The sequence below is a fragment of the Xenopus laevis genome, chromosome 4S (assembly GCF_017654675.1).
Source record: "Xenopus laevis strain J_2021 chromosome 4S, Xenopus_laevis_v10.1, whole genome shotgun sequence".
Taxonomy (NCBI): Eukaryota; Metazoa; Chordata; class Amphibia; order Anura; family Pipidae; genus Xenopus; species Xenopus laevis.
Window position 1 is genome coordinate 118,699,066 of NC_054378.1, and position 144,179 is coordinate 118,843,244.

At 42.9% G+C, this 144,179-nt stretch overlaps 1 protein-coding gene across 2 annotated transcripts; it reads right to left on the reverse strand.

Annotated features, from left to right (window-relative positions):
- Positions 1-2,844: 2,844 nt before the first annotated feature.
- plxnb1.S (plexin B1 S homeolog) lies at positions 2,845-121,514 on the reverse strand. Of its 2 annotated transcripts, XM_041561765.1 has the most exons (39): positions 121,127-121,514; positions 94,690-94,914; positions 72,726-72,791; positions 41,484-42,618; positions 39,632-39,814; positions 35,699-35,827; positions 34,685-34,785; positions 34,384-34,516; positions 33,104-33,260; positions 32,706-32,814; positions 31,288-31,396; positions 29,836-30,753; positions 26,252-26,380; positions 25,119-25,241; positions 23,518-23,611; positions 23,267-23,433; positions 20,963-21,114; positions 20,557-20,662; positions 19,865-20,001; positions 18,934-19,110; positions 16,873-17,044; positions 16,131-16,373; positions 15,418-15,594; positions 15,176-15,324; positions 14,588-14,688; positions 13,760-13,977; positions 13,500-13,678; positions 13,218-13,284; positions 12,409-12,555; positions 11,721-11,898; positions 11,426-11,529; positions 10,940-11,024; positions 10,594-10,760; positions 9,250-9,410; positions 8,834-8,981; positions 8,083-8,147; positions 6,817-6,892; positions 6,302-6,376; positions 2,845-4,355 (listed from the first exon to the last, which is right to left on the reverse strand). In XM_041561765.1, exons 4-39 carry the CDS (start codon positions 42,615-42,617, stop codon positions 4,251-4,253), a joined length of 6,675 nt encoding a protein of 2,224 aa, XP_041417699.1. In that variant the 5' UTR covers position 42,618; positions 72,726-72,791; positions 94,690-94,914; positions 121,127-121,514; the 3' UTR covers positions 2,845-4,250. The 2 variants fall into 2 exon arrangements, with proteins under 2 accessions (XP_041417699.1, XP_018116944.1); XM_018261455.2 differs by lacking the exon at positions 94,690-94,914.
- Positions 121,515-144,179: the final 22,665 nt, after the last annotated feature.

The following is a 144,179-nucleotide window of genomic DNA, read 5'->3' on the forward strand; positions in this document are numbered from 1 at the left end:
ATTATAATTATTATTACACAACATTCAGCTATCAATAATATCCATCCAATATCTGTATTTCATTTTGGTTCTACCAATATAGGAAAAGCAATATTGCAGCAGATTGCCCAAACTTTAAAGAATTTAGTTTTTATTTATTTTCTTCTTTTAGTGGAGAAACTAGAGAATGAAATTCATTCATTGAACAACAAATATGTTATAATATTTGGGGACATTATTTTACACAGGTATAAGATACGTTATGCGGAAACCCGTTATCACGAAAGCTTTGAATTATGGAAAGCGCGTCTTCCATGGACTCCATTTTATCTAAATAATCCAAATGTCATTTTTTTTTCTCTGTAATAATAAAATAGTTGTACTTGATCCCAACTAAGATATAATTAATCCTTATTGGAAGCAAAACCAGCCTATTGGGTTTATTTAATGTTTACATGATTTTCTAGTAGTCTTAATGGGGTTGTTCACCTTTAAGATAATTTTTAGTGTTATAGAATGGCCATACCTGGATCTTATTTTTGGAGAAAAAACTTGTTTCAAGTTTAGTCGAATTCAATTCGAGTTTTCTGGTTGGAAATATTAGTTTAAGACGTTAGAGTTTTTTCTTAAATAACCTCCCCTTCGAGTTGTGAGTATATTCAAATTTATTCGAGTAAAATAAAATTCACATAAACTCGAAATTCGACCTTTGATAAATCTGCCCCCTATACAGTAGTTATTGCTACTTTTTATTACTCAGCTTTCTATTCAGGCCTCTCCTATTCATATCTTATTCTCTTATCGTCTCTTATTCATTTATCAGTGCATGGTTGCTAGGATAATTTGAACCCTAGCAACTAGATTGCTGGTATTGCTGAATAAAAAGCTAAATAACTTAAAAACTACAAATAATAAAATATGAAAAACAATTGCAAATAATCTCAGAATATCACTCTCTACATCAGTCATCCCCAACCAGATGCTCGTGAGTAACATGTTGCTCTCCAACCCCTTGGATGTTGCTCCCAGTGGCCTCAAAGCAGGGGCTTATTTTTTAATTCCAGGCTTGGAGGCAAGTTTTGGTTGTATAAAAACCAGGTGCACTGCCAAACAGAGTCTCAGTGTAGGTTGACAATCCACATAGGGGCAACCAAATAGCCAATCACAGCACTTATTTGGCACCCCAAGAACATTTTTCATGCTTGTGTTGCTCCCCCAACTCCTTTTTCTTCTGAATGTTGCTCACGGGTGAAAAAGGTTGCAACGCAAAGGTGAACAACCTCTTTAAGGTAATCCGGAAAACCCCAGGTCCTGAGTATTCCGGATAACAGGTAACTTAACTGTACCCTAAAATATATTTTCCTCCTGTGATTAATGCCTTTTTTCTTTGCTTTAAACTTTTTAAGATTAATTTTATTTTCTGTTGCCTCCATCTGTCTCCCTTTCTCACACTGGACCAGATTCAATCCACTGAGAAAAAGGTTTATCATGTGAAAACCCATGGGCAACATTCAATAGAGATGAAAGTCATTTCAGGAAAACTTATCTCAAACTTTATCACATGAAACTCAATTAGGGCAGAGACACACGGTCAGAATTGGGGAGATTAGTCGTCCGGCGACAAATCTCCTCTTCTTTCGGGGCGACTAATCTCCCCGGACTACCTTTCCGCTGGCTAGAATGTAAATCGACCGGCGGGATGACACTCAGAGCACTTTGTTTTCTGAAGTCGCTCGAAGTTTCCTGGTCAGGCAACTTCGAGCGACTTCAGAAAATGAAGCGAACCGAATGCCATCCCGTCTGCGATTTACATTTTAGCTGGTGGGAAGGCAGGGGAGGCAGTTTTTTGGAGATTAGTCGCCCCGAAGACTAATCTCCCTGTATCTGACAAATCTCCCTGTATCCGTGTGTCTCTGCCCTTAAAGTCTATGGGAAGAAAATGGAAGTGAATTAAGAGAAAAGTATTTTCTCCTCAAATTGAATCACGTCCATGAGATTTCACGTGATAAACCGTGAGATGTTTTGAAACGGCCCACTAAGGTCCAAGCATCCCCCATTGGCCCACTATACAGCAGAGCTCTATGGCAGCTTACAAGGTGTGATTACAGGTATGGGACCTGTTATCCAGAATGCCTGGGACCTGGGGGTTTCCAGATAATGGATCTTTCCATAATTTGGATCCTTATATCTTAAAGTTGAAGAAAAGGCTAAAACTAAGTAAGCTTTAACAGAAAGGTCTATATAAATATACCATTAAACCCTCAAAGTAATGCTGCTCTGAGTCCTCTGTCAAAATAAACACCAAATTTCTTTCCTTCTATTGTGTACTCATGGGCTTCTGTATCAGACTTCCTGTTTTCATCTTAAACCTCCAGGGCTAGGGCTTGAGCATGCTCAGTTTGCTCCTCTCTCCTCCTCCCTCCTGTAATCTGAGCCCAGAGCTACAAGTAAGCAGGGAGAGACTCAGGCAGGAAGTGATGTCACACCAAGCTAATATGGCAGCTGCTATCCTAAACAGACACAGTGTCTAGAGCTGGTTACTCAGGTACGGTAAAGCATTCTGCAGAATAAATATAGAGTTCTAGTTTGCACTATTGTGGCTAATCTGTTGGAGCTTTCTGGATAACGAGTTTCCGGATAACGGATCCCATACCTGTACTGTAGATACTGTTTTATTATTACAGAGAAAAAGGAAATCATTTAAAAAAAATTGGATTATTTGGATAAAATGGAGTCTATGGGAGACAGCTTTCTCGATAAAAACGAGTTTCCGGATAACGGATCCCATACCTGTACAGTATATTAAACAACGTTACTATAATAATACTGTGTTAACAGCAGAACATAACAACAAGGAGACATTGATAGACATATTAAAGTTTATTAAGTAATCTGTGAAAGAACTACTTTTTCTCATTAAAATTATTTCTTCTAGTCATTTTTTTTTAAATTCATCTTTTTCTTTATTTCACAGATCTGTAGCATTCTGAGCACTGCCTATAAATTGTTATTAATCTATTCCTTATGATTTCTCTTTCAAGGGGGGTTCTTTTTTCTTCTTATTAGTCCAACCGCGAATTCTAATTATTTTGTTTTTTAAAAGGAATAAAACAGCACATTGAAAAGTGGGGAATCTGGCGCCGATTTGCGAAGGGGAAAACAGAAAAGGCGGCGGTTGCCCAGAGTAGCCTGTGGTCTTTGAAAATAAGTTACAGTTCTCCTTTAGTATTTAAATATTTTCTTTCATTACTACCGTATTTACATGTCCAAGTTGAAAGCAGCCAACGGCACAAGACGGGGGAATCTACGGAGCGGGGGGCAGTGTTGCTCTACAACATAAAGAGACAGTGCTAAATCCATTAGGCTAATAAATATACGTGTCTAGCTCTGTTTAGTGCAGCTATGGGAGATGCATCGAGCAAGGATGGAGTTGATAGTGGAGGTGATTGTTCTGAGGTTCCTACAGATTTCTAACCAGCTTGGCTCACAGCATTGGTTGAACGGTGGCAGTGAAGAAAGGGATCGATATAAAACGATGACGGAACATGATCAAATGCTGCTTGTGTTGAACGATTACAAATGAGAGGCAAGTTAAAATGAAGGGGTGAAGGAGGTTAGGCCTATCATCAGTATCTCTGTCCTACATCTAGTGAGTTACGGGTCAGTGCGAAGGTTCAGCACGTACACAGAGACACAACATAACACAACAGGACAGTCAAGTGGAGACAGAAGATCAAGTCAAACACGTAGCATCTACAGTACTTTGCCCATACTGATATCGGAGACAGTCCAGAACACTCTAGAGCACTCAGGGGGCAGTGACTTCATTAGATTGGCAGCAAGAGTTGTGCCATTTCTTCAGCCAGTAGCGAAGGCTGGTGACCCAGAGCATGCCTGGGATCCACATACACTGTCCATGGGTCTCTCCCGTTAAGTCTTTACAACTACACCAAGACTCGGCACGCGGGCAGACAGAGGTATCCTTGTCATGTTCAACATCCAGGATAACTACATTATCCCATTCTTGGGATTTAAAAACAACCCAAAAAAAAAATGTTATTATTGTTCATTTAAAAAAAAAAAAAAAAAGTATAAAAAATATTTTCTGTTTCATGAACAATCGCCTTCTGTGTGTGCTCCCGCCGTCTGTGTATTGTCAGCTCATCCGTGCCAGTAGGGTGGCATTTAGGAGAGACGACGAGGGCTCATCTGGCGGAGAGCTCTGTGCAAGGGTCTGTTTGGCCACAAATATACAAGTCTTTGAGTCTTGGTCACAAGTCAGTCACTTTATTCTCCACAGCGGCAGCGATCTGCTGGAGTCTGTAACCCAACTGCATCTTCTGGGCTGTACAGTCCTCTTCCAGTGCTTCTATAATCTGCCGGGGGGAAATAATGGTTATCAATGGAAATAAGTCATATTTATATCAAGGGCTGGATCTGATCTCTGTTACAACTAGAGATGCACCGAATCCAGGATTCATTTTGGGATTCGGCCTTTTTAAGCAGGATTCAGATTCGGCTGAATCCTCTGCCTGGCTGAACCGAATCCTAATTAGCATATGCAAATTAGGGGCAGGGAGGGAAATTGCGTAACTTTTTGTCACAAAACAAGGAAGTAAAAAATGTTTTCCCCTTCCCATCCCTAATTTGCATATGTAAATTAGGATTCTGATTGGTATTCGGTCGAATCTTTTGCGAAAGATTCGGCCGAATCCAAAATAGTGGATTCGGTGCATCCGTAGTTACAACAGTCATTTTTGTGAACACAGAATATTCCTCTTTTCATTTCTCTACATAAGAATGTTAGCCTCAGGAGAGATTAAAGGGGTTGTTCACCTTTGAGTTAACTGTTAGTTTGATGCAGAGAGGGATATTCTGAGACAATTTGCAATTGGTTTTCATTTTTTATTATTTGTGGTTTTTGAGTTATTTAGATTTTTATTCAGCGGCTCTCCGGGTTTGCAATTTCAGCAATCTGGTTACTAGGGTCCAAATTACCCTAGTAACCATGCATTGATTTGAATAAGAGACTGCAATATGAATAGGAAAGGGAGTAGCAAAAACAATAAGGGGCAGATGTATCAAGGGTCGAATTTCGAATTCATTTGAGTTTTTTTAAAACTCCCATAAACTCGAAATTCGACCAATCGAAATTTATTAATACATTTTCTCAACTCGGACAAACTGAATCGACCCGAAAACTCGAATCCAATTTGATTTGAATTAGAAAAACTCGATTTGAATTTAAAAAACTCGATTCCAGTTTTTTCTCTGAAAAAAACTCAAATGTCAGGAAGACTGCAAACGTCACCAAATTGATCCCTGGGTCTCTCCCATTGACTTATACAGCAATTTGTCACACTTTCGTCTTCATTTCTGTCTGGTCAATGAAATGCACCATAGGGCAACTCTTTTACAACTGATTAGAAAGAGAAGCAATTCCTGACAAGTAGGGTTGCCACCTTTTCTGGAAAAAAATACCTGCCTTCCTATATTCTTGCAGTTTTTTCCTATTAATAACATTGGCTTGAAGCATAATTTTTACCGGCCAGGCCGGTTAAATACTGGCCAGGTGGCAACCCTACTGACAAAGGAGAACATTTACAAATAGCAATAGGAAAACTCCTGTGTTGCACTGAAAAAAAAAATTCCACCAAGCTTAAAGGAGAAACAAACCCCACAGTGAAGATTCAGGGATCACAGTTCATGGCAGCCATCTTCCAGGGTGCTTCGGCAATTTCCGTCTATTTTGGCGGAAACTGGGAAATTGCTCCAACGGCAAATGCGCCGCCACGCCGGTCTTATTCTCAGATTACCGAAGAGAAGAAGATGGCTGCCGTGAACTCCGATCCCTGAATCTGCACCGAGGGGTAAGTAAAAATTTAGGGGCATTTGCCAGGGGTAGCAGCTAGGCTGGGGCGGAGGGGGGTCTATGTGGGGCAGGGTTTTTTTAATAAAGGGTTTGTTTCTCCATTAACCCTCCAATCCCCAGTGCGCATATATATATATAAATATATATATATATATATATATATATACACAGACCCATCCATCAGATCAATACACAAATATATGTGTACATCGCCGTGCAGGTCATTCAGCAATGCCAACGTGTATTTATTGGTTGTGTTCACTGACTGTCTCAAGGTTGGTTCCCTTTAGAAAGGTCACAGTGACAGAAACGCTGCGTTTTTAAGCAAATAAATACAGTTTGGTTCTGCTGAAAAGACCCGCAAAGTGCCGTACATTGAAAACAAATAAATATGCATTACTGGCACTCAGGCATTTGACGGAAATCATATGGGGAACTCGCTGGACTCACCTGATCATAGTATTTATTTATGTACTTGTAGAGTTCGTGCAGAGCCACCAAAGAATTAAGTTCACCTGAGCAATTCTACAAGGGAAAAAAAGGGTTAATAAAGCACAAGGCACAGGGTTTCTCCCCATTCCAGACACATACAGGCAGGACCCTAGTGTGTGTGTGTGATATGGATCTTAGATTGTAAGCTCCAGTGGCGCAGGGATCTATACCCTCCAGGAAGAGCAGAAACTGTTATAGCAGCAAAGGTAAATGCCATATTAATCCTTTTGGTTTGGAAATGAGATGTTGGACAGGCAGGTGCCCCTACACTTTTGAGGAATAATCTATCCTCTTGTTGAGGACCAAAAAATGTACTGAAGGTAAAGGACAAACATTTCTACATGTTACTGCTGTGCATCAGCATTCAAGTATATATTGTATATACTGCATATAATCTGGACAGACTCTAGTCACTTTAGGACAGTATCTAATTCCCTGCACACCCTACATGCTTTAATCAGAGGGTCACTTACCCTTGAAAGTTCCGCAAGTGCTGAATTCATCTCCTGGTCACTGGCTGAGATGGTTTGTCGGATGTCAGCGTAATACCTACATGGCAAGGAACAAACCATTTGTATGTCAAACAAAACAATAGAATTGCTCTTTTGCGTTATGATTCCTTCCACCCATCACATACAAAGAAATCTTTACCATGATCACAATTATTGAGGGTGAAGCGTATAGTGAAAGATGGAGAACAGCAGGTAGAACGAATAGAAGAAATGAAGGAGACATTTAAGGTTAGGGGATATCCAGCTAGGGTGCTGGAAAGGATACGAATGATGTTGTGAAAAATGGGACATATAGAAGCCAGAAATAAAATGAGAAAAGGATCCTGTGTGTAAGTAATTCAATGTATTAAAGGGCATGTAAAGGCAAAAAAATAAAATCTCCAATATATTTTAATATAAAAATTGTATACCGTTTTTATAAGAAACCTGACTGTATGCAGTGAAATTCTCCCTTCATTTACTGCTGTGGATGGGAATTGTCAGACTGTCCCTAACTGCTCTGCAGGGAAACAATCATATTTATGAACAGCAGGGGGAGCCCCCGCCTTACTTCCCAGCCATGCAGAACTCAAGCAGCTTTGTTTGTTTCCCTGTAGAGCAGTCGGCGACTGTGTAGAGATTTGTATTGGATTTTATTTTTGCCTTTACTTCCCCTTTACTGTTTCCAACTCCAGCTGCAGGGACAAAGATCATGGAGCCAGATTTAAACAGATAAACTGGGATTCTATTTGGAGGATTATTTTGCTGCAGCCACTGGTTCTGCAGAGTTGGAGAAAGTTTGTATTAAACAATACAAAAACTATAAAATCCACATTAGATTACATGACAACACAGGACCCAGTGCAGTCTGTATATTCTGATTATTAATCAGTCTTGCTGTATCGGCTTCAGGCAGATATTATTTGACTTGTGCTGTTTTGACAATAACCAGGAAAGGGGGTGCGAGGTCGGCCTGAACCGCGGGTATCGGGCCAGCCCACGCATCACTACAAGGTATATAAGATCATGTGATTGTTTGGCGTTTTTATGATGGATAAAGAGTGGAGTGCCACTTGAAACGTTGCACTTTTGCATCTTTTTGCTGCCCTGACATGTGACCATTAAAAGCATTTTAAGAAAGAAAAGAAACTGTCGTTGTTAAGATTTAAGAAACAAACCACACACAGGTCTCTACTTGTTATGAGAAAACCCTACACCCAGGCAATGAATAACCAGCCACAGTCCTACCTCTCTACCATCTGCTTGTACCGTGGGATGTCTCTGGCATACAGCAACTTGTTTATGGGGGAATCCTAGAGGAAAAGTGAGAGGCATCAGTACATGGTTATATGGATATTTCACCATAATACACTGATCAAGAGGACATTTGTATCATTAGAATTAGAGGTTTTCTGGGCCCTACTAACTCTGGATTAAGAAGCCCATGGGCAGCTCCAGTGTCTGGGTTTTTTGCATAAGGTCTGCAGATTTTACAAGGCAGTTTGCATAAATAATCAGATAAGCAAGTAGGTTTATTTGGAATAGAAAGATGGAATAGAAAAATTTTTCATCAGCCCCAGTCTGAACCCCCAACCCCAAAATGAGCCAAATGAGAGCCAGGCGAGTGCCAGTGGTGGTGGCATTGCAATGCATTGATTTCTTGGCCGAGTTTAAAGCAGGATGAAGGAGCTATGGTGACTAGGGGGAGCTCTTGCTTCATGAAGTGCTTGTGCAGGCCTTAGAGTTGGGAAATCCTCCACTCATCCCTTAGTTGGGTTCAAGCCTCAACCCCACCATAACAATGAAACAAAGGAAAGAACAAAAGCAAGAGGTCCAGAGGAGAATCACTGATGGGCTGCAGCCTGCAGGACGGACATCCCTGAGGCATATACTAACAATAACCATTACACAATATGTGTCCTTTGTACTTTTATTGATTTCACCCATCACAAGGGACTTCGAGTTCAGTGCAAGCCAAATATTTACTGGTTCTTCTTACCCTCCCTAACTTGTGGTCAGCGAGAGTGCAAGAATCCATAAAGGTCTGTGCAATGACCGACAGCACAGCGTCCACATTGTCCGACGTCTGCACATCAAATACAAACTCTGGGTTTTTGATGATGTTGATCCAAAACCTCAATGGCAAACTGCAAAGAAAAAGACACTACATAAGCATTGCACACAATGAACACAATCCTGTTGGTTCCTATATTCATAGTTTGGATCTGGAAGAGTCCTCATTAGAAGCTTCTACAGCCATTTTCCCCTTGCCATACAAGCAGGCAATATGACCATTGCCAAGGTTCCTCTGACTTCTGCTGACTTGCCCATTGCAGTCCAACAAAGTGCCGACATCCAGCCCAGTATAGGTGGAAAGTTCTGGCAGGTGCAGTCTGGCATGCAGATAGAATTTACCTATTTGTTTTCCATATGTGGATGGTCTCTGGGTCGTTGATGCCATGGTTGATGGCCTGCTCATCCAAGAGATCAAAGAAATACTTGACAGCGAGAGGAACAGGCCGACTGGTACTGAGTATCACCTGGAACAGGTCATCCACAAACTTCTGCAGAGTCCCCTGAGAAAACAGCAGAAATATGTGAAGGTGTCTGTTGGTATCATGGAAAATGAATGTAAATGTGAAATATCAGAGGTTACTTTGCTGGGTTTGGACCAGGGCAGTCCCACAGGTGGTGCCTCAGCCAATGGTGCCAACCAAATATAATGGACATTATGCAGTTTATCTTATTTCCTTATTATATTTATTTTTAGATGAACATCCCCATTAACCAGAGAGTAAATTAAGAGGCATGGCTGTTCGTGAAGATTCTCATTCATCCAGGTTATGGTTTTTCTGCAAAAATAAGTCAAATCAACTGGACTTGCCAGTCATCCAACTGGTTATTCTGAATTGAGAAAGCCAATTGGATTACTGGTGAAACGTCTTCAAGGAAAAAACCGCAGCAAGTCCAGTTGATTTGACTTTCACATTCCCTCACTTTATATTTCAATTGACGTATGTGATTGAGAGCTGCCATGCTGCTTACTTAGGATGGGCCATTCCCTATAGACCTCCAAACAAAAGAGTTCCAATAGGTCATAAACATATGGAAATATTGTTATTTCATGGGCTACGGCAGAGTCATCATTCCACCTCCACTTTCCAGAATGGATTTCCAGGAAGAGCCCCGGGGCTGACACATTAGAAGGTGATAATCCTTCCAATCAGAGAAACAGCTCCAGTTACTATATGATTGTGTAGAGCAGGGACTTCTAGCTCTTCAGCTGCACTAGGCAACATCCACATCACTTGCATGGAAGCTTTGGTTTCCTGTACTCTCGGATCAGTTTCTCTTGCCCTGATCTGTGAGGTCTCAAGTGTTTGAGTTCATCTGCTATATCTACTTGGTCATGTTCTTCCTACCTCAAGCTTAACTAAGCCAATCATATTATACCCATATAACACCCTGCAACTCCAAGCCTAACAATCAAAGTAATCAACACCATCATTAATTTTAGCACTCAGGTTCTCTACATGGGAATCATCTTTCATTCTGAACTTTATTTTTACTTCCCTGAAGAGAAATACAATTTTGGGTACACCTGAGCCTGGCTGCCAAGAGATCATATTAGTTATTCTGACCTCATGGCTCTGGGTATATCAGTAGCATCTTCCTAGTAACCCGGTGCGACTCCAATGAAACTACAACATCCCCACACTGTACATAGAGAAAGTGAAAAAATATTAGACATCCTCTTACCTTCATGGAGAGCAGGCGAGTCAGGTAGATTTCGGGAATGGCTTTGGCACGCTCTCTGTCTCGTAGACTTCCCCGTCTGTGTTTCGGAAGTTCTGGTTCATCCGTCGGTTTAACGAGGTGCCAAACCCGTATCCCACCCTCATCTGCATCTTCCAGCATGGGGGTCTCTGAAAGAGGAAAGAGGGTGCAGCTTTACTTCCAACTGTGCTACTCAAAGCCAAAATCTGCTCCTCACACAATAAGGTGAATGTATATTTTGCAAGAAGAGGGCACAACACTCACTAGTGAAGGGCTTTGAAGTCTAATTATTCCACTAGAGCCGGTTATAACATAAACACCAACTTACTCTCTCCAGGGATGTAATCGTGGTTTTCTGGGTGGATGTGTTTGCTTAGACGGGGCACCAAAGCCACTGTCGCTCCATCTGGAACCTGCACAAACAAGAAATATGTTTTTTTAAATGAATAAATAGCTAATAGGAAAGAGAATTTTCTAGAGAAACACCATTCACAACCTTCACCAATGGCTTTCAGACAGGATCCCTGACCATTGTGGTCCATATCATTACAATTCCCTAATCTAGCACAAAAGTTGACTTATCTTTTAGAAAAGTTAAGGGCAGGGATTTTCTAAGCCCCAAAAATTCTAACACATATATATTTTTGATTAAGATTTGGCTTCGTTTGTGTCTACAGATAAGATTTTGGTAAATAACCCAGCAGTACATGTAGGAAACTTGTCGAGGCCATTGTCAAGGAGGAATGCTATTGCAGTAATAATGTAGCAGGTTCTAGGTTCTACAAGCAAGAGACCTCCCTGTGCAAAGTCTTACCTTGTAATGCTGCAATGTATTCACTCGCTTCCATGATCCGTGCACCACTGATGTCAGATCTTCATCGGAAAGGATGAGATGACCGGCCAACCCTGATCTCCATTCTTCAGAGGTAATAGAGGCAAAGGATAGGTTATAAGGACGGTTATAAACAATTGGGGACAGCTAGAAAAATAAACCCTCATCTATATAAACCAATTTTCCTGCTTTCTCATCAAGCTGATGGATTTAAGTGGGCACTGAGAGCCACAGAGAGAGCTGATTAATTTATGGGGCTCTAGACAACCTGACTCACCCAAGTCCAGAGCTTCGGGGTTCGGTCTTTGACAGTATGGGGTTCCCTTATAAAGCTGGTCAAGGATCTTTTCTTTCACTTGAGTGATGGTGTCGCAGTCAAGTAATTTCACCGGCAACCCTTGCGCTTCCTCTTCACAAATGATGCCCGTGTTGGTTTGCATTATGGCATTCAGTGTCTACAAAGGAATACACTAATTACTAAGCAACCCAATGTCATCGATGTACCATGGTACTATTCACTATTTTACTCTGAAGTATCAACCCATAGGAACCCATCAACCAAAAGCTAGAACCAGTCAACTGAAGTAAGACTGATGAAAGCAAAAATCAGATTGTTTGCTATGTGTTTCTACATTAGAGAATATATGATTGGATCAATTCCTTACATAGTTACTGTATATTGGGTTGAAAAAAGACAAAGTCCATCAAGTTCAACCCCTCCAAATGAAAACCCAGTGAGAAAAGTGACACACAGGGGAGTATAGTGACAATACTCAGAATGCTGAATTGGCTTATGCACCTCTATGGCCACCATAATCATACACAGATTTGTGACCCAATTTGATTGTATGGGACAGCATGTTGACAGTCGGGACAATATATTGCTCACTATGGTTCCTACGAGTCTAGATCAACCTTAATCATTACAACGGTCTCCTGACAAAAGAGCAACCCCAAGAGCTCACCAGAGTTTTGTACTCAACATCATCCCTCAGCAGGCGGTTGTCATTGAGAGTGTACTTGGCCTTCCCCGTCACACAGTCTACCGGCCCTTTATCCACCTGGTGCTTTATCCCTCGAAACAACATATAAAGTGGTTCTCCGACTGAATCCTGCCATGAGAATACAACAGTTCTTTCATATGATCCAATAAACCACATTCACATACTTTTCAACTTACCCAGTGTGCTGCCGTAACTTTCTATAGACCAGAAGACAACAGTGACACAGGAGACCTTGCCTACACACAGCTTAAGGGCCTCCTTGCTTTGTGACCAGTGTTTGGTCAGGGGGCCCATTTACTTAGCTCGAGTGAAGGAACAGAAGAAAAAAAACTTTGAATTTCGAATGTTTTTTTTGGCTACTTCGACCATCGGATGGGCTACTTCGAACTTCGACTACGACTTCGAATCGAACGATTCGAACTAATAATCGTTCGACTATTCGATACCTACCGAAGTCAATGTTAGCCTATGGGGAAGGTCCCCCTAGGCTTTCTAAGTTTTTTTGGGTCGAAGAAAAATCGTTCGATCGATGGAATTGCGGTAAATCCTTCGACTTCGATATTTGAAGTCGAAGGATTTCCATTCGGCAGTCGAATATCGAGGGTTAATTAACCCTCGATATTCGACCATAAGTAAATTTGCCCCTAAATGTAAAATATTGCCCAGATCCATGTGGGAAGGTGGCATCTCAGAGTTATAAAGTGGCAGGAGAACCAACGCCTCTTCACTCTAATAAAGTAATAATCCAATATCCAACACTCACTACTTACCCTCACAAATGTATAAAGACAGATGGACATCCAGTTGGTCAGCAGCTTCTCCACCACCGTCTCTGTCCTAGAACAATGAGAATAATAGATAAGAACCCAACAGCAGAAACCCAACCATTCTGTCTTATCTACTGTATTACATAATCAGTTGAGAGATACATAGTGACCAACAGACCACATTTCTTCTGAAGCCCTGACCCTTCTGCTAAAAGAGAGATGTAGGATCACTATCGTGAGCAATAGCCATAAGACAAGCAATGTGCACAGTAGTGAAGTCTCTACCTTCTTAACATGAGCTTTGGGTTCTTGGCCACATATTGTTCCACCAGATCATTCAGGAGGGTCTTTAAGATGTCAGTGAAGTATTCCAGCTTTCCATGCAGAGATACAGTTAGGAGAGATGCCACATAGGCACGGTCTCTTGCTGAAAATGTGCGCTGGCCTTCCAGGGTGTGTATGAACTGAGATAATCAATACAAAGGAAAGATTAGCAGAGCTTAATGCAACTAAAATATACCCAGGGGAGAGTAACGCTTCTGTACCTTGGTAAGGAAGAGCTTGCTATTAAGAAGGTTGGAGAGCTGAACCAAGCCTTGTTCTACTGTCTGGCGCCGGCCTTCTGGGACATCCAAGTCTCTCTGCAATGGTGACTCTCGGTGACCAGGGAAGAAAATCCTCTCTGCGTAGGATTTGTAATCCAGGAATGGGATACCAGTGCCAACCAAATCGCTGGTAAGGTCCATCATTTCGGTCATCAGGTCTGTCAGTCAATAAAGAAGGCACAGTTACCATATCCTATAACTTAGTAATGAGCTTGGCTAGAGCACCAAGGATGGAAACCTAAAACAGACTTCATTTTCAGTATATTTTTATTAACTCGTGAGAGCTACCATACTTCATTCTAAGGTCTTCAGAGAATGGATCACCCAAGTGAACCTACATGGTAACTATATGTCTTCCACTACAATTACACGTAACTTCTCTACATGAATGCTTTTAGCATGAGGAGATCTAGTCTGGGCTTTCTGACCTAAAAACTGATAAAGAATTAATTCTGTAACTTTTTTATTTCTGTTGCCTCTAAATAATATATCAATTTGCTATAGGAGGACATTGTATTAAAGGGAAGTCAAGGAGATCCAACTCTAAACACAAAGGGGGGTTTTTGGGTTCTGACCCATAGGTTAGGAACTCCGGATATAAACAATAAGTTATGTCCTCTTATTATTCAGGTATTAATGACAAACAGTAAGTTATAGTATATTTTAGATTCAGTCAGCCAATTACAATTGTATTTTAGAGATATTCATTGATCAGAATAAATATGAACATCCAAATGAGCGGTGCGGGTCTATCATGTCAGTCTGTACCTGTGAATTCCTTCTTGCAGCGATCTCTGACACTGGTTTCCAGGTTCTCCAACTGGATCTGGACCTTCTTATAATCCCTCAGGGCCTGCTTGCTCTTCCGCCTGGAAAAAACTTCAGTATTTAGATAACTTTGCTCCATTACCACAATTCCTTAACATTCCTAATGACTCAGTATTGCACTCAAAGCCTTATGCCTGCTCTGCCCAAGCAAGAGAGTCGCCTGACGTCTAAAGACTTCTCTTCTCTCACAAACGTTATTTTCTACCAACATTGTACAGGCTACGGATATGAACAGCAGGTGGCGCTATTGTTAAAAAATAGAATAAAATTGTGACTTATGTGAATTGCCCTAGTGGTAAGAGGGCGCTTTGAGCAATTTTACATTTCAAGGGTTTATATTTCCTTTAAATGGGCAAATTTGTAGTATTTAATTTGGCGTCTGTCCATGCATCTGCAAATGTCTTTTATCTGTTGCTACATACCAGGATTTGGGCCCTAAAAATGAAAACAAAGGCCCAGTATTTCACGCTAAAAACATTACTATACTTATCTACTAGGAGCAAGAAACACTACTAGATCTTCACCTACCTGTAAATTAAGACTATGATGAGGACAATCAAAGCCACAAATGATGTCCCAACTCCCAGGCCGATCTGAGCTTCCAGGGGGAAAGTTAGCTGGCTCTCTGTGTCGTACTGCACCTTCCCCAGGACCAGGTTCATACGCCCAATCTGAACCTGGATGAACAGCGAGCACAACACGTAGTTCATATGAGAATCTCATTATATCTAGGCGCAGTGATGAGTGAGGCAAACTGATGTGACTCTTACCGTAAACTCTGGCAAAGAATCCACCCCTTCTCTTTTCTGAGGCTGGTGAGGAGCTGGCTGTTTCTCAGGAGGCTCACAGTACAGATGGTTTCTGGTGAGGGTCTTCACCATGCACACCCCGTCTCCAATCATTGCAATCATCTCATCTTTGGTGATGGCCAAGTCCAAATTCTCTCCCTGAGGGGTAAAGAAAGAGTCAAAGAAAATTCCCAGCAAATTCCCAGCAACACAAGCATGAACATGATTCCGGGGGTAGCAAATAAGGGCTGATTGGCTATTTGGTAGCTCTATGTGGACTGGCAGCCTACAGGAGGCTCTGTTTGGCAGTACACCTGGTTTTTATACAACCGAAACTTGCCTCCAAGCCAAAAATTCAAAAATAAGCACCTGCTTTAAGGCCACTGGGAGCAACATCCAAGGGATTGGTGAGTAACATGTTGCTCATGAGCCACTGATTGAGGAACACTGCACTAGGGGGTACCATGAAGAGACAGATGCATTGCACTCCTTCTGGCCTTGAGTTTAATGCTTAAGCTAAGCTTAAGACGCTGAAGGTAACATGGTCTGGCCAGCAGTGCAGGAGGTGTAGATTAGTGTAGATTAGTATTAGCGGATGGTAGGTAGAACAGGGAAAGATGGTGACACTACGGCATATACCCTACCAGCCAACCAGCCTCCCTTCAGTGTTGTAGCTGTTAGCCCCATGTTCTCACCTCTACTGAGATGACACTGCCAGGCTTGTGCCGATAGGGTTTCACCGGATCCTCGGGATTGAGCTGCTTGAGCACTGGGTCTGGCTGGTAGGTGAACGGGATGGAGTTGACACTTCTGAAGTTGAAGTGCAGATTATCCAGAATAAACTCGACATCCACTTGGGAATTCCAGTGCAATCGGTTAATGGCTGGGGTTTTGCACAGGAGCAGGAATGACGAGTTGATCAAACACAACTCTTCAAACTGTACAAGAGAAAAGAAAATATATAACGTTAACACATTCTGCAGAGGTTTCGATATCATGGACTCATCACAAGAAAGCAGTGCTGCCATTGTGCCACCACCCTATCCAACACAGTCTTCAAATTGAGCCCCACATCATCAAACTGCATTGCACCAAATGTACTTTATTCTAAACCTTGTAGCTCTGCGGATATCCAGCCATCAGACACTGCACAATAATTACCCCCACACCGGTGAGAGACTGAATTGCACAGATCCAGTTGACTGGCTGTACATAGACCAATATGCTAGAGATGACCATATAGTTTGGACAGACATAACAAAATGGTATGACCCAGTTAATAAGTCTGTTGCCCCTAAGAGAGTTTTCTCTCCCGTCTTAAGACAGTTCCAGAAGTGACTTTCCTATAGAGGCTTTGCCGAATCCTACCCTTTTTCTTGTGTTCGGCTGCACATAAAGTAAATGTTTAGTAAGGACAGACACCCCAGGAATAAATACCTTCTCCACAGTGCACAGAGCATTCTCCGGACATTCTGTCTCGGGGACAATACGCCGATGCCTTTTACTGCTGCGTCTTCGACGTCTTTCTCTCGGGGACATAGTTACCCTTATCTTTGGTGCCTGCACCACATCTAGATTCTGGCCAGACACAAATATCACACGTCCTCCACTGAAACACATAACCAACAAAAAAGGATATGTTAATATGAACAGCACCCAGAAACCATCTCATATTCTGTGCTTGGCCATGGCTTTATAGCCCCAGGAATCTTCTCATAATCTGTATCTGACTATAGCTTTGTAGTACTCAGGAACCTTCTCATATTCTGTGCTTGGTCATGGCTTTATAGCCCCAGGAACCTTCTCATATTCTGTGTCTAAACATTGCTTTACAGCACCCAGGTAGAAACATTGTTTTGTCTGATCATAGGCTAGCTGAAGATTTGGGAGAGTTTTTGGAGATTCCTTCTTTGATTTCTATTAACTCTATATCTAAAGAATTCTGGAATGATTATGGGTCAGACCCACACCCATTACTTAAAGTTTCAACAAATGGGCTGAGTTTCTACAATGACAAATATCCCCTTCAGATTTGGTGAAGTCTATTTGTAATTACAATAAATTAATTTTGGCAGAGAGTTGGAGGATACAATTTAAGTTAGTTCACTTAGGCTATGGGAAATTTTTTTTCTAAAGGTATCTTTTCTAGTCCTGTATCATACTGTCCCAAGTGTGATGAGTATAATGTGTCCCTTTTTCACTATCTATGGACTTGTCCAAAGATCAGTTTATTTTGGAGGGAAGTTACCAGTTTTCTAAACATTAATCTGAAAATAAAAATTAAATTATCTCCAGGTTTTGCTTTGTTGCTTCTATGATAGTAGGCTCTCTTCAATTTTAAATTTTAAGTCCCAAGAAAAAAAAAATATTGACAATTTTATTTTTGGCTGCCTCCAGAAAGGCTTTATTTAACTGTTGGCTACAAAATGAGTCTCCCTCATTGACAGACACAATTGCTTACATGAACCAGCTTAGTTGGCAGGAAGCTTTATTAGTAAAAACTGAAGGAAATAATTCCAAAGAATCATTTAGACTTATATGGTCTCCTTACTTTGAGTTCTGTGACTCCAATACCAGAAGTCAAATATCTCTGTTTCTTCAATTGTAAGGGGTTATCTGACATTCCCAAGACAATTGGCTTTCTCTTTCTTCTTTTAAGAATGTCTATACGTCCAGTGGTTTAAGGTGGCCATACACGGGCCGATAAATTATTGGCCCGTTTATGGGGCCCCCAGACGGGCTTCACCGATCGAGATCTGGCCGAAAGTCAGGCAGATCTCCATCAGATGGGACAAAAAAAATCCCATCGGATCGTGGCCGCATCCTGCGATCCGACCGCCCATTACTATTCGTTAGGATCCGATCGTTGGGCCCAATATTGCCCACCTCAAGGTGGGCATATCGGGGAGAGATCCGCTCGTTTGTCAACATCGCCAAACGAGGGGATCTCTCCGCGTATGGCCACCTTTAGTTAATGATAGTTAGTTCTTGTTAGTTTCTATTTTATTTTATATATTACTTCATTGTAAATTATACATTCTGTATAATATGTCATTGTATTAATATTCTTATTCTGTATACAATTTGTTATATTGATTTTTTCTATTTTATTGTGAAAACCAAATAAAATATTTCAAACCATACAGCAGGAATCTTCTCACAGTGTCTTCTCTGTATCTGACTATAGCTTTGTAGTACTTAGGAACCTTCTCATATTCTGTGTCTGACAATAGCTTTGTAGCACCCAAGAACAGTCTCATATTATGTGCTTGGCCATGGCTTTATAGCCCCCAGGAACCTTCTCATATTCTGTATCCAACAATAGCTTTGTAGTACCCAGGAACCTTCTCATATTCTATATCTGACAATAGCTTTGTAGTACCCAGGAACCTTCTCATATTCTTGTCTAAACATTGCTTTACATCACCCATGAATCTTCTCATAGTCTGTGCCTGTCCATGGTGTTCCTCTGACACCAGCCTTGTGCTTATACTGTACCTGATGAAGCTCTTGGCTGGGCTGGCCGAGGTGATGTTTGGATCAGCAGTGTAAGTGAAGAGAGACTCGTAGGTTCTCAGCTCTTGGTCCCCATACTTAATGGTTACTTGCAAGTCTGCAGTACTGTTATTGGGTCCAGTCAGACATTCCAGCATGTTCTCCTGCATCTCTGAGTAGCTAAAGGACAAAAAAGTAACATTGTCATACTTCTCCCTTCATTCTAATACTTCTTCATTTAATATAACAACTCTCTTTATTCTAACAGGTCTGGCTTTATTCTAACAGCTACATCTTTATTCTAACATTCTTTCCTCCATTCTATCACTCGTTACTTATTTTTATTTCCTCCAACTTCATCCTGACACAATGTTCATCATTTTAAGATTTCCTATTATATTGTTAGAACTTCCTACATAATTCTTACCTGGTCTCTCTTCTCCGTATTCTGCTTTAGTCTACTATTTCTTCCTTTTCTCAAATGCATATTTCATTGTAACTTTCCTTCCTGCATTGTAATATTTCCTACCATTATCCTATCATCAAAACTACATAAAGCAAATAATCAAGAAATTACAATTTTTTAAAAAAAAATTAAAAGTATGTGACCTGTTATCTGGAAACCAGTTATCCAGATTACAAAAATGCTGCCTCTCATAGACTCTTTTTTATCCAAATAATAATTTTTTTTTCCTTGATTGAGTTCCTTTTTCTGTGTAATAATAAAACAGTAACTTGTACTTGGTCCCAACTAAGATATAATTAATCCTTATTGGAAGCAAAACCAGCCTATTGGTGTTATTTAATGATTTTCTATTAGACTTAAGGTATGAAGATACAAATTACGGAAAGATCCATTATCTGGAAAGCCCCAGGTCCCGAGCATTCTGGATAACAGGTCCCACACCTGTATCATTATTATTATATGCCTTACATGCGACATGGAATATCTCCAATCAGAACGGTGATGTCACTGAGGCGGCCAGTCAGAAGTTTGTACCCTGTTAGAATCAATCGAGTTCCCCCAGATTTTGGGCCACGTGTTGGGGAAAAGGAGTGCAGAACAGGATTCTGGGGAAAAAAAAAAAAAATATATATATATATATATATATATATATATATATACACTGTATATATATATATATATATATATATATATATATATATATATATATATATATATATATATATATATATATATATATATAAACAGATGCTTCACCGGCACTCACCCTCAGTCAATCAATTCCCGGGTGCTCCTCAAAGGGGAAGTAGATAGATGCAAATAGGAGCACTCACGGTTACCTGACAGGATACCGGACGACGGTTCAGAGAGAACCGAAACGCGTTGATGTGGGGTAGTTTGTAACACTCCAATAAAAGATATTCCTTTTTCACCACAACCGTGAGTGCTCCTATTTGCATCTATATATATATATATATATATATATATATACTGTATATATATATATATATATATATATATACACTGTATATATATATATATATATATATATATATATACACACACATATATATATATAATAAAGGAAGAGCAATGCATTCTAATGAATTGCCTCTTCATTATAGAGGAAATATAGTAGTGCCTCTATGTGCACCTGTTACCTGATAGGAAAAGACTTGGCTGGAAATACCGTGACCTCCACCAGGAACTTCCACAGCCACATGGCCCAGTCTCTCAGTATTGCTCCTCGCAGTCATACACACAATGCTGGGGAAAAATGTAATGTGTAAGCATGACAATAAACCCAAGATGAACCTAACTTCCCCTTTATTAGCGGCTAATACACTATTCTGGGAAACAGTTGGGAGATACTGTCACCCTATAATTAGCTCCTTCTTATTATTTCATATAGCTGTGACTTATATTTAAGGGAACGCAGCAGCCTAAGGGCTGAGATATAACCAAAGATGTAGCCTAAGGAGCATTAAGGAGGCCACTCTGTTTAAATAGAGAGAAAGAATGTGCCATGTATGAGACATCTGGGGTAGAAGTCATTTTAGTCATTACCTGCTGGAAATCTCATATCGTAGGAGATCAACCTGGCACTGAATTCCAGCCACAGTCACAGTGTCCATTATGTCCTCCAGCTTCTGTCCCAAGTTGGATCCGGTGATGGTGATCCTGGTTCCACCCTCTATGGGGCCCGACAGAGGCTCGATCTGAAAATAAATGAACCTGCTCGTATTCTGGCTTATTCCTAAACTGCCCAACAGAGGGCAATGTAACATCTGACACCCTGCAGTTATATACCAAAGTTGATGGGAGCGGAGAAGAGTGTCAGTTCTGCGATAAAGCATACAATAGACAAAACTAAAGCAGCCACGGAAACCGGACACCAGCAGTGTCACCCAGATACCAGTATATCTATATACAGGTATGGGATCCGTTTTCCAGAAAGCTCTGAATTATGGAAAGCAACCTCCCATAGGCTTCATTATAATCAAATAATCCAATTTTTTTTCTTTTTCTTTGTACAGATACAGTACCTGTTATCCAGAATGCTTGGGACCTGGGGCTTCCGGATAACAAATCATTCCGTAATTTGGATCTTCATAGCTTAAGTCTACTAGAAAATCATGTAAACATTAAATAAACCCAATAGGCTGGCTCTGCCTCCAATAAAGATTAATTATATCTTAGTTGGGATCAAGTACAAGCGACTGTTTTATTATTACAGAGAAAAAGGAAATCATTTTTTAATAACTTGATTATTTGGATAAAATAGAGTCTATGGGAGACAGCCCTTCTGTATTTCAGATGCTTTATGGATAATAGGTTCCGGATAATGGATTCCATACCTGTAATACTAAAACAGTACCTTGTACAAACTAAGATATAATTAATCCTTATAGGAAACAAAACCAGTTTATTGGGTTTATTTAATGTTTACATGATTTTCTAGTAAGGTTTCTAGTTCTTCCTAGATTGATTTCCAAAAACAGCCTGTTGGGTTTATTTAATGTTTATATGACTTTGTAGTAGACTTAAGGTATGAAGATCCAAATTACATAAATATCCGTTATCCGGGAAACCTCAGGTCCGAAGCATTCTGGATAATAGGTCCCATACCTGTATTTGAATTGTCAGCCCATATACCTTCCGCACATCATTCACTGAATTAAAGAAACCCTGGTGCTACCAAAATATGCTCTATTCATTCAAGTCCAGGTGCACACCGGGAATTTTTTTTAAATGTAATTAAAAATATCATTATTTTAAATACTTCATTAAAACAGGCATATCTGCATTGATATATGAAGTTTCTGGCACCCGAGGCAAGCACCCAGCTATCATCACAAACTTGCCATCAACTCCAGCTTCTGCCCTGCCTTTCCCAGGCCCTTCTTGGTGCTGGGCACAATGGTGCTTTGGACCCAAGCTGGGCTTAAAGGGGAACTATCGCAAAAATTAAAATTTAATATAAGCTTCATCGTACTGACATGCAAAACTTTCCAAATACAATCAATTAAAAATTCTGCATCATTTCTGAAATAATCAAGTTTATCTTCACTATCCCTCTCTCGGCATCTGTTCTCTTCATTCTCTCTTTATTCAGCAGTTGGGTGTCAGATATTCATTGACAGTTAGATCCAATATATCTTATAGGGGGGCTCCTTTCCTAGCAGATGAATTAGAGCTCACTCAAATAACTGATTCCAGCACAGGTATGGGACCTGTTATCAAGAATGCTCGGGACCTGGGGTTTTCCGGATAATGGATCTTTCCGTAATTTGGGTCTTCATGCCTTAAGTCTACTAGAAATGCATTTAAACATTAAATAAACCCAATAGGCTGGTTTTCCTTCCGATAAGGATTAATTATATCTTAGTTGGGATCAAGTACAAGCTACTGTTTTAATATTACAGAGAAAAAGGAAATCATTTTTAAAAATTTGGATTATTTGGATAAAATGGAGTCTATGGGCCATTCCGTAATTCGGAGCTTTCTGGATATCGGGTTTCCGGATAATGGATCCTATACCTGTACAAACAAAATCTAACAAAATAACTGCCTTTTGCACAAATTCTGCATGTAGAGAGACATGATGTCTGGTGATTTTAATATTGGACCATTCATCTGACACCCAACTCCTGCAAGAAGAGAAACAGACGCTGAGAGAGGAATAGTGAAGATAAACGTGATTATTTCAGAAACGGTACAGAATATTTAATTGAGTGCATTTAGAAAGTTTCTTATTTCAGTATGATGAAGTTTATTTTAAATTATATTTTTGCAACAGTTCCCCTTTAAAACAACATTTTCTCCATTAGAATTGGAACTGGATGGTCACGGAACACACAATTGACGTACCGAATGGATGAGTGGGGCCGGGCAGGTTCCTTCCACCTTCTCCTTGCACAACTCCTGATACATGCAGCTTGGCCGGCTGCCTCCGCACCACACGCAGTTATACTTGGGGTCGGCTGTCTGGCAGCGGCTGCAGTCTGGGTGTCCCACCGAGCAGTTGTACAGAGTCACTGGAGTGGGAAACAAATGGCACATGATTGGCCACCATTTACATTGATACCGTGAGTAAAGCCAAGGATTAACAGCAAGATTACCATAGAGATCTTCCTCGCTGTCTACACGCAGGTAACTCTGTATCCGCACAAACACCATTGCATTGAATTCCAGCTGCAGCGCAGAGTAACTGTACTGGAACAAAGAACAGAGTGTGATGCATTGTGGGTGGTTGCTGAACTGTCGGGAGAGAGGGACTGCACCCAAAAACAGTTTTTGCATAATGAAAAGAAAATCTAATCCTATGCAAATTTTATTAAACATTCTCAGCAGTTTTACAGTTATTTGTAAATGTAATTGCTACGGAAACTGTATGTTTATAGTCTCTGCACTGCTGCTTCTGGCTTCAGACTCAATGTAGCAGAAGCCAGCTGACTAAAAGACTTGCTACATTGTTTCAAGAGCCAGACCCAAACAAATACCAAAACCCAAAATCAGAGATCGAACCTAGAGCTACCAATCAGATGCCCATTTAATTCTACTAATGGCTCCTTTACCAATAAGCACTACCCACTGCCTGGCTGGTCTGGGCACAGGATAAAGGCAAACTCACCCCTTAAAGGGGTTGTTCACCTTTGAGTTAACTTTTAGTATGACTTTGGATTGTGGGCAATAGTATTTAAAAGAAGACAAGAATGCTCACTGCCCTCATTTAAATTAACTTTATGTATGATGTAGAGAGGGCTATTCTGAGATTATTTGCATTTTTTATTTGTGGTTTTTGAGTTATTGCAATGCAATTGCAATGTCAGCAATCTGGTTGCTAGGGTTCACATTTCCCTAGCAACCATGCATTCATTTGAATAAGAGACTGGAATATGAATAGGAGAGGCCTGAACAGAAAGATGAGTAATAAAAAGCAGCAATAACAATACATTTGTAGCCTTACAGAGCATTTGTTTTTAGATGGGGTCAGTGACCCCCTTTTGAAAGCTGGAATGGGTCAGAAGAAAAATGCAAATAATTCAAAAACTATAAAAGAATACATAATAATGGCCAATTGAAAAGTTGCTTAGAATTAACCATTCTATAACAAATGAAAAGTTAACGTAAAGGTGAACCACCCCATTATTAACAATAAGTGATTAAAATGTTTCCTTATGGTTAATGGGACATGGGGAGATTTGGGGAATGGTGGCGCCCATAACTTTCAGCAGCTTAAGTAATGGGTCCAAAATGACCCAAATTACCCGTATTTGCCTTGATAACAATCACCTATAAACGCTTGTGCAAGTCCTTGTCCAGGAATGTGGCAGTCTGGATTCAAAGTGACAGTCGCTTGCACAGGCCCTCACAGTTGATTGACTATGCGGTAGAGGTGGTAGTTTAAGGCATTTTGAGCTACTAGAAGTCTCCAAATCTCCCCAATTTTCTCAGTGTGCCATTGTCCAATATTAGAGCCTTTGAAGTGCACACACCACTGTAGGGTAAAAGTGCATTATATTTAAATGTATAAAAACCCTTTGGTGTTACTTGTCCTTCAACCTCTAAATGCCTGCGTAGAAGGAAATCATCAGGTCTTGATCTCACCTGAGATCACCTGAGTTTGTAGGAGTGAATGAGGAATGATGGGAGAGGAGGATGATGGTGAAAGGGAATAGAGCAGGAGAGGCGGTGGGTGAGGGTTCTGTGTATTTGTTACCTGGTGCAGCTGGCATGTAATATAATACTTGGATTGCTCCTCTGGGTCCAGTTCCAACACAGCGTCAGTGACCATGGTCCTACCCTCCAGCAGCAGAACACACTCATAGTCCATCTGTTGGTCCTGCAGAAGGAGACATTAGTCACATTATAAGTCCCATTGGGCTTTGTACTGAACAACAGAACTTAAAGGGATTCTGTCATGATTTTTATGATGTATTTTTTATACAAAAAATTATGCAAATAACTCACTCTACCATGTAAAATATCATTCCTGAACCAGCAAGTGTATTTTTTTTAGGGATGCACCAAATCCTGGATTCAGCTTTTTTCAGCAGGATTCGGATTTGGCCGAATCCTCCTGGCCGAACCGAATTTGCATATGCAAATTATAGGCAGGGAGGGAAATCACGTGACTTTTTGTCAAAAAACAAGGAAGTAAAAAATAGTTTTCTCCTTCCCACCCCTAATTTGCATATGCAAATTAGGATTTGGCTCGGTATTTGGCCGAATCTTTTGCGAAAGGATTCGGTGGTTCGGCTGAATCCAAAATAGTGTATTTGGTGCATCCCTAATTTTTTTTAGTTGTAATATAGGTGTGAAGGCGCCATCACAGGTAATTTTGCCTGGTCATGTGCTTTCAGAAAGAGCCAGAACTACTTTTTGGCAGGCTGTTGTTCCTCCTACTCAATGTAATGTGTCTCAGAGGGACCTGGATTTTACTATTGAGTGCTGTTATTAGCTTTACCAGGCAGCTGTTATCTTGTGTTAGGGAGCTGCTATCTGATTACCTTACCATTGTTCTGTTGTTAGGCTGCTGGGGGGAAAGGGAGGAGTGATATCATATTTGCAGTACAGCAGTAAAGAGTGACTAAAGTTTATCAGAGCACAAGTCACATGACTGGGGCAGCTGGGAAACTGACAATATGTCTAACCCCATGTCAGATTTCAAAATTAAATATAAAAGAATCTGTTTGCTCTTTTGAGAAATGGATTTCCGTTCAGAATTCTGCTGGAGCAGCAATATTAACTGATTCATTTTGAAAAAAACAGGTTTTCCCATGACAGCATCCCTTTAAAGGGCCACTACACCCCAAAGATTTGCTGCAGACTATTTCTTAGCACAAGGTATACCTGGTAGTGATGGAAGTTCTTTCCAACTAATGTGATTTTCCTTTCCACATTGACAGGCAGCAGGGAGGCGCTCTGGATGCTTTCGACGCACGGACAGGCCTCCGGGCCCCATACGAGCTCTTCTTCATCCTGCCAGACAGAAGTGATCAGGGACTGAATGGAAAACAACAAAACTACGAGATGTTTTAGAGCATTTGCTGAGTGCTGCCAGCCCTCCAGGAACTACAACTCCAAACACGGACAATCTTCAGATGCTGGAAATTATAGTTTGATGAGCCACATGAAAATAAAGTCACCGACTCAAAGAGTGGGCCGGACTACAACACTTTAATGGCAGTTTACAGACTGGGAGGCGCAGGAGATTTTGGAATTTAAAGTTTTATGGCTCAGAACCAGTAACATTTAATGATTGGTACCAAACAGCAATAGTATAAATTGAACATGTTATGTATGTTTCAAGGTGAAAAGGGTGGTTCACTTTTAGTATGTTATAGAATGACTAATTCTAAATAACTTTTCGATTGCCCTTCATTTTTTTTTTTTTTTTTTAAGTTTTTTAATTTGCCTTCTTTTTCTGACTCGTTACAGGTTTCATTTAAATACAAACACTCTGTAAGGCTACAAATGTACTGGTAGGGTATCCGTTATCCTGAAACCCGTTATCCAGAAAGCTACGAATTACAGGAAGACTGTCTCCCATAGACTCCATTTTATCCAAATAATCCACATTTTTAAAAATGATTTCCTTTTTCTCTGTAGTAATAAAACAGTAACTTGTACTTGATCCCAACTAAGATATAATTAATCCTTATTGGAAGCAAAACCAGTCTATTAGGTTTATTTAATGTTTATATGATTTTCTATTACACTTAAGGTATGAAGATCCAAATTACAGAATGATCCATTATCTGGAAAACCCCAGGTCCCGAGCATTCTGGATAACAGGTCCGATACCTGTATTGTTATTGCCAGTTTTTATTGCGCATCTTCCTATTCATATTGCAGTCTCTTATTCAAATCAATGCATGGTTGCTAGGACAATTTGAGACCTAGCAACCAGATTGCTGAAATTGCAAACTGGAGAGCTGCTGAATAAAAAGCGAAATAACCGCAAAAAACACAAATAATAAAAAATGAAAGCCAATTGCAATTGTCTCAGAATATCACTCTCTATATCATACTAATAGTTAATTTAAAAATGAACAACCCCGTTAACCCATTACCGTCCACAGACGCTGCACATACAATCTGCTCTGCATGTCGGAGATATCAGTGTCATTGCCCTTGAAAACAAAAGGACGTTTCTTGTCACAGCCTCTCCCGATTCCCACCAGCTGGTGCTAATATCATTAGGCGGGTTTCACTGCACTAAAACGGGAAAGCCAAAAAGATCTCCAATAATGATCCTCTGCTCATAATTGTGCCCGCTATGTGCCAGCTGGCTTCCCTGCAATGCCTCCAATATGTTAACGACTCTTTGTAAACGTCCTGCCAAGCCGGAAAGAGGGCATTGTACTTACTTTTATTATCAATTAAAAACACTGGTTCTTTCAGTAGAAGCTCTTTCCTACTTCCCCTGCAAATCTAATGCCCGGCCTCCCCCAATTGCCTGCAGAGAGGGAGCTGCCATTGTGAGTGACACAGTTTTTTAACTGCAAAATGACCTCTAAATTACAAGTTGCTATCACACCAGAAGCAATATAATATTCAAAATGGGAACTACTGTGAGTAGCAAAATACACTAATGTGCTATGCAATCAACATAGGGAGAGTATTCAATAAATTTTGGACTGTGGGAAATAATATTTATAGGAAGACAAGAACACTCACTGCCCTCATTTAAAGTCGGTTGTTCGCCTTTAACTTAACTTTTAGTATTAAGTAGAGAGTGATATTCTGAGACAATTTGCAATTGGTTCTCATTTCTTATTATTTGTAGTTTTTTTTAGTTATTTAGCTTTTTATTCAGCAGTTCTCCAGTTTGCAATTTCAGACATCTGGTTGCTACGGTCCAAATTACCCCAGCAACCATGCACTGATTTGGATGAGAGACCGGCAAATGAATACCTGAATAGTAATAAACAGTAGCAATAACAATAAATAACAATACAACTGTAACCTTACTCATCATTCGTTTTTTTACCCCCATTTGAAAGCTAAAAAGGGTCAGAAGAAGAAGGCAAAAAAATGAAGACCAATTAAAAAGTTGCTTAGAATTAGCCATTTTCTAACATAATAAGGGTCAGGGCACACGCTCATATTCGGGGAGATTAGTCGCCCGGCGACAAATCTCCTTTTCTTTGGGGCGACTAATCTCCCCGAACTGCCTCCCGTCGGCTAGAAGATGGCACTCGGAGCACTTCATTTTCCGAAGTCGCCCTCATGAGGCAACTAGCCGGCGGGAGGCAGTTCGGGGAGATTAGTCGCCCTGAAGAAAAGGAGATTTGTCGCTGGGCGACTAATCTTCCGAATCTGAGCGCATGCCCTGACCCTTAAAGTTAACTGAAAGGGGAACCACTCCTTTAATCCCATTATTGCACACTAACAGTATCTGTTGTGGTGGAAAAGACACACTTTCAGGTTTACAGAAAGGCCTAGAACTTGTCTTATAACCCCAGATCCACCGCGTGAGTGTTTATAAATTCAGGGAACGTCAGAACTTGGCAGCGGATCAGAGGAGAGTTGGACCTTGGCGCTGCCAAGCTCTGGCCAAATAAAGCCTTTCATCTTCTCAAGAGGCTGAGAAATTTGACGTTTCCCGCATGGCAGAACCTTGGATTGTCAGTTTGGGGGCAGGAGAAGTCTGAACTCTTCACTCTCTCACACGTACCCAACAGAAAATCCCCTACAGCTCCTGGGGAAGGGGGTGAGGTGCACGGTGAGCTGTCTCATTATTCCGCTGAATCTCTCACTCTAAGTCATTACTGTGCAATAGCCTTCGGCTGAAGCTGAGAAACCTCATCTGTTACTATTCCAGCAGGTACCTACGGGCTGCAATTAGGTGCCCAAATAAATGGTATCAGAGGGCAAGAGCCCCTGTTAGTTGGCAGGCTCCTGGCAGGTTGTTGTGTGACCGCACAGCATCACCAGTTGGGTTAATTTATAAACACTGGGCATATTTGTCAATGGGAAGTAACCCACAGCATCCAATCCATGATTGAACAATGAAAGCAAACATTTGATTGCCTTAGGTTACTGCTCAAGTGCAAATTTGCCCAATGTGTTTATATAAATGAGCTTTGTGCCAGGCCTGCTCATCGTGCCTCTCCATTCCCTGGCTAAGGAATGTTGGGTGCCCTAAATATCAATATTCCTACACCCAGTACATTACTAAAGACGCTCAGACCAGCCACTAAGTGAACGGTTGGGCCCACCATGGGGCGCAAACTGCTGACAAATGACAGAGCAGCTTGAATGGGGTGGGATATAGGTTGGGCAGGGGCTGAATCCTGGGTTTGATTCCCACCTCAGTAGAGGGTGAAACATGGTCACCAAAAGACTATGGCAAACGAAGACAGACCATAAATGAAACAATCAAATTATATGGATGCCTGGTACCAGATCAAGTGTCTTACAGAACTTACCATTTCAATTAGTCCTGGAGAATCAAATTGATAATCCAGATCAGGCTGAAGGATGCCAGGGAAACTTGGTGAGACTCCATCACTCTCCCCGTCGCCAGAAAGGATAGTGGAAGCTGAAAAGGATGAAGTGTCATTGTCCATACTGGCTGAGTCTGCCCAATCATCTGCCTCTGTTTGGTCCAAGTTTTCCTCTGTGTTATCCTCAGTGGGAACTGTAGGTGGTTCTTCAGAATAAGGTATTTCACTGTCAAATTCAGCATGATATCCAGGCAAGGAGGAGACACTGGATGCCTGGTTAAGGGTTGTTGTGGACTGGACAGCAAAAGTCAGTTCTTCTTGAGTAGGAAGGAGCATTGTGGGTGCCCATGTATTTTCCTCTTCTGTTTCAGGAACAGTTGGTGGAGGAACAGGGATTGGTGTTGTGGTCATGTAAGATGTAGTGGAACTTTCTGTAGTTATCAACTCTTGGAGCATGCTTTCTTCAGAAGTGAGAGCTACATATTCATTATCTGTGACGGGCGGGCTTGTGGCCATATCTACAAACGTGGTGGTTGGGATTGTTGTGGGGCGGCTTGTTGGTTCTTCTGTGGAAGGTTCCATTGTTATATCTGGAACAGTGTCTTCTGTGGCAAAATCCAAGTCCCCTGTGGTTGGATCAGGCTGTTGAACAGTAGTTGTTTCTGGACTAACAGCTGGTGTAGTGACAGGCAACGTAGTTGGGATGGTGGTTGTTGGGAATGTTGTGGGTGAGGTCTCTGGGATAGTTGTAAGTACAGTAGTAGTACTTGGTGTGGTACTTTCAGTGGTCATTGGGGCTTCGCTTGGACTTGTTTCCGGAATAACAGTGGAAAGAACGGTGGAGGTCGACTCAGTGGGAACTTCCGGAGGAAAGGTTGGGTCCAGGAATGGAATCTGTGTCTGTTCAAGTCATGAAATAAGGTAAATTTACACCAAAACAACAGGGCGGCAATGTCACAGTGTAATAAGTAGGTGGAATGGAAGAGAAAATGGAATGTGGTAGTGAGTGTTTGGGGGGCTTGGAAAGCAGTAAGTCAGAAGAAGAAGGGGTTTTAAGACACATTTCAGATAGATAGATAGATAGATAGATAGATAGATAATAGATAGATTGATAGATAGATAAATAGATAGATAGATAGATAGATAGATAAATAGATAGATAATAGATAGATAGATAGATAGATAATAGATAGATTGATAGATAGATAGATAAATAAATAGATAGATAGATAGATAGATAGATAGATAGATAGATAGATAGATAGATAGATAGATCGTAGATAGAGAGAAGACAACTGATAGATAGATGATAGTTAGATAGCAAGAAAGATAAATAGAAAGATAGAAGGATGGTTAGACAGAAAGAAAGACAGATGATAGATAGATAGACAAATAGATAGATAAGATGGACAGGTGCAAGGAAGAAATTCATACCAGCTTGTTGTAGATAATGGTCCCCTCCTCACACGTAGCTTTATGAGTGCAGTGATGCTGTTGGATGCACCAGTTACAGCCCCAGTCACTGCTCACACAACCACGGCATCTGGATAAACAGGGACACACACAGAGTGAACACAATGACCCTAAATGAATTGATGTAAACTAACCCAGAGAGGACTTCTAACAACTCATATGTAATTTTTTGTTGTTTTTTTTTAAGATATTAGTAGTTTCAGACTGCTAATACCAGGCTTTTAATGTAACAGTTGTATTTGATGATGAGACTGTCATATTTTCAATATAAACACTTGAAGGCCTGTGCCTAGGTCCGCAAGCAGCTTTAAGGGGGCAGCCCTTGGGTGCCTATATGGTAAATAAAAACGCACGGAAAAAGCCCAACTCCTCAGGCCATTGACAAATACTTGTGCCAGAGCGGGTGGAGTTGGTAACTGGTTCTTCTGCAATGTGCACATGGGCTGGAAAGGGTGGGCTGAGGTCCTGTGCCTCCGGCAGCACAAGGCCTGAATACAGTTCTGAGGGTCAGCGACCCTAACTGTCCATGCCATTTCTACACACTTCCAGCATTCAGTTAACCCTAGGGTTGCTGACTCCCGTTAGAGCCAAAGGCCTGGCATTAGCACCTAAAACTGTAAATATCTAAGAAACTGCTAAAATAGAACATTAATGCAAATGAATTAATGCAATTCTGTTCCAACTTTAAAAGCTGTAAATGTAATTGCCATTGAAAACAGAATGCTTGCCCCTTGCTATTCACTTCACTGCTGGTTCTGACTACATGTACCACTGAAACAATATGGCTGTCCTCCAGCCAAAAAGTAGTTCCCATAATGCCCTGTGTTTTGAGGAATGAAGAGATCTGTAAAGAAGAACAGTAAAGGAGGCCATAGATGTAGAGTTCCGCTCGTTTGGCCAAAGGAGCGGATCTCTCCCCTATATGCCCACATTGAAGGGGGCAATATCGGGCTGATCCGACCGTGGGCCCTAGGGCCCAATGATCGGATCATAATGCATCCGATACGTGCGTTTGGATCGTGGGACAGCATACACACACAGATGCGGACGCGATCCGACTGGATTTTTTAACTTGCCCAATCGAGATCTGGCCGACTTTCGGGCAGATATCGATAGGGGAAGCTTGTCGGATGGCCCCACACACGGGCCAATAAGTTGCCAACTCAGTCGGTCGGCAGCTTATATATATGTCTTAAGAGACACATGAAAGGCCTTGTGGGAAATGGAGTCTTTGAGGTCAGCTGACTTCGGCAGTCAGTGTTTTTATTGTGTATGTAGTCAGGACCAGCAATAGCAAAATCACAACCGCTGGTTAATGTTATACAACTGATAAGAATGTCCCCACTTTTCCTAAGGGTGCAGGGGGTCACAGTACTCACGGAGCATTCTTATAAAGCTGGGCCACAGCCATGCAGTCGTAGAAGGTGAACTCGGTGCTGGATATGGTCACCTCTCTGAAGCGCAGAACAAGCTTCACCTGCGCATGATCTGAAAGCAGAACCGGGGGTTAATGCTGCATTAATGGGGTTATGGCATGAGCATAAGGTGGAAACTTTTTGGTGCAAAGAATTCAGCAGGCAATACTGTGCATTTACTTGGTGCAAACATAGAGTGCTTTGTAGCTCAGCCCTAAGGGACTCTACTGCGTGTTTTTGGGGTATTTCTGTACAGAAATGAGCAAACCTTGAGCACATTTTTTGCTCTAGTACTTGCTCTATATGGGGCAATGCTTAGGTTGCACTCTGGGCCACACCAACTCATCAGAACCAGTACCAACCTGTCCCAGGCTTGATCACAGGAGTCTTGCTCGGATCTGGAGACGGACACATGACTCCAGTGTCTCTTACAACTGCACGGCTCTCAAAATCTTCAAAGTAGCAGGAATAAGACTCTTCGGGTTCCAGGGCTGGTAAATCAGGGATAGACAAAAAAACCTGCCCGGACAGAGAATCGGGGGTTAGAAATGCTCCTCCTAGTCCAGGGCAATTCAGCATAAGGGAGCTGCAAGGGTTAATAGTAGTATTACTTTGGGAGTATCTGGAAGGTAAGAATGGTTACAGAAGGCACCACAATGGGTGCAACAACAGCACTTTAAATTTAAGCACCCGTGTCAATCCCAATGTTTCTGGAATTACCCATATTTTTACCCCTGGCGGAGGTGGAGCAGGGGGAATGGCCTTGGTGGAACATGATAAGGTCAGAACATAAAATGGATATGGGCAAAAATAACTTGTTTAAGTAAACTGAATCTTTTTGGCTTAGTAATATCATAAGGACAAGACTTGCTACAGGGCAAACTGATCAGAGGGTGAAACTGTCCATACAATTTTGTGTGTTGACTGAGGTGAGGGTGCAGCTTGCGTTGGAAAGTTGGTTGGGGGCAGGTAGACAGGGCACTGGGCCACAAGTATTGCCTTGGGCATCATTTCCATTTGCCCTGGCTCTGATTTACTTTCCCTCCCAGTGCAGATAAAGATACTGAATCCTGTGAAATAAGCTTGTCCCATACCCTTCTGTGTTGCTTGTGCTCTCAAACACAGGTTTACTAGCCTTACGTTGAACAGACTTTATATATTATCCATGTATATACTTAATACAAGATAAAAGGTGGAGCCAGAGGCACAAGTCCCAATAATAAGTGTGAAGAGCCACAGCGAGTGGCAGAGACACACGTGGAGATTCGGGGAGATTTAGTTGCCCGGCGACCAATCGCCTCTTCTTTGGGTGACTAATCTCCCCGCAATGCTTCCCGCCAGCTAGAATCTAAACCGCCGGCGGGAAGGCACTCGGAACAATTTGTTTTTCAAAGTCGCCTGAAATTGCCTCACAAGGAAACTTCGTACGACTTCGGAAAACGAAGCGATCCAAGTGCCATCCCGCCGGCCGATTTAGATTCTAGCCAGCGGGAAGGCATTGCGGGGAGATTAGTCGGCCGAAGAAGAGGCGATAAGTCTCTTAGGGACTAATCTCCCCGAATCTCCACGTGCGTCTCTGCTCTAAAGAGAGCTAGATTATTGGTGGCGCCCATCACACCCCACTCTGGGTAAATTTACTCACGTTTCTCTTTTCTTCTTTGCTGATATTTGCTGGACTCAGAGACTGGACTGTCAGACATTGCTGGTTCTGATCGTAGGCCCAGAGCCACTGGTTCTTCTGCCCTGAACGTAAACACTCGAAGCTCCTGCTACACCTTGGAGTAAATGGAAAGTACGAGGCGGATTAATTAAACCCTTACCCTAAGGTGGTTAGCTCCAAAGCTTGAATCTATGTTACAGCTCCTCGGGGGACTGGTTAAAATACATTAGGCTACTCCCCCCCCAACATGGGAAAATCCCCATAAAGCACGAGTGCTACTTACTTGCCATAAAGCACACACCAGCCGCAGTACGGATCCCCCGCAGACAGACATGAGTGACAGTCAGTGAACGTAGAACATTCTGAAAGTGGCACTTTCATGACCTGCAAAGAACAACCAAGGCCTTTTATACTACACAGATATAAGTATGGGATCTGTTAACCGGAAACTCATCCAGAGAGCTCTAAATTACGGAAAGGCCATCTCCCATAGACTCCATTAAAATCAAATAATCCAAATTCTGAAATATTATTTCCTTTTTCTGTGTAATAATAAAACAGTAACTTGTACTTGATCCCAACTAAGATATAATTAATCCTTATTGGCAGCAAAACCAGCCTATTGGGTTTATTTAATATTAAATGATTTTCTAGTAGACTTAAGGTATGAAGATCCAAATTACGGAAAGATCCGATATCCAGAAAACACCAGGTACCGTGAATTACGGATAACAAGTCCCATACCTGTACTTATTTACTTAAAACAACTGAGGATTTTGCACTCACACAGATACAGACGTGCAGAGAAGGAATAGTCAGGCCGAACGCCCGTATTGTACTGAGAAATAACAGTATGATAAATCCTCCCTATTATAGTGCCTTCCCTTTAAACAAAATCTAAGGACATAACACCAGATTTAAAGGCACATTTATGTATGTATTTCATTCTCTGCATTTCATTCCTGAGTAAAATGAAGAAATTCGTGTCCGAGAGAAGATTTATTCTGATGAATGTCTTAGCAAAGTAAATCTTGGCAACGGCATAATTTTCCAATGATCTGGCCACTAGAGGTCACTGTTTCATTAGAGGATAACTCGTCAGATCAATCATGGCTGCCCCCACGGATACACATATAAATGGGAATATTAAGAGAACAAAGTCTCTCTAAGCAGAATAACTTGTGCAGATATGATTGAGGGAATATTTAGAGCTATACTAAACGACTGACACTAGAAGGCATATTGCTCCTTGAACCTCCCAATTCCTAAGTCTTCCTGCCCCACTGATATTTCTTACCTTGGACTGAGTCAGGATATACAGGTGCTTCTCCGCCTGGTCAAATAAAAGATCTGGCGAAACGGCCGAGTTTGATTGGGTGTCCACAGAAGAATACCGCTGAGTGTCCTGATGCCCTCCCAGATACACCTGCGAATCGGAAACCCCGGATTAATAATCTCAGCAAGGAGGACATCAACCAAACTCACCATTTTGCTCATAAAGGCAACTTTTCAATTGGTCATCCTCTTCTGCCTCTTTTCAGCTTTCAAATGGGGGTCACAGACCCCAGAAGCCAAAAAACTATTCCTCTGTGAGGCCACAATTTTACTGTTACAATCAAAAATCTTTCTTTTCAGGCCTCCTCCTATTTACCTTCCAGTCTCTTGTTCACCCCCTGCCTAGCTGTTCGTTGAACAGGACCCAGACAGCCGCTGTCATCGGAAAACATGTTTTTTTCAAAACGCATCAGTTAATAGTGCTACTCCAGCAGAATTCTGCACTGAAATCCATTTCTCAAAAGAGCAAACAGATTTTTTTATATTCAATTTTGAAATCTGACATGGGGCTAGACATTTTGTCAATTTCCCAGCTGCCCCTGGTCTTGTGACTTGTGCCTGCACTTTAGGAGAGAAATGCTTTCTGGCAGGCTGCTGTTTTTCCTTCTCAATGTAACTGAATGTGTCTCAGTGGGACATGGGTTTTTAATATTGAGTGTTGTTCTTAGATCTACCAGGCAGCTGTTATCTTGTGTTAGGGAGCTGCTATCTGGTTACCTTCCCATTGTTCTTTTGTTTGGCTGCTGGGGGGAAAGGGGGTGATAGTGATTGAAGTTTATCAGAGCACAAGTCACATGACTTGGGGCAGCTGGGAAATTGACAATATGTCTAGCCCCATGTCAGATTTCAAAATTGAATATAAAAAAATCTGTTTGATCTTTTGAGAAATGGATTTCAGTGCAGAATTCTGCTGGAGCAGCACTATTAACTGATTCATTTTGGAATTTTTTTTCCCATGACAGTATCCTTTAAACAACTATATTAAAAACCTGCTAAACTATTACAGGAACAATATGTAATTTTTTTTTTCTTTCAGCAGGGTCATTTTCTGATTAACATGTACGGTCTGACATCACTTGCGCCAGAATGATGTCACTTTAACACCTGTTGTTCGAGTTTATAAGCCCATTCACTCCCATCCTATAGGCAGGGCCCTATTCTGTGTGTCGTTATCTCTTAATGGAAATGGGTTGTATTGACCTTGAATTTATCACATCCCCTTGTGGGTGCCTGTAACTCAGTGAGAGCAAATCTACATCTGACAGCTTTTCATTAAAAGGTTCCAATCCCTTTATTAAATGGAAAGTGCAGGATAAATACGCCTTTAAAAAGGTATTCCACATATACAGAGAAAGCATAAATCCAGCTCACTCCCCGTTCATATTCCTTGATCCTCAGTGATTGAATTTTTAATGGACTGTCATTTAAACCCAATCTTGCCATAAAATATAAGGCGTCTGTCCCACTCTCCTGCAGAAATCAGTAACAGGCATCTCCAGGCAGCAGTGCTGTAACGGATTCTCCCATAGGTGCTGTTAGACTCAATCTCAGATCCTGAGTGTACGTCAAGAACTTCTGCCATAAAGCAGGTCAGCAATGCCGTTTTCACCAGAAAGGAGAACCAGTAAATTCCAAAAACGGTCTTTAACTCAGTTAAACATTTTCCCCTAAACACCCTACTTTAAAGAATCCTTCAATGGTTTTTCTTCTTTTCTTGACATCAGTGTCTTTAAATCAAATAATTTCCCATTTCCCTTCTGAACTCTTTTAAAGTACCTGAGTAATCCATCTCTAGAGAAATAACAAAGGATATAAGCTTTCTTTGAGGGTTAATTTGCCCTTGACCAGGACATTTGGTTTTATATTGCACCAGCAGATGGTGATAGAGGAAAGGCTTAGCGACTGTGTGTGAGACAGACATGGGTTTATGTATGTAATGTTTTCCCCAACAGGGAGCTTTAGTGATGGACTGAAAAATATGGTTATTGTACCAAGAGCTGCTGTCTGCTGTATTAGAGCCTTAAATTTTGCCAGATTTATTGCAAGTTGTTGCTCTAAACACTGGACAACAAATAAGCACTCACTCCAAATCTCACCCTAAGGCTGGGCCCCTTTAGCTCATAACAAGGTTACAGATATATAGAAACATTGTGGTAACAGTCACCCTGCTATAGTTCCAGGGGTACCCAGGGTACAAATCTCACCCAAACTTAAGTCCAAACGAGGCTCTACTCTTGGGGTATAGAGGGAGCAGCATGGGGGTGTAGGGGGGCAACGGCACAGCCTACAAATTGACACTTGCATAAAACAACCCAAAAAGAGCCAATAAGCTGCAACATTGAAGCGACCTTGCTATAATACAGATTTATATACAGTCCTCGTTCCAAGCAGAAGGATAAAGAACAACAGCACATAAATGGGATTGTACTTTCCCGTACCATCTATTCACAGAGGGGCCTGAATTCCTTTAAAAAAAAAACCCCAGCAGCCATTGAGCTTCCCAAACACAAGCAGTGAGGACAATCATGTCACTGGCAAATTCCCACATGCTGCTGCCAACCGGGTTTAATCCATTCGAGAATGGGCTTTCATTTATATCTAATGCTTTAATATGTTGAGAACATCCTCTCCAAGAGAGGAAACCATTGCCCTTAGAATTTAATAATATAGGGTACATGGGAGGCGACAGATCATCTGGGTCAGTGCCGCAGGTCTTTTAACATAAGCCAATCAGAATGAGTATATTATAAGATAAGCCTGTCTATTGGCCCATCCCTCTACCTCCCTGCCTACACCCCCGAGAAATCTAAAAGCAGAGGGTGCTCTAACACCCCACTAAGGCAACTAAAGCCACCCATAACCCCTTTATCCCAAAAAAAGACTTGCATGCAGGGTCCCTACTTAAATGGCAGTATTTCCTATTATAGGTGCAAAGTGCGATACTGTTTCACTTACAGTAAGTTTCCTTGCGTCTATGCACTTCTTGCACCTATGAATGTGGACAACAGGGAGCAAGGCATAGAGGTGCAGGGGAACCAACTATAAAGGTACAGTTATTCCTTTATGCTTTGTGCCAGGGGCGTAACTATAGAGGAAGCAGACCCTGCGCCTGTAGGGGGGCCCAGGAGGTATAGGGGCCCCACGAGGGCCTAATTCATCTACAGTTTCAATAAATATTGGTAAAACAAGTCAACTGCTAAAAATTTTGGGGGCCTGAAAAATAATTTGCTGTGGGGCCCAGTAATATCTAGTTACGCCACTGCTTTGTGCCCAACATTTTTGCACCCCTTTCGATTTACTCCCCAGAACACAATGTTGTGACCAAATTCACATTTATAGATTCTGGGACCTTTTTTAATTTGACACAATTATGTTGGATTATGTTTATTTTCATATATGTCCTTTCCCCTATACAGTATTGTATTAATTCCCCCAGCTCTGCCTTCAGCAATCAGTAACATTCCACTTCTCACTGGGGCCACTAAATCTCTCATCAGCACGGAACAGGCAAGAGTTAATCTTGGTCATTGTGTCCAGGCGAATAAGCACCAGGAATTTGCTTCGCTACCAATCAGATGCCTGCGGTTACAGAGGCCTAGACCAGATTGTACAATAAGTGCATGGTTACTGGGCACTGCCCGCATCTTCCTGCTTCCCAATTGGACTGGAGTACACATCCATAACAGAAGGCACATACAGCCCCAACCGGGCTCTAGACTGAGCATTATAGGCCCCCTTACTTGATATTTTGTACATAAATCATGTGCAACATGTGGCCCTGCAGCATCCCACCCACAATAGCCGTCTACTCGCACCATTGCTGACATCACTCAGTCCTGTGCTGACATCATACAGTTCCTGTGACTCCAGGTGTCCCCTACCCCGGCTTACCCACCTTGTTAAGGCGTCCTTTGCTGTCTCCAATGAAAGCGATAGTGTGCTCCCCCTCCACATGCACGGCAATGGCGGTGAAACGAGTGGTGTCGCTCTCGAACACAGGAGTGGCTTCCAGGGGGTCCTTGCTTGCCATTGGGCTGGGTGTATGATCTGAGCCGCATGGATAGGCATCGAGAGTATCCTGGAAGCCAATAAGATTTAGGTGGGTTTTGGATACAGAGTTAACAGTTGGGCTCCTCTAGCTACTGATAATGACCATAAATTCACATGAACTTTGATGCCCCAGAATAAAAAATTATGTTACAGTGTCTTATCTACAGGCCTGTGCATGGGCCCTCCATATTTAATATCTGATCAGGAATTGGCCACTTGCCAGTTGGGCTGATTGGTTTATATATGCCCCGACTACTGGCCATGCAAGAAAACAGATTTGGCCCAACCCACCAAATAAGGTCTCCTCGTCCCCAAGCCGCCTAGGGGTTCCGCAGACTACTCTGCATTAGAAATCCACATTAATCCAATCCATGAACATCAGAAAATGGGTCCAATACTTGGATAAATACGGACACCGATCTCACAAATCACGATTATTCTGTTACTAGAAAAACTAATCCCACTCAACCATATAAAAAACAGTAAATGGATATGAAGTATGTTAAGTTCTGAGACGTGCCAAAAGTACAATTAAATATTGATGCACATTACACAATCCTTTCACAAAGATGAGGCCGGCACAAGCTAATAAAATTTTAATCACACACAAGTTTGGTTCAAGGGAGAAAAACAGAAATGTAGTCATCTGGGAAATACTTCATCTGAATATGGGGTGCACCCTTGGGTCACCCACAAAAACATATGAGTGCATTCCATGGAAAAAGGTTGCCTTCCTCTGGAACACAATGGCAGGTCATTTCTCAGTTTTTCCAACTATGTTACTTTAAAGGCAAATGGCACATAAGGACATATATCCATATTCACCAGACCATAGAGGGTAACGTAATACATGGTCTTAAGTTTGCTACTTGTCTAATTACCTATAGCGTTTACTGGTCAACCATAAACATCAGACTGGCTGCTATGGGGTTACAAGATGTAGGCAAATGTAATATTTTTCAAATATTTAGTTGGGAGTCCACGCCTGATTTCTATGTATCCCAAGCCAAAGGGACTTGCCCCAGTTCACAGGCAATCAGCATAAACACAGTTATATCCAAAGATATGTGTCCCCAGGCTTTTTCATTGGTAAAAAAATATAATTTTATTTAAAGTTGCATAAAAAGTTTTGATACATACTGACCCCACACGGTCCACCTTACGCGTTTCGTACCCACCGGCTCTTAGTCATAGGTGTCTCTATTAACAGCATGTACAATTCGGAATTTAAACCATGTTGCTCCCTCCCATTTTATTTTAAAACCAATCAAAATACAGAGGGAATTAACCCTATATGATCACAATATACATTCAAAACCGCCTCTGTGGGGCCTTTGTATCTAATCATGTCATGTATCCCAAGTTTAAAATTACATATTAATCAAATAAATCCCTCTGTATTTTGATTGGTTTTAAAATAAAATCGGAGGAAGCAACATGGTTTAAATTCCGAATTGAACATGCTGTTAATAGAGACACCTATGACTAAGAGCCGGTGTAAGGTAGTAATATTTTTTCATGTTATCCAATTATTGGGAGCAAAATGATGGGACGGACAAATCAAGCAAAGATCTACTTGTTTGGTCGAACAGGTGGATCTCTTTCTGCATGGGCAGCTTGTGAATGCACTAACTTTTTGCATTGTTACTATGTAAAAACGGTTATTCTCATAATTACAGGGAAAGTCCTTTACTTACAGACGGCAACTGGACACAGTTAGATTTCACGTCGTATTCAATGTACGCCACCTCTCGCCCGTCCTCAGCTTTGCCATCCTTGGTGTAGCAGGTGTCCCTTGTCTGATTAATTAAACGATCTATAAGATCCATAGAGTATAGGCACAAGCCAGACTCCTCGCCCACCTTTCCGGATGCGGCCTGCCACTGGGAGAATGCTGCAAACAAGACATCCCCTTCGGTGTCCAACACACTCTTGGCCAACCTTTCCCCAGGCTGAGTGACATAGGCCGCCTGAAGAAGATTGTAACTTTTCTCCTTAGTCCGGCAACTCAGAGGCAGTTCCACGTAGGAATAATAGTGGGAGTCGTCTGGGCATATGCGAGAAATGTAGGTTTTGTATTCTCTGGACTGTGATTTAAGATCCCTGCGATAGAACAGGAAGTAAACATTGGACCTGTGGGTGAAGGCCTTAATGAAATGGTGGTTGTACTCCGAGAGCCGACCTACTACCGCCAATTTGGCTGTATCTTCGTATGAAAAGACTGAGTGGGACTCCATTTCACTTGCACCGCCCACCTCCAAGTTCCGGGTGGTAATTGGAGGGATGCCACCTGCTCCCTTACTTGTGTAGCCCCGTCCCACAAACAAAAGAGGGGATCCATCTTTAGAAAGTGCAACCAGGCCAACCGTAGTAACATTGGGGTCATTTGCAGCAACGTATTGTGTGTCTACTGGTCTCTCTGGTCTGAAGAGCACCATTTGGACAGATCCCAAGCGCCTTGACTCACAGATTCCTTGGTAGACACTGCCACAGACTATAAGTTCCTTTTTGCTGGGGACCACCAGCAGGAGTTTGTTATGATTGTTTGTGTTCTGTGCTTGGGGGCAGTCAGTGGACACAGGGGGTAAACATTCCTTACTGTCCCAAACTGGCCCAGTCCTGACCAACATTTCCACAGATAAATCCTCAGTCAGCTGGTAAAGGGAGTTTGTAGCCCCGATGTACAAGGTGCCTGTGTTGGCATCCAGGGTGAGGTGGTTGAATATTGTGTTGTTCTGTACAAAAGCAACGTACGGGATGGTCCCAGAGATTGGTGTCCCAAGGAGACACAAGGCGGCAAGAAGCAGCGTTCCTGGAGGCATGGTGATCATTCTGCAATTCCAGAAAGAAAAAAAGAAATATGTTCATTTTTAAGCATTTATGGAAAAGGAGAAACTACAGTCAATACAAAAATGTTGCAATTCACTAAATTGATAGACAATTCATCATCATCAGCTTCATCACATGCACATTAGACAAATATCTAAATACTTGGGATTTTAATCAGGTATTGGTTCCCAAACTGTTGGGCTTGATAACAATGGCTTCCAAAGTTGGCTGAGCTACCTAGGACCCACCAGAGAACCTAAAATCCAAGGCCCACTGTCATGACTACTGTCTGTAGATAGGGCTAAATATTACAGTTTTGATGTGAAAAAGAAAGGACTCATGGGGCCCACTGGAAGATCCACTAGTATCCTAGCAGGCCAGTCTGACCCTGGTGGCAAGGGGCTCAGCCTGAATGGTGATTAGGGTAAGAATATATATTTAATTTTCAAAATAAACCAGAAAGCCCAGCTTGGAGATCATTTAAGGTGAATTCTGCAGTGAAAACATATTTGCAGTCCTAAATGTTATTGGAACAATGGCTGACTGACTGACAATGTTCTTCCATATTTGTAATCTTGTTATTATCTAAAGAAGGCCTTCACCGTAGGTCAGGCCTCCAAGGTGGGCTTGGAGGGTGCAGGGGCATTTCTGGGCTTTTCGCCACCTGAGGCAACCTTTTCAGATGCCGCCCCACCTCACACCCGGCGTTTAACTTTCTGAGCGGGAAGGAGTGGCTTTTTGCCGCCCTTGGTAATCACGGGCTGTTGCCGCCTGAGGTGTGTTTCTCAACTCAACTCATGGCCCCTGGGACCTACTGTTCTTAGTAGGGCTAACGGTCGCGGAGGGTCACCTGCTACTGAGAGCAATGTGAAGTATTGAGAAGAGAGCCAATAAAGATTTTCAAAAACAAATAAGCATTAAGAAGAACCCCTGGCAATATCTACCGTCATCAGCAGAAGGTGACCTCCATGTACCCTCCAGTATTCTGTACAGAATAGTTTTATCAACCAAATATCAACAATTCATACACTTTATAATGGTTATGGATATTCATTTGCCAAAATATGGATTTAAAACCAGTAAATTTCTCAGTGGGGGGGAACTAGCTACTTGCCTGCCCCAGAACCAACTGGCCTCCATCATCCTCCAGTTGATAGCAAAACTCTATAGAATAGTTTCAACAATAAATACAAGTTATAATGGTCATGGATTATTTTGGCAAAAGATGGATTTAAAACTAGAAAATATCTCCATGGTGGGTGAATTGGGTGCTTCACTGCCCCAGAACCTGCCCGGCTCCACAGCAGACTGAGGCAAAATTGCTCTTTCCCAAAAGCTGTAACATCTGCTGATCTTATTTATGACGCTTTGGAAACATTTCCTTTTCCATATGAGAATGCTAGAACATGCCCTTTTTACTACAGGTATAGGACCTATTATCCAGAATATCCAATAAGGATTAATTTTGTCTTAGTTGGGATCAAGTACAAGCTTTTGTTTTATTATTACTGAGAAAAAGGAAATCATTTTTAAAAATGTGGATTATTTGGATAAAATGGGAGTCTATGGGAGACAGCCTTTCCGTAATTCAGAGCATTCTGGATAATGGGTTTCCAGATAACGGATCCCATACCTGTATGACTATCATTATATATGCATAGAGCCCTAAAGAACTTGCAGCCAGGAAAGCGGCACAAAACATACCAAGAACGCACAGCTGAAACATGAATGAATGAAATTCTTTAATAAATATTTTTAAATAATATTTATTTAAGAGAAAAGGGCGAGGAAGTGCTAACGAGGCAACAGCTCGGCACAGTGTTCTGCAGAGTCAGTTAAATAAAACTTATTAACACGGGAGCTGGTTCCGGCAACGTGCGAGGGCACTGGGAAGTCACACAGAGACAGCAGGAGACACAAAATGAACCAACAGGGCTCTCTGCTCCAGACACAGAACCATATTCCCTTTCAAAAATCAAGTGGCGTTTGCCAACAGATTTGATATTTCTCTCTTTTCCGATGGTAAATAATATTCTTTATCAAGGTGTTGCTCCAGACTAGCCTTCATTGTGAACAATATCACATGAGTTGTGCACAGAGCACAAATGATCTCCATGAGATTGGGGGAGACCAGGAGGGCTGGTTTTAGGGTTACACTACATCTAAAGGGTTTTCCCATACTCAAAATGGCACCCAAAATCACCAGCGATGGTCCACGCTCATGAACATGACATAATATATGTACTTTATCATTTAAACCTACAATATTAGGGTTGTCCCATCTACAACTAGTGTAGCTCAGGTCTCAGCAGCAAGTTTGGCATTCCTAATGCATACATTGTAAAGTAATAATGGAACGTATGCATTTGCAGTCACATTTCTCACTGCCCCCCCCCCCAGCTAGCACTGGGTACATTGTGACACCCCTACACCTTATTCACATTCCATCAGTTGCTGAAATGGGGGTGGTGGTAACCTCTTTTTTCTTTACTTATATCATTATGTAAATGCAGCAGCTAAAGGCACTATGTAGCCCAATGGTTACTTTAACGTAACTTGTATTCAAGAAACTCCAACCTATTTCACCATCACCATCATGCCTGAAGATCTGACTTTCTTTATTTTCTACAGCCCAAGGCCAGATCTGCACCCTTCTGCCCACAGACACACACTAGTCTACCACTGGCTCATATTAGTTTTAGGGCATCACGTCCCCTAACCCGTCTGTATAGACATACATTTATTAAGTATCTGCCAAATTGTCTCATGTTAGTTCTACGCCACCACTCAATATAGCGGTAAAAGCCCTCTACCTTCAAGGGAGAAAAAACATAAAGAAAAATGAATGGAAGGATGATACTGAAGGAAAAAGAGGTCCTGCAGGAGAAAAAGAGAAAGGATGGCAGTGGACACAGAGAAATAAGATAGAATGGCCCAGACACAAAGGGGAGCAAAAACAGGCAGTGGAGGAGACAGGAGAGAGATGGGATGGCAGTGGAGCAGACAGAAAAGATAATATAACTGAAGGCTGACAATAAAGCACCATGAAGAAAAACAAGAAGGCAGTGGAGTAGACAGAAAAGAGGTAGAGTGTCAGTGGAGCAGAAGGATGAGAAATAGGAAGGCAGTGGAGCAGAAAGAAAAGAGGACTAAGTGGAGAGGACAGAAAACAGGTAGAATGACAGTAAAACAGACAGACAAATAAGGTGGCAGTGGAGCAGAAAAGGAGTGAGAGGAGCAGAAGAGAAAGACAAAAATAAAATAGAGGTGGCTTAGAAGGAAGACATAGAAAGCATAGGAGTAATAGAAGAGAGAAGATGGCAATTGAATGGATAAATGAGAAATGCAGCACAAGGGAAATAGAAAGAATAGCGTGAAGAGAGAGAGTGAACAGTGAGGGAATGGTTGTGAGGAAGGAGAGAAAGAAAGACAACGATGGAAGAAAAAAAGAAAGTAAGAAGGACAGGAGAGAGAGAAGGAAAAAAGCACTAGAGAGAGAAAGAGGATGGCAGGGGGACAGGAGAGAACAAAGAGACAGACATAGAGAAAGCAAGAAATAACGGGAAATAAAGGATGGCAGGGAGGCATCAAACTCTTCTTTTCTTGCCATTTGTCAGGTCTGTATTCACTTCTGTTCTACATAAATGAGCATATCAGCAAGGGGTTTACATCTCAAATATTAGCAGAAGATCATTGAAGCCCCTCCTGTGCAGCCCACTGCTAAATACCCTTTAGAACTCCAGCAGAAATTTCATTCTTGAGCCTAATTCCTGGTATCCAACCTGGCTAATGATCCTTAGCCCATCTGCTAGCGTTTCCCCCATAATATATTGGTTGCACGTGGGCTCTGTGCACACTCAGGAGCCTCTCAAATGAGCCTTCGAAATGAGGAAAGACAAAAGCCTAAATAATAGCCGGACCCCCCCGGCCAATCATGGCTTCTAACCACAGCTCATTAGTCTGCCCATTATTTGTGATCCGTAATGTTTAGCTGATCCCATCGTTCATGGCTGTACCCAGAAACAAAGACAGATTGGACTGTACAGGCTTACACCTCCTTAATGGCCTGCTAAACGCATTAAACTAATTGTTGCATGTACCCGTAGCTTGTTATGCCACATCGCATTTTCTACTTAAAGCAAACCATCATTCCACTCTTATAATCCTATTTACCGTTAAACACAAGCTTTAATAATGTAACACACTATTCTGTCCCAGAGCCAGATTGCATCAAACTCTTATGCATCAATCCCTGCGTTGATGCTTAATTTCCTCCAGTCTCATTGTGGCTTTAATATCAATCTCTAAAGGTTCAACTTCTGCGCATCTCAACCACTGCTTTAGCTGCCTTGCAATAGTCACTTTGTGTTCATTAACAAATGTTTGCCTCCAGGGAGCTAAAGAACTGGATGTGACTGGTTGCTACTGGTTACTAGACCAAGGTAAGCTTTGCATGTGTTAAAGCAACCCCATAGGTTAATTCATCGAGTTGAATCAGTCACCTAGAAAGCAGCAAATGTATCCTCCAATGTTATGTTACTAGGAAATGGAGAAGGAACAACATAAAAAAAGTTTCTGGGAAGGGAGTGTGACTGTGGGATAGCAGGTATAGTAGGGAGAGATGGTGTCTATAGTAACAGTGGATAATAGTTTCTGGGAAGGGAGTGTGACTGTGGGATAACAGGTATAGTAGGGAGAGATTGTGTCTATAGTAACAGTGGATAATAGTCTCTGGGAAGGGAGTGTGACTGTGGGATAGCAGGTATAGTAGGGAGAGATGGTGCCTATAGTAACAGTGGATAATAGTCTCTGGGAAGGGAGTGTGACTGTGGGATAGCAGGTATAGTAGGGAGAGATGGTGCCTATAGTAACAGTGGATAATAGTCTCTGGGGAGGGAGTGCGACTGTGGGATAGCAGGTATAGTAGGGAGAGATGGTGCCTATAGTAACAGTGGATAATAGTCTCTGGGAAGGGAGTGTGACTGTGGGATAGCAGGTATAGTAGGAAGAGATGGTGCCATAGTAACAGTGGGGAAAATGGTCTCTAAGAAGGGAGTGTGACTGTGGGATAGCAGGTATAGTAGGGAGAGATGGTGTCTATAGTAACAGTGGATAATTGTCTCTGGGAAGGGAGTGTGACTGTGGGATAGCAGGTATAGTAGGGAGAGATGGTGTCTATAGTAACAGTGGATAATAGTTTCTGGGAAGGGAGTGTGACTGTGGATAGCAGGTATAGTAGGGAGAGATGGTGCCTATAGTAACAGTGGATAATAGTCTCTGGGAAGGGAGTGCGACTGTGGGATAGCAGGTATAGTAGGGAGAGATGGTGTCTATAGTAACAGTGGATAATAGTTTCTGGGAAGGGAGTGTGACTGTGGATAGCAGGTATAGTAGGGAGAGATGGTGCCTATAGTAACAGTGGGATAATAGTCTCTGGGAAGGGAGTGTGACTGTGGGATAGCAGGTATAGTAGGGAGAGATGGTGCCTATAGTAACAGTGGGGATAATAGTCTCTAAGAAGGGAGTGTGACTGTGGGATAGCAGGTATAGTAGGGAGAGATGGTGTCTATAGTAACAGTGGATAATTGTCTCTGGGAAGGGAGTGTGACTGTGGGATAGCAGGTATAGTAGGGAGAGATGGTGTCTATAGTAACAGTGGATAATAGTCTCTGGGAAGGGAGTGTGACTGTGGGATAGCAGGTATAGTAGGGAGAGATGGTGTCTATTGTAACAGTGGATAATTGTCTCTGGGAAGGGAGTGTGACTGTGGGATAGCAGGTATAGTAGGAAGAGATGGTGCCATAGTAACAGTGGATAATAGTCTCTGGGAAAGGAGTGTGACTGTGGGATAACAGGTATAGTAGGGAGAGATGGTGCCTATAGTAACAGTGGGATAATAGTCTTTGGGAAGGGAGTGTGACTGTGGGATAGCAGGTATAGTAGGGAGAGATGTGGTCTATAGTAACAGTGGATAATAATCTCTGGGAAGGGAGTGTGACTGTGGGATAGCAGGTATAGTAGGGAGAGATGGTGCCTATAGTAACAGTAGGATAATAGTCTCTGGGAAGGGAGTGTGACTGTGGGATAGCAGGTATAGTAGAGAGAGATGGTGCCTATAGTAACAGTGGATAATAGTCTCTGGGAAGGGAGTGTGACTGTGGGATAGCAGGTATAGTAGGGAGAAATGGTGTCTATAGTAACAGTGGGATAATGTGGGATAAAAGGAATAGTAAGGCAACAGGGCGACACAGCTGCTGGCTTCTATTAGGAGATATTTTGTGATTTCTGACACTTTCAGAGTTTAATAAACTTGTTAAAAACAGAGCTGAGCTTGGTATTTGCGGTGGTCTCAGGAAGTGACTCCCCCATACTTGTAGTATGTTATAATACTGTGCGCTAAATATAAGCTCCCCTTTGTGTGAACTGGACCTAAGTCAGGCTGATTCCATCACTGATCTGTCCATATAATTAATGACAGGCTGTGCTCTGTCGCAGTTAAGGGCATGGAATCAACTCCCTAACGTAAACACAGTGTGGGGAAAAAACAAGAGTCTTACTACAGTCACTTTTTACAGTTGTGGCTGCACTTGGCACCTCCCACCCTCTGGTGATCCCTAACCAGGACCAGAACTAGGGGAAGGCAAAAGAGCTGGCCTGGCCCTGTCCCTAACTTGTGCATCTAAATGATGCACAAAATAGTCAAGAAGTAAGGGGGCCTACATACCTTTGCTTGTTCACCCCCTACTTTTTGTAGGTCCCACATTTGTAGGACCTATTATCCAGAATTCTTGGCAAATGGGGCTTTCCAGATAAGGGGTCTTTCCATAATTAAAATCCAAATGCTTAAAATTTGTTTCCAATTTTTAGTGCGAAAAAAAAATCCGAAAATACTTCATCTTTAACCTGTCAAGGTCCTGTAGACGTCAATGGCAGAGGTCCTATTTGCTACTTGAAGACATTATTGTCTGCGCTGGGTTTCGTACGATTATCCGAACATTTCGGGCCTTCCACCAATTTTGCCAAAAACTCAGGCGTCAAATCGGAAAAATTCAGATTTTTTGCACGACAATCCGGAAAAGTCACGGTTTTCGTGCGACCGTCCGGTATAGTCACTCTTTTTCCCAATCTGATTTTGTGGCGTTTTTTAATGATAAATAAGGGTAAATTGTGGATTCTAGTTTGGTCGGACTTTTTCAAATTAAAAAATCTGGATTTTGATAAATAACCTACTTAAAATGAATCAAAACATTAGCTAAACCCATTAGAATTGTTTTGCGTCTAATAAGGATTCATTATATCTTCGCTTGGATCAAGTACAAGGTACTGTTTTATTAATAAAGAGAAAAAGGAAATACATTTTAAAAATCTGAATCATTTGATTAAAATGGAGTCTATGGGGCAAATTCACTAAGATGCGAAGTTGCGCCAGGAGCAACTTCGCCAGGCGTAGTTTCGCCAGCGCTCCGCAAATTCACTGAAATGCGAAGTTGCGCTCAGGGGTAGCGTAAGGTTGCGAAGTTGCGCTAGCGTTGATTCGCTATGTAAAGCGAAGTTACGCTAGCGAAGGCTAATTTGCATACGGCGCCAAATTCAAATTTCAATGGAGGAATACGTATCAGAACTACAAATGCCAAGAAAACCTTCAAATCATCAAATAAAAATGTTATTTTGCCCTACACATGTGCCCACTGTCTAGGTAAGTTGCCATGAGTCAGGAAATGTAGGGGGGAAGGAGGGGAGCCCCAAAAAATTTTTCGATCTTTTTCAGCCCATCACCCATAATGTAGAAAACACACCAGCGTTTTTTGGGACTTAGACATTTTTTTTACTTTTTTTGAAACAATCCCTATCTACTCTATTGCGCTTCGCCAGGTCTGAGGTGGCGAAGGAAGTCTAGCGTAAAAGGTAGCGTTCAGTACACTGCGCAAGTTAGTGAATTTGCGTAGTTACGTCGCTAGCGAAAATTCGCCTGGCGTAAGGGTGCGAAGTAACACTAGCGAAACTACGCCAGCGTTCGTTAGTGAATTTGCGCAGTAACGAAAATGCCAAACGCTAGCGAATTAACGCTAGCGTTCGGCGCTTCGGTGCTTAGTGAATTTGCCCCTATGGGAGACGACATTTCCGTAATTCATAGCTCTCTGCACAATGGCTTTGTGGATAACAGATCCAATGGCTGTTTGAGCAACTTGTTCCCGGGTCTTGCTGTTGCTTTAAATGACGTGCCTGGATAGGAATTTGGGTTACTGTACATTTAAAGTGATTCATTTGCCTTTGGGGCATTTTTTTCCAACTCTGTTTTGATTTAGCTCTGAAATAAGCACCCAGATAAATGTGCACCTTAATTCTCCATCCAATCACATGCTCACAGTTCCGTAGACCTTGCAAAAGCCTCTCCGACATATTTACAGGTCAAATTCGCCCGCCTGAAACCCATCAAGCTTGCAAAGTCCATTATTACCCTTCCATAATCTCATGCCCACAACAGATGCCCATCTCAGGGCCCAGGCTGTGCAACAAGTGGGCTGCACCTTTAACAATTTGCTGTGCAAGTAATTACAGGGCAGTGATTAACAGGGAGTGCGGCTCTCAGCAAAGCTCCGGAATGCTCTGAAAGGAACCGTTTGCCTCTGCCAATACTTTTTGTTACCCGGTGCCTGAGACGCTGGGAGGAAAACCTCTTTAGTAATGTAGTGAATTCCTGTAATGTTAATGGGCCAAGTGATTAGAGCTGCACTTAGCTGGCACCTTCTGGTACAAACAGAGCCCTACTATCTATATGGTAATCACTAGAAACAGATTCCTCAGCATGCCTGGAGTAAGGACATAAACGAACAGTAATAAAAAAATATAAGTGTTTTAAAGTAATGAAAATATAATGCAGTGTTGACCTGCACTGGTAAAACTGTTTTGTTTGCTTCAGAAACACTACTATAGTTTATATAAACAAGCTGCTGTGTAGCCATGGGGGCAGCCATTCAAGCACAGGATACACAGTAGATAACAGATAAGTATACTACAGAGCTTATCTGTTATGGCTACACAGAAGCTTATTTATATACAAACTATAGTAGTACTTATCTGTTATCTACTGTGTATCCTGTGCTTGAATGGCTGCCCCCATGGCTACACAGCAGCTTGTTTATATAAACTATAGTAGTACTTATCTGTTATCTACTGTGTATCCTGTGCTTGAATGGCTGCCCCCATGGCTACACATCAGCTTGTTTATATAAACTATAGTAGTACTTATCTGTTAGATACACAGTAGATAACAGATAAGTATACTATAGAGCTTATCTGTTATGGCTACACAGAAGCTTATTTATATACAAACTATAGTAGTACTTATCTGTTATCTACTGTGTATCCTGTGCTTGAATGGCTGCCCCCATGGCTACACAGCAGCTTGTTTATATAAACTATAGTAGTACTTATCTGTTATCTACTGTGTATCCTGTGCTTGAATGGCTGCCCCCATGACTACACAGCAGCTTGTTTATATAAACTATAGTAGTACTTATCTGTTATCTACTGTGTATCCTGTGCTTGAATGGCTGCCCCCATGGCAAAACAGCAGCTTGTTTATATAAACTATTGTAGTCATTCTGTCATTCTATTGTGACACTGCAGGTCACAGTTTCCCCCAAGAGACCTGCATATCTTAAATTGTAACAAGTGTATCTAAGTGCAGCTGCAGCATATTCGGGGGCTCTCTGCCAAAAGCCAATTAAGTTTTAGAAGCTTTGTTTCTTTTTTTTTTTGACTGTTCAGTGCAGGAGATCAGAGAAAGTCGGGACATTTCAGCAGGGCTGGATTTAAATAGCAGGTGCCCCTAGGCCCACTGCCGTTCATTGCCCCCGTCCCCTTCCCTGCTTGTGTGTACAAATTTCCGGAGTACTGGGGATTGGTGCACAGGAAATTTTATAAACTAATGCATCTCCTGTGAATCCCCAATGCTTCTGAACCAATGAGGGTGTGGTTGGGTGGCATGCCGCCCCCTAAAATTCTGCCACCCTAGGCCCTGGCCTTTGTGGCCTTTCTGCAAATCTGGGCCTGCATTTCAGTAACAATCCAGGACTGCGGGTTGAGCTGTCAAAATTGGGACTGTCCTGCAAAAAAACGGAACAGTTGGGAGGTATGCTTTAATTCACTTTCAATTTCTCGTGGTACTGTTCCTTTAAATCTCTTATTATTTGCCCTGTGACTGGAATTAGGGGTTACGTACTTGCACAAAGAGACTTTATCCCAAAGAACAAACTGCTTAATTTATGGCAATTCTTCAGATTAAAAACTCTGCTGAACATTCCCTCCTTGTTACAGGCAAGAACATTTTGCACATTATGGCCACTTGAGGGTGTTACTACCTAGGGGTAAAGTGAAAAACAAGTGCAAGCCTTTCTCACTTTGCACCCTGCCCTATGAGTAAGAACACAAAGCCACAGGTCATTAAATGGGTTATTCTGAAACAATTTGTAACTGGTTTCCATTTTTTAGTATTTGTGATTTTTGAGTTATTTAGTTTTTTATTCAGCAGCTCTCCCCTCAGATTAGGGGAGATTAGTTGCCCAGCGACAAATCTCCTCTTTTTCGGGGGCGATTAATCTCCCTGAACTGCCTCCCGCCAGCAGTAAGGTAACTAGAGGGGGACGGGCCCTGGCGCGGGACGTGCAGCCGGGCTCCCATCCCCCTCCGTACGACATTTTCTGTCGCCAGAGTCAGTGTCGCGCGAGCTGCCGGGGGGCCCTGAGGGGGTCTGGGCCCTGGCGCAATTGCACCCCCTGCTCCCCCGGTAATTACGCCACTGCCTGCCGGCTAGAATGTAAATCGCTGGCGGGGTGGCAAACGGTGCACTTCGTTTTCCGAAGTCGCCTCGTGAGAAGTCGACTTCTGAAAACGACGCGCTCTTCATGCCATCCAAATGGCGATTTACATTCTAGCCGGCAGGAGGCAGTTCGGGGAGATTAGTCGCCCCGAGGAAGAGGAGATTTGTCGCTAGACAACTAGGAATGCACCGAATCCAGGATTTGGTTTGGGATTCGGCCTTTTTCAGCTGTATTCGGCCAAATCCTTCTACCCGGCCAAAGCGAATCCTAATTTGCATATGCAAATTAGGGGCAGGGAGGAAAATCTCATAACTTTTTATCACAAAACAAGTAAAAAATGTTTACCCCTTCCCACCCCTAATTACCATATGCAAATTAGGATTCAGATTCGGTTCGGTATTCCGCAGGAAACTTTTGCAAACGATTCGGGGGTTCGGCCGAATCCAAAATAGTGAATTTGGTGCATCCCTAAAGACAACTAATCTCCCCACAACTAATCTTCCCTGAATCTGAGCTTGTGTCTCTGCCCTTAAAGAGCATTTGTTCTTAGATGGGGTCAGTGACCCCCATTTGAAAGCTGGTACAGAAGTAGAAGGCAAATAATATAAAAACAATAAAAAAGAAAAATACAAGTCAATTGGAAAGTTGTTAGAATTGACCATTCTATAACATACTAAAGGTTAACTTAAAGGTGAACCACCCATTTAACCTGTACTTTGTGCATGAATACAGCTGTGCAAAATGCAGGCAGCGCTGTATTCATCTGGAAAAGTCAACTCTCAATGCAAAATGTGAATAACATTGCTGCTCTTACCTGTTTTATGAGCTTTGTAATTATGAAGGGGCTAGGGAGGCATATAGGTGTTCCTTAGCCTTGGGTGACAATATTATGTGGCCAGGGTCAGCCCAGGGTGCAAGGCAACAATATGGCAGACGGTAAAGACTGCGCTGCATTCACCAGTGCTACACTCCGAATTGTGCAGTGACATTTAAGACCAGACTTAAATGGTGTGAGCAAAGCAAACCATAGGCATACTGTAAGTACCTAATGAATAAGCATTAATGGGCACTTGCTTCTGGGTCTCTGTAAATTACCCCTCATATATTTTTGTTATTTCTAAACTAAAGGCTCAGTCTAAGGAGCAGCTTGTACTTTTATCTTACTGAGCCCAAATCTCAGGGAAGGGACTGGGCGTTAAATGTCGGCATACCATACATCACTCAGCGCGACTCATTAGTGCTCTCTGCTCAATGGCACAGCCACCTTCCATCAAGCTTGTGCAGACTGTCTAGCTGTAATTTATATGGCTCGGGCACCAAAGTCCCATCACTATGTGTCACGCAGGAAATTAACCCAGATACACGGCACTAAATCACCGTATTGACAAAATGATGAGAGAGACAGTGAATTCCAAGGGCAGGAAATCAGTATCTGGAGATTCTGGCTACAGAAAGCTAATGATTTACAGAACCAAATTAGTTGGCAACACTCGGATCCACAAAATGCTGCAAGATCTTCAGAACCGAAAGATGACATTGTTGTGGTCTGCATGGAGAAATAGCTTTGTGACCTAAAAATCAGTTTATGTGGCTTTAGTGTAGGTCTAAATTTAACTGTATTCAGAAGGACCTAGCAGGATCAGAATGGGCACCATTTTTGGGTTCCAATCCATACAAGAATCCTTACAGACAGAAAGAAATATCCTGAAACTGATGTAGAGACCAGCTTCAAGCAATAAAATCACTCTGGTACCACTATTCCTTGCAATTCATATGTGGGCTATTTGAGTCAGGCCAATGACTTCTCTGGACTTTACTGTGGAGCTACTATGTGCTACCAAACCACTTCTTTATTGGAGATACAGACATGACCAAATCATATATCAGATCATAAAATCTGGGACTCGACTTTTAATGTGCCAAGCCATTGTCTCCCATATTCTTCAGCTCTATCGTTGTGCTGGAAAAGTCTCTAGAACAGGGGTCCCCAACCTTTTTAAACCGTGAGCCACATTCAAATATAAAAAGAGTTGGGGAGCAACACAAGCATGAAAAAGTCCCTTGGGGTGCCAAATAATGGATGTGATGGGCTATTTGGTAGCCCCTATGTGGAGTGGCAGTGTACAAGAAGCTCTACTTGGCACTATACTTAGTTTTTATGCAATTAAAACTTGCTTTCAAGCTTGGAATTCAAAAATAATCATGTTCTTTGAGGACCTTGAGAGCAACATCCAAGGGGTTGGAGAGCAACATGTTGCTCACGAGCTACTGGTTGGGGATCACCGCTCTAGAAGGTGGAAGCCACAGCTCAAGGTCTTCCCTACTATTTAACCAGATATAGGGAAACGGTCATGTTCTCATGTAGAGTTTCATGTACATGTACAGTACATACTGACTATAGCAGCTGCTCCTGACCCCTTCATTCCTCCGTTTAGGGTGACCTATTGGGTTGGCACCAGACAGTATTTTACAAGCCTGGCCAATAAAAGTGATACTTGATAGCAATGTTATTAACATAACAAAGTTGGGAAGGATATTTTTCTTCTGGAAGGTCTTTGACCAGAGAGAAGTGTCAGTAAAGAATAAACCTACAAAACATGCAGCACTGTCGAGGCCATCGTGTCCCTGTGCCAAAAAGGAGGAGAGCTGTGTTTTTAATATAAGTAATATTAATACATTGTGCTGGGGCATTGACATGTTATGAGCTGTTACTGAACTAACACTGCTTTTCCCTGTGGAATGCGCTTTTGGATTTAGATTAAATACTCCATTACAATACCCCATTATTCTAGAATGCTCCTCCCAAGAGAACCAAACCCATTGCTAGCACAATTTCTACAGATTAGATTTTTGAGACAACAAAGTATGTTGCCGGGAAAATACTTCCCCACATACAGTGTTTATGGCAGAGGTTGCCAGACTTTTCAGTTCAACCCTTTAGGGGACAGGGCCCCCCTTAGCTAATAACAAGGTTTTATACACAGGAAAGCACTGGAGTATAAACCATTCAGCTACAGTTATGCAAGAATGAGTTTCCACCCCTGGTTCTCCCCCTATTTCACCTTCAAGTTGGTGTAGCTAGCACATTCCCTGCTAATATCACTGTTAATAGCTTTTAGGCTGAGCCCTTTTCTACTGCTCCATCTCCTGAGGGGGGGGGGTAACCCCACAGTTTGGAAACTACTGGACTTAAGATATAGCACAAGTTTGCCCAACATTCTGTAGAAGGCCCCAACCTTCAAAGAGCTAAATCCATTTGTTTGAACCACACGCCACATTATTTCAAGATGGAATATTCTGTTGAGTCAACAAGCTCTACCCTCTCATACTAAATGATATAGCTAAGGGAAAGCAAAAGAAAATGCCACTGTAAATAAATTACAGAAAGGGTAAAGATTGTCTCCAAGTGAAACAGTAGGGGGGTTTAAAATGAAACAATGAAGAGAATTGTTTACATCCTGCCTCTTCTAATGAACGGCATGCAACCTAATGGCATAGGGGAACCCTGGAGATGCCACCACCCAGGATCTGACAGTAGTAGCAGGGTAACCACACTGGCTTGTGTCAATAGTTAAACAAAATCCACTGGAGAGCATGCTGGTACAGCTTGTGTGTAGTTTATTTAGAGATGCATAGCACTACATGTTTCGGACCTCATGGGTTCTTCCTCTAGTGCAGTTTAAAGAACACCGAGTAAAATCAACCTTTTAAGGTCACCTTAGCAGACACACCACTCTTTGGTCTAGGGCAGGGGTTGGAGAAACATGGTGCTCCAGAATGATAAGTAAATGACTCACCAAATAGTGAATGTGGTCCGGGTGCTCCAGTCCCAGACCCCCAGCTTTAGGGAGCGGTACAGCAAAGGATAAATGGAAGCAGGGCCGACTGGCACTCAAATGGATCCAGAGGACCAGAGAAGATCAGTTAAAAATATATTTTATTATACAAAGTTAAAAAATGTGTATCATCTCCATTCGCCCAACGCGTTTCGCACCCACTCAGGGCACTTAGTCATGGGCTCTCAGAGTTGGGGAGCAACACAAGCATAAAAACGTTCCTTTGGGCGCCAAATAAGGGGTGTGATTGGCTATTGGTAGCCCCTATGTGGACTGGCAGCCTACAGGACGCTCTGTTTGGCAGTAAATATGTTTTTATGCAACAAAGCTTGCCTCCAAGCCTGCAATTCAAAAATAAGCACCTGCAACATCCATGGGGTTGGTGAGCAACATGTTGCTCACGAGTCACTGATTGGGGATCATTGATCTAGGGAATCAGATGCACATGTCATTAGAATCTGGTGCTCCAGAAGTGAGGCAGTCTGAAAATCCAACTTGAACTCAATCTGCATCAACCTGCATTTGGCACATTTTTGGTGGATCAACTCTAGAGCGTGTCCACACTATCGTTGGAATTATGGGTACAAAGTATGCCAAAATTGGGCCTTTAACACTGTTCGTAAATGACCCCTAGCGTTCTGTAAAGTTCAATGTTACTGAATGAAGCTGCATATATATTTCCACAACACACATCTAATCTGCCTCTTTCCAGCTGTTAATGGGCTACAATTCCAGCAACCCCCTTGACAAACAAAGAGTGACTTCCCTGAAAATGATTCGGTTCCTTAAACCCTATTTTTATGCAAATGAGCAATGCGGTGTAGTGTGAAACTTCAAAACAATATCTAAGCCTTTGTTTCTAAAATGAATAGGACTATAAAAAATGTGTGGCAAAGCGAAGATAGTCCCTTTTTAATGATGCCTTGAAGCTACTTGCTCATAATGCATTCCACGTAGTCATGTTGGTACCTGCAGGTATATAAGTGCTCGGCAATAAAGAGGCACAGGAAAGAGAAAGAAAGATCTGAACATCTCAGCTTCCCTCCTTGCTAAAACTTGTCTACAAGGTAACAATTACTGCTACAGTGTGTGAGATCTAATTACTGCTTTACCTAATTGCAGACTTCTATACAGCCTCAGGCTCGCTCCGTTTCACCTTGCACCGGCTCTATAAAGAGCAATACTTATCTGCCACTGAGTTTTCATTAACATCACAGGAGGGAAAGTTTGGGAACTTGTAAGGCATTTGGGTGAGAATAGAAGTGTTATAGATGTGTGATATTACTGTAAATAAGATAAGCTCCTGCATCCAAATACTCCACTTGCAGGTGTAGGTGGAGACCTCAGTGGAGACATTTCCTTTCCAATGGAAATGGTGGGGTACAGACGAGCTATTTTGACTCAAAGTCAAGACCCAAGTGGACTAATTCAAGTCAAAATCAAAGTTCAAGAGGGTCAGGTCTCTAAACACAGGAATGAATGTGGCTTAATGAGTTCAATGTCAAGGCAAAAGCAAGACTCAAGAGGCTCAAGTCTTCAATGCCAATACTGAATGGTATTTAGGCAACCAGATTTAAGGCATAAGCTACAACTAAAGTGGAAGCTCAAGAGTCAGGACTAAGACGCAAGTGGGCTAATTCAAGTCAAACCTAAGATTCAAGATGGGTCTCCAAAACCAAGAAAGTAGCTTAGTGAGTTCAACGTCAAGGCAAGAGCAAAACTCATGAAGCTCAAGTCTCCTGGATTCGGTGCATCCCTAATATTAGTGTCAGTAATAAGCGACATATTAAAGAATTTTACCAAACTGGTGAAAATATATATTTAGGTAAATATTGCCTTTTAACAGGTAAATATTGCCCTTTAACATCTCTTGCCTTGAATCATCATTTTGTGATGGTCTGTGTGGTGCCTCCCAGATTACCTGACCAGAAATACTGCAGCTCTAACTGTAACAGGAAGAAGTGTGGAAGCAAAAGACAGAACTCTGTCTGTTAATTGGCTCATGTGACCTAACATGTTTGGTTTGTTTGTGTGCACCGTGAATCCTACGATCCCAGGAGGCTGCCCTTATCTTTTAAAATGGCAACTTTCTATTTATGATTACCCCATGGCACATACTACTAAAAAAGTATATTATTATGAAAATGGTTTATTTACATGAAGCAGGGTTTTACATACAGTATGAACTGTTTTATGCAATATATTTTTTATAGAGACCTACATTGTTTGGGGGGTATAGTTTTCATTTAAGAAAAAGATCAAGAATCAGGACTAAGACTCAAATGGGCCAATTCAAGTTAAACCTGAGATTCAAGATGGATCTCCAAAACCAAGAATGAAAGTTGCTAAGTGAGTTCACGTCAATGCAAGAGCAAAACTCATGAGACTCAAGTCTCCAAGACCAAAACTGAATGGGGCTTAGGCCACCAGATTTAAAGCAGACTCTGCAATTTAAGGGGAAGCTCAAGAGTGAGGACTAAGACCCAAATGGGCTAATTCTAGTCAAACCTAAGATTTAAGATGGGTCCCCAAAATCAAGAATGAAACGGGCTTAGTGAGTTCAATGTCAAGGGAAGAATAAGACTCAAGAGGCTTAAGTCTCCAAGATCAAAACTGAATGGGGCTTAGGCCACCAGATTTAAAGTTGCAGACTCTGCAACTTAAGGGAGAGCTCATGAGAGCAGAGGACACCAAGGCCACCTGGTGGGGGAACTATATCAGTAGATAACAGGCCATTTGGCTAGATTCTTGTCTACAGCCTAGCCCTATGGTAACACTTTGAAAGCAACTACAACCACAAGAGCAGAGTGCATAGTGCAAAGTTGGATGAGTACTGACTTGCTCTTTACCTACAATGCAGCATTTTTCCCTCACAATTTCAGCGTCATTGCAGCCAAGCATTGACTTGCAGCCAACATTTTGAGTCAGGAATTTCTTAATTTCCAGCATTCAATGTTACAATGACATTAGCAAGGGATTCTATTGGCACAAGTCTGCTGCCGCTGTTGAAAGAGGGGATTACCTTCATGGGGTGGTAGTTCCAGGAGGAGGCATGATGGACTCCCACTGACCATTTGGTTAAAAAAAAGTCTTCTCAGAAGACTGGTCTGTGAGTCTTGTGTGCAAATTCTCACAAATTCACCAAAATACACAAATTTTCTGCAAATTGTAAATCAATCTGCAGGTGGTTTGCAAATTTATGAATTCGGAAACGTGCTCTTCTGTCTCTGCCCCAAATACTGGAATTGTCTCAGTTGGTGACAGTGCAGAATAAGTTCATTGCATGCCCGCAGAGCCATTAAACTCAAGATTTACTGATCTGTCCCATTCTGCAAGTGCTAATTTGTGTATTAGTCATTTCCAAATGATCTAGGGACCGGGAGACTGAAGGAGGGAGGGAGCGCTGGCTCTTGTTGCTTTCCCAAGGGTAGAGAGGGGAGAATTCTCCCTGGCGGCTGTCTCGCAGAGCTGTCCAGGTGCACAGAATAGAAATGAGATAATCATAACCGAGCAGACTGTCTCATTAAGAGCCCCTGCCGTGCAGGTCTCCTCTTGCAACCGACACACAAACTCTTTCCTCCTGCAAATCCTTGTGGATGGAGAATAAGTGCAGTAAATCCAAACAGCTTTGGGTAATGGAAATCTGAGTCTGCCTGCAGTGCCCACAGCAGATTGGAACAGGGAGTAATCACTTTTATTCACTGTATATTAGAACCATCTGATGGATTCCCACAGCCTTTTACCAGAGCAAGCAGGGCCGTCACGGGGCCCTTATCTGCTTATACGAAAAGGGATGCTATGTGATTAAACTTTACTATACTGACCAAACCAAAAAAAGTCTTGTGATTATTTCAAGCTCAGGAGTCACTTTCCTGTATTAATGCAGTGTCAGATAGATATATATATATATATAGTCCCTATGTGGGACCGAAACGTCGGATAAGATGTGATTTTTGATTAATAAATCAACACAATTTCACCAAACTACAGAGAGTGCTGATCTTCTTTATATATATATATATATATATATATATATATATAGTAGAAGGAGAACCAGCACACACTGTAATCATTTGAAGTGAAGTCTTTATTTGCACAACGTGTTACATGTTAATCCGACGTTTCGGTCCCTCCTGGGGACCTTTTCCCCAGGAGGGACCGAAACGTCGGATTAACATGTAACACGTTGTGCAAATAAAGACTTCACTTCAAATGATTACAGTGTGTGCAGGTTCTCCTTCTACTATCTACAATCTTGATCGTGCACCACTGGCCTCTAACTAGTAATGTGTGCTGGTACTGTGGACTATCTATATATATATATATATATATATATATATATATATATATATATATATATATATATATATATATATATATATATATATATATATATAGGCTTTATAAAATATAATTCAGTATATGCAAGGGGCCACAGGGTCTTTAAACAATGTTCTTTATAATCAAGGCAAAAATACTTGTAAATTATTCTGTATGGATCTTCCCTCGAATGATCTTGCAAAGCAATGATGACGGTACAAAACTTGCTCCGTGTCTTGTAACCAATGACAACCAATCAGGAGTTCCACACAAAATTGGAGTGCTCACCTCAGACAATTTTCCTTTCGGATCAGGTGCTTCTAGCAGTATTCGATCACGCCTGCCACGGATCCAAACTTCAATTATAGAAATCCAATATACTGCAGCACACTACAACTTGTGTAAATATAAAGGTGTACTTTATTTGGCTCAATTACGAGCCACATGTCTGCTCGTAATTGAGCCAAATAAAGTACACCTTTATATTTACACAAGTTGTAGTGTGCTGCAGTATATTGGATTTCTATAACCAATCAGGAGTTTGCTTTGTACAAGTCGTTGATGGATTTTGTTTATTATATAAGTATATATTATGCAGGAGAACAAATTGTAAGGGAAACCTAGAAATTATAGAAGTTCTTCACCTTCATGCCCCCAGTCTCTTATTTCTTTTTCCCACCGTCTCTTAACAATAAATTACCAACCCAGTATATACATCCCAGGCAGTCTACTGAGGGGCCACAGGGACTATATTCTGTCATTCAGTATACTGTACACACCCCAGTCATTTTGTTGAGGGACCAGAGGGACTACATCCTACCACCCTGTTATATATACACCCCAATCATTCTGATGATGGACCACAGGCATTGCATGATCAACAAGGACCCTTTGTCTGTAATGAAGCCATCACAATTATCTGTGCTGGATACCTGCCAAGCCTCTTCCGCTGGAATTGTTCTGACTTGTAACTGTTCTCATCCCACCAAGGCCATTTCAGTATCCAGTAAGGTGCAGTCTGTAAACCTCTTCAACCATTTCTTCCTTCTCTATTGTTTTATTATAGTAGCACCAGGGAAATTATTTGAACGTACACCCCCTCAACAAGCTAATAGTTGCCCTGGTATATATATATATATATATATATATATATATATATATATATATATATATATATATATATAGATATATAATCATCATCATCATCATCATCATTTATTTATATAGCGCTGTCAAGATACGCAGTGCTTTATATATATATATATATATATATATATATATATATATATATATATATATATATATATATATCTATATCTATATCTATATATACACACACACACAAAAGCATCAACATACCAAGCAATATAATATAACAAACAGTCAATGGGCACCAGTCAAAGCCCCATTACAACCATTCTAGAGGTCCAGCGAGAATGATCCTGGGTGCCAGACCCAACCAAACAGGGACAAATCACTATGTGCAGCCAGTACACGGATTCTCCTGTACTAAGGACAATTTAGAGGGAAAATGTGAGGATATAGTTGCCCTTTAACATTTGACTTTCTCTGGAATGTACTGTCCACTCCAAGTAATGAAATAAAAATAGAATTTATCCACAATTTAAACAGATTGACAGTCGGGGAAGTGTTGGTGAGAAGAAAGACTTGCAGCTTGGACCTGCTCAAATGATCCGGAGCCGCTGGAGCCTTTGAGTCGCGACCCATTAGTTCCACCCATATGCGGAGCAGCAGCACTTGAAGAGGGGGCTTAAAGTGTTCGTTTTCATGAGCCACTTGACATGAAACATCCCCAGAAGTCCCTGTCATCTCTATGAAGTGTCTTTCCCTCAGGAACCATATCTGTGCCACGGGAGCTTGCACTTCTCCAGCAACAAGTGACAGCTCCCCACTGCAATTAGACACCCTCCCAGAAAGACTAACCTCCATAGTCAAGGCTGGGCTCCCGGGTAGGAAAACACAAATTAAGCTATTTTTATAATTATTCAATTTTACAATTAATTTTATTTTTATAAATTAACTTTTTATTAATTGAGACAATTTGCAATTGTTTTTCACTTATTATTACATGTGGTTTTTGAGTTTTTTAGCTTTGTATTCAACAGCTCTCCAGTTTGCTCAGCCATCTGATGGTCCAAATTGCCCTAGCAACCATGCACTGATTTGAATAAGAGACTGGAATATGAATAGGAGAGGCCTGAATAGAAAGATGAGTAATACAAAGTAGCAATAACAATACATTTGTAGCCTTACAGAGCATTTTTGTGCATAGATGGGGTCAGTGACCCCCCCATTTTAAAGCTGGAAAGATTTATAAGAAGGAGGCAAATAATTCAAAAACGATGAAAAAGAAAAAATCAAGGCCAATTGAAAAGTTGCTTAGAATTAGCCATTCTATAATATAGCAACAGTTAACGTAAAGGTGAACCATCTTTTGGTTTGGGGAGTAAATATGGCTGTTTTGATCTTATATAATCATTAGGGAGGTCTGTAACAAATGTAGTTATAAGAGCTTCATGGGCCCAACTTTTATGGTGCAAAACACTAACTTTTCCAGACCCCTTTAATGACTAAAGGAGGACTCTTGGTGGGAGCTGCACTTAGGGTTGCCACCTTTTCTGGAAGAAAATACCAGCCTTCCTATATATTTATCTTTTTTCTTTTTAATAACATTGGGATCAACCATAATTTTTACCGGCCAGGCCGGTAAAATATCGGGCAGGTGCAACCCTAGCTGTACTCCAAGATACCCCAAGACCAATTGAAGGGCTGTAACAGTAGCAGCTCAGTCAGTGCATGGGCACCTCTGGCCCCAGATTTGGTAGCCAAACAACCTTGTGCTTTTAGAGGCCCAGGCTCTGTAAGTCCCATTGTGCCTCATGTTGCAGCCATATTTAATCATTTTGTCTCGGTAATTACTTTCTGCACAGCATTTGAATTTAATGTATTCATTAACCTGCCGCATCGCCGCATGAGAGCATATCATCTCAGTCTCAGCTCCTATTTACGTCTCCCATCACTCATCTCGTGCCTTAATGTTCCCAGACCCTTAAACACCTGCCTCACTTACCCCCAGTGTGCCGTGGAATGACTCTCACTGCCTCTTACTGGGGGGGGGGGCAGCCAGTACAATTTCTGACCAATCACATGCCCAGAAGATCAGCCAGGGTGTCATCAATTAAAAGAGAATTAAAGCTTAAAAGAGAATATTGCTAGAAATCCTGTATTTTTTTATATTGAATTTACTGTACCAGCCCAGGGCTTCAGCAATTCTATTACAGTAATGATCCAGGCTCTTAATGTTGTTCACAGGAGCTCCATATCTTGGATCGAGTTAAGCCATCTTTTGAGTGTCAGTGGCGCTGCACATGCTCAGTGTGTTCTGTGCTTCTGTTAAGAAACTAAGCTTAGGGCTCGTTGTAAACCATGAAGAAAAAAGGTTAATTTGTCATAGAAGCGGATGATATGAGGTTGATTATAAAATTGTGATGCAGAATGTACTGGTTTCTGTGCTGCCATGCAATGTGAATGAGAATGAATTACTAATCAGCCTTTTATAATCTATGCATACTGTATATTGTCCTTAAAGGGATACTGTCATGGGAAAAAAAAAATTCAAAATGAATCAGCTAATAGTGCTGCTCCAGCAGAATTCTGCACTGAAATCCATTTCTCAAAAGAGCAAACAGATTTTTTTTATTAAATTTTGAAATCTGACATGGGGTTAGACATATTGTCATTTTCCCAGCTGCCCCAAGTCCTGTGACTTGTGCTCTGATAAACTTCAATCACTCTTTACTGCTGTACTGCAAGTTGGAGTGATATCATCCCCCTCCCTTTCCCCCCAGCAGCCTAACAAAAGAACAATGGGAAGGTAACCAGATAGCAGCTCCCTAACACAAGATAACAGCTGCCTGGTAGATCTAAGAACAACACTCAATAGTAAAAACCCATGTCTCACTGAGACACTTTCAGTTACATTGAGAAGGAAAAATAGCAGCCTGCCAGAAAGCATTTCTCTCCTAAAGTGCAGGCACAAGTCACATGACTGGGGGCAGCTGGGAAATTGACAAAATGTCTAGCCCCATGTCAGATTTTAAAATTGAATATAAAAAAATCTGTTTGCTCTTTTGAGAAATGGATTTCAGTGCAGAATTCTGCTGGAGCAGCACTATTAACTGATGTGTTTTGAATTTTTTTTTTTTTCCCATGACAATTTCCCTTTAAGTTCAGGTAAGGGCTGGGGTTGCCGTAGGCGATCACAGCATTTCAATCCTACTTCTTTGTTGGAACTTAATCGTAGGAACTGATACATTCTCTCTTCATTATGAGGATTTGCAGCCAATCAAACCAGCCAATAATCTATATTCCAATGGCCTTAGAGACACTAATGTCAATGGCAAGAATATGTATATTTACAAGTGGGTGAAAGAGGGGTAAAATTAAACCAGTGCCAGTCATTTGGCAGCAATGTCACCAACCCCCCAGGTAAAGCAATAAAAGTTATGATTTTTATGCACAGCTCAAGGGCTTCTTTCCATGACATTCATAAAGATTCTGCACAAAAACACCTGTCACTCCCCCCCTCCCGGGGTAAATAAGAGCCCCTCACGCCATGTCAGTCCACCATCCACAAACATGCCGGGATTGACAGTAAATCAGTGAGACTTGGCAGCTCTATGATCCGAGCGTAGCCGTGCAGAATACGTGTCCTACATGCACAAAGGCTTGACTGGAGCAAGAGATTCCAGCACAGATCAGGCTGGTGGGACTGGCAGAAAACTGCTGATATGGGCAAATGCCGCTATGACTGACACTGAGCAAGGGACATAGGGAGAAATTCAGATCAGAATAAACTGCACCACTGACACTGGGGAAAGCACAGAACAGAGCTAAACCTGGTATGGTGTGTATAGTAGGGCAGGATGGTGTTAGGGAGAGGGGTGTAAGGGTGGAATAGTGTTTATAGTAGGGCAGGATGGTGTTAGGGAGAGGGGTGTAAGGGTGGAATAGTGTGTATAGTAGGGCAGGATGGTGTTTGGGAGAGGTGGTGTAAGGGTGGGATGGTGTGTATAGTAGGGCAGGATGGTGTTAGGGAGAGGGGTGTAAGGGTGGGATAGTGTGTATAGTTGGGCAGGATGGTGTTAGGGAGAGGGGGTGTAAGGGTGGAATAGTGTGTATAGTAGGGCAGGATGGTGTTAGGGAAAGGGGTGTAAGGATGGAATAGTGTATAGTAGGGCAGGATGGTGTTAGGGAGAGGGGGGTGGAAGGGTGGAATAGTGTGTATAGTAGGGCAGGATGGTGTTAGGGAGAGGGGGTGTAAGGGTGGGATGGTGTGTTCTTCATTTTTATATTTCAGCAGCTATCTGGTTACTAGGGTCTTATTATTTACCCTAGAAACCAGGCAGTGGATGCCCATCCTGTGCCAGTTAGGGTCCCATGAATAAATGGTGCCCTGTGGGGTCCCCTGCTAATGAACAATTTCAAAAAATCAGTTTATGCACAAAGGGTGCTTCCCTGGTTCCAGAGTTGCCTTTAGGGAACCATGGTTGCTCATATGCCCTCATCCCTAAGCTTCTCAAACCAGACCCTAATTAGGGATGCCACCTTATATCACAAATGGTGGGGAAATTGTGATATTATAGGCTGGAGTAGTGAGACCAAAGAGTGGGCAAATCAGGGCCTTTGTGACTTACTGGCTAGGCAAGTGAAATACTTGCTTGATGACTACCCTTCCCCTGATCCATGAAAAGCACCCTACCTCATGGTAAGCTCATTCCCTTTCAAGCATGCCTGGTGGGACTTCTTCTAGTACCCCCTAATGGTGGTGTTGCCTGTTTCTCTTGCTCTAATTCCACTTAATATGTTAGTGCCTTATAAATGCTGAGCTGTCAATGGGACCCACGGAAAGATGGTGCTTGGGATCCACTTGCAGAATGATTACAATAAGAAGGCAGAGGCACAAGAAAACGTATGGATCCAGCCCAATCAGAGGTGCTATTAAAAATGAAAAGCAATTAGGGGGGATGATGAAAACTGTAAGCTAGCACCAGTTCTCCTTTATGCTCAATTGAGAAGCCAGAGCTGCACTTTCGTTCCCATCTCCGGAGCGGCTGAATGAGCGCCTGTTAAAGTGGAATCCACTCCCTTGTGTACCAGTCAAAGGTTCTGGAAGCTGCAAAAGCAACCAAGTCTGAAAGCCTCTTTGTACAAAGGCTTTGTCTCCCTGGGGACGGGAATGTGACAAGTAACACTAGCAGCCTATGGCCGAGGTGTAAAGAGGCTCGGGGGAGCCAAGCCCAGCAAGGAATACATTTTAATCATACAGACTTAAAGGAGAAGGAAAGCTACGGAGGCATTTTATTGAAAATAGATTAGCTGCAATAGTGCAAGCTAGAATGCTATATTTATTCTGTAGAATGTTTCACCATACCTGAGTAAAAAGCTCTAGAAACTCTCTGTTTGTTTAGAATAGGAGCTGCAGTATTAATGTGGTGTGACATCACTTCCTGCCTGAGTCTCTCCCTGCTCTGGGCTCAGATTACAGTAGAGAAGGGAGGGGTGGGGGGAGAGGAGCAAACTGAGCATGCTCTTGCCCAGGGCAATGAGGTTTAAGCTGAAGGCAGGAAGTCTGATACAGAAGCCCATGTCTACACAATAGAAGGAAAGAAATGCAGTATTTCTTTTCACAGGGGACTCAGAGCAACATTACTTTGGGGGTTTACTGGTATATTTAGATGGACCTTTCTGATAAAGCTTACTTAGTTTTAACCTTTCCTTCTCCTTTAAGCAACCCGTATGACACTTTAAAGGGATTAATACAGCTCTGCACATATTCCTTTATTATGAAATAAGACACAGAACTAGCGTTGCCTTATTGGGGTCCTAGGTATTAGATGTCCTAGGTCCAGCAAGAACACCATATGAAAGGGGTTTATATGTTCTCTCCATATCTATTTAGGCATACCTCCCAACATTTTGGAAGTAAAAAGAGGGACAAAAAATTTTTTCCGCACGTAGCGCAGCAAATTTTTTTTGACCACACCCCTTTCTGTGGCCACACCCCCTAATTACCATGTTCGGTTTACAAAATTTGGCAGGTTATGAAAGTTTGAAAATATTTCTCCTTATCGAAACTGTGTTTTTGTGTCTCAAAATTGTTACAAAGTATCTTATTTGCACCTGTTAGCTGTTCTGGGCTCTCTGCTAAAAGCCAATTAAGTGAGAAACTTTGTTTCTTTTTCTGGCTGTTCAGTGCAGAGAAAAGAGGGACTTTCCAGTACAAATGAGGGACTGCGGGTTGAGCTGTCAATAGAGGGACTGTCCCTCCAAAAAAGGGACAGTTGGGAGGTATGATTTAGGTTCCCTCCATGGACTCTGCTTTCCTCCGATGCCCCAAAAACATACAGACAGGTTATCAGGTTCCTGATTAAATTGACCATATAGGTGTGAAGATGATAGGGACATAGATTGTAAGCTCCACGGGGTAGAGGATGATGGAAATGATGTATAATCTTTCTACAGCGCTGGGGAATATGTTGGTGCTATATAAAGGATAACAAAGAGTTTTAGCATTGCAAAAAACATATATATAATATGAAAATAAAAGACGTAAATTATCACAATACTGGGAGCTTCCCATGCCTGGTTTGTAGGGTGCAGACCCTCCCCCTGTTCTTGAAGACTGGGGGTTCAAAGACAATATGTTACTATGGCAAAAGTGAAAGCTTGCTCGGTTCTGAAACGCAGGACACCATGTGGGCAGTAAAAAAAAAAAGATTGTTTGAACTAATTAGGGACTCATCAATCTTTACTACAGATTCAATTTTAAATTCCAAAAACAGAAAGAGAAAAGAACGCCATTATCCCGCAAGCCTTTATTCCAGCCGGAGACATAGTCAAACACAAGGGGGAACGAGCTGGCCCCCCGCAGAGGTATAGAGCGGTAAGCGCAGCGCTCCTGTGGACGTGGGCTCCTAATGGAGGAAAATTACAGGCCCCGAGCCGAGCAAATAGTTTCTAGTAATCACATCTTGCACTAAAAGGAAAATGACAGAAGGTATTTTACTTCTCCACAAAAGAAGCCCCTGTCACAGCCCCGTCCATTAAAATAAATAAATATTAGCTCTCATTAACCCTGCCAGCGACATAATGTAATGAGCTGCCCGATGCAAACCTATGCTAGTCTAGTGGGGTGCTGTCTGCCTGCTAATGCCTGGAGATAATGTGCAGTGCTGGATAAGGGAACTTTGTTTGGGGAAAATGACTTGCTGTTCTTTCCTTAATGTCCCTGTTTTTTGCTAGAACTTGGGAGAGTCACTATTGGAACAAATTTGCCCCCAGGGCTTTCTGCCCAAGAAAGCAAAACCAAAAAATGGCAGCTTTTTTTTCCCCAGAGATATTAGCTAAGCCTCCACAATTATACATTATATAAAGAATTGGCACTGTATTGATCCTGCCATGCAATCCGGGAGCATTATATAAATAATTGGCACTGTATTTATACTGCCATGAAATCTGGGGTCATTATATATGAAATTGCCACTGTAATTATATGGCCATGTGTTTTGGGGCATTATATATGAAACTGGCACTGTATTTATCTTGTGTGTCCAGGGGTTACTCTACATGCACTTGGCACTGTATCTATATTACCATGTGTTCTGGGGCATTATATATGGAATTGGCACTGAATTATACAGCCATGCAATTCGGGGCCATTATATATGAAATTGGCGCTGTATTTATATTGCCATGTGTTGTAGGAATTACTGTATATATGAAACTAGCACTGTATTGATCTTGTATGATCTGGCGTTATTGTACAAACTTGGCACGGTGTTTATATTATCATGTGGAATTAATTGGGCTGGATAGTTTTGTGTCATCTGCAAACACTGATACATTACTTACAACACCCTCCCCTAAGTCATTAATGAACAAGTTAAATAAAAGTGGACTCAGTATTGGGTCCACTTTTATTTAACTTGTTCATTAATGACTTAGGGGAGGGTGTTGTAAGTAATGTATCAGTGTTTGCAGATGACACAAAATTATCCAGCCCAATCCATTATGGAAAAGGACCTTGGAGTCCTTGTAGATGATAAACTTGGCTGTAGCAAGCAATGCCAGTCAGCAGCATCAAGGGCAAATAAGGTCTTGAGCTGTATTAAAAGGGGCAGAGAGTCACGGGAGGAGGGGGTCATTCTTCCACTTTATAGAGCACTGGTAAGGCCCCATCTAGAATATGCCGTACAGTTTTGGTCTCCATCACTCAAACAGGACATTATTGTATTAGAGAGGGTACAGAGAAGGGCAACTAAGCTGGTAAAATGTATGGAAAATCTTAGCTATGAGGAAAGACCGGCCAAATTGGGGATGTTCACGCTGGAGAAGAGGCGCTTAAGGGGTGATATGATAACTATGTATAAATATATAAGGGGATCATATAATAATCTCTCTAATGCTTTATTTACCAGTAGGTCCTTCCAGCTGACACGAGGTCACCCATTCCAATTAGAAGAAAAGAGGTTTCCGGCTAAATATTCGGAAGGGTTTTTTTACAGTGAGAGCCGTGAAGATGTGGAATTCTCTCCCTGAATCAGTGGTACAGGCTGATACATTAGATAGCTTTAAGAAGGGGTTGGATAGCTTTTTAGCAAGTGAGGGAATACAGGGTTATGGGAAATAGCTCATAGTCCAAGTTGATCCAGGGACTGGTCTGATTGCCATTTTGGAGTCAGGAAGGAATTTTTCCCCCTCTAAGGCAAATTGGAGAGGCTTCAGATGGGTTTTTTTGCCTTCCTCTGGATCAACTGGCAGATAGGTAGTTAATAAAAAAAAAAAAAAAAAAAAAAAAAAAGGTTGAACTCGATGGACATGTGTCTTTTTTCAACCTTACTTACTATGTTACTATGTTACTATGTGTTCTGGGGGCATTATATATGGAGGTGGCACAGTGTTTAAGCTTCCAGATTTTGGGATGTATGAAATAGGAACTGTTTTCATCTTGCATGCATTCTGAGGTATTAGCATGAAACTTGCACTATATTTATCCTGCAATGTGTTCTGAAACATGTTTTACATGACATTGCAGATGCATTTATCCTCCCATGGGGTATTACACATTCAAGTGGGCCTGGGATACTATAAAGGACTCTATGTAGAGAAAGTCTTAGCCTTCCCAAACATAAATATCACCCTCTGACTAAGCCCAAAAAACAAGCATTCTTAACCTGTTAGCCAAAAGTCTCAAATAAGCAGTGACTGTTCCTGTTACATAGCTTTCCTCTTCTCTATAAGGGCGTTATTAGAGCTGGACCCTTTAAGAGAAAGGAGATGTGTTCTCTGTCACTTCGAGGCTGGTTCATGGTCATACACGCAGAGTAACAGAAGGTCTATTTCATATCTGACCAACCTGACTCTCCTTCAGTTTCAGTTTTGTACAAGTCTCCATTGTTCTCTTTTTACTTTCTCACAACCTGTCCCATGTCCATTCTAGTTCTCCTGTAATGTGATCATCTCAAGGAAAAGCTAAAACTAAGTAAGCTTTATCAGAAAGGTCTATATAAATACACCAGTAAACCCTCAAAGTAATGCTGCTCTGAGTCCTCTGTCAAAAGAAACACTGCATTTCTTTCCTTCTATTATGTATACACAGGCTTTTGCATCAGACTGTTTTCAGCATAAACCTCCAGGGCTAGGGCTTGAGCATGCTCAGTTTGCTTCTCTCCCCTCCCTTTTCCCCCTCCCTGCTGTAATCTGAGCCCAGAGCTATGCGTGAGCAGGGAGAGACTCAGGCAGGAAGTGATGTTGCACCAAGCTAATATGGCAGCTGCTATACTAAACAAGCAGAGAGAGCTTCAAGAGCTGTTTACTCAAATATGGTAAAGCATTCTGCTGAATAAATATAGTGTTTTAGCTTGCACTATTGTGGCTAATCTATTGGCAATAAACTGCTTCGGTAGCTTTTCTTCTCCTTTAAACAAGCAATCAAGGGGCCAACTGACCCCTCAAGCAGCCTATAGCAGTATCTGGAAACCCAACTTAATAATAGTTAAATGCCCAGAACGGCTATACTTCAAATGGCCACGAAATCCAGAGCACTCACCATTTGTCCTTAATCCAGTGATTAGAAACGGCTCTTCCCTGTCATCAGTCTCTGGGCTGTGCACACCTGAAAAAAACAGAAAATATGCTTTAGTAGGCTTTTCCATTGTTCTTCCAACAACGAAGGCTTCAAGTGGTGGCTGGAATTCTAAAAAAAGCAAGTTGGACCCAATATAGTTTGTTTTGGCAGAGATTGACCAGCTCAGGGATTCACCTTGCATATCCAGAGATGCCAACCCAGATCAGAAGAGATCCAGGTGTATCCAAGCCCCGCCCAATCTCCTCCCACATTCTGCCCTGGCCTGCCCCCTTCCTGAACATTCCGCTCCACTGCTTTACACAAATACTGGAGAACTTTGGATGACAATTCTATGCATTTCTGTGGAGCAGCTTTGAATGCAAATTACTGCCAGTGGGTGGTGGACCTGTTATTTTGGGTGATGGGGCTTACATCAGGGTCACTCCTGAAAATTGCATCTGCATATCTGCCCTTGAATGTTTGGTAGGACCTTCTACACGTGACATCACTTATGGGAGGAGCCACGATGAAGATACAGTGGTGTAATAATTTCTTCTACCAGACGATGGCAATGTGCAGTTACAACAAACAAGAGGGCAGTTGTTTTAAGTTTCCATGGGCCATGTGACATCACTAAGCGCCTTTGATCACTAATGACATCACTAAGCGCCTTTGATCACTAATGACATCACTAAGCGCCTTTGATCACTAATGACATCACTAAGCGCCTTTGATCACTAATGACATCACTAAGCGCCTTTGATCACTAATGACATCAGTAAGCACCTTTGATCACTAATGACATCACTAAGCACCTTTGATCACTAATGACATCACTAAGCGCCTTTGATCACTAATGACATCACTAAGCGCCTTTGATCACTAATGACATCACTAAGCGCCTTCGATCACTAATGACATCACTAAGCACCGTTTGCAAGGATATATTTCACAGGTAGTTCATGGCTCCTATGTATAACATAATTGTGTAGAGCTGCTTTATCAGGCACCGGTTTTGCGTGCGGCACATAATACACCGACAGCGGTACCTAATCCCTAGAGATGAGGCGCTGAAAGGCTCTTTGTTGTATTTGTTTGCTTTTATCTCCTTCTCAGAATATGAAATTCCTCTCTTGTTCAACTCACAATTCCCTTTATTATATCAGGAGAGAGGCTGCTCATTGGCACCGCTCTGTATATTTATATAATACACAAAAGCCATGAATATCCTGTAAATTATATCCTTATAAACGGTGACTAGTGATGTCATCATTTATAAACGGTGAGTAGTGATGTAATTTCTGTCACATGACTCACTAAAATTTGTGTATTATAATTAATAAAGTACCCCCAGTTGTAAAATATGAGGATATTATAAGTTACCTCGGAGTTCCATGACCTGTATAAAAACACTCGGCCTTCGGCCTCGTACTTTTATATGGTCATGAAACTCCTCGGTAACTTATAATATCCTTATATTTTACAAGAGGGGGTACTTTATTCACTATATATGTTTATCTTCCAAGGTGCTCAGTATGTTTTTCTCCCCAACTATGAAATTGACCCTTTAGGTACTGGAAAAAGCAGAATCTACAGCACCGACACAGAACTTTCATGGTGCCAGCACTGTAGATTTACATTTCTGCACATGACTTTGATTTATGTTGTGTTTTTGCACCACGGATACTCATACAGAGCTGGCACATACAGGGTTAAACAAACATCTGGGCATTGATTAAAGGTGAAATGTAGTGTTTTACATACTAGAAGTTGGAACTGAGGTTATTATGACACTTGGTGCCTATACATGCCTATAGCAAAAGCCAGGACAAAGCTGCTGCTACATCCCTTTACTAGCCCATCCAAGGCCTCTGCCAGGGGTTCAATGTAGGAGAATGGGGGGATCTCAGGACATGTGTTGGTTGTTGGGGTTACAGGTTCTTACCGGGCACCCTCTCTGTGTATTGGTCTGCTGCCTCTATAGTTGCACCACAGGGCTGAACAAGCTTCTTCTGCACGGTTTAAAATGTAAACCCCATATGTTCCACCCCAATGAACCATAATCTCCTCTGCCATCTCCACCTCTAACTCTGCCCTACCCACCAACGCCATGCCTACTCTCCCTTTATTGCACAGCCCTGCCTTTTCATGCCCCATACCAGCTCCCACAGTGTCTGCAACTGGCACAGAACGCTCTGTTATACAGATAGCTAGAATCTCAGCTGCCATAAAGCAGGACAGGACTGCTGCTTACAATGGGGATCAGATAGGATCTGTGCAGCCACTGGGACAGAATGGTATGTTATACAGATAGCTAGAATCTCAGCTGCCATAAAGCAAGGTAGGACTTACAATGGGGATCAGAAAGGATCTGTGCAGCCACTGGGACAGAATGTTGTTCTGTTATACAGATAGCTAGAATCTCAGCCATAAAGCAGAACAGGACTGCTGCTTACAATGGGGATCAGATAGGATCTGTGCAGCCACTGGGACAGAATGCTCTGTTATACAGATAGCTAGAATCTCATCTGCCATAAAGCAGGACAGGACTGCTGCTTACAATAGGGATCAGATAGGATCTGTGCAGCCACTGGGACAGAATGCTCTGTTATACAGATAGCTAGAATCTCAGCTGCCATAAAGCAGGGCAGGACTGCTGCTTATAGTACACATGTCAGGTGCATGTGCAAGCTATTTATTTTGGAAGTATTGTTCCCCTTTAATTACAATAAAGCCTGTATCCACTAGATCACTGGAGCGGGTCTGGGTCTGCGCTGTCGGGTAGAAAAAGTCAAATCGGCTTAGTGCCTAATCAGAGTGATGAGCGCTTTATCACCCTGCAACATCTGTATAAAGTGCTGTGGGCCATTAGCGAGGCCTCTAGGGACAGGAGAGTTCCCAGGCTTTAATAAATGGTAATTTCATTATGTTGGAAGCCAGGCTCAATTATAAAATGGGCAGTGAAGGCCAAAGGTAAAGCGCAGGGGCTGTGATTTACAGTTTGGAAGAGACGGGGCAAGGTCGAAGGATAATTTAATAAGTGCAAAGCACAAGTGGAAGGGAGTCTTGTAAAGCAAACGCGTTGTGTTGTTAGGCTGGCCGTGTCTATCGAACGCAGGGCAAACGTATTGACATCTTTTAATTGCATGAAAGGGAAAGCTCAGAGCTGAACACTCTCCAGAGGCTTGGGGGGGGGGGGGAATGCAGGAACCAAATGGGCAAACTGCACGCCCTTTCTGCTGATTCTGAAGAATTCCCGAGCACAGGAAAGCAACATGTCAGCTCCCGTTCACATGTACTGATTCAAGTATGCAGAGCTTTGGATAAGCAATGTATTAAATAAAGGAACACTCAACCACACTGAATAATATGTATAAATCCCAGTCTGCTATGCTTTTTATATAGGAGAGATTTAGGAAGCATTTCTCTTCTTGTCTACTATAACTGTATAATTATTAACTATTTACTCTAAGCATTAATGCCACCCCACCCATTCACCCATTCACATTTAATAAGCTGACATAACAAGTGTCCCAGATATGATGGCTAATACATCAAATAATTGGAAGTTGCCCTTTAATCCTAGTTGTGCATTATATTAATGGGGGGAGAGAAGGAAATGCAGAGGATTAAAGCCACGTGCTAATGGCAAATGCATATTTTCCTTTCCAATTGGTAGTTCCCCTTTAAATGATGCAGACAAAATGTTTAGACAATCTGCAATTGGTCTTTTTGTGGTTCTTAATCTGGCCGCTAGGGCCTAATTCACCCTCGCAACCAGGCAGTGGTGTGAATGAAAAGCTGGAAGTTGAATAGCAGAGGCCTGAATAGACAGGTGGATTGTTGCTGAGGTCACCGACCCCCATTTTGAAAGCTAATAGCTTAAAAATGAGGACCAACCAAGCTGATTTAAAGTTGAAGCATTTATGACACGAAGGAAGGTCCATTTATGGCAGCACAGAAAAAACAGTACTGGTCTCAACTACGAGAAATGGGCAATTGTGCCCGATTGGATTAACATATGGCAACCAATCAACAATTAGCTTTGACATGTCTAGTTAAAGTCAGGGATTGATTGCTATAGGTTAGCAGAGCCAGTCCTTGCACCTGAGGCCATACTACTTGCCACAGTGCCCTCCAAAAATGAATGTAATTAAGGGCAAATACTGACGCAATTCATTATGGTACTTGCGTCTAAGCACGCTCCTGCGCTTACGCATGGTTTCCAATGCCTCCATTCCGCCTCTTCTGATGATTGGGATGCCACTGAGCTACTGACGCTTGGAGACCCTGGTGCTGCTGACACCTTGGAATGGGTGGTCAGGGCAGGATTTACATAGCAGGCACCCCTAAGACCACTGACGTTCATCACCCCTGTCCCATCCCTTGTATTTTCATCATTGGGACCGGAGCAATGGGGATTGGCGCACAGGAAAAATTAAATACTATTGTATCTTCTGCGCATGCCCAGGCTTTCAGTACCAATGTGGGTTTGGTTGGGCAGCATGCTGCCCCCTAAAATCCTGCTGCCCTAGGCTCGGGCCTTGGTGGCCTCTACACAAATCTGGGCCTACATGTTGTAGTTCTAGCAGTGTATGGGTCAATAGATGCATCAGACTTTGCGTCCAGCGTATCGGATGCAAATGCTGCTTCGAACGTGCGTTCTGAAAATGATACACCCCAGTCTAGATAAATACTAGACAATCTTGCACCTGATTTGTGTCAAATTGCAATTGTGCCCACGGTACTCAGCGTCTTGTGCAGAGCTGTCTATAGGGGGCTTCTAGTAAGGGCCACTCTCTGCACATAATGGGGCCCTGTATAGTTTATAAGCTGTAGGGCAATAAGGCAGCAATGGCAACAACTTTATATTGGAGTTACTCAGTGTGTTGTTAAAGTTTGGACATTTCTACTCCTCTGTCTATACCATAAAGGGATCCTGTCATAGGAAAACATGTTTTTTTTTTTCAAAACGCATCAGTTAATAGTGCTGCTCCAGCAGAATTCTGCACTGAAATCTGTTTTTAAAAGAGCAAACTGATTTTTTTTTATATTTAATTTTGAAATCTGACATGGGACTAGATATATTGTCAGTTTCCCATGTGCCCCCTGACATGTGATTTGTGCTCTGATAAAACTTCAGTCACTCTTTACTGCAAGTTGGAGTGATATCACCCCCTCCCTCCCTTACCAGCAGCCTAACAACAGAACAATGGGAACGTAAATCTAATATAAGTATTTCAAAAAACAACTAGACTTGCTGAGTAATCATTGAAGACGTTTCACTACTCCGAGCAGCTTCTTCAGTTCAACTGACTGGTGTGGGAAGTTCTCGGCATATAAACTCTTCCACTAAACCAATCACAACGGCCCATTGTAACTCTTCAAGGGAATGACATCTGAAATTCACAGAGGTGTAGATTCTGTGTAGTTACTGTGATAGGATTACTAATGTGTCACGCAACTCCAAGAAACAGGTATTACTTGTGAGAGTTGCATGAATGGATGTGTGAAGTTTTCTGAATCCGCCGGGGTACAGATGTTAGAACAGCATTGTATGTAGAAGACAGGTGGTGTCGAAGGCCCCCGCCTCTGTTCAAGGATGGTTTCACCACCTTGAAATGAGTTGCCTCTTTCGAACCAGCGGTCTTCTTTATCCAAGATTCGGATATTGCTGTCTTCAAAGGAGTGTCCCTTGTCTTTTAGGTGTAGAAAGACAGCTGAGTCTTACCCTGTAGAGTTTACCCTCCTATGCTGAGCCATTTGCTTGGTGAGCAGTTGTTTTGTCTCCCCAATGTATAGATCTGTGCACTCCTCGCTATACTGGACTCCGTATACCACACTGCTTTGTTTTTGGTTAAGTGTTGGATCCTTTGGTTGTACCAGTTTTTGTCTCAGTGTGTTGCTAGGTTTGAAAAACACAGGGATGTGGTGTTTGTTGAAAATCCTCCTGAGTTTCTCAGACACTCCAGCTACATATGGGATGACTGTGTCGCCTACTATGCGTCTCCGGGCGGTTATTTCTTTTGGTGTTCCTGTTGGGATTGGTTGCTGCTGTTTTGACAAATGGGAAGGTAACCAGTTAACAGCTCTCTGGTAGATCTAAGAACAGCACTCAATAGTATAATCCAGATCCCACTGCGACGCATTCAGTTACATTGAGTAGGAGAAACAACAGCCTGCCAGAAAGCAGTTCTATCCTAAAGTGCTGGCTCTTTCTGAAAGCACACGACCAGGCAAAATGACCTGAGATGCACCTACACACCAATATTACAACTAAAATAAATACACTTGTTGGCTCAGGAAAGAAATGTTATATTGTAGAGTGAATTATTTGCAGTGTCACCAGTGTCATTTAGAAATCAAAAAAGAATCCCATGAAAGTGGACCTGTCACCCTTACCGTAAGATTCTGCTGCTAGGCTAATGGACACTTGTGAAAACCTGCACTTGTTTTTTTTTTTTTTTAAATCAGTTTTTCCGAAGATATAGCCAATAATCATGAATGAATGAATCGACTCCGCCTCTATATTAGGCATAGAGGAATCTCCTAGTTATCCACATCATGGCTCCTTTCAATCCACCCTCTCCAGTTCAAGGTAAGAATCTTGCATATTTCAAATGAGAATATGCACACGTTACTCTGCAAAAGACACGTGTGTATATTGTATTGTATTTATTGAGCATGTGCGAGACTTGGTGGTGCAGGACCGACGTCATCGAGAAAGATGGAGGATCAATATGGAGGATCAATATGGCGCCTTTCTCCCCTGAAAATACAGCGGCGGATTGTGGGCTCACGGATGCACTCACAGAGATAGCTGAGGTCTATAACAGTTTTTTGGAAAATGCGCTTTGCATTTATTAAGGTGTTTTTTATATTCATGAGAGGTGACAGGTCCACTTTAAATCTGCCCTGCTCTCAAACCCCCACCCACCTTCCATTATCTAACGGTGGTTCACCTTGAAGTTAACTTTTAATTCGTTTTAGAATGGCTAAATTTTAAACAACTTTTCAATTCATCTTTACTTTTTTTTTTCCGTTTTTTGGATTATTTGCTGACTTGCTCCAGCTTTCAAATGGGGGGTCACGGACCCCATCTAAAGACTTTGTAAGGCTACGCATTGATTGTCATCGCTACTTTGTTTTACTCATCTTTCTATCCAGGCCTCTTCTATTCATATCTCAGTCTGATTCAAAGCAGTGAATGGAAGCTAGGATAATGTGGATCCTAGCAACCAGATTGCTGAAATGGCAAGCTAGCGGCTGAATAAGAAGTTAAATAAGTCAAAAACCACAAATAATAATCAATTCTAAGCAATTACAAATTGTCTCAGAATATCACTCTCTACATTATACTAAACGTTAATATAAAGGTATAAACAACCCCTTTAAGCACAACTCTGAAAACGAATGCCCCCCAGACTGAGCAGCCGAGTTCTCCCCAACATTCACACCCTGCACTTGCCTCTTGCATTCTGATCGGGGTTTATTCTCTCTGCTTCTGCCTGGGAGAGGTTTGTCAGCACGGCAATGGGAACTGAGAACGAGGACAAAAATAAATAACTGGGGAGGGGCTCTAAAGTGCGACTCGCAGCCTATGACTGCCCAAGGCAAGCTGGTTCCATGTGGTATATGATACCTCTCTCAACCTCACACACCCTGGGACTAACCATACAGACATGCCCACACCTCATGGAGATCCTTGGCTATCACTCACACTCTGTACTATGATATTTATTTGGGTGTTGCCCCTTACGCCCCTGCTGGGAAAAAACTGACAGGGAGTGAAACAGAGAGAGGAATAAACTGACAGAGAGAGTAAAATAGAGAGAGAGGAATAAACTGACAGAGAGAGAAAATAGAGAGAGGAATAAACTGACAGAGAGATAAATAGAGCATTCAGACTTTCTTGCTATCTCTCTCTCTTTGAGTACTCCAAGCCTTTCCCTGGTTATTAGAGGCACCCTGGCATAAAATATGAGACATTTTTAAGCAACACCAGTGGTACATGTTTGATGTAATATTTATGGTGTGTATTTCAATGCTTCCAAAGGGCATAATCTTATTATAAAAGAGCTTCTAACGGAGCACTTGGCAATGCAATGGGCACCAAACCAATTAAACATCATACACAGGACATGGTGCCTGTACCTACCTCCACTCACTTCTACTTGCACTGAATTCCAATAAGGTGGGAGCACCGTACCCATATGCTACATGAGGTGCAAGCGACCCAAGTGACACCTGTATATAACACCTGCCATTGACCAGAATGTAATGGTGCCGGACACCGTTCACCAAGAGAACTGAGTATATGGAGTTTTTCCATTGTGTCACGGGTGAATGCCCAAGCCCTACAATACTGGAATAACTTGGTCTTCATTATTTACGCTTTGTAGTTTTTTGCCCTCTTCTTTTTCTGACTCTTTCCAGATTTTTAATTTGGACCCTAGCAACCAGATTGCTGAAATTGCAAACTGGAGAGCTGATGACTAAATAACTGAAAACCCACAAATATAAAAAAATGAAAACCAATTGCAAATTGTCTGAGAATATCACTCTCTACATCATACTAGACGTTAACTCAAAGGTGAGGCATCCCTTTAAAGACCCCACTCTCTGTAAGTTACTACAGCCCACACAATCCAATGGGCCTGATAGGGATTGTTTTGGGGGTGGGACAGGGAGAACCCTCAGCAGCAAAGGGGCCCCTTGGGGAAACAAATTGCAATAACAATTATTTAGGACTCCTTGAACTCACTGGCAGCCATAAATCTCAAGTGTCCAGTAGGAAGTGACTTTTTACGGTCTCCACCTTTGCTGAAAAAGCACCAGCAGCTTCTATATAAAGACTGGGGTAAGAAAATCAAGTAGGGCCTTAGTGTGCACCCACCAGGGCAGACAGACCATGCAATTTGCACCAACAAGGACAATGAGCTGGGTAAGCTCCCCCAGAATCCATCAAACACTCCCTGTTATTATGAGGGAAGTGAAGGCAAATGCTTTAGTGGTGCCGGAGCTTCCCTGTGGAGGTGGGTTGCATTTACTGATGGGAGAGGCTGATTTATGCACTAACGTACTTGGGTGCACTACTTTGTATGCTGGAGGCAGTTCAGTCTCCGCATCTGAGATACAGTCGCTTGTAAATACAGCTGATGTTTATTTATAAGGGCGAAAGTGTGTTGTAAGAAATGGTTTTGTAGCATAAAGAGGTCTTTTAGATAGAATTTGAGACACTGTATTAGGGATGAATCAAATACACTATTTTGGGAATCATCCAAATCCCAATCTGAACCCTAATTTGAATATGCAAATTAAGGTGATGAAGGGTTCAAAAGAACCCCACACGGATGAAAAGTTGCGTGATTTTAAGGATTTGGATTCATTTTGGCCAGGCACTTGTATTTGGCAGAAATACGAATCCTGCTGAAAAAGGCTGAACACCAACTGAATCCTCCAGTCAAGCCAAGACTTTTTCCCTTGTACCACCAATCATTTTGCTTTCAGGCTAATGTCCAGTTTTGAACAGGGAAGTAGGGGCCCAATCATTGTTTTCAGAGATGCTGACCCAGATCTGAGGTAATCCTGGTGCATCTTGGCCACCCCCCCCACACACACTTTTATTTATCTATGCCCTATCCCACATAGGTCATGCCTCTGTCCTACACCAATAGCTTCCGAGGATTTCGAATGCCATGCCTATACTTTTTTAAAGGAGTGGGCAAACAGAAATTTGGGAGCAAATTACTGCCCCACTGCTGTCTGGTTGATACCATCACTCCACCTATTGATGTCATTGCTCTACCCACTGACATCATAGCTCTGTCTTTTCACATTACTGCCCAAAGCACTTACTCTACGGGCCCATCCATACCAATCCCTGGATAGAATATCTAGATTCAGAAGTTGGCAACCCATGCTACACTTGAAGATCCACTTTGATGGAGAGGTCATCAAATGAGCAGATATTCACCCAATTTGGCCACTCAGGGCCTAATGTGACCCATTGCAATGTGCTGAAGCCAAACATTCCATGTGCTAGAGTCCTGCGCTGGTACATTTTTTTGAAACCCTGACCCAATCCATACCCGCACCCCGAACCCGCAATTTGACCCGCATGTTCCCGCTACCTGACCCGCAATAGGCCAACAAATTTTCCGACCCGGGGGACACTTGAAACCAGAAGTGACGTCACATTTGCCCGACAGTGAGGTCACTCTGGTGCTGAATCTTCCCCAAAAAACTATAAAAACTGGAAGGACCACAAGGGTGGGTGGGAGGCATCAAGGTCAAACCTTTGTTGGGTACCCAGCCTGGTTACCCACAGACTGCCCGCACAGCCAAGGAATTGGGGACTTTTTGCTAGAAACCAGACCACTTTGCGGGTATTCTGAGGGTACCAGACCCGATGCAGGACTCTACCATGTGCCAATGCCATTAGTTAGTCCCCCAAACTATGCAGATAAATACGGTTTCCCATGCAGAATAACCTACGCCAATATGTCTGAACATAAACCGAAAGCCAAGTTATAAGCCAAGGAATATTAATCCTTTAGAACCTTATATACTGCATATTCTCTTTAACCTTAAAGCTCCAACAAATTCACCCAATGACTTATTTTTCCTGCCGACTTGAGAGTGTATTGAAGCAGGAAATGGTTTGATGGGAAGGTGACTTAGAAGTGAAGCAAGTGGACACTGTGTTCAGTTCAGCAGCAGAAAGGGGTCATTCTGAACCCCCCGGCACGGCACAAACACAGAGCTTAGTGTGATGAGAAATCCTTAGGAGTAGCCTTACTGCATCCAGAGCCAAAGTACACAGGGGCCAACAGAAGCGCAGCGTCCCCCAAACACAGCGGGCTGGGCCCTTTCCATGAGACACGGCTCTGTAGCAGGGAGGAACCATGGAAAGAAAAGCTCTATTTAGTCAGCACTGCCAGGGAGAGGTGTGGGGAGACACCAGCAGGTATGGAAAGAAACCGAGCAAGGAACACAGAATTTGTCTGTTTTTCGTCTAATTTTCTTCGCCTTTATTTTCTTCAATCCTGATTAAAGGACTTGTGGCACTGACGGATCTGCAGTCTAGGGGGAAATTCCTCGGCCTTCGTGCCGGCAGGTAGCGGTGGTAGAAAGGGTGCAGTGGGGGCAGAATCTGGCACAGACAGATGCAAGTCACTGGTTTCATATGAGAAAAGTTTATGGAGCACAAGTCGGATATTCCAGAATGCATCACACTCTAACAGCTGGGGCCGGAGGCAAAAAGGACTTTGCACCATCATTTTTAGGAAACAGTATTGGCGTTCCTTCTGCTGTTGAAACACAACTCCTAGCACCACCAGACTGCCAAATAAATGTATCTGTATACTAATGAAGCACAGGTCGACTTTTTGTCTGTCCTACCCCTCAGTAAACCCAAACTCAACCTGAACTGCAGAGCCATCATTGCTCATATCTACAGCGATTTATAGGCACCCTAGTTACTGGACCCAATTGCTTGTGATATCACCCCTATATATTATTATTTATAATGTCCAGGAGCTAAAATTACAGTTCAGCAACAACACCTTCAGACACTCTTTTATCGTATATTATATGTTCGTTTCTACCCAAAACATGCCCTTTCCCATCAATGACCCCCATTCGTCTTCTGTGACAAGAGCAGGAGAATCGCGGAGCAAATCGAGGCACCAGAGGGAGAGCGCTAACAAATGGCTGTGACCTTCCGAACAGTCGGACAACCGGCACACGTGAGCTGCATAATAATATACTGAAACACCTGCAACAGGGAGATATTATAAAGGGCAAAGGAAGTAAAATCAGAACCTAAAAATGCCAATGCAACCAATCGGATCTTGGCTTTCAAACGGCAGACCAGTTAATGCCACCTGCTGATTGGTTGCTATGGGCAAGGCTGAAACCAGGCAGAAGAGGAGGAGAGGCACAAGCCTAGGGCGCAACAGTGGGGGGGGGGGACACTAGGTATAAAACTCTTTTATCTGCTTACCTCTACTTCAGCCCTGGGTGATGGAAACATAGGTCCATTGCGCTGGCACATTTTAGAAGTCACTGGGGCTAATTTATAAACTTCGCACAGCGCTGAATGGTTGTCACAGTGAACATACTTGCCCTGTGCAATGTGTGCAATGCAAATTCACAAAAAATAAAAAGACAGGAACAGCAGTGAAATATTTTAGCGTACCCCCTACTGTAAATGATAAGGATATTAGAAGTCACTGGGGGGTTCTGTGACCATATAAAGGCACAAGGCTGCAGGCTGAGTTATACAGGGAACTCTGAGTATCACTCATGTATTATAAGGGATAATGTACCCCCTACTGTAAATGATAAGGCTATTAGAAGTCACTGAGGGGTTCCGTGACCATATAAAGACACAAGGCTGCAGGCTGAGTTATACAGGGAACTCTGAGTATCACTCATTTATTATAAGGGATAATGTACCCCCTACTGTAAATGATAAGGATATTAGAAGTCACTGAGGGGTTCTGTGACCATATAAAGACACAAGGCTGCAGGCTGAGTTATACAGGGAACTCTGAGTATCACTCATGTATTATAAGGGATAATGTACCCCCTACTGTAAATGATAAGGATAGTAGAAGTCACTGAGGGGTTGTTCTGTGACCATATAAAGGCACAAGGCTAAAGGCTGAGTTATACAGGGAACTCTGAGTATCACTCATTTATTATAAGGGATAATGTACCCCCTACTGTAAATGATAAGGATATTAGAAGTCACTGAGGGGTTCTGTGACCATATAAAGGCACAAGGCTGCAGGCTGAGTTATACAGGGAACTCTGAGTATCACTCATTTATTATAAGGGATAATGTACCCCCTACTGTAAATGATAAGGATATTAGAAGTCACTGAGGGGTTCTGTGACCATATAAAGACACAAGGCTGCAGGCTGAGTTATACAGGGAACTCTGTGTATCACTCATGTATTATAAGGGATAATGTACCCCCTACTGTAAATGATAAGGATAGTAGAAGTCACTGAGGGGTTCTGTGACCATATAAAGGCACAAGGCTAAAGGCTGAGTTATACAGGGAACTCTGAGCATCACTCATTTATTATAAGGGATAATGTACCCCCTACTGTAAATGATAAGGATATTAGAAGTCACTGAGGGGTTCTGTGACCATATAAAGACACAAGGCTGCAGGCTGAGTTATACAGGGAACTCTGAGTATCACTCATGTATTATAAGGGATAATGTACCCCCTACTGTAAATGATAAGGATATTAGAAGTCACTGAGGGGTTGTTCTGTGACCATATAAAGACACAAGGCTGCAGACTGAGTTATACAGGGAACTCTGAGTATCACTCATGTATTATAAGGGATAACGTACCCCCTACTGTAAATGATAAGGATATTAGAAGTCACTGAGGGGTTGTTCTGTGACCATATAAAGACACAAGGCTGCAGGCTGAGTTATACAGGGAACTCTGAGTATCACTCATGTATTATAAGGGTAGAATCCCTGTGCACCAGATTACAGTGGCAGCAATTCTGCTCAAAATTCTGGGAAAAAATGATTTTATAATATACTGTATAAAACACAGGCAGTATCTTTAACAACGTAATGAGAGAACTCTACAGTATTTGATTTCCCTTTACAGTGACAACTCTGTAAGTCGCAGCAGCTTCATATAATAGTAAATTACGGTTTAACATGGAAATAGCTTTACACTTTGAAGTCTCACATTCCATGCGATGTGCCTTTAGATCTGCAGAACCTGCGCGCTTCTGCATCAATATCCCATTTATCCCTGTGAGTCAGAAGCTGCAGTAATATGATATAATGCACAGCGGGAGGCTGACAGTGATACGATCTATATGAATACGAGGCACACGGGCAGAAACGGGGTCAGAAACCAATACATTTATACACCTCCTAATGCACCAGGGCCGTATACATAAGCCTTAAGCTGGTTGCTTTAACTAAAACAGCTGATCTTTTCATTTCTATTCCATAGATGGTTCATGTGATGATTTCTAATCCGACTGACCTAAATACATCTCCCATGCGCCATTCCCGTGCCCGCTAATCTGCTGCAGCACAATCTCCTTATCTCTGGATCCCTGTGCCTGATTGAGAAATCAAGAAATGCATTGTGCTTTCTATGGCAGCCCCTAATAACTCACGGCTGTACCACCACCACGTTCCTACGAGCCCCATGCCTGAAAATGTGCCGCACAGATTATTGTAAAGCTCCACTGGTTATGAATTATGAAAATAAACCTGTTACAGAGCTTCTTCCATGACTGAGCGGCTGGGGCACGGTATTAAAAGCAATTGCTTCTTTTTTTTTGCCACGACTAAGCACTATGGCAGCTCCCACTCATACCGGTAACACCGGTAGGCAGTAGGCTTTACTGAACTTTTCCTCCCATTGGCTGCACCCAATATTAGTGAACTAGTCACCTGTGCTGCTGCTGCCTTACCTGCAATGACTGGTAATAGGGGGGAAATGAGCAATTATATCGATGATAAAGCAGCACACAAACAGCCACATTTAGGGAGCTAGCACACGGGCAGATTTGGGGAGATTTAGTCGCCTGGCGACTAATCACCCCTTCTGCGGGGCGACAATCTCCCCAAACTGCCTTCCCCCTGCTATAATATGAAAACGCCAGCGCCAATGCACTCGCGGCGCTTCAATTACCGAAGTCGCCCGAAGTTTCCTCGTGGCTAAATCAGGCGACTAAATCTCCCGAATCTGCCCCTGTGCTTGAACCCTTACAATGAGCAGGGGAAAAAGGGCCGGAGCACTAGGGGGTAGGTGCAAATTACCCTCAACACTCACACCCCTGCTCACTCTCTGCATTGCTGGGTTTTGCAGCTTGTGCTGTACAGGTATGGGACCTATTATCCAGAATACTAGAGACCTGTGATTTTACAGATAAAGGATCTTTCCGTAATTTGGATCTTCATACTTTATAAGTCTACTAGAAAATCATATAAACATTAAATAAACCCAATAGGCTGGTTCTGCTTCCAATAAGGATTAATTATATCTTAGTTGAGATCAAGTACAAGGTACTTTTTTATTATAACTGGATCAATGCAGGTGCTGCTAACTTAATTAATTATTGCGTTCCACTTCACTACTTCGTCGTTTAACTTTTACATTTATATATTTACAGTACAAACGCTCACCGAGTTTAGGATATGGTTTGGGTCCTATTGCCCCAAACCCGTCTCTTACTTTAACTTAAATACAATCACAGAGGTCAGGGTCACTTAACGCTCTCTGTTGGAGGTCCGGGTGCTGCGTCCCAAACGTAGCTTGGGGAGAACACTTCACTTTATCATTGGACGCGCAACTCCAGGAACTCCTCGGACGCGGTGTAAAATCAAAGAAGAAACTTTATTTCATATCAAGTAACACCTTACCTTTACTTGATGTGAAATAAAGTTTCTTCTTTGATCTAACACCACGTCCAAGGAATTCCTGGAGTGCGTGACCAAATTGCAATGACTGTTTTATTATTACAGAGAATATTGAGATTATTTGGATAAAATGGAGTCTATGGGAGACGTCTGTTCCTTAATTTGGAGCTTTCTGGATAAGGGGTTTGCGGATAACGGATCCCATACCTGTAATGTATAGTACACCCCCCTTACCTTTGCACTCCCCAAATCACAGCACTTTGAACTCCTGGACACAAGGGGGCAAATTCACTAAGCGCTGAACGCTAGCATTACTTCGCTAGCGTTTGCATTTTCGTTACTGCGCAAATTCACTAACGAACGCTGGCGTAGTTTCGCTAGTGTTACATCGCACCCTTACGCCTGGCGAAGTTTCGCTAGCGACGTAACTACGCAAATTCACTAACGCGCGCAGTGTACTGAACGCTACCTTTTACGCTAGACTTCCTTCGCCACCTCAGACCAGGCGAAGTGCAATAGAGTAGATAGGGATTGCTTCAAAAAAAGTCAAAATTTTTTCTAAGTCCCAAAAAACGCTGGCGTGTTTTCTACATTATGGGTGATAGGCTGAAAAAGATCGAAAATTTTTTTGGGGCTCCCCTCCTTCCCCCCTACATTTCCTGACTCATGGCAACTTACCTATACAGTGGGCACATGTGTAGGGCAAAATAAAATTTTTATTTGATGTTTTGAAGGTTTTCTAGGCATTTGTAGTGCTGATACGTATTTCTCCATTGAAATTTGAATTTGGCGCTGTATGCAAATTAGCCTTCGCTAGCGTTACTTCGCTTTACTTAGCGAATCAACGCTAGTGCAACTTCGCAACCTTAAGCTACCTCTGAGCACAACTTCGGATTTTAGTGAATTTGCAAAGCGCTGGCGAAACTACGCCTGGCGAAGTGTGGTGAAGTTACGCCTGGCGCAACTACGAATCTTAGTGAATTTGCCCCAAGGTGTTCAAGCACCTAGAGTATCATTCCTGGCTTGTTGGAATGATGAGCAAGCTTGGAGATGCCCATGCAAACCTTGTGTCCTTTTCCATTCCAGGAGCTCATCCTTCACCTTCTTAAAGGGTGGTTTACCTTTATATCAACTTTTAGCATCTTATAGAATGGCTAATTCTAAGCAACTTTTCAATTGGTCTTCATTTTTCCTTTTACTATAGTTTTTCAATGATTTGTCTTCTTCTTCTGACTCTTTCCAGCTTTCAGATGGGGTTTACTGACCCCATCTAAGAATGAAATTCTCTCCTTTTCATATTCCAGTTTCTTATTCAAATCAATGCATGGTTGCTAGGGGAATTTGGACCCTAGCAACCAGATTGACGAAACTGCAAAGCTAAATGTCTCAAAAACAAATGAAAAACAGTGGCAAATTGTCTCAGAATTCCACCCTCTACAGCAGTGGTCCCCAACCAGTAGCTCGTGAGCAACATGTTGCTCTCCAACCCCTTGGATGTTGCTCCCAGTGGCCTCAAAGCAGATGATTATTTTTGAATTCCAGGCTTGGAGGCAAGTTTTAGTTGTATAAAAACCAGGTGCACTGCCAAACAGACTCTCCTGTAGGCTGCCAGTTCATATAGGGCTACCAAACAGCCAATCACAGGCCTTATTTGACATCCCCATGGACTTTCTCATGCTTGTGTTGCTCTCCAACTCTTTTTACATTTAAATGTTGCTCACAAGTAAAAAAGGTTGGGGACCCCTGCTCTACAGCATACTAAAAGTTATGGTGAACAACCCCCTTAATAAGAGTTTTGGGACCTCCATATCCATCTGTGCATGTATCCACCTCTTTATTTAGGAGCCATGCCATGGTCTTCCAAAGAGAAAGGGTTAATGTCCCAAAGCTCCAGTGCAGGATTCCACTTGGATCCCGTTCAAAAAATAACCGTATTTTTTACAAAGACTTGGGTTTGTTGGAATCCTTCACTCGTTGTTTGGGATTAGACCTACAGAAGCAAATCCCACACAATATTCCCATTCATGGCATGTTATTTTAATCTTGGAGGTGGGTTTGGCAGGGGTGGGGATATTTTTCATTTCAGTTGTAAGTGACGTTTAGGATGAGGGTTTCATATTCATCTGCCTGTCTGTTGGCTGATCTAGATCAATCTGAAGGCAACACCGCGCAATGTAATTTCTTTCATAAAACACAAGAATCCCTTTGCTCTCAGTGTTGGTGCCGGGAGCACAGGGCGATAAAGGGATTTGGAATGAAAACCTTAGGAAATTAACAGACAGTGAAGCAGCCTCAAACCCCCGGAGTTCAAGACCTTGACCAACCGAGCCCCTCTAGCTAATAAGCTGGCCACCCACGCATAATGCCCTGCGGCCCCCTAGTTCTGCTGGCTTTGGCTCCTAGTTATACATCTTCCAATTATCTCAAAGTTTAACTTGGCCTTATATTTGTATTGTGATCAAACATACAGGGCAGGAATGGGATTCAAAGGCTGATACTTAAAGGAGAACTAAAGCCTCAAATAATGTCAGCGCTATTTTGTTTTTGGATTTATGGCACAGTAATGCTGCAAAGTTTCCCACAAGAGCATCCATATGTCACATAAAGGAATCTGCAAGTTGTACATCTAATGTAGCAATTTTAGTAACAATGTATATAGGGAGCTTGGCTTTCCTCAACTACAAGCTGATATAGCAAAGGGAAATTGGTGTCATTCACTCTTGCGGCTGCATCAACAGTGGAGAAAATGGTCCAGTATTTGCAATATCAGTCCAGATTACACAAAATGCCAACATTGCACTGACCCCCGAGAAGATGAACAGTCCCAGGCCAGGCCTGGTTTTACATTTTGGCACCACACTTTGGGGCAGATTTACTAAAAGGCGAAGTGGCTAACGCTACTGCCCACAGGAACATCGTCGATTTACTAATGGGCGCAGGCGGCAGTTTGCTTGCAAAAGAGACAGACGCTAGCGTTCATTCGCACCCAGGCAACTTTTTGCTCTGGCGAACGGACGTTACTCCATAAATCCACTTAAGTGCAGATTTTACTGAACGTTACCGCTGTCTCAGAGTTGCCTTCGCCACCTCAGACCAGACGAAGTGCATTAAAGTAGCTAAATCTTCCTCAATCTTCTGACACTTACATTATATTCTGTGAGCCAAAAATGCGTCAAAGTCCAAAAAAAACGCTGGTGTCTTTTCCTTTTTTCAGCCTGATTGCCTGCAAAAGACACAGTGGGCTCATGTGTAGGGCATTAGAATAACTCTATAGTCTTTAATAAGGTTCTCCGGACAAGTGTTTTAAAAAGTGTAATTTGTAAGTATATGGACCAACATTTTACATAAAGGCGTCCCTACAACTTTAACTTTCCCGCCCTATGCAAAGTGACCTGAACGAAGTTTCACTAGGCAGAAATGAACGCTAGCACATCTTTACTATTAAAGGAGAAGGAAACCCCCTGGGCGCAAAACCCTTCCCCCCTCCCCTGTGTTGCCCCCCCTTCCTCCTCCCCCCTGGCCTACCTGTTCCCCTGGGCAAAAGCCCCTAACTTGTTACTCAGCCCTCTGCGCAGGTCCTGTCCACGGAGTTCACAGGCGCCATCTTCTCCCATGCGATTTTCTTCCTGCTTTGACCGGCGTCTTCTGGCGCATGCGCAGTAGGAACATTTACAGGTACGGATCTACTGCGCATGCGCCGAATGTCACAAAGTTTTCCGATTTCACTTCGTGACATTCGGTGCATGCGCAGTAGATCCGTACCTGTAAATGTTCCTACTGCGCATGCGCCAGAAGACGCCGGTCAAAGCAGGAAGATCACGTGGGAGAAGATGGCGACTGTGAACTCCGTGGACAGGACCTGCGCAGAGGGGTGAGTAACAAGTTAGGGGCATTTGCCCAGGGAGACAGGTAGGCCAGGGGGGGGGAGGAAGGGGGGCAACACAGGGGAGGGGGGAAGGGTTTTGCGCCCAGGGGGTTTCCTTCTCCTTTAAATGCTTGCATTGCAGAAGTAACAGTAGTCGCCAGCGTTTGGCGCCCATGACAAAACTTGCATTTCAGTGAATTAGCGTAGTCTGAGCGTATTTGCGCCTGCCGATGGGTATGAGGCGGTCAATGGTGACAATTCGCCCTTTAGTAAATCTGCCCCTTTGATTGACCAAATCACTCGAAGGGAGATCCAAATATGAACTGATTATTATACTATCTACAACCCTTCAGCTACAACTGCCGGCGTGGGAAGCTGCCCCAGGAGAGGGGCCCAGCCAGAAGCAATACCAATATATTTTCCTTTAGTGCCTCGTAAGGGTTCCCAATGTGCAACGCAATATAAGAGAGTGGAGCAGCAAGAATAATAATGATTCATATCCATGAGCAATAGAGATTCTATTTACTGGTTTACTGCCTTCTTATGGCACCACAAATTGGATTGGTTTAATAGTAAGACCATAGAAAGGTTACCTTTTATGTCCCATGTAGTGAGGCATCCTGGGAAGCTCTCAGATAGGTTCACACCACATGAGAAAAGCTGTCTCTTACAAATAAAACATATTAAAGCAATATAGACTCTACAAACGTCCATGCCTGATACTTATATGTTATGTGCAATGTAAACGGGTGCCCTATCGCTCTATTTCAAACTGATTTATGTCTTGGGTCAGCTGTTGGTGTTAGTGGCAGGTGCCCAGTACTGATACTGTATATGTCATGTTCATTTATAAGGAGGACTATCTGATTGTGAACATGCACCAGCAGTTATCCCAAAGCAGATAGAGAATAACCGCAATTGAAGTGCATTACCTTCTGCCAGAAGAAACATGAGAAGGACCAGCAGATCCTCAGATTCAGGGAACCAATTGGGATATCATTTGGTCTATGTCTTTATGGCTTACGGCTTGATCAGACAACGTTCAGCACTATGTTTACATCTTGTCTCCATTCAGACATCTGTATCTTTCACTGAATCCTGTGCCATGACTGTTCTGGCTTGGGTGCTAAAAGGAATCTCTCCCCTTCTTATGTCGGCCATCTCTGGACTTTCTATAATCAGCAGGAGTAATTGGTGCTGTCAAGATCTGGGACAATGAGATCTGGAAACTCACATAGTGCATGCTATAAAAATGTATATTTTTGGGTACAACATGGTATCCCACCCAACTGTAAGACCTGACCTGCCGGCAACATCAGCTGTGGCATTTTAGGCAATTTCTGTTGTGCCACGCTGCATCAATATGAAGGTGACCAGTTGTCTACAGGACAGATCATGTTCAGTTAAGTTGGGTTGAAAAAAGTCCAAAGTCCATCAAGTTGAACCGCTCCAGACATTCCAAGTAGGGATGGGTGAATTTGACCCGTTTCATTTAGCCAAAAATTCGTCGCGCGGAGAATTTTTTTGACGCGCGTCTATTTATTTTGACGCACAACACCATACAAGTCTATGGGCATCATTTTTTGGGCGAAACAAGGCGAACAAATTCGCCCATCCCTAATTCCAAGCCTCAGTGAATGTGACATGTCATACATGACAAACCAATCACAATATGGTTATGAGGCTGTATTTGGGTGGCTGGAGAACAGCACAGGTGTCCGATTTGTGAGTTCAGTCTATCAGCCTTGCACGCTTCCCATCCTCATCCATTCCCAACAATAACAAAAAGATGCACTGAAGCATAAGGTAATTTAACTTCAATGATAAAAAAACATGATTCCTTCCCCGATGCCAACTGGTCTGTAAGATTCCTTTTCCCCATTGATCAAAGTTTAACCTTGAAATGCTTCAGCTGCAATAAATTTGAGTCTGAAGTTAATATCACACTGGACAACTTTCCAGCAGTGATTAAATGCCAAGGAGAAATCACCTAAAGTGTGATAAATTGCCGCTATGGATAAAGAGAAGCAAACAAGCGAATGTCAACTGTAACACTTATTTATGATCATGGCTAAACTCCTCTTCTCCCCAGAGCTCACCATGATGGGCTTGGGCCTCAAGCAACTGGTGGGGCCCTACAGTTTCAGAGCATCTAAGTCAGCCTTAAAAAGATGGATAAGCTTTAGTCACGTGCATTCCGCACCTATGGTGATTTCAAGAGTGATTGCTGCCATCTTTTTCCTCACTTAAAACCCTATACACATCCCTGCACCTATTTTCCTATTGAATCTACTCATGCACAGTTCTGCATACAGGCACCAATTGATAACAGATGGCTAACCAAAGGCGTCATTTATTTACATGCTTTGTGAGAACTGCAATTTTGGTTGCTTTCACCATGTTTTTTATGCACAATTCCAGAGTAATTAGCAAACGCATGGGGGATGTCAAATTCATGTCTATGCATGACTTTTAAGACACATTTTGGGTACTGATGCTGGCTACTAAGGGAACCCTGTACTAGAGAGCTGCATCTGGTCAGGTACCCTCGGAATACACGCAAAGTGAATGGGGAAAACGTTTCTGATTTCCTTGCAGGCAGTCCGTGGGAAACCTGTCTGGGTATGTGGCTAAAGTTTATTGATGACATCACTTACGGTTTTGCATGTCCCATGTTGGAAGGTAAATTGACCTACTGCAAGCCAGGTCTGGTAGTGGATCAATGGGGGGGCAAGTTGCAGATTGTGGGTCCGGGTTGCAGGTCACGGGTATGGGTCGAGTACAGGTCCCAGAAAATGACCACCGCCAGGCTCTCTGGACCTATCACCAGCTTGAAGGTGGCACTATCTCCAAGTAGCTCCCTACATCAATACGCCTCTTCCCTGCAATTCAGAACAGGAGGTGGGGTGGATGCTCCAGCAACAAGCACATCTGATGGAATGGAATTGAGCTTTGGACCAAGTCAATTCATGCAACAACTGCATCCATGTTTGTGCAACCACAACTGTGGTTGACAGTGTAGGTGAGCTCTTAAGTTTCACCTAGACAGATTGGGTTTTTTTTGTAAAAAGACAGTTATTTTATACTATATTGGCACCCAAGGGCTTCCCCCATGAGTATATGCCCTCAGGTGCACTCACATAAAATATAGATCAAAACATCGCAATTACACCACTGCAAAAAGCCTACACTGGCAGAATTTCCAGGTGAGAATTGTGCACTACCCCCCTCTGTACTCTCACATTCACTTGTTTTATAGGTGGCAATGAAGGGTAATATTGAGGCATTTTCATACATTTTACACAGTTTTGGGCACATTGCTGTCTTGGTGGTGCCCCTTGTACCATTGCCCTAAATATCCTGAATTATTTTATATTTTGAATAATGATCATAGATACAGTCATTGCTTCTAGAAAATGCCCAAGAAGTGGTATATCTGTTTATATTTTATACGTTGACTGCATTGCCCTCACCAGCAGAGGGGCCACAAGCAGAACAAAAAGAGGAAGATTAGCCTTGTCCAGCTATTCTCTCCGTTAGAAATAGAGATCCTGGCGTTGATTTTTTTCCTATACGCTGCCACCTGAGCCCTTATTATCTCTACAAACAGCAATCTGTCCTGCCAGCGGGGGACCGGGGAAAATTGTCTGATTAGAAAACAAATCCCAGCAGACGGCCACACGTGGAAGCAGATAAAAAGGAGCGCGTGTGTGAAAGGTACAGGGGATGGAGGAGACAGGAATCCCTAGTGTTTCATTCACATGCAGCACAAATTAAATGGGTATTGTTGCCATTAATAGATAACATTTATAGTTGGGCCTAAAACCAAAAAATATTTAGTGAAAAAAATATATTATTAAATTAAATGTCCAAATATTTACCTTATTACTAGAATAATGTAATTACATGTTTACTCCTCTGTGCCTTTTCTTACCAACCAGCAGTGGGATTTTCACTTAAAGAATCAGTTACACCAAAAAATGTAAGTGTTTTAAAATTAATGAAAATATAATGTACTGTTGCCCTGCACTGGTAAAACTTAGAAAGACTATTATAGTTTATATAAACAAGCTGCTGTGTAGCCATGGGGGAAGCTATTCAAGCACAGGTTACACAGTAGATAACAGATAAGTACTACTATAGTTTATATATATAGCTTTGCTAGGACAGGGCAACAGTACATTACAGTGTCATTCCTTTAAAACACTTTAATTTCTTGACGTTACTGTTCCTTTAACCTCACCATTACTGGCCTTCAAATTGGGATCCCCTTAAAAAGGGAAGCATTGCTGGCAACTGTAGCCGTGAAAAAGCTGGAGAAGAAATAGAATCAGTGAAATGAACAAGGACAAGAAGCCTACTGTATATATTGTTCTACAGCTGTTTCCTGTGAATATTCAGGTTGCGTCACTGGGTGGGGAATCCTTCGAATAGCAATTACACCCCAAAGAGAACAAAGTACGCAAAGTATTTGTCAAACTCCAAGCAGATTCAACAACATATTGGGAGAAATTATAAATATACACTGGGTATTTGCACACAAATTATGGTCTCTACAATGTACGCGTTGGTTGGAAGGTAGTGACAATGCAATGACATTAGGGATCTGCATTACAGAGTCAAGGAGGAACTGCTTCGTGAGTGCTGCTCTCACAGCTTGTAAATGGCCTTAATTCAGCAAACTAATGGGTTTCTAGACCTGTATATGCCTACAATGAATAATGAGGATAACCTGCAATATAGATCAGTAAGCACATTTGGATTACCAATATGCTGAAAATGCAGCACCCTAATGATAAATGCACCACTATATTTTTATTTTATAAATGTTGGCAAAAACCTACACAAACCTGCAAGGCATGAGGCCTTGGTTAAACAACCCTGCCTAAAAGCCAACAGGGCACATAGGCACAGTCGGTGAGATTAGTCACCCCAACCACAAATCTCCTCTTCTTTTGGGACGACTAATCTCCCCGAACTGCCTCCCCTGCCTTCCCGCCAGCTAAAATGTCAATCGGAACGGCACTCGGGGCGTTTAGTTTTCCGAAGTCGCCCGAAGTTTCCTCGTGAAGCGGTCCGAGTGCCTTCCCGTCGGCGATTTTCATTCTAGCCAGCGGAAAGGCAGGGGAAGGCAGTTCGGGGAGATTAGTCCCCTGAAGAAGAGGAGATTTGTCGAATGGCGGCTAATCTCCCTGAATTTGCCAGTGTGTCTCTGCCCTAAAGGTGCTTGGGATAATCTTATTTATTCTGCTTTATGTTCTTCACTACTATCTGAAGGCCAATTAGGTTGAGATTTGGGATGAGATCTATAAAGCTTGTATATCACTGGAGGTCCGAATGAGCTGATATAAAGAGAACTGGTGAGGGTGCAGCAGGAATTGATGGTGCCCCTTAAGATTGAATTTGAGGCCGTGTTTGGGTGACATATCATGAAGGTCAAATTAGATGGTGTTAGGTCATATGCATATATGTTCACAAAGGTATTCTTGGAAGTCCTGCCAGGAGACAATTTGGGGTGAAATTTTGGATAAACACTTATTAGGTACCCTGGATATTCCTGGCTGATACATTCATGTTCTCATATATATAGAACATTTATAGTACTGGTGCCCCAAACAAGCCAATCTACAGACATTTGATGAGGGAACAACAGAGATTTATGATGCCCATCAAGCAGGAACCTGAGGCCATAGTTAGGTGACCCAGCACAAAGGCCAGTTTGGATGGCAGTGAGATTTGAAATTGGACACATATTTGTTGCCATGGATTTTGCTGGAACTACATCAGGATGATTGATATGTCTGTGTTTTCATATATCTGATACAGGAATAGCATTGGTGGCCCAAACAAGCTAATCGAAAAAGAAATGACGAGAGAGAAAAGCGGGTATTTATCATGTCCTTCAAGTTTGGACCTGAGGCCATGGTTGGGCAACCCAAGGACAAATTGTAAGGCATTTGTGGCTACAGAACAGTACCTAGAAGACATAGGTCTCATCATGGAAGCACTGATATTTCAGACTGCCCAAGCAATTATTTTTCAGGGCCCTGAAGGTGACCTTGAAAGCAGGGGGGGGGACATTTATCCCCCGGCAGAAGGAGAATCTTTAAACGGGAAACATCGGAGCAGTGTAATGAGTCAGAAACGTGTCAATTTCCTTAGACTCCCAAGAGAGGGAATGAATACACAATTATGAGAGCGCAATCTGTACATCGGCTGCAGTCTTCAGCCAGAGAGAGAGTGAGGGGCAGGCCATGCCGAGAGGGGCCGCAGCTGGGCACAAAGCGCTTCTGTAAGTGACACACCACAGAATAATCCGTCCAGTTAATGCTGAGTAAATAGCCTTAATTGGTTGTTGAGTTTGAGGGGAGAAAAGTTAAATTTAACAACCACTAGACACAAGAGGATGATGATGACGTAGAAAGGCACAATCTAATACCTCTAAGGGCAGAGACACACGCTGCGATTCGGGGAGATCGGGTTAGAATGAAAATGGCTGGCGGGATGGCACTTGGATCGATTCGTTTCCTTATGAAGCAACTTCTGGCGACTTCGGGAAACGAACAGCTCCGAGTGCCATCCCGTCCGCCATTTACATTCCATTTGCCTCCCCTGCCTGTGGGATTAGTCGCCCCAAAGAAGAGGAGATTTGTCGCAGGGTGACTAATCTGCCCAGATCGCAGCATGTGTATCTGCCCTGAGCGTGGAAAATTGTTTCCCCCCCCCATTTTGGACTAAAGGCCACACGTAATAAACGTCACTAGACTTCATTAATTGGTCCCAATGGATATCCCCTTGAGGAATCCAAACAATGTTAATCTAAGAGTTTTTGATGGATAAAGAGGCGCGTTTTACACATACTAAGCAACTACGTTTGCCCTTGTTAGCTTTTCAGTAGTGAAAATGTCAGTGCTTTGCCTTGTGAATATTCTGGCTCTTTGATTGGATACAAATTGGGGGGCTCTGTGAACACTCGATTCCACTGTTTGGCTAGAGTCATGTGAGAATTACAATGCATTTGGTTACACAGGGGCGAAGAGCAAAAAGTGACATATCTTTGTGTACCTCCAAATTTTCCTGCATCAATAGACGCAATTTGGAGCGGGTGGGAGGGACTCACTGGCGTCAAATACGACTTTAGGGAAGGGCAAATAGTGTCTTTTGCTACAAGTCCCTTGAATGAATGCCGTCAATGTGAGCAACAGCAGCAACTTGTAAATGAGCCCTTATACATTTATACTTGAAAGTACAGATATGTCAATTGAAATGTTCGTGAGTTACTCGATTTCTCACCTGCCCCCAGTATAAAATTCCCTGTTTGTCATTACCCATGAAACTGACATCACAAAAAGGCCACCTTTCAGCCACGCCCACAATACCCCAGCATGGCAGCTGTCTATATACTATATATATATATATATATATATATATATATATATATATATATATATATATATATATATATATATATATATATATATGCGCAAGGGGGTCCCCTGTGATGCTGGCGAATCCTATTAACAGTTGATTATATCCTTCCATACCTCATAACTGTCCTGTTTATCGCGGGACAGTCCCGATTTTGACAGCTCAGCCCGCAGTCCTGGATTGCTACTGAAATGTCCTGACTTTCTCTTTGAGCTCCTGCACTGAACAGCCAGAAAAAGACACAAGGTTTCTAACTTAATTGGCTTTTGGCAGAGAGCCCACAATACGATGGCAGGTGCACTTAGATCATTTTGTAACAATTTAAGATAAGCATGTTTCTTGGGGAAACTGTGATTTGCAGCTTAAAGGGCAATTCCTCTTTATTAGCAAAACACATAAAAAGAAATGTGTTGAAACTTTCATAAAAAAATCTGCACAAAAATCTGCACAAAAGATGTGCTTGGCACATCTTTTAGTCCGCCCTTTCTTTTTCGGAAAAGGTTGGGAGGCATGTTCTTCCAATACAGTGGTAAGCATTGCCCTGGAGTCCAATTCCAGCCAGGCACTATCAATATGGGATCTGTGTGATCTTTCATGTGTGTGTGGTTTCATCTGTATGCTCGGTTTCTATTCCTCTCCCAAAACATACAGGAAAGTTAATTGGCTCCTGATAAAACTGACCATAGTCTGTGATAAAGACCTTAGACTGTAAGCTCTGCTGGGACAGGGGCTGATGGGAATACTGTATAATTTCTGTAAACATAAAAACACAAGATTTCAATGAGCCTTCCCTTATTATAGCAGTGTACAAAGTCCCTTGAGGCCTCCGCACGTTCTTTAATTTCATCCGATGCCCATTAATGATCTTCACGCGCGTCTCTGTCTATCTGAATAAAGTACCTTTGGGATTGATCCAAACACTGGAAATAATTGCCCTAATAGTAATAAAAGTGATAAACTGGCAGCTGTCTTTGTGCCAATATGTTTCCCCTTAACAGACCCGCACTGGTAGCCTGTATGGATCAGCTCTGTTAAATCTCCTATGAATTATACTTTCTCCAAAGACAAAATACATTAAGCAATGCCAAGTGGAGCAGGTTTAAGGATTAGTCCGATCATTCACTGGGACCCGCTCTAAACAGCACGGGGACCCAATTTTGTATCCCAACTCATACTTTAAAAAATCACCGACGCAGAACAAACCTCGGAAAATGATTTATTTATAAGGAACAAGTAGTCTATGGCACCTCTGAGCTGGATAATACCATTATACAGTCTGCACATGGGGGGTGAGGGGTTATATTCACAGGCACTTTTATAGAAGTCATTACAATTATGATGATCGTCTCTCAGCCGGTCTCCCCTCTGAGAATAAACTCATGCATATTTGGAACTGAATCTGCCCTCGGGGGGTAGCGCGGAGGAGCCCTGATAATGAGTTTTACCTGGGAAACCGAATGGCACAAATCCAGCAATCAATTCCCAAAGGTTTTCCTAATGCGGAGCCTTTGAGAAACACAGGCCTTTGTGTGTCAGGTGGGAACAGCTGTTTAAACGTGACCTCTAGCTTTCTGTCCTCACTCTCTAGCAGTAAATGGCACAGTCCAAGCACCGGGAATCTCTGAACTAGATGCTAAAGGAGACACTCCTTGTTGGACACATTCCTCAGCTGACAGGCTGACAAATGGGAAGCCTTTTGTGGTTTCGCTTTTTGTATATAATTGTAGTTTTACAAATATTCAATAAAGATACATTAAGGGTCAGGGCACACAGGCAGATTCGGGGAGATTAGTCGCCAGGCGACAAATCTCCTCTTCTTCAGGGCGACTACTCTTCCCGAACTGCCTCCCCTGCCTTCCCACCTGCTAAAATGTAAATCACCGGCAGGATGGCACGATTCGTTTTGCTTCATCGCCTGAAGTTTTCTCGTGAGGCAACTTCCGGTGACTTCGGAAAATGAATCGCTCTGAGTGCCATCCCGCCGGCAATTTAAGTTTTAGCCAGTGGGAAGGCAGTTTGGGGAGATTAGTGGCCCCCGAAGAAGAGGAGATTTGTCACCGTGTGCCCTGACCCTTAAGGAGACTAATTTTCACATGAGAGGGCCCCTATTGGTCCTCCTTGCCCAACAGCTCCATCTACAGTCCCACAGACCTGAAGCATTTTTTCAGCACAACAGGGTGAGCACCCTTCAAGTCTGGCTACGTAATTAATTATTCTGGCTCCCTGGCCGCTGACCAGAAGCACGTATATTGAATCATATCAGGTACCATTGTGCATGGCCCTCTTCAGCAAAGCCAAGGAGATACAAGGCCAGACATGGTGGCCTCAAACCCCACTGAGCTGCTCTTCAATTTCTCACTGAGTTCAGGGGAGTGGGGTCATCTTGCAAAGTGTGGATGGATTGGTTGCAAGGCGGCTCCACATTAGGGATACACCGAATCCAGGATTCGGCCATTTTCAGCAGGATTCGGATTCGGCCGAATCCTTGAGCCTGGCCGAACTGAATCCTTAAAATCATGTGACTTCGTCACAAAACATGGAAGTAAAATTTTTTTAGCCGCGCATGATCATTTCCCCCTCCCCCTCGCTGATTTGCATATGCAAATTAGGGTTCGGATTCGGTCCGGTATTCGGCCAAATCTTTCACGAAGGATTCGGGGGTTCGGCCGAATCCAAAAAAGTGGATTCGGTGCATCCCTACTCCACATAAATGATGATCATTTATTTTTACTGCTCTTTTAGAGGTACAGGAGCACCACCATGCCTTCTCTGTTGATTTGGGTTACTGGGTGGGGTGCTGCCACATACTGGCATCCCCCCACACACTTGTGTGCCATTGGCATTACCCGAAAAAGAATTGCGCCTCCAAGTTTTGGATTTAAGTTTACTGACGCTGGAACCCATACATGCAGTGCTACCCCCTGTAACACATCAGTCAGTACAGAGAATTCATTTCCTAAGAGGCCAGGAAGGCAAGGCATTCTATTTGGGGTTCAGCGACCTCTCATTAAAAGCTGGTGATTGATTCTCTTGCTCTGTTGTTGGAGAACCTATCATCATATTAGGTTAGTGTAATATGGAACACTTTTGTTTCATCAGTGCTGAACTGGCACCCAAGGGCCCACCAGAGAACCTGACCTGACCCGAGGGCTCAATCTCATAACAATTAGGTGCAAACAAAAATGTTTCATATAGATCAATGGTGGAAATAAAGGGTTGATGGGAATTGTCCTTGACTGAGGCCCACTACGGCTGGATCCTACTGGGGACGCCTGCGGTATTTGGCAGGACAATACAATACAAACATATTTTGGTCCTGAAAGCAGTCATAAACTCACAATACAGGTATAGGACCTGTTATCCAGAATGCTCGGGACCTGGGGGTCTCTGGATTACAGATCTTTTGTAATTTGGATCTTCATTCCTCAAGTCTAGGGGAAAATAATTTAAACATTAAAAAAAACCCAATAGGCTGGTTTTGCCTCCAATAAGGATTAATCATATCTTAGTTGGGATCATGTACAAGGTACTGTTTTATTTTTATGGAGAAAAAGGTAATAATTTTTTAAGAATTTGGATTATTTGGATAAAATGGAGTCTATGGGAGACGGCCTTTCTGTAATTTGGAGCTTTCTGGATAACGGGTTTCCGGATAACGAATCCATACCTGTTTACAGAGATTTATTTGCTATGGAAAGGCAACCAAAATCCATGCTAGTTGGAGAACCCACTGATATATCTCTTCTGACTTTTTGAATTGGAACCAAGTCATTGGCTGTTGCATAAAGATCCTACATGTCCCATCACTCCTTATATCATTTATCCCAGGTAACCGCCAACGTTCTGCACAATTCAAAACAAAATATGTACCTTAACTGTAATGACTACAACCTTGCACAGCTGTATAAAAACTGCCGGTGTTGTTATTAGGGATGCACCAAATCCACTATTTGGGATTCAGTGAAATCCCTGAAACCTTCGTCAAAGATTCATCCGAACACCGAACCAAATGTGCATATGCAAATCAGGGACGAAAAAGGAAAACAAATTGTACTTCCATGTTTGGTAACAAAAAGTTATGTGATTTCCCTTCCTGCCACTAATTTGCATAAGCGGATTCGGATTTGGTTCAGCCAGGCACAAGGATTCGGCCGAATCTGAATTCTGCTTAAGGGCTATTCCACACGGGGAGATAGCGACGCGTTTGCGGTCGCGGCGACAAAGCGCCGCGACCGGCGCAGGCGACAGTTTTGTATGGGCGCCTATGTAAAAACGCCTGTGCTAACCACACGAGGCGATGCGCTTTTCAACAGTCGCCTGAAAATGCCTCGCCAGGCTTTTTCAGGCGACTGTTGAAAAGCGCATCGCCTCGTGTGGTTAGCACAGGCGTTTTTACATAGGCGCCCATACAAAACTGTCGCCTGCGCCGGTCGCGGCGACTGTCGCGGCGCTTTGTCGCCACGACCGCAAACGCGTCGCTATCTCCCCGTGTGGACTAGCCCTAAAAAGGCCAAATCCCGAACTGAATCCTGGATTCGGTGGATCTCTAATTGTTATTTAACCCTCCAGCCAGGGAAGCTGCAATACTAACAACTATGTAATAGATTCCTACAGAACTGAACAATCAGGGAACAATCAGGCTCAGCGAGCAAGTGAGAAAATGCATTAACAAATGTCAAACAGGACCAACCCCAGTCTGCCAATAGAAAATGCAAGAGCCGCGTTCTACGCAAGACGAAAACAATTTATGACTCACCATATGGCAAACGAGATATCTGGTTCTGTGTTGTGTCTCGGGCGCAGATGCCTGGTCCAACTCGTTTGCTCTAACAGGGTTTATTTTCGGATACCATTGCCCCTGCACCCCGTGGGTGTAAAGTGGGAATAAGATAGCAGGACAGAAGGTGGGTACTGCTTTAGTTCAACTTATACAGTCTCTCCCCCACCTAAATACAGTGCCCATAGTGCCATCATTTAGACCTCTTCCAAATATAAATGCCAGAGAAGCTGTGTCCCATGCAGACTCTTTTTAATAAGAAAGCCAGACTGGCACATATTCCCATAGAATCATATTTATAGGTTGTCATCATGTTGCATTGTGTGACTTGTAGTTCAGCATATGGGAATTCAGACGTTAGATATCTGTGTTTTATCTTACCTATACAGGTATGGGACCTGTTATCCAGACTGCTCGGAACCTGAGGTTTTCCAGATAATGGATCTTTCTGTAATTTGGATCTTCATGCCTTAAGTCTACTAGAAAATCATGTAAACATTAAATAAACCCAAAAGGCTGGTTTTGCTTCCAATAAGGATTAATTATATCTTAGTTGGGATCAAGTACAAGTTACTGCTTTATTATTACTGAGAAAATTTCTAAAATTTTGGATTATTTGATTATAACGGAGTCTATGGGAAAAGGTCTTTCCATAATCCAGAGCTTTCTGGCTAACGGGCTTCCATATAATGGATCCCATCCTGTAATGGATTTCCAGATCCCATATTGATAGAGGGTTAGTACCTGGTACGAATACCAATAAGCACATGTCTGCACCTAGTTCTGCACGAAAAATAGCAGATTATTCTTTTGAATTTTATAAACTAATCACTACTTTCATCTCTACTCCTCTTAATTACCTGTACACTAGCAGATCTCGGTTCAGTTCCCCTCCTACCAACTTCTTACTGAAAAGGGCCTCATAAAACTGCAAGGTGCACAGTTTGACTCCTCTGCAATGATCCAAATTTCTTTCATGACCGGGCTCCCTCCCCCACATGCACTATCTCCCTCTCCACCAAAGTTCTACCCCCTTTTTTTATCAGTCTTTCTTTTTAACAACCCCCTCCCAAATACACGGTGGGAGCTCAGATCTTTTAGGAAAGAGTGTGAGAGGCTTGTGTGATTCTGCAAGAGGGAGTAAAAGGGAGTTGAGTGATAGTATGCAGGCCCGGACTGATAACCTGTGGATTCGGGCAAATGCCCGAGGGGCCGCTCTGCTTTGTGTATAAGTGGGCCGCCCGCTGTCTGTTTAGATGCGGAGCAGCACTTCACTTGTTTACCATTAATCAAAGCCAGGCAGCAGCATCCGTGCCTGACCTGAACAGAATGATGGGTCCACCTAATTAGTTTATCTAATCCCTGACCTGCCGTCTGCTTCGTGTTCTCCTTTCATCCCTCTGCTCGTCTCCGGTTCCTCCCTCCATGGCAGGACGAACTCACGCGATCGCAGCCCCCTCCCACCTCCACATAGCAGAGCAATCAATGTAAGAGAGCAGAGAGAGGGAGGGGGAGGACTGAAGAAAAACTTTGAACTTGTGGGCGGGGCAGCTGCGTGTCTTCAGCACACGCTGGTTTATTTACAAATAAACTGGGGAGCTGTATTATTCCTTGGAAGCTGTGGAGAAGTATTTTTCAAGCTGAAAGTTGACCTGTGGTTTGCACTGAGAGTGGAGCAGCAGTGTCAGCAATCTGAAGAAACAGCACAAAGCTCTCAGGTGAGCAGCATGTCAAATTCTTTGATGGGCAGGGGGGTGCATTTCTGTACTGTACATTGTGAGCTGTGTGGCACTTTGAATGATTTTTAGCCTGCTTCAGCCACAACTTTTCCCATACAGACAACCCTTGATTTTACATGCTCCAGTGGAAAAGGAAAAAAAGCAAGAAATGTAAAGGAGTTATGTAAAATTATGGTTTAACTGCAGTTTAGAAGGGGAGGCAGGGAGCAGTGTTTTTTTATCAGGAAAACAGAAGCTGTGACAAATATATTAGCCTAATATTCTAGTCATAAGTGTGACATGGAGGCTGCACAGTTTTAGTGGAGTGTGTTATAGAATGTCCTATTTATAGCAACCTTGCAATTGGTCTTCATATTTCAACTATAGAATGTCCTATTTATAGCAACTTTGCAATTGGCCTTCATATTAACTTTTTATTAATTATTTGCTACCTATCTCTGCTTTCAAATGGTGGTCACTTACTACCAAGGCTCTGAAAGGCTACACATGTATTATTATTATTAAGTAACTCATGTATTGCTATTTATAGGGGCATAATTATCAAAAAGTGAAGTTAGAGATCACCACAGTTCTCTAGAGTGAAATTCCGCTACTCTACATTCATTTCTATGGGATTCTTATTTATCAAAGGGTGAAACTTCACCCTTTGATAAATATGCCTTTAAAAATCCTATAGAAACAAATGGAAAGAGGAGGAATATCACTCTAGAGAACTGTGGTGATCTCTAACTTCACTCTTAAAAAACTCTTAAAAATATGACTCTCTAAATATGCCCCAAGTCTCTCATTGAAGCCACTGCCTGGTTTCTAGGCTAAAAAAGACCCTAGCAACCAGATAGCTGAAAAAACACAAATAATGAATAACATAGTGTAACTTATTATTGGAATTACCTTTGGCATCTTGCCTTTATTAAATAAACTGGGGCTGATTTACTAACTAATGCTGAATTGCATTAAAAATTAGAAGTCAGCACTCACCTACAAAATTCAGTAGAAGAAGGTGCAGGACTATGGTAGCCACTTCCACCTGATCTGTATACACAATCAGCAAGTAGACAGCACCACACATGAAGTATTTTCTATGAAAGGCCTTTATGGAAAAGATCTTTTTTTCGGTCGCCGGTGAAAAATTTTGGTCGCCGGTGAAAAATTTGGGCGCGCCGGCGTCCGTTTCAGACGCGCAGCGTCAAATTCCGACTCGAAGCTTAGACATGGTGCACACGGACAAACAAAAAACAATGCCTGTGTGGTGGTAAAGACAACAATAGTAATATTCTAAAAGAAAACCGCACCAACCAGGTCTTTATATGAAATATACAAAAAGGTTTTATTTGATCAACGTTTCAGCTCAACAGCTGGAGCCGAAACGTTTATCAAATAAAACCTTTTTGTGTATATATATATATATATATATTATATATATATATATATATATATATACTCATGTGTTAGTAAAAGACCACATTTCTGTGTGGGCTGCTTCAATTTTTTTGTCAGGGCTGCTTTTTACTCCCAGTCCGGCCCTGATAGTATGGTACAGCATAGCACAACCTGTAGCCTGTGCTCTAACAACAACATTGTATGTAGAGGAGTTTCATAGTGTATAAATGTAATTAGCTGAACTGTAACAATCTCTGTGACTTTTAGCTGAACTGTAACAATCTCTGTGACTATATACACACACACACAGCTCCAGGCAGCACTATACAGGGAACTCTGAGTATCACTCATGTATTATAAGGGATAATGTACCCCCTACTGTAAATGATAAGGATATTAGAAGTCACTGAGGGGTTCTGTGACCATATAAAGACACAAGGCTGCAGGCTGAGTTATACAGGGAACTCTGAGTATCACTCATGTATTGTAAGGGATAATGTACCCCCTACTGTAAATGATAAGGATATTAGAAGTCACTGAGGGGTTCTGTGACCATATAAAGGCACAAGGCTGCAGGCTGAGTTATACAGGGAACTCTGAGTATCACTCATGTATTATAAGAGATAATGTACCCCCTACTGTAAATGATAAGGATATTAGAAGTCACTGAGGGGTTGTTCTGTGACCATATAAAGGCACAAGGCTGTAGGCTGAGTTATACAGGGAATTGTGAGTATCACTATTATAAGAAATGCTGGCATACAGGCCAATTGTTTCTGCTGCTTTACTACTGTTTATGTAAATTACATAGAAGCGCTGACAATTTTCATACGGTTCTAGCCTGAAGGCACTTTTATGTGCATTTTCTATGATAACAGAGAGAGAAGGTCAGTGGGCAGCCCTTGATAGTCTTGGAGAGGGGGGATATCATAGGCTGCTACTGCCTGATCACCCCCCACCACCAATATCTTGCGATGGAAATGGGCAGCTCAGACTCAGAGAGTCCCCAAACACGAACAAGAGTCAGTCACACAGGAGTACACTGACAGACAATGGGTCAGGCATCTGCAGTCAGAGGTGGATCCTGCTCCAGGCTAAATGATAGAAGCTTAGTCAGCACTGGAAAGGTTAAACCGATAGGAATAATTGAGTATTGTTTTTAGTCACTGCTCCTTCAACAGAGACTGGCTGTTTTTGCTCTTGAACCATTGCCTTTTCCCCGTTTCCTAAAAAAAACCCAAAATAGCTGGCGTTGATGTTATTTTTGCCGAGGTTAAATTAGCGTATACATCAAATGCAGAATGGCATCACTATGATCGATATGACATCATGATCTGAAACGGCTACACTGCCATTCCTACAGTGGTGGCTCTTATGCATAACAAAGGGGCTCTGTGGCCGCTGTGAGTTTATTCAACCAGTCACCCAGGTAAAGGCAGGAACAGCATTCAGCAGTGTTTAATCATTAGGCCCTTCAAGGCCACAGGGGCAAAGCCAGAGGCATATTTAGCTGGGCCTGGGGGCGGCCACATGTTAAAGTTTACATGGAAGCCAGTACAGACCTGGGATTCTGCAACCAGTTCCCCAACTGTAAGAATTAATTCAGATTAAAAACCCTGCCTGCAACTGCTGGAGATTTTGGGTTGTCATCTGGTTGATCCCAGCCAAGCCCAAATTGCCTGTATTCTGCCCGCAGCTCAGCCCATCTATCAGCCCCCCAAATACCCATTAAATTCCTCCCTGATCCACCGCTATGTCACCACCTATAGCAACACCCTAGTCCCTTTTATACTAGTCTGGGACCTGTTATCCAAAATGCTTGGGGCCTTGGGTTTTCCGCATAATAGATATATTCTAGTATGCGTTTTCCGAAGTCGCCTGAAGTTTCCTCGTGTGGCAACTTTGGGCGACTTCGGAAAACCAATTGCACTGAAAAGTTGCTTAGAATAAGCCAACATACTGCACATTAACTTAAACATTAACTTCTGTCATGATTTTTATCATTCTTACTTTTAATGATTTTATGATTGAATTATATATTTCACGTTTGTCCAGGATCAATGTGGAAATAGATCGGGTCGCACAGGAAATAATAGATAGGAAAAAACAAAAATACTGATTTTTATATATAAAAAATATAAATATATGATTTTTATTATGTCGTTTTTATTTCTAAATTACACTGCAAATAATTCACTCTACAAAATAAAATTTCATTCCTGAACCAGCAAGTGTATTTTTTTTTCAGGTAATTTTGCCTGGTCATGTGCTTTCAGAAAGAGCCAGCACTTTAGGATAAAACTGCTTTCTGGCAGGCTGTTGTTTCTCCTACTCAATGTAAGAGAATGATTCGCAGTGGGACCTGGATTTTAATATTGAGTGTTGTTCTTAGATCTACCAGGCAGCTGTTACCTTCCTATTGTTCTGTTGTTAGACTGCTGGGGGGGAAGGGAGGGGGTGATATCACTCCAACTTGCAGTACAGCAGTAAAGAGTAACTGAAGTTTATCAGAGCACAAGTCACATGACTGGGGGCAGCTGGGAAATTGACAATATGTCTAGCCCCATGTCAGATTTCAAAATTGAATATAAAAAAATCTATTTGCTCTTTTGAGAAACAGATTTCAATACAGAATTCTACTGGAGCAGCACTATAAACAGCTGCATTAAAAAAAAAAAAAATTCCCATGACAGTATTCCTTTAAAGATGAACCACCCCTTTAAGAATTAGAAAGGTTGATTGCATGTTGCCCTTACTATAAAGGCCAAGGGGCAAATTCTTTTACCTCCAGAAATTCACAAGCGACGGCTTCGCTCACATCGCCACACTTCACCAGGCGAAAATTCGCCAGGACAACGCTAATTCACAAAAATGCGAAATTGCGTCCAGTGGGCCGAACAATGGTGAAGTCTCGCTAGCGTTAATTCGGCAAGCAAAGTGAAGTTGTGCTAGCATTGGCTAATTTGCATACAGCAGGAAGTTAAATTTCAATGGACGTATATGTTGCAGCAAATACATTACATTACACAAGCCCAGGGAACCTTAATAAAAGAAAATAAAGTTGTTATATTGCCCTACACATGAGCCCAGTGTATAGTTTATGTGCCATATGTTAGGAAATGTAGGGGGGAAGCCGGGTACCCTTAAAAAAAATGTACGATCTCTTGCAGCCTCTCGCCCTGAAAAACTGAAAAGTCGCCAGCGTTTTTTGGGACTTAGAAACATTTTCACATTTCTTTTGAGGAAGTCCTATCTACTCTATTGCACTTCGCCTGGTCTGAGGTGGCGAAGGCAAGTCTGGCGCAAGAGGTAACGTTCATTAAAATCCGCATCTTAGTGAATTTGCGCAGTTACATCCATTCGCCAGATCGAAAATTCGCCTGGCGTTAAGAGTGCAAAGTAGCGCTACAGTCTATCTCCTTCGCTAGTGAATTTACGCCAATGCCCGTTAGTAAATTTGCCCCCAAGTATGGACAACGGGCAACCTCCAGCTGCTACTGAACTACAACTCCCTGAATCTGAAATCTGCAATTCTTCTGTGGGAGGGCTACACATTACACATGCCCAAACACCGGACCTGGGCTGTTATGTCTTTTCCTATTTTCTCTGATGGCAAATAGTACATTGGAGAGACCACGGTTGGTAATGAGAGGATTTAATAACATCTGTTAGACAGCCGGGGCGGGAGAAGTCAAGCATTCAGCACTAACCATATTTCCCAAGGCAGAGGAGGACATTTCACAGTACCCGTGTGGCACAAATATTGACATGACACCGGCAGTCATGCGTGAAATGTGACATGTGACATGCCTGGAGAGCCGAGAGCGGTCGCAGGCAGATCCTTCTCTGTGCAAGGGCAACTATCTGCTTCCCGTGTGCAGAAGACTGAGCGTGACCAAACTGCCAATGTATCTGGCACCCAAGCAAGAGACGGAGTAGCCCCAGCCTCGCAGAACACAATCTCACTGCCGGGAAATATCCTGTGGCTCTAAATGATTTAGGCCTTCACAGCCAGGGGTTGATATGTTGTTGCTTCAGGCTTGAAAACAAAGTGTAATGTTTTATAAAGCAGAGCTGGAAATAAGTGTCTTTCTTTTTTTTTATCACAAAGCAGCAGTACTGCCCTGCTTTATGGCGGTGATTCTAGATATCTTTATATCAGCTTTCAGACCACTGTGGTCAGAGATATCATCTACAAACAGCTGTTGACACTTACCATGTCTCTCCCAGAATAAAATACCCACATTGCCATGCTGGGTGACCCCGAGACCTACTGGCCACTTGAAATCTACAGGGGGTCCCTTTTGACCCTTTCTGAAGCACTGCTCTTGGTGGTGTATTATAAAGACATTCATATGCACCTGTAATAGATTATTATGGTGACCATGGAAGATCCAGAATTTAAAAGCAGGGTTAAGAGCTGTCAAGGAGCGGCATGGCAAGCTGTAGCAAGGCCGAATAGCACATTTTTGGGGGATCACAGCTGGTCTCTATATTATGAAAGTCCAGACTTTTGTGCGTATACAAATCCTATGGATCAGTTCAGACCAGTCCGGTTGATATGGTTGTCCTTTCGATAAGCTGCGTTAGTACGTATACACTTGGGGTCAGTTCAGATAAATCATGCTAGCACACATGCCGTATGTTTAAGTTCTGCCCAGTCTAGCTGGCATACATGCCCTCTCGTTATTATGCATTCCTTATGGATATACTCAGTGTCAGACCAGGGGCCCACCAAAAAACTTTGGACCAGGGGCCCACCAAAAAAACAGACCAGGAGCTCACCAAAAAATCTTAGACCAGCGGCCCACTCTCTATCTCTATTTTCTTTCTCTCCTCACTCAACCTCTATTCCCCTAGCCTCTTTTCTTTAAATTAGGGATGCACCGAATCCACTATTTTGGATTAGGCCGAACCCCCGAATCCTTCGGCCGAACCGAATCTGAATTTGCATATGCAAATTATTGGTGGGAAGGTGAAAACATTTTTTACTTCCTTGTTTTGTGACAAAAAGTCACGTGATTTCCTTCTCTGCCCCTTATTTGCTTATGCAAATTAGGATTTGGATTCGGTTTGGCCGGGCAGAAGGATTTGGGCGAATCCGAATCCTGCTGAAAAGGGCCAAATCCCGAAATGAATCCTGGATTCGGTGCATCCCTACTTTAACTACTATAATCTGTAATCTATTTAACCTTCTTGTTAAGGAAATAGGGAATGGCCATGAAATAGGCTGACACTGACACCTGGGCCCTCGAGAGTTTTCCTGGTATCCTGGTGGGCCAGTCCGACACTGGATGTACTCTGTCCAGTCTGGTTGGTATGTACAGTATGTTCTATCACCAGTTCTGTGCAAGCCTGTTAGTATGCATGCCTTATGGCTCAGCTCTGCCCAGTCTAGTTGGTATTCATGACCTGAGGATCAGTTCTGCCCATCTGGTTGGTATGCATGCCTGGTAGCTATTAATCCTTAGAAAAAGGAAAAAACAAACCCAAATAAATAATTATGCTTCTCAGCTCTGTTATTTCTATTTAACCCTTTTCCTTGGGATCTGCTGCAATAAGAACAGACTAAAGGTGGCCATAGACTCCAAGATCCGCTCGTTTGGCGACATCGCCAAACAAGCGGATCTTTCCCCGATATGCCACTAAACTGCGTGGCTATATCGGGGGTAATTCGAACGTTCGGCCATATGGCCGAACGATCGAATTACGATGCGCCAAGCGGCTCCGACAGGTCGGTCGGGTAAAAATCCAACCTTCCCGATCGATATCGTGGCCAGATATCGATCGGGAAGACCCGTCGGAAGCCCCCATACACGGGCAGATAAGCTGTCAAATCGCTCCAAACGACCGATATCGGCAGCTTTATCTGCCCGTGTATGGCCACCTTAAAGCTGGCCATAGATGCAAAGATCCGATCGTACGAATCATCGTACGATCGGACTTTCCCATCTCCCGACCCTCCACTAACCATTCAGATCAAAGTCTTACCAGTCAGATTAGTTAAAGAACAGATCAGCAATGTTCTGCCCCTGACAGCAATCGTACGATATCTATGTCCAACCAAAGCTGGTGACAGTCTCCCACTGAAAATCATACGATCGGCAATACACGCAGAGATATTATCGGCAGTCGACAGAAATTTTCTAACCTGTCCGATCGACCAAATGACCGATCTCCGCCGGACGAAAAATGTCGGGACTCTCCACACACGTTCCGAAAATCGTACGAATCCTCGATTCGTACGATCAGATCTTTGCGTCTATGGCCAGCTTAAGATAGGAATAAGACTGGAAACCTTGCTCTGTAGGTGCCTGAGGAATAACAGAGGCACCCGCACTTGGGAGAAAGTCCTTGGTGCTTTGCCCTGTGAGCCGAATCAACAGCCCGTGAGCACCTGTTCTGATGTGTTTCAGGTTAATTGCAGCCAGGAATGTGACCTCCACACTAGAAAGGGTTCCTGGAAATACTTTGGATTCTTAGGAAGAAAATGGAAACCTGCGGCCTGTGCTGTGAGAGAAGGGCCCAGCCGTTGGGTGTTATCACCGTGCAGAGGCCAAACAGGACCACATGTGGAGCTCACGGCTTCTGCTTTTGTGGGCCTGGACTTCATCTATACACCCAAACCCAAACAGTCACCTGAAATGAATAACCTTGATATTGTCAACATGTGTCGTACGGGACACATATTGGAGCGGGTCTACTCGGGTCTACTTGTTTCTGTACAAGACAAATACACCGCGGGCAGCTTTATTAAAGCAGGAGGAATGTGGTCACGTAACAACACTTATGCATCCAACATAAGTGAGTGGGAGAATGTTTTAACTAAAGAAGTAGCTAGAAATGTTGTACATTACGTTTTGGGCTTCTGTACCAGCCCAAGGCAACCACAGCTCTTTAGCAGTAAAGATCTGTGTCTCCAAAGATGCCCCAGTAGCTCCCCATCTTCTTTTCTGCTAAATCACTGCACATGCTCTGTGCTGCTGTCACTTACTGAGCTTAGGGACCAACTCACAATATACAGAACACATAGAATAGAAATGTCACAATATAAGGCTGATTAGTAATTAATACAGATAATTACTACATGGCAGCACAGAAACCAGTGCAATTAGCATCAGAATTTAATAATCAGCAAACCTGTAGCATCAGCTTATATTACAGACCAACCTCATTTTCTGCTGGATAATTAGTGACGAGCCCTAAGCTTAGCTTCTCAACAGCCAATCAGAGCCCACTGAGCATGTGAGTGTCACAGACACTTTCCAAGATGGTGACCCCCTGTGACAAGTTTGAAGTCCTGGATCATTGCTGCTATTGACAAGCTGAAACTTTAGCCTTGTGCAATAAGTTCACTATATAAAATATGGCATTTGTAGCCATATTAATTTTTAGGGTTGAATTTTACTTTAAAAAAACGAAAACAGGTCCTGTGGGAGCTAAAGTTATCCTCAGTGAGGGTTTAACCCCTGTGTGCCTTGAGTGGAGTTAAATGTGCCCATTAAATAAACAAATGCAAAGATAGACAAAGCAAGCACTGCCTACCATAAATACTTGTGCTTCTACAACATATGCTGAACTACATCTCCCAGCAGTTCCACAGAAGATGAAAGAGCATAACTTTATAGGCACTGATCACTGAGGACTTGGACTGAGGAGCAAACCAGTTGAATGCAAGTTAAAAGGTTAACGGATGAATCTGCCTGAAGGTTTATTAATGCCCCAAAGATTAATGCCCCAAGACATACCATTCAGCAAGGCTTGTTATAAGTATAAATTAACTAAAAAATATATTTATATTCCTTGAAATCTGTTATCCAGAAAACTCTTGCATAAACAAAAAAAAAAATCTAATTTTAAGAAATGATTTCATTTTTCTCTATAATAATAAAACAGTACCTTGAACTTGATCCAAACTAAGATATAATTAATCCTTATTGGAAGCAAAACCAGCCTATTGGGTTTCTATAATGTTTTTTAGGAGATTTAGGGGCCCATTTACTTAGTTCCAGTGAAGGAATAGAATAAAAAAAACTTCCAATTTCGAATGTTTTTTTTTTTTGGCTACTTCTACCATCGACTACGACTTCAAATCGAACGATTTGAACTAAAAATCGTTCGCCTATTCGACCATTCGATAGTCGAAGTACTGTCTCATTAAAAAAAAAAAACTTCGACCCCCTAGTTCGCCACCTAAAACCTACCGAAGTCAATGTTAGCCTATGGGGAAGGTCCCCATAGGCTTAGCAATCTATTTTTGGTAGAAGAAAAATCGTTCTATCGTTGGATTAAAATCTTTCGAATCGAACGTTTCGAAGGATTTAATCAGTCGGTCAAACGATTTTTCGAACGAACGAATAGCGGTAAATCCTTCGACTTTGATATTCGAAGTCGAAGGATTTCCATTCGGCAGTCGAATATTGAGGGTTAATTAACCCTCGATATTCGACCATAAGTAAATTTGCCCCTTAAAGTATGAAGACCCAAATTACAGAAAAAGACCCCTTATCTGGAAAATCCCAGGTCCCAAGCATTCTGGATAACAGGTCCCATACCTGTACTATATAAAGTGATGTTTCAGCCCACTAGGGATCTTCATCAGGGTTTGCACACATCATATCTCTGGCCATTCCTGGGCAGCACTTGTGGGTTATTGTTGCTCTCCGTTATGAGCGGATAGTTCCATGCATGAGTTGGCTGCATATGGCTGGAAGGCCGGCATTACCCAATCAGGGACAGGAAAAGTGATGACATAATGATGTAGGGACAATGGATGAGCAATGTACAAAGGAATCCAAGGGCAATTCAGACAATACTTGAACCTATGAGAGATAGAGACCCGTTGTAACCTTCAAATAAACAACACACTCACAGGAGACACAGGAGCAATAAAGCCAAAAACAAACAGCTGTATTTAACCTCCTGTGTTGGCTGAGAGGCCAATAAACAGTCTATATGAATATTCCTGCCTGTGGTGGACTAACCTGCCTGCGACTTGCAAATGGGGCAGCAAGGTTGGCCCAAACCCACCCAACACCCTGGTCCAACCTACACATCCCTAATGGTCAGGCCCAGACTGGCAATCTGTGGGTTCTGGCAAAAGCCAGAAAGACTGCTGTAAGATGCCATAGACAGTCACTATTTATTGAGCTGGTGGGGGGGCTGTTTGGGCCTCTGTGCAATTGAAATGCCAGGGACTATTTTGACTTCCAGCCCAGACCTGCTAATAGTGACCCTTTCCATTGCTTGGGTGGCAGCTCCGCAATTAGTGAACCTCTACATTAGACAAAACCTGCCCATGGTGGGCCAGTACAGCGATTCTTACAAAGTTTTTATACATTTTGAGAAGTTAATCTGGGCCCTAAACATAGGTTCGTCTACAAAAAGGAGTTCTGAACTTTAAAAAGTCCAAAAAACACATGCCAAGTCTTGCTGTTCCCAAAAACAATGGTTGGCAGAGGATGGTGAGGGGGATGCAGGACCCAACACTGATGGGCAGTGTCGATATCGGTCGTTTGGACCGATTTGACAGCTTATCTGCTGTGTATGGGGGCTTCCGACGGGTCTACCCGATCGATATCTGGCCACGATATCGATCGGGAAGGTTGGATTTTTAACCGACCGACCCGTCTGAGCCCCTTGGCGCATCGTAATTCGATCGTTCAGCCATACGGCCGAACGTTCGAATTACCCCCGATATAGCCACGCAGTTTAGTGGCATATCGGGGAAAGATCCGCTCGTTTGGCGATGTCGCCAAACGAGCGGATCTTTGAGTCTATGGCCACCTTTAGGAGCATTGAGGGATTGAGCAGGTTCTAAATGCTGGACATGGAGAAGCACTGCTGTAACCTCTGCCCATGACAAGATTATGCTGGTGTTGGAGTCCCACATCCAGTCATCCTGCAGTCTCCCAGGTTGTTCCCCCCTGGAACTGGCTGAGATAAGGAATTCAGGCAGCAGCAGCTGTTACTGTGGACCTGAATAGATGATAAGCACCTCCAGGGCCATCCCCCAGCTTCCCAGCCCATTCACATCCCGGGAACAATGGGAACAAAAGAGAATTCCAAGCCTTCTTTCAGCCCTTTTTTTATTTTGCCCATGACGAAGCATCTCTTTTAATGCAGAGAGCTCCAGTAACATTGCTCACTAGGGGCTGGAGGGCACTGGCAAGGACCCCGCAGAGGTTAATTCTACCTGCTTCCCATATCTCTTGCATGAGTCCAGAAAACATGTCCCAGTGCCCAGCCAACCCCCTGCCGAGCCGATGATTTATGGCACAGCACTAACGACCCAGCCGGCTCCTCCTTCCCACAGCACTAACAACCAAATCTGAAAGTTTACACCCAAATCCTCATTTTTCTCCCCCTACTTTTCTTATCAGTCTTTGCCCCAGGAATGCAGATGGATTGGGAAACAGCAGGGGGACAATGAAGGAAAGGTGGCCTTCAAGTTGTGATAGAGTCAACGGCACTTGAAAGAGATGAGAAGCAAATACACCTCTAGGAATCATTCTGAGAGGGACCTAAAGAACTCCACCCAAAAACTAACTTCCCCTTTAAATTTGAGGGATGCCGTAAGCTCCTCTTCCTCATTGCAGATTCCACTGCAGCCCCCATGTACATGCTAAAGGCACCCTTCTTGTCTCCTAACAACACAAAGGCTCCCTGGGCTTCCAGGAATTTAACCTTTTCACTGTATCAAATGCTAATGGTTCCTTTGCTTCTGCTCCATCCACAAAAACAAGGGTGCTCAGTCCAGTTCCCTGGGAGTTGCAGTTTGGCAACAGCTGGGCGGCTGCAGCTCTCCCCATCCCTGCACCAGAAATGGCACCAGCAATCCAGCCAAAATAGGGGGACGTGTTTCCTTTAGATTGGCACAGAAGGTGGCCATACATCTCCCTGAAAACGTGACAATTCCCAGGCTGCAGGCGGCCACGATCCTATAACTCATTCTCATCTCATTAAAGGGATGGATTTGCTCGGCGTTATTGATGCCGCTGGTGAATTGTTGTTACTGTGACCTTCACATGCCGATACTCCCTCTCCTTCTCTCTTAATCACCCGCCTGCTATTGTCTGTAATAATGCCTCTGTCCCCAAAAGCTTACACTCTAACATAACATTATAATTACATTTTACTGACAATTTACAATAAACTTTCATTTTTTATATATATATATATATATATATATTTTTTTTTTTTTATTTTTTTTTTTTATTTTTTTTTTTTTGCCTTTCTGCAGTGCCCTTGCCCTCTCCCAAAACTGAAAATTGATTGCTGTGGTCCCTTATCCACTAGAAAGTGAGCTGATTTTGAAAGCAGATTTCATTGCTTAAGCTCTTTCTTATCTTCCAATTGAAACAGTCGGCTCTATGCTAGGCCTGAACACCATAGCAACCTGACAGCAGTTACAATTACAAACTACAAAGAGGCTCAATGCAAAAAAAGAAGGGAATGAATCTAAAGTGCAGTTTGATTAGCGCCTACTACTTCATGATTAAAAAGTCATGTCTAAGGCAAAATGTCACTATTAAATCTTTATTAATGAATCACTTCCCAAAACCAGATCAGGTTGAAGCTAGGTCCACTGTAGTGATGGGTAAATAAATTAGACTGGCACAAATTTGCGGTGAATTTCCAAGTTTCGCGGCTGGCAATTAAATTCGCAATTCTACTGCAAAAATTCGCCGGCGTCAATTTTCAATTTTTCCGTGAAACCGTTCGAATTGCTAGATTTTTCCGTGAAAACGTTCGACTTTCTTGATTTTTTCATGAAAACTTTCAAATTGCTCAATTTTGTAGTGAAAACATTCGAATCGCCCGATTTTTTTGTGAAAACGTTCGAATTGCTTGATTTTAGTGAAAACGTTCGAAATTCATGATTTTCCCGTGTAAACGTTCGAATTGCTCAACTTTATAGTGAAAACATTAGAATTGCCCGATTTTTTTGTGAAAACGTTCGAATTGCTCGATTTTAGTGAAAACGTTCGAAATTCACGATTTTTCCGTGTAAACGTTCAAATTGCTCAACTTTATAGTGAAAACGTTCGAATTGCTCAATTTTATAGTGAAAACATTTGATTTGCTTGATTTGTTGTGAAAACGTTCGAATTGCTCGATTTTATGAAACCGTAAATGTTCAAATTGTTCAACTTTATAGTGAAAACGTTCGAATTGCTCAATTTTGTAGTGAAAACATTCAAATTGCTCGATTTTTTGGTGAAAAAGTTCATATTGCTCGATTTTAGTGAAAACCTTTGGATTTCTAGATTTTTCCATGTAAACGTTCGAATTGGTCAACTTTGTAGTGAAAACGTTCGAATTGCTCGATTTTTCCCGGAAAACGTTAGAATTTCACGATTTTTTCGTGAACTTTCCGATTTCACGATTTTTCGCAAATTTTGCGGCAAATTTTTTCAGTGAAGCGTAACGGGAGAAATTCGCCCTTCACTAGTCCAGTGTTGTGTGGTTTTCCAATAAAAGCAGAAAGCAATTTGATCTTTCCTTGCAAGAGTTAAAAGAAAAGTGTTAGAAAGAATTGGGGGTCCATAGGGCCACAGTTCCTACTGATAGCCCCATTCTTTAGCCAAGTGCACCAGGCAGGAGACAAAGGGGCTCGTTCCTCCCCAATACCTTAACTGGTTCTGGCAGAGAGTCGATCGGATGAGTAAATGCCAGGCAGCACTATGGGGAAAGAAACATTTTCTATAATCGAAATGAGCAGCGTTGAGTTAACTTGCTTTATCGATCCAAAAAGGATCACCCAAGGGCAGCTGCTGTAATCCTAATGTTACGCTGCCTGGCACCCCTTCTATGTGCTGCTGGCAAAATATAGAGACTCCTGCAGCTGGAATGTCCCTGCAACTGTCAGCTCAGTGAGTTATGGCAGCAGCTCCCAGCGGGGGAACAGGGATTGGGTATCTAAGGAGAGATAAAGCGGGAATATCTGTGCCCAGCGACTGTGCAGTTGGTCATAGACAAACCTTTTGTATGGGAACGGATAAAGGGTATAAAGCTGGGGCCACAGACTATACAGGAAAGCCAGCGCCCCCCAATGTAAAAAGAATCCTACAAACAAGCAAAGGGAGCTGTAGTTGCACAACAGCAGCATGGTGCAGGTGAAATCCTATTTTTTTGTCATAAGGAAACGTATATTTTGATATTGAATAGAACTATAGACAAACAAATGCAGCAAGTACACACATTGTGGCACAGGATGAGCCAATAGAGGGGCCAGTGTTGCTCCCACTGAACACTCCGCTAATGGAATTCCTGGGACTCATCCCCATCACAAAGCCTTTCCTTCTGGCTTTTGTCCGCCACCCTGAGCCACAACAGAAACACAATATTCAGCTGTTTTTCCCCCAAACAAAAAAAAAACACAAAAAACCCCAATCTCTGATGAGAAAGGAGAGAGGGCGCTGCCCCCAGAAGGAGGTTCAATCGCAGCCAGAATAACAGTTGCTGTGCCAGGGGGCAGTATATGGGCAAAAAGTTACCCTATAGGTTACACATTAACCCCTTCCACTCCAATTCCATTCCACTCCCTACACACTGACCCTCCTGTCCACTAACAATATGCAAACCCCCAACACACTGATCTCCCCCTTAAATATCCTGCCCCTAAAACCTATTCACCTCTTCATTCCTCTCCAGACACATTAGATTTCCCCCAATTCAGTGTGACCCCCCCCCCATACATCTGCTGACTGTCCCCCAGCCCCCCTGATTCCACACACAGTGAATGAGCAGATCCCCGGGTTCACTTACCTTCTGGATCCACAGTGAGTGCAGTAATCCACAGGCTCAGGCTGGTACCGCTGCCCCTCACACACAGCAGCAAAGCACAAGCAGTATGGCAGCTCCTCCTACTGATCATCCCACAGTCCCACACGCTGCCCCCGAGCTGATGTCTAATGGCCCTCCTGTAGCCCAGCGCCGTCTCGTGCAGTCTCTCGTGCAGTCTCTCAGGCAGTTACAGTCCGATGGCTCAGGTTGCCGGTCCCTCCACAAGCCAATAGATCTCCTGCACTTCCAGATGCCGCGGGCTCAGTCACACAATGTCTCCCGGGCAGTACAACGAGCCATTCTCACATCACCCCGCGCTTCCCCTGCGTCTCTCTCCCCTACACTTTTCAATCTGCCTCCAAGCCGCTCCGCCGAATTCAATGAGCAGAGACACGCCCCCGGCCCCGCCCCGCCCCAACCTACTAAACCTACACGTCCATTCAGTGATAGAACCCGGTGCAGCTACACGACACGCCTCTTCTTTACATAACCACGCCCTCCATTGCGCTAAACTACAGCCTAGAGCAGGGTCCCCAACCTTTTTCTACCCAGGAGCAACATTCAGATTTAAAAGCAGGTCTGGACTGAGAATTAAAATAGGCCCTGGCATTTCAGGTACACAGAGGCCCAATCAGCCCACATAGAGGCCCAAACAGCCCCCACCAGCCCACTAAATACTGACTTTCTATGGCACCTTATAGCAGCCCCTCTGGCATTTGCCAGAACCCACAGATTACCAGTCCGGGCCTGTTTAAAAGGAATTGGGGAGCAACACAAGCATGAAAAATATTCCTGGGGTGCTGAATAAGGGCTGTGATTGGCCATTTGGTAGCACCTAGAGTAGGACTAAATCGGCATTTTCGGCGCGATCCTACGCGCTGCGACAAAACGCCTGCGACAGAAATAAGGCAAGAGATATAAATGTCGGATGAAGTCGCAGCGTTGATCCGATGCAGATGCAGCGTGCAGGCGTTTTGTCACAGAGCGTCGGATCGCGCCGAAAACGTCCATGTAGTCCTACCCTTATATGGACTGTCAGACTAAAGGAGACATCTGGTTTTTATGCAACTGAAACTTGCCTCCAAGCCTGGAATTCAAAAATAAGCTCCTGCTTTGAGGCCACTGGGCAGTGACGGAACTACCAGGGGAGCAGGGTGTGCGAGCGGGCCACGGCCATCACCCCCTCAGGGCCCCCCGGCAGCCCACACGCCACTGAAATGCGGGCCGTACAGAGGGGGTGGGGGCTCGGCTGCGCGTCACACACCAAGGCCTCCTCTAGTTACGTTACTGCCATTGGGACAGTGTCGGACTGGCCCGGCAGGACACCGGGAAAAATGTTGCACATGCGCACCGAACGGCTCACTCCGACGCATCTAAGTAGGGGGGCCGGAGGGGGCCCCTGGACAGCAGTCCCGGTGGGCCCCAGGCCCCCCAGTCCGACCCTACACTGGGAGCAACATCCAAGGGGTCGGAGAGCAACATGTTGCTCACGAGCAGGCCCAGGCTGCTATAAGGTGCCATAGAAAGTCAGTATTTAGTGGGCTGGTGGGGGCTGTTTGGGTCTCTGTGTACCTGAAATGCCAGGGCCTATTTTAATTTTCAATCCAGACCTGCTCACGAGCCACTGGTTGGGGATCACTGGCCTAGAGTTTGTACCGTAACGTGGGCCATTTTGCCTTTTTATTAGTCAAATCTCCCGAGCTCTCAATTCTTTTTGAATAGTGTCTTGTATGTTAAAGGCGTGATTCACCTTTGAGTAAACTTTTAGTGCATTATAGAATGGCCAATTATAGGTGGCCATACACATAGAGATCCGCTCATTGAGAGATCTCTCCCCCATATTCCCACATTTAAGGCAGACAAGAAGATTTGAGGAGATTTAGTTGCCTGGTGACAAATCTTCTCTTCTTCTGGGCGACTAATCTCCATGAACTGCCTTCCCACCAGCTAGAATGTAAATCACCGCCATGATGGCACTAGGGTTGCCACCCGGCCAGTATTTTATCGACCTACCTGCTAAAACACCTGCCAAGGCCGGTATTACAAATTTGCCGATAGTTTGTAATAAAAGCCCTCGGCCAGCCCCCAATTTGCTCAGAACTTACCTTTTATTTTAGGCTTCTGGCCAGGGCAGCCATCAGGTGGACAGGGGGGAGAGTTGTAGGGGGCCCGAGGTTAAGGGGGACCCGACCACTCCACACTTACTTGATTAGCCGGGCCCCCCATCTTTCTGAGAGCTGCTGACTTAGGGAAGGTATGGACGTTTAAGGGGCCCTGGCCACCAATTTTCTCATAATGTGGGGGGGGGCCTGGCCACCATTTTTGGCCAACACATTTTTTTCTGATGTGGGGTCCTAGCCACCAATATTTTTTAATGGGGGGGGCTGGCCACAAATGTTTTTTTATGGGGGGCCCTGACCACCAATATCTTTTTTTTTATTAACATGTGGGAACCCTAGCCACCATTTTTATTTGTTTTTTTACTGTGTGGTGGGGGGCGGACCTGTAGGTGGGGCTTGCAGTGGGTGCAGCCCAGGGGGGCCAGGAAATTTTGTCATATGGGGCCCTGCGATTTCTGATGGCGGTCCTGCTTCTGGCCATCATGTGTGTTGCTCCGCCCCCTTTTCATCATGGACCACCCCCTTTTGTTCCCACCCCCCACTAGCCGGTAACATTTTTTTGAAAAAGTGGCAACCCTAGATGGAACTCGGAGCCCCGCGTGAGTAGGGTTGCCACCTTTTCGTGCATGTTCGTTTTACAGCCCTCAAGGCTCCAGTCCAAGCACAAATGGGAGGTTGAGGTTCCTCAAATTGCAAAATATCAGTCACCATCAGCAGGGGCGATCCTGGCCCCTCCGCTGCCCGAGGCAGCAGCAGTTGCTGCTGCCCCCCCTCCCCTGGAAATTTGCTCTTAAAGTACCAGGAGCAGCATTTTGCTGCCCCTGGTACCTAGTGGGGCACTGCTGCCTGAGGCGACAGCCTCAACTTGCCTCATTGGCGAAGCACCCCTGACCATCAGGCCCCGATTTGTGGTGAGGCCACAATGGTCCAGGCCTAGGCATCATGGGTGCATAATGCTGCCCGGCCGCAACCTAAGGGACACTGGGGAATTACCAATGTTTCTGTGCATGCGCAGGGAGGGTGGTGTGCTTCCGAGGCCGTTGGGCCCAAGGACCTAGCGGCCTAGGGGAGATGAAGCCCCGATACCCGGGCCTGGTCCCCATGTTTTTTGCACTTAGTTCTACCCTGCAGGTAGCAGAGTTGCCATAGGATTTTGTGCTCCATTTCGATGCTCAGAGACCTTTTTCCTTCCTATAAATACACAGCTGCCTGTGTTGGGACAAGCTGTACTAATTAGATGCACAACATAAGGAGCACAGGCTGCAAAACGCATCAGTTAATAGTGCTGCTTCAGCAGAAATCTAACATGGGGCTAGACATGTCCCAGGTGCCCACAGCCATGTGACTTGTGCTCTGATAAACTTCAGTCACACTATACTGCTGTGCTGAAAATTAAAGTGATGTCCCCCCCCCCATGGGCCCCATAGAAGGGTGGACCCAGTAGTTATTCCACTGAGCATGACAAAAAAAAAATCAGATCTGTTTAATCAGGTTTATTATACAGCAGGGTTCAGAGTTTTCTAACTGATAGATAGAGTTAGAATAGATGGTTGACAGATATGATGATGTGGGTAATTTGAGGGTATGTCTGCCAGGCTGGGGACTAAGCTCGTCACCATAAACTCATTTTTATTTCTGATTGCATGTGAATCCCTGGAGAGGGAGACGAGCGAGCGGCACAATAAAATCCTAGCTCCCTGCGATGCAATAAACCAGCGTTGGCAGTGATAATCTGAAACATTATGGGCAATGTTTATATCAGGTCTGGGCCAGTGACAATGCTTTCTGCCGTGAAAACTTCCCTATAGCTGTGGGCATAAAGATGAAATAAAAGTCAGGTCTGGCTCTTGCATTATTTATGGGTTTAACATTTGTCTCATTATCAAATTGCAATTGATTTCTCTGGCCTGACCACACGGCTTCCACTCTTCCATTCACCAACCGCATACTGTTAACACCAAGACAATAAAATATACAGCAAGGATGCTGGGAACTGTAGTTCAACGACTGGAATCCTTTATTCTGTCCTACAGCTCAAATTACACAACTGGAAGGTGATTTTAAAGGGACACTATGCCTTTTTTCTCTTATTTATGCTTTCTGTGTATCCAGTGAAAATACTGTATATACAATACGGCCCGGGGGACACTAAACAATGGTTGGCCATCCTGCAGCTCCAGATGATGATCACCTCATGTTCCTCTGTGACCCCACTGATCTATACACTACTCAAGCAAGGGAATCTGTCACTGAAAAACATGTATAAGGTACAGTGGAAATATCTTTAACCCTATGCTCTAGGTTTTAGAGTGATATTCGGAGACAATTTGAAATTAGTTTTAATTTTTTACAATTTGAGGTTTTAAGTTATTTTGCTTGTTATTCAGTTTGCAATTTCAACAAATCTGGTCGCTAGGGTCCAAATTACCCCAGCAACCATGCTCTGATTTGAATGAAAGACTGGAATATGAATAGGAGAGGCCTGAATAGAAAGATAAGTAAAAAGTAGCAATAACAATACATTTGTAGCCTTGCAGAGCATTTGTTTTTAGATGGGGTCAGTGACCACTATTTGAAAGCTGCAAAGCGTCGGAAGAAAAAGGCAAATAATTCAAAAACTAAAAATAATTTAGCCCAATTGAAAGTTGCTTAGAACTGACCATTCTATAACAAACTAAAAGGGCACCTATTGGGCAAGCGAAGGTACGGGCTAACAGAGTCTATACTTTGTTTGGGGGTAACAGTAGTTGTTGTTTTTTTAAATTGCCCCCCTGCCAGCGCTAGGACACTCGCACCCGGTGCAAGCGGCCATGTCAGTCAGAGCGCATGTGTAAATGTGCATCTGACGTCATGTGCATGCGCATAATGAGCAAGTCACAACATTCACTCATTATGAGCATGCGTGTTCCCCAACATGGCTGCTCATACTGGCCGCCCCCTCCCAATGCGGATTTTTAATAAAAATAATTACCACCAACTGGAGTGTTGGGGATAACATTTTTGCCCAACAGGCGCACTTTTAAGGTGGACTACCCTTTTCATACATCTAAACATTTTCCAGTATCAGACTGAGGGACCTGGGACCCATCAGAGAACTTGATTTCAAAGGATTGATTCTCAGAATGTAATTGTGGCTAGGTTCTGCCGGCACGCACTCACGCAGCTCTCCCACCAAGACACAACCAGCTGGTGATGCCATGGGGGGCTGCATTGTACAGGTTTTGCAATCTTGTCTTGAGCAGCCGACAGCATTGGGAGAGAAGCAAGCAATTTGATTTGGTGTCAGTTTGCCACCTGTGGGAATGGAAGAATTCATGAAAATGTACTGGGGTCCATCCAGATATTTTCCTGGTACCCCAGTTGGCCAGTTGACTTTGTTTACTTTCCAATAGCAGGGCAATTAGGCCCAGGGCCGGAACTAGGGGTAGGCAGAAGAGGCAGCAGCCTAGGGTGCAATGATTTGGGGGTACTGGGCAGCTACCTCTTCAGCCTACTCCTAGACCAGACCTGGCATGAGACTTGCGCCTGAGAATGGACTGAGAGTGGACCCCTGGTCTAAGGTTTTTTGGTGGGCTCCTGGTCTAAGGTTTTTTGGTGGGCTCCTGGTCTAAGGTTTTTTGGTGGGCTCCTGGTCTAAGGTTTTTTGGTGGGCTCCTGGTCTAAGGTTTTTTGGGTGCTCCTGGTCTAAGGTTTTTTGGTGGGCTCCTGGTCTAAGGTTTTTTGGTGGGCTCCTGGTCTAAGGTTTTTTGGTGGGCTCCTGGTCTAAGGTTTTTTCGTGGGCTCCTGGTCTAAAGTTTTTTGGTGGACTCCTGGTCTAAGGTTTTTTTGGTGAACTCCTGTTCTAAAGTCTTTTGGTTGGCCCCTGATCTAAGGCTTTTTGGTCGGCCCCTGGTCTAAAGTTTTTTGGTGGTCTCCTGGTCTTATATTTTTTGGTGGGCCCCTGGTCTATGGGTTTTTAGTGGGCCCCTGGTCTAAGGTTTTTTGGTGGGCTCCTGGTCTAAGATTTTTTGATGGGTCCCTGGTCTAAGGTTTTTTGGTGGGCTCCTAATAGTCTAAAGTTTTTTGGTGGGCCCCTGGTCTAAGGTTTTTTGGTGGGTCCCTGGTGTCCCATTCCGACACCACTGCTCGTATGTGACCCCAAAGGGCGAGTTACTAGAAAACGCCATCATACTTTTTATCCTTTCCCTGTCCATTAAGCACTGGCACATCCTATACGCACAGATCTAATTTGTACATCATTCGGATATCACATGAAAGGGATGTTCCAGTCCACGTTCCATTGATAAATTCAATTTCCCACACTCTCGCCTTTCCTTTCATTCCATGCCTGCATTACACGGGGAGTCAGCAAACATTGAGGCATCTTGCCGACCGCCTGTGAATGTTAAACAGGTACGCCTAGTTTTTAAAGTCAACTGTGGTTTGCCTGTCGACTGACACCTCCATTGTGAGGCCTCATTAAAATGCAACCCCCCTTTTCCTGTAGCATGATTCCCTAGAAATGTTAGCCGTACAAGTCAACATGCAAAACTCAGGCAAACGAAAGTTGCTTTTCTCTCGCTCCCAGACCCACTGGAGGGGGAAAAGATTATTTTGCTCAGCAGTACCCGCCTCGGACTGTCAGGAGACCTAGCAAGGTCACATACTTGGCAACAGAATAAAATTTGGCATAATTAGGTAGGAGCAAACCCAGAAAGCAATGAGATTTGTTTATTTGATATTTTTAGCCGTTTTATGGCTATATAAAGTGATTAGACTAAAAAAGGAACTTTGTTGGATTTATTTTAGTTTTAGAATGTTAGTGCCAGGGCAGGGCAGAAAGGGTACGGGCCACGGACAATCCAGAGACAATGCCAAAAGGAAAGCAAAAGTTGTGAAAGGGGCAAAAGAAAAGTACTGTGTGGCAAATTTAATATATTTTAGTTGTTTACATCATAGTGGAATCGGTGCATCCCTAATATATATATATATATATATATATATATATATATATATATATATAGAATATCAAAAAGTCATGGTACTTAGCTGGTTAGTAATACATTCATGTTCACTTGACATGGCAGTGTAAACACCAGTGCAATTTGCATCAGAATAGTCCTGTAGCATCCGTTTATATTACAGACCAACCTCATTTTCTGCTGGATAATTTGTGACGATCCCTAAGCTTAGCTTCTCAACAGCTGCTCAGAGCCCACTGAGCATGTGTAGTGCCGTTGACTATCCTACCAAAATCCAAAATGGGGAACTCCTCTGCACAATTTTGAAGGCCTAGACTATTATGGTTATAGAAATACTGAACCAGTAGGCAGGTGCAGTAGGTTCAGTATATAAAAAAAAGCAGCATTTCTAGCATATTCATTTTTACTGTTTAGTTCTCCTTTAAATGCTTATGAAGCCTATTTAATTTTTAAAGTCACTGGGCCTTTAATGCAATTGACATATCTGCTAATTTAAATGAGAAAACTGGTACCTCTGTGAACATTACCATTTGTTCTGTTTATATTTAGGTAAATGTCAATATTTATTGTGTACTGGGAAGTGTAGCAGATGGTTTCATGTTATACAATCCCCATCAACCCCTATGTTCTTATCTTTTAATCATCTGTTTTCACTGTGTTTCTTATTAACCTGTTCATGCTGTGCTCCTGACTGATTCTACAGTGGGTTTAGTGAAGTGGTTGACACCAAGTGCCACTAGTAATACTTTCCCAGTATTCTCTGCGAATTTCCAAGTTTCCCCACCGGTGAATAAATTCCTGAAACTACAGCTAAAATTCGCCGGTGAAGAAATTTTTTTTTTTTACGCACGTTGAAAAAGTCGTTTGCGTCAAAATCATCGCGCGTCAAGATTATTCGGACACCGAATTGATTTTAGCGATGGCGTCAAAATTTACACGAATCGACACAGGTGTCAAAATGCGAGTGTTGCTAATTTTTTGCCGTTTCACAAATTTCCCACGAAAAATTTGCAAAACGAATTTTTGACAAAGCGAAACAGGAGAAATTTGCCCATCACTACTTCCCAACAGTAAAGGAAAGCAAAGCAATAGAGAAATGCTTATACCCAAGAATGCTGCTAGCATAAGGGCAAGGTGAGAATCCTGCCTCAGACAGCAGCGCCCCACTAATAACGTCTCCTGGTAACGTCACAGTTAATTGTACAATTTTTGGTGGTCCCTCACTCCAATACGTATTAAGGTTCTTCTCAATTTTATTTTATGCTCTCTTGGTAACTTCCATTTTCTTTAAAAAAAACATTTAAATAGTTATTGACCTTTACTTCCAGGCAAATAAAAGGAAAAAAACTTCAAAATTAAGGAATAATTGCCCTTTAAAACTGGAGACCCAAATAAATCACCATCAAGCCTTATCCAAAAACTTCCTCTAAGAAAAAGGTACACTGTGTGATATATTAGATTGTTCCCTGATGATGTGTAATTCTGAAATTACGTATATTCAGGAGTTAAATAGTCCAGAGAAGTCCAGAGATCCCCCCCCCCTATGTACCAGCCGTTCCACTGATTCCCCAGGAAGGTACTGAGTGTTCAGAAGGATCCCAGCTCTTATCTCTTATTCCAAATCAACAACCACACAAGGTTAGTCCTTGATCTCTGATCAATGCCACAAAATGCATGTGCTGAAATCATTTGAAATCATTTAATCATGTTCCTATTTATAGCTTTAAGATAATCTAATGCCCCTACTAACCATCATAGACCCTTCCAGTCCCTTTAAAGGGATTCTGTCATGATTTTTATAGTGTAGTTTCTATTCATAAATTACATTTTTTACACTGCAAACAATTCACTCTACCATATAAAATGTCATTCCTAATCCAATAAGTGTATTTTTTTAGTTGTAATATTGGTGTGTAGGTGCATCTCAGGTCATTTTGCCTGGTCATGTGCTTTCAGAAAGAGCCAGCACTTTAGGATGGAACTGCTTTCTGGCAGGCTGTTGTTTCTCCTACTCAATGTAACTGAATGTGTCGCAGTGGGACCTGGATTTTTACTATTGAGTGCTGTTCTTATATCTACCAGGGAGCTGCTATCTGGTTAGCTTCCCATTGTTCTGCTGATGGGCTGCTGGGGGGAGGGAGACAGTGATATCACTCCAACTTGCAGTGTAGCAGTAAAGCGTGATTGAGGTTTATCACATATCACATGACTGGGGGCGCCTGGAAAATGGACAATATGTCTAGCCCCATGTCAGATTTTATAATTAAGAAAGGTCTGTTTGTGGTTTTGAAAAATGGATTTCAGTGCAGAAGTCAGCACTATTAACTGATGTGTTTTTTTAAAAAAAAAATGTTTTCTCAGAACACTTTTCAAGAAAAAAAAAACATCTCAATGGCAATACACAGTATACAGTTTTCCTGAGATAAAAAAAAAAACCCGGGACATTTTAGTAAGAAACCCGGGACTGAGCTGTCACAATAGGGACTGTGCAGCGAAAAATGGGACAGTTGGGAGGTTTGTGTAATACCAAAACCCCAAAACCCCCTTGTTTACTCAACCCCCCCTCCTGACAAGCCCTGGTAACTTAGTAGGATGAGGCCCCATGATTCCTGATGATGGCCTTCTCAGAGGTTTACTTTTTCTTCACCTTTCCACTGTCATTACCCATTTATCCAAAGGCCCTTAAGTATCGCAAATGGGATGGAAAAAGTCAGAACATTTTAGGTAACACCTGATTCTAAACAGACAGCACTCAGCTTCTTATAAGCCACAGCCCGTTTGGTTATTGTCATGTCTAAATCAGGAAAATTTGGAGGTAAATAGTTCCTGGATCTTAGGTACACGTGCATGTGCAAAGAGTAGAAGTGACACCTCACATGTCCCATGAGAAAAGGAGATAGTTCATATAAGGCTGTCTTACATGTGGGGATATACACCAAATCTATAAACAAGTACAGCGACTATTAAAAAACAATAATGGGAGATTTATTGCTTCTTGTATTATGTAATATACGCTTACACATCCCCCTAATGACATTTCATTAATCTTTTTATTCTTTCTTTTCAACAGTAAATTGCCATAGGAATAGCTGATCCTCAGTCAGTCAACCCCCCAATGCTTGCAGTGTCCCAATAGTTTTATACCCCCCAACTGGCCCACCGGGTACCAGGAAAACTCCCGGTGGGCCCAAGTGTCAGTGGACCCTCCTGCTTCTAACCATTTGGCCTGTTTCATGTTCATTACCAGGGCCGGAACTAGGGGTAGGCAGAAGAGGCAGCTGCCTAGGGCACAATAATAGGGAGGCACTAGGCAGTTACCTCTAAAATTGTCTTCTGCCTTTCCCTAGTCCGCACATTCAGGGCCGGATTTACGTAGCGGGCGCCCCTAGGCCCACTGTCATTCATCGCCCCTATCCCCTCCCCTAATTTGCTAAAATTATCATCATAGGGACCGGAGCAATAGGGATTAGCACACTGTAAATTGAAAAAAAAAACCGATTGTATCTCCTGCTCATCCCCAGTTTTTCTGAACCAATGTGGGTGTGGTTGGGCAACATGCAGCCCCCTAAAATCCTGCCGCCCTAGGCCCGGGCCTTGGTGGCCTCTCCACAAATCTGGGCCTGCGCACATTACTCCCCTCGATGTCCCTCCCATCCCTTCATCACACTTCCCTCCCCTCTGTCGCTCATCCCTCCCCTCCGTCCCTCCTCACCGTCGCTCACTTCTCTCGTCGCATGTGCAGATGAAAAGAAAGAGACTTGAATAATAGAGGTTGAGGAAGGTGAGGAAGAGGAGAAATATTTTGGAAAGTGGACCCATGGTCTAAGGTTTTCTGGTGGGTCCCTGGCATCTCCGTCCGACACTGGGTATCTGTATTTGAACTGGAACGTCTGAAGAGCTGAACTTTTACAATCTAACCTTACGCTTGAGAGGCAGATATCCATGGAGTAGATCACTCACACAACAATGGACCTATTATGGACATGCACTCAGCAAACACATTGGACAGCAAATGGCCTTGTGTAAAAAGGCTAATTGTACCCTTTATTCAGTAAAATCCTCAGTTAAACATTATCGGCTGATAATCAGTCGACCTCCAGCATGAGGTTTAAAGTGTGCAGTGCATTTATTCTATAAAGCTCAAGGACATTTGAGGACTTTGTTTAGGTCACCTTCTTGTCATCACACTGGTCAGCAGGGCTTTCTTATATAAAGCGGGATCCGTTACAGACCTGAATCATAATTCCTCCTATGTCATTGGTCAGATCAAGGACTATATTAGTGAACAGATGTGGATCTTGAAAATTGACAAGACATAGGTCAGGTGGGGCCGACAGTGGGCCCTATACATGGGCAGATAAGTCACTGAAGCAGTTTACTGGGCCCAAATCAGAAACTGTGCCTGGGTATGGCAAACCTAACCCTTGTTTTTTAAATGTTATAAAACCATTGTAAAATGCAGCAGAGTCACTTTTATTGGGTCTACGGGGGTCTTTTGGGGTCGTTGTGTAATTAAAACGCCAGGGCTTATTTTGAATGTCCAGGCCTGAGAGCCAGGCCTGGATTTGTTGTGAGGCCACAAAGGCCCTGTTCTAAGGCGGTAAGATCATATGGGTGGCATGCTGCCAAGCAATCTAAGGAGCACTGGGAACCTGTACCCCTGTATGTTTAATCCCCAGTGCTCTGGACCTTGTGGGCCTAGGAGTGACCAAAGCTGAATTCCTGGCCTGCTGATAGCAGGTATAGTAGGGAGAGAAGGTGCCTATAGTAATAGTGGGATAATAGTCTCTGGGAAGGGAGTGCGACTGTGGGATAGCAGGTATAGTAGGGAGAGATGGTGCCTATAGTAACAGTGGGATAATAGTCTCTGGGAAGGGAGTGTGACTGTGGGATAGCAGGTATAGTAGGGAGAGATGGTGTCTATAGTAACAGTGGATAATAGTCTCTGGAAAGGGAGTGTGACTGTGGGATAGCAGGTATAGTAGGGAGAGATGGTGCCTATAGTAACAGTGGATAATAGTCTCTGGAAAGGGAGTGTGACTGTGGGATAGCAGGTATAGTAGGGAGAGATGGTGCCTATAGTAACAGTGGATAATAGTCTCTGGAAAGGGAGTGTGACTGTGGGATAGCAGGTATAGTAGGGAGAGATGGTGCCTATAGTAACAGTGGATAATAGTCTCTGGAAAGGGAGTGTGACTGTGGGATAGCAGGTATAGTAGGGAGAGATGGTGCCTATAGTAACAGTGGGATAATAGTCTCTGGGAAGGTGGGATAGCAGGTATAGTAGGGAGAGATGGTGCCTATAGTAACAGTGGATAATAGTCTCTGGGAAGGGAGTGTGACTGTGGGATAGCAGGTATAGTAGGGAGAGATGGTGCCTATAGTAACAGTGGGATAATAGTCTCTGGGAAGGTGGGATAGCAGGTATAGTAGGGAGAGATGGTGCCTATAGTAACAGTGGATAATAGTCTCTGGGAAGGGAGTGTGACTGTGGGATAGCAGGTATAGTAGGGAGAGATGGTGCCTATAGTAACAGTGGATAATAGTCTCTGAGAAGGAAGTGTGACTGTGGGATAGCAGGTATAGTAGGGAGAGATGGTATCTATAGTAACAGTGGATAATAGTCTCTGGAAAGGGAGTGTGACTGTGGGATAGCAGGTATAGTAGGGAGAGATGGTGCCTATAGTAACAGTGGATAATAGTCTCTGGAAAGGGAGTGTGACTGTGGGATAGCAGGTATAGTAGGGAGAGATGGTGCCTATAGTAACAGTGGGATAATAGTCTCTGGGAAGGTGGGATAGCAGGTATAGTAGGGAGAGATGGTGCCTATAGTAACAGTGGATAATAGTCTCTGGGAAGGGAGTGTGACTGTGGGATAGCAGGTATAGTAGGGAGAGATGGTGCCTATAGTAACAGTGGGATAATAGTCTCTGGGAAGGTGGGATAGCAGGTATAGTAGGGAGAGATGGTGCCTATAGTAACAGTGGATAATAGTCTCTGGGAAGGCAGTGTGACTGTGGGATAGCAGGTATAGTAGGGATAGATGGTGCCTATAGTAACAGAGGGATAATAGTCTCTGGGAAGGGAGTGTGACTGTGGGATAGCAGGTATAGTAGGGAGAGATGGTGTCTATAGTAATAGTGGATAATAGTCTCTGGGAAGGGAGTGTGACTGTGGGATAGCAGGTATAGTAGGGAGAGATGGTATCTATAGTAACAGTGGATAATAGTCTCTGGAAAGGGAGTGTGACTGTGGGATAGCAGGTATAGTAGGGAGAGATGGTGCCTATAGTAACAGTGGATAATAGTCTCTGGAAAGGGAGTGTGACTGTGGGATAGCAGGTATAGTAGGGAGAGATGGTGCCTATAGTAACAGTGGGATAATAGTCTCTGGGAAGGTGGGATAGCAGGTATAGTAGGGAGAGATGGTGCCTATAGTAACAGTGGATAATAGTCTCTGGGAAGGGAGTGTGACTGTGGGATAGCAGGTATAGTAGGGAGAGATGGTGCCTATAGTAACAGTGGGATAATAGTCTCTGGGAAGGTGGGATAGCAGGTATAGTAGGGAGAGATGGTGCCTATAGTAACAGTGGATAATAGTCTCTGGGAAGGGAGTGTGACTGTGGGATAGCAGGTATAGTAGGGAGAGATGGTGCCTATAGTAACAGTGGATAATAGTCTCTGAGAAGGAAGTGTGACTGTGGGATAGCAGGTATAGTAGGGAGAGATGGTATCTATAGTAACAGTGGATAATAGTCTCTGGAAAGGGAGTGTGACTGTGGGATAGCAGGTATAGTAGGGAGAGATGGTGCCTATAGTAACAGTGGATAATAGTCTCTGGAAAGGGAGTGTGACTGTGGGATATCAGGTATAGTAGGGAGAGATGGTGCCTATAGTAACAGTGGGATAATAGTCTCTGGGAAGGTGGGATAGCAGGTATAGTAGGGAGAGATGGTGCCTATAGTAACAGTGGATAATAGTCTCTGGGAAGGGAGTGTGACTGTGGGATAGCAGGTATAGTAGGGAGAGATGGTGCCTATAGTAACAGTGGGATAATAGTCTCTGGGAAGGTGGGATAGCAGGTATAGTAGGGAGAGATGGTGCCTATAGTAACAGTGGATAATAGTCTCTGGGAAGGCAGTGTGACTGTGGGATAGCAGGTATAGTAGGGATAGATGGTGCCTATAGTAACAGAGGGATAATAGTCTCTGGGAAGGGAGTGTGACTGTGGGATAGCAGGTATAGTAGGGAGAGATGGTGCCTATAGTAACAGTGGGATAATAGTCTCTGGGAAGGGAGTGTGACTGTGGGATATTAGGTATAGTAGGGAGAGATGGTGCCTATAGTAACAGTGGATAATAGTCTCTGGAAAGGGAGTGTGACTGTGGGATAGCAGGTATAGTAGGGAGAGATGGTGCCTATAGTAACAGTGGATAATAGTCTCTGGAAAGGGAGTGTGACTGTGGGATAGCAGGTATAGTAGGGAGAGATGGTGCCTATAGTAACAGTGGGATAATAGTCTCTGGGAAGGTGGGATAGCAGGTATAGTAGGGAGAGATGGTGCCTATAGTAACAGTGGATAATAGTCTCTGGGAAGGGAGTGTGACTGTGGATAGCAGGTATAGTAGGGAGAGATGGTGCCTATAGTAACAGTGGGATAATAGTCTCTGGAAGGTGGGATAGCAGGTATAGTAGGGAGAGATGGTGCCTATAGTAACAGTGGATAATAGTCTCTGGGAAGGCAGTGTGACTGTGGGATAGCAGGTATAGTAGGGATAGATGGTGCCTATAGTAACAGTGGGATAATAGTCTCTGGGAAGGGAGTGTGACTGTGGGATAGCAGGTATAGTAGGGAGAGATGGTGCCTATAGTAACAGTGGGATAATAGTCTCTGGGAAGGGAGTGTGACTGTGGGATATCAGGTATAGTAGGGAGAGATGGTGCCTATAGTAACAGTGGATAATAGTCTCTGGGAAGGGAGTGTGACTGTGGGATAGCAGGTATAGTAGGGAGAGATGGTGCCTATAGTAACAGTGGATAATAGTCTCTGGGAAGGGAGTGTGACTGTGGGATAGCAGGTATAGTAGGGAGAGATGGTGCCTATAGTAACAGTGGGATAATAGTCTCTGGGAAGGTGGGATAGCAGGTATAGTAGGGAGAGATGGTGCCTATAGTAACAGTGGATAATAGTCTCTGGGAAGGCAGTGTGACTGTGGGATAGCAGGTATAGTAGGGATAGATGGTGCCTATAGTAACAGTGGGATAATAGTCTCTGGGAAGGGAGTGTGACTGTGGGATAGCAGGTATAGTAGGGAGAGATGGTGCCTATAGTAACAGTGGGATAATAGTCTCTGGGAAGGGAGTGTGACTGTGGGATATCAGGTATAGTAGGGAGAGATGGTGCCTATAGTAACAGTGGATAATAGTCTCTGGAAAGGGAGTGTGACTGTGGGATAGCAGGTATAGTAGGGAGAGATGGTGCCTATAGTAACAGTGGATAATAGTCTCTGGAAAGGGAGTGTGACTGTGGGATAGCAGGTATAGTAGGGAGAGATGGTGCCTATAGTAACAGTGGGATAATAGTCTCTGGGAAGGTGGGATAGCAGGTATAGTAGGGAGAGATGGTGCCTATAGTAACAGTGGATAATAGTCTCTGGGAAGGGAGTGTGACTGTGGGATAGCAGGTATAGTAGGGAGAGATGGTGCCTATAGTAACAGTGGGATAATAGTCTCTGGGAAGGGAGTGTGTCTGTGGGATAGCAGGTATAGTAGGGAGAGATGGTGTCTATAGTAACAGTGGATAATAGTCTCTGGGAAGGGAGTGTGACTGTGGGATAGCAGGTATAGTAGGGAGAGATGGTGCCTATTGTAACAGTGGATAATAGTCTCTGGGAAGGGAGTGTGACTGTGGGATAGCAGGTATAGTAGGGAGAGATGGTGTCTATAGTAAAAGTGGGATAATAGTCTCTGGGAAGGGTCAGTGGGAAAGGGTAACACATATAGTAAGGCACCATTAAGCAAGCAAAAGTATCCCTAATGGCACTGTAGAAGATTTAAAACCCTTCCTCTCAGCTGAAACTTGTGCAGAAAGTGTGGATGATGGTACAGTAGAAATATATATATGATGCATAAGTTTTTGGTCCAGGAGGTTGCTGAATATGTGAAAGGATTTTTTGAACAAGCAAGCAATTTATTAGCTATCAGTGCAGTTCAGAAGCAATGCACTAGAATATGCAGTAGTTAAAGGGATCCTGTCATCGGAAAACATGTTTTTTTCAAAATGAATCAGTTAATAGAGCTGCTCCAGCAGAATTCTTCACTGAAATCCATTTCTCAAAAGAGCAAACAGATTTTTTTATATTCAATTTTGAAATCTGACATGGGGCTAGACATTTTGTCAATTTCCCAGCTGCCCCATGTCATGTGACTTGAGCCTGCACTTTAGGAGAGAAATGCTTTCTGGCAGGCTGCTGTTTTTCCTTCTCAATGTAACCGAATGTGTCTCAGTGAGACATGGGTTTTTACTATTGAGTGTTGTTCTTAGATCTACCAGGCAGCTGTTATCTTGTGTTAGGGAGCTGCTATCTGGTTACTTTCCCTTTGTTCTGTTATTTGGCTGCTGGGGGGGGGGGGGGAAAGGGAGGGGGTGATATCACTCTAACTTGCAGTACAGCAGTAAAGAGTGATTGAAGTTTATCAGAGCACAAGTCACATGACTGGGGGCAGCTGGGAATTTGACAATATGTCTAGCCTCATGTCAAATTTCAAAATTGAATTAAAAAAATCTGTTTGCTCTTTTGAGAAATGGATTTCAGTGCAGAATTCTGATGGAGCAGCACTATTAACTGATTCATTTTGAAAAAAATGTTTTTTTCCCATAACAGTATCACTTTAATATAGTGCTTTTGTGCATTTATTAATGCTGCATCTGGTATATCACACCCTATAGGCTTCCGTGTTCAGTAGTGATATAAAACTCATGTAGGAGTCTTGCCCCTAATCTGGCATTTCCCTCACAGTGATCCCTTCTGCAGCTTGATGGGCATCCACCGCCATTAGCCAGCCTGGAGGCAACCATACAGAATGTTTTAAAACACAAAAGCACTCAGTATGATTATATTTTGCAATTCCCTGAGTCTCATTGAGCCCAAGTTCAAATCCTCTAAAACGCATGTTAGACACTAAACTGATGTTTTGTACGTAAGCCGCGGAGCAGAAACCTTATTTAATCATTCCCGAAAAGCAGCAGCAACTTCTGCTCAATTGGACTGAGAGACCTTGGCAGATCAATCAAAATGGCATTCACGCAGCTGTCCTTTGCGAGAGGAGCCAATCACATTGTGTGCCTTAGCCGGGCGCTGAATGGAGAGCCCTGATTCAGCCTGTCACAGGCAATTTATTGTTCCTGCAGTGCATTCAGATCTGGCTACTCACCAATTCCTCCACCGGCACAATTGATTGTTTGCTTGTCTTTCACTGGGGATATGTACAAGAGGTGTCAGAGCCATTTGCTTACAGGCCTGTCCATTAACCTTTCTCCTTCTGAGGAATCCAGTGGGAACTTGTTGCCATTGTCAGACTGGGATACTAGGGGCCCACCAAAAACCTTAGATCAGGGGTCCACCAAAAACCTTAGATCAGGGGCCCACAAAAAACCTTAGATCAGAGGACCACCAAAAACCTTAGATCAGGGGACCACCAAAAACCTTAGATCATGGGTCCACCAAAAACTGTAGATCAGGGGCCCACAAAAAACCTTAGATCAGGGGACCACCAAAAACCTTAGATCAGGGGACCACCAAAAACCTTAGATAAGGGGACCACCAAAAACCTTAGATCAGGGGACCACCAAAAACCTTAGATCAGGGGACCACCAAAAACCTTAGATAAGGGGACCAAAAAAAACCTTAGATCAGGGGACAACCAAAAACCTTAGATCAGGGGACCACCAAAAACCTTAGATCAGGGGACCACCAAAAACTTAATACAGAGGTAAAGATGTTAATGGGAAAGAAGAGAAAGGCATTTAAAAACTACAAATCTGTAGGGACAGAAGCTGCATTTAATGAATATAAACACTGTAATAAATGTTGTAAATCAGCAATCCGGAAGGCTAAGAAAAGAAATGAAGAGTTAATTGCGGTGGAGGTGAAAACTAACCCTAAAAAGTTTTTTAAATATATTAATAGTAAAAAGATGCAGGTTGAGAGTGTTGCTCCATTAAATAATGGTACCAGTATGGTTGTAGCAGATACAGATAAGGCAAATGTGTTAAATCAGTTCTTTTCTTCAGTGTATACAATAGAGGAGTCTGGGTTCACAGGCTCACTTAATAACTGCACGAATGGTTCAGCTCAATCTAGTCAGTGGCTGACTCAGGATATGATTCAAAAAGCTTTAATACAAATTAATGTAAACAAGGCTCCAGGGCCTGATGGCATACACCCCCGGGTTCTAAGAGAGCTTAGTTCAGTTTTAGACCAGCCCTTATTTCTGATTTTCTCAGATTCACTGTCATCTGGTATGGTGCCTATGGATTGGAGAAAAGCTGATGTTATTCCAATATTTAAAAAGGGATTACGATCTCAGCCTGGCAATTATAGGCCAGTAAGCTTGACATCTGTGGTGGGCAAATTATTTGAAGGCTTGTTAAGGGATCACATTCAAAATTTTGTCCTAATGAATGGCATTATGAGCAACAATCAGCATGGCTTTATGAAGGATAGGTCATGTCAGACGAATTTGATTGCATTTTATGATGTGGTAAGTAAGATTCTGGATAGTGGGGGGGCAGTAGATGTGATCTATTTGGATTTTGCCAAAGCGTTTGATACTGTGCCCCACAAACGACTGCTTTCTAAACTAAAGTCTGTTGGGCTTAATGAAGTCGTTTGCACGTGGATAGGAAACTGGCTACAGGATCGGGTACAGAGGGTGGTTATTAATGGGACATTCTCTACTTGGAGTAAGGTTCTTAGTGGGGTCCCCAGGGCTCAGTATTGGGTCCACTTTTATTTAACTTGTTCATTAATGACTTAGGGGAGGGTGTTGTAAGTAATGTATCAGTGTTTGCAGATGACACAAAATTATCCAGCCCAATTCATTCCATCCAGGATGTGGCACTTGCAACAGGATCTTGACAAACTGGCAATCTGGGCAGCTAAGTGGCAAATGAGATTCAATGTTGATAAATGTAAAGTCATGCACCTGGGATGTAAAAATATCCAAGCCACTTATACCCTTAATGGGACTGCACTAGGCAAATCCATTATGGAAAAGGACCTTGGAGTCCTTGTAGATGATAAACTTGGCTGTAGCAAGCAATGCCAGTCAGCAGCATCAAGGGCAAATAAGGTCTTGAGCTGTATTAAAAGGGGCATAGAGTCACGGGAGGAGGGGGTCATTCTTCCACTGTATAGAGCACTTGTAAGGCCCCATCTAGAATATGCCGTACAGTTTTGGTCTCCATCACTCAAACAGGACATTATTGTATTAGAGAGGGTACAGAGAAGGGCAACTAAGCTGGTAAAAGGTATTGAAAATCTTAGCTATGAGGAAAGACTGGCCAAATTGGGGATGTTCACGCTGGAGAAGAGGCGCTTAAGGGGTGATATGATGACTATGTATAAATATATAAGGGGATCATATAACAATCTCTCTAATGATTTATTTACCAGTAGGTCTTTCCAGCTGACACGAGGTCACCCATTCCGATTAGAAGAAAAGAGGTTCCGCCTAAATATTCGGAAGGGGTTTTTTACAGTGAGAGCTGTGAAGATGTGGAAATCTCTCCCTGAATCAGTTGTACTGGCTGATACATTAGATAGCTTTAAGAAGGGGTTGGATGGCTTTTTAGCAAGTAAGGGAATACAGGGTTATGGGAAATAGTTCATAGTCCAAGTTGATCCAGGGACTAGTCCGATTGCCATTTTGGAGTCAGGAAGGAATTTTTCCCCCTCTAAGGCAAATTGGAGAGGCTTCAGATGGGTTTTTTGCCTTCCTCTGGATCAACTGGCAGATAGGTAGTTAATAAAAAAAAAAAAAAAAAAAAAGGTTGAACTCGATGGACATGTGTCTTTTTTCAACCTTACTTACTATGTTACTATGTTACTATGTAAAACCTTAGATCAGGGGACCACCAAAAACCTTAGATCAGGGGTCCACCAAAAACCTTTATCAGGGGCCTACCAAAAACCTTTAGACCAGGGGGGGTCTTTAATATTATTTTTCTTCCTCTCCTCACTCAACCTTTATGCACCTATTCTCTTTTCTTTACACACTATAATCTATTATTCCATTTATTTAGCCTATTTGTTCTCATAACAATAGGGAATGGCAATGAAATAGGCCAAATGGTTAGAAGCAGGAGGGACCACTGACACTTGGGCCCACCGGGAGTTTTCCTGGTATCCCGGCAGGCCAGTCCAATACTGCTTGTTGCAATGTCCAAAGCTGTATGGGCAGAGGAATATACTGTGTGATTTCTGTTCGTGGGAAAGGGAGTCCCTTTATCGCCCTATGCCATATCTCCATAGAAGCATTCTCTTTAGTCATCTTCCAGGCACCAAATACAGGTATAGGATCTGTTACCCAGGAACCCGTTATCCAAGAAGCTCAGAATTACAGAAAGGCTGTCTCCCATAGACTCCAATATAATATAATAATTCATGTTTTTAAAAGTGATTTTCTTTCTTTCTGTAGTTATGAAAACGTTACCTAGTACTTGCCAACAAAGATCTAATAAATCCCAATTGGATGCAAAACAATCCTGTTGGGTTTAATTAATGTAATATGTAAAAGTAGAAAGCGGTCCCCATAATTACAATGGTGCGCAGAGGTGCCATAGGTAATTTCATGGCCAAGAGAAGCGATTTCTTATTTGGGTTCCACCTACGTGTCCCTTTATGAGAAAAATGATAAGACACCAAGGGCAGCTTCCTACCTCAACATATTTTGGTGGAGCCCTGTTAAAGCCTTTACTGGGGTATCCTACAGCTTGGCCATCAAGACATAATCCTTCTGAGCTTCTCCCTGTCTCACAGTCGGGCCCTGCAACTCCCAGGATCCCTTAAGAACAAGTCTAGACACCTTGATGGCCCATGATGCACCTTCATGATCAGCCAGAAGCTTGGAGATACCGTCTGATTGGGTCCACTCCCGTCCTCAGCACCCAGTGTTATGGAATAAGAAAGTTCTCCAGCATACTATTTGTTATCATATTGATTTTTATGGTTTATTGTGAAAACCAAATAAAATATTTCAAATCCAAGAAAGTTCTCCTTAGGTAGAAATGCTTGTATTTTGCTGGGGCTGTTGACTTGTCAAATATAACAATTTTAAAAAGTATGATCCTGCATCAAAGTTCACTTTTAAATAAATACTATTTACTTTCATGCTTGGTCTCCTTAGAACCAAAGAAACACATTCAAACGGAAACCAAATATACAATATATACAGTACAAGATTAATTATTTCACTTTTTGCTTTCCGCTAATGTCATCTCCTATTACAATTACATTTACAGACACTTATTCATAAGAGGGTACAGTGTGGCCTTTTTTGGAATGCCCAACACATACACTGCCGAGATACGAGTGCCAAGATGTGATGTCACAGACACAGGAGAGCAGGAATGTGTTTATACATCAGGGCGTGTTTGGAATCTTCCTTTATACCGACTCATATTCGACTAGTAAATCTTCTATCGTATGTTAGGATTGCTGCACATAATTATAAACTAAAACAGTGCTCTAATAGCAGACACATTAAAGGAAAACAAATCTCAAGGATTTACAGCTCCAGTATGAAAGTAATGATTTTACAGGAGTTACAGCATACAGTATGCTCAAAGGAATAAATATGTTGATAATTAATTTGGTTACAGTCTCTGGGAAGGGAGTGTGACTGTGGGATAACAGGTATAGTAGGGAGAGATGGTGCCTATAGTAACAGTGGATAATAGTCTCTGGGAAGGGAGTGTGACTGTGGGATAGCAGGTATAGTAGGGAGAGATGGTGTCTATAGTAACAGTGGATAATAGTCTCTGGGAAGGGAGTGTGACTGTGGGATAGCAGGTATAGTAGGGAGAGATGGTGTCTATAGTAACAGTGGGATAATAGTCTCTGGGAAGGGACTGTGACTGTGGGATAGCAGGTATAGTAGGGAGAGATGGTGCCTATAGTAACAGTGGGATAATAGTCTCTGGGAAGGGAGTGTGACTGTGGGATAGCAGGTATAGTAGGGAGAGATGGTGTCTATAGTAACAGTGGATAATAGTCTCTGGGAAGGGAGTGTGACTGTGGGATAGCAGGTATAGTAGAGAGAGATGGTGTCTATAGTAACAGTGGATAATAGTCTCTCGGAAGGGAGTGTGACTGTGGGATAGCAGATAAAGTAGGGAGAGATGGTGTCTATAGTAACAGTGGGATAATAGTCTCTGGGAAGGGACTTTGACTGTGGGATAGCAGGTATAGTAGGGAGAGATGGTGTCTATAGTAACAGTGGGATAATAGTCTCTGGGAAGGGAGTGTGACTGTGGGATAGCAGGTATAGTAGGGAGAGATGGTGCCTATAGTAACAGTGGGATAATAGTCTCTGGGAAGGGAGTGTGACTGTGGGATAGCAGATATAGTAGGGAGAGATGGTGTCCAGGTCCGGACTGAGAATTAAAATAGGCCCTGGCATTTCTGGTGTCTATAGTAACAGTGGGATAATAGTCTCTGGGAAGGGACTGTGACTGTGGGATAGCAGGTATAGTAGGGAGAGATGGTGCCTATAGTAAAAGTGGGATAATAGTCTCTGGGAAGGGAGTGTGACTGTGGGATAGCAGGTATAGTAGGGAGAGATGGTGTCTATAGTAACAGTGGATAATAGTCTCTGGGAAGGGAGTGTGACTGTGGGATAGCAGGTATAGTAGGGAGAGATGGTGCCTATAGTAACAGTGGATAATAGTCTC

Excerpts from the sequence above, each read along its gene's own strand:
- plxnb1.S (XM_018261455.2), bottom strand. The coding sequence starts at position 42,617 with ATGATCACCATGCCTCCAGGAACGCTGCTTCTTGCCGCCTTGTGTCTC. Across the intron at positions 16,374-16,872 it reads CTCTGTGCACTGTGGAGAAG|TTTGAAGAGTTGTGTTTGAT; the intron begins GTATTTATTCCT and ends TCTCTTGTACAG. Across the intron at positions 10,761-10,939 it reads CGATTACATCCCTGGAGAGA|AGACCCCCATGCTGGAAGAT; the intron begins GTAAGTTGGTGT and ends TTCCTCTTTCAG.